The 144,179-nt window shown below is 39.9% G+C and overlaps 9 protein-coding genes and 1 long non-coding RNA gene across 13 annotated transcripts; 4 read left to right on the forward strand and 6 right to left on the reverse strand.

The window, feature by feature from the left end:
- Positions 1-6,800: 6,800 nt before the first annotated feature.
- Positions 6,801-9,983, forward strand: LOC139463518 (uncharacterized). The gene is made up of 3 exons (XM_071244789.1): positions 6,801-6,839; positions 7,850-8,227; positions 9,829-9,983. Exons 1-3 carry the CDS (start codon positions 6,815-6,817, stop codon positions 9,981-9,983), a joined length of 558 nt encoding a protein of 185 aa, XP_071100890.1. The 5' UTR covers positions 6,801-6,814.
- Positions 9,984-12,607: 2,624 nt separating this feature from the next.
- Positions 12,608-18,330, reverse strand: LOC139464028 (uncharacterized). The gene is made up of 4 exons (XR_011653085.1): positions 18,278-18,330; positions 18,144-18,169; positions 14,394-14,449; positions 12,608-13,348 (listed from the first exon to the last, which is right to left on the reverse strand). It is a non-coding gene; the product is annotated as an uncharacterized lncRNA (long non-coding RNA).
- Positions 18,331-19,014: 684 nt separating this feature from the next.
- On the forward strand, positions 19,015-39,432 carry LOC139463519 (transcription initiation factor TFIID subunit 5-like). Its single transcript, XM_071244790.1, has 19 exons — positions 19,015-19,113; positions 20,541-20,653; positions 22,475-22,553; positions 24,052-24,130; positions 24,819-24,942; positions 25,386-25,504; positions 26,115-26,192; positions 27,123-27,226; positions 27,520-27,611; positions 27,841-27,960; positions 30,081-30,226; positions 30,948-31,085; positions 32,958-33,039; positions 33,886-33,997; positions 35,111-35,224; positions 35,459-35,513; positions 37,313-37,435; positions 38,103-38,199; positions 38,725-39,432. Exons 1-19 carry the CDS (start codon positions 19,015-19,017, stop codon positions 38,840-38,842), a joined length of 1,992 nt encoding a protein of 663 aa, XP_071100891.1. The 3' UTR covers positions 38,843-39,432.
- A 2,550-nt stretch (positions 39,433-41,982) lies between these two features.
- Positions 41,983-43,288, reverse strand: LOC139463722 (uncharacterized). The gene is made up of 3 exons (XM_071244973.1): positions 43,180-43,288; positions 42,877-42,925; positions 41,983-42,631 (listed from the first exon to the last, which is right to left on the reverse strand). The coding sequence occupies exons 1-3, from the start codon at positions 43,286-43,288 to the stop codon at positions 41,983-41,985; spliced, it is 807 nt and encodes a 268-aa protein (XP_071101074.1).
- Positions 43,289-49,067: 5,779 nt separating this feature from the next.
- LOC139463918 (uncharacterized) lies at positions 49,068-53,785 on the forward strand. Its single transcript, XM_071245345.1, has 2 exons — positions 49,068-49,329; positions 53,418-53,785. Exons 1-2 carry the CDS (start codon positions 49,068-49,070, stop codon positions 53,783-53,785), a joined length of 630 nt encoding a protein of 209 aa, XP_071101446.1.
- An 11,382-nt stretch (positions 53,786-65,167) lies between these two features.
- Positions 65,168-91,916, forward strand: LOC139463520 (uncharacterized). The gene is made up of 21 exons (XM_071244791.1): positions 65,168-65,257; positions 66,063-66,168; positions 66,769-66,907; positions 71,996-72,191; positions 73,013-73,091; positions 73,452-73,578; positions 79,487-79,682; positions 80,115-80,190; positions 80,452-80,584; positions 81,432-81,627; positions 82,024-82,111; positions 83,255-83,393; positions 84,379-84,580; positions 85,566-85,641; positions 86,039-86,177; positions 86,810-87,005; positions 87,890-87,965; positions 89,033-89,171; positions 89,777-89,966; positions 90,956-91,045; positions 91,842-91,916. The coding sequence occupies exons 1-21, from the start codon at positions 65,174-65,176 to the stop codon at positions 91,893-91,895; spliced, it is 2,721 nt and encodes a 906-aa protein (XP_071100892.1). The 5' UTR covers positions 65,168-65,173; the 3' UTR covers positions 91,896-91,916.
- Positions 91,917-96,560: 4,644 nt separating this feature from the next.
- Positions 96,561-104,668, reverse strand: LOC139464036 (N-lysine methyltransferase KMT5A-like). Of its 2 annotated transcripts, none has more exons than XM_071245551.1 (5): positions 104,426-104,668; positions 103,003-103,111; positions 101,528-101,666; positions 99,456-99,651; positions 96,561-97,893 (listed from the first exon to the last, which is right to left on the reverse strand). In XM_071245551.1, exons 1-5 carry the CDS (start codon positions 104,537-104,539, stop codon positions 97,858-97,860), a joined length of 594 nt encoding a protein of 197 aa, XP_071101652.1. In that variant the 5' UTR covers positions 104,540-104,668; the 3' UTR covers positions 96,561-97,857. The 2 variants fall into 2 exon arrangements, with proteins under 2 accessions (XP_071101652.1, XP_071101653.1); XM_071245552.1 differs by lacking the exon at positions 104,426-104,668 and adding an exon at positions 104,155-104,292.
- Positions 104,669-107,337: 2,669 nt separating this feature from the next.
- Positions 107,338-112,140, reverse strand: LOC139464038 (N-lysine methyltransferase KMT5A-like). The gene is made up of 5 exons (XM_071245554.1): positions 111,930-112,140; positions 110,541-110,649; positions 109,939-110,077; positions 109,271-109,469; positions 107,338-107,839 (listed from the first exon to the last, which is right to left on the reverse strand). The coding sequence occupies exons 1-5, from the start codon at positions 112,008-112,010 to the stop codon at positions 107,828-107,830; spliced, it is 540 nt and encodes a 179-aa protein (XP_071101655.1). The 5' UTR covers positions 112,011-112,140; the 3' UTR covers positions 107,338-107,827.
- Positions 112,141-114,720: 2,580 nt separating this feature from the next.
- On the reverse strand, positions 114,721-121,047 carry LOC139464029 (uncharacterized). 3 transcript variants are annotated; one of them, XM_071245542.1, is made up of 9 exons: positions 120,937-121,047; positions 119,341-119,434; positions 118,490-118,634; positions 117,886-118,081; positions 117,598-117,694; positions 116,724-116,868; positions 116,283-116,478; positions 116,050-116,124; positions 114,721-115,279 (listed from the first exon to the last, which is right to left on the reverse strand). In XM_071245542.1, the coding sequence occupies exons 1-9, from the start codon at positions 121,015-121,017 to the stop codon at positions 115,172-115,174; spliced, it is 1,137 nt and encodes a 378-aa protein (XP_071101643.1). In that variant the 5' UTR covers positions 121,018-121,047; the 3' UTR covers positions 114,721-115,171. The 3 variants fall into 3 exon arrangements, with proteins under 3 accessions (XP_071101643.1, XP_071101642.1, XP_071101645.1); XM_071245541.1 differs by having other exon boundaries at positions 114,722-115,279; positions 116,050-116,127; XM_071245544.1 differs by lacking the exon at positions 114,721-115,279 and having other exon boundaries at positions 116,050-116,127; positions 116,266-116,478.
- Positions 121,048-125,214: 4,167 nt separating this feature from the next.
- Positions 125,215-135,865, reverse strand: LOC139463643 (N-lysine methyltransferase KMT5A-like). The gene is made up of 5 exons (XM_071244910.1): positions 135,785-135,865; positions 129,275-129,371; positions 128,127-128,259; positions 127,527-127,719; positions 125,215-125,316 (listed from the first exon to the last, which is right to left on the reverse strand). The coding sequence occupies exons 1-5, from the start codon at positions 135,863-135,865 to the stop codon at positions 125,215-125,217; spliced, it is 606 nt and encodes a 201-aa protein (XP_071101011.1).
- Positions 135,866-144,179: the final 8,314 nt, after the last annotated feature.

Genomic DNA, 144,179 nt, shown 5'->3' on the forward strand with positions numbered 1-144,179 from the left:
TTTCTGTTAAGCGAGGACAAAAGACATATGTGATTCTTAATTAAGAAGCAACTTGTTTGGATTTTTTAATTTGTTTGTTGTTGAAAGCCGCACTCGGCAATATCACAGCTATTTGACGGCGGTCTGTAAATAAGGAGCAGCTTCGTGCACTCTGTAAAGCGTGGCAACGCCATCTAGATCATCCCTCAGGCCTACCTGAAATGGCAGCCATGTTATCAACAATGAGTCCGTGACTAGGACTAGTTAACGCTTCAGTCTAAATGTGCTGGTTTTGTTCAACACATGATTGGAAACGTTAACCAGGAGGCTCATATGCATGTAATTGTTTTGTAACATCTTCCTGTCTGGGGCAATAAATAGAAGAGCGTCTGTGCGGAGAATCATACAAGAACATGACCATGAACGTCTATGTTGTACTGGTCTTGGCATTGTCTGGTAAGTACATGTTGTTCGTCAGTTAACGCTTTTGTAGGCGTAATGGGTTGATCATTAATATTCTGTTCCCGAAATACTTGGGAAACTGGTCATTTGTCCGCGGGTTTTCCTTTTTTGATATAAGATGAAATATATGTCACCTTTGTGGAAGGTGGGGGAACCTCCGTGATCCCGTGTTCGAAGCCCTGTGTGAGAAACACCTCCTTGGTGTCACCATATATATGGCTGTAATATTGCTGAAAGCGGTGTCGAACTCCACTCAATCACTAACTTGATTTAAGTGTAATTCAGTGCCCCTTCATTTTGATAACCTTACTATTATTGCAAATAAACATTTGACTTTTTTACGGTTTCTATGGTGGGATGGGTTTTCACTGGACGAATACATGTTACCAGAATATTTCTCCTCACACACCATATATTCAGAACTCATACTCATACCTCATGACCAAATCTTAAGAAAAGGAAGACATTCATCCCCAGAAATATATAAATACATATATGTCGCACAAATACACTGGAGGAACTTGGCCCGTGAAGATCTGGGGTAGAATAGTTCTTCAGCAACCCATGCTTGTCGTGAAAGGCGACTAACGGGATCGGGTGGTCAGACTCGCTGACTTGGTTGATGCATGTTATGGCATCTCAATTGCATCGATCGATGCTCATGATATCAATCACTGGATTGTTTGGTCCAGATTCGATTATTTACAGACCATCGTCATATAGCTGGAATATTGCTGAGTGCAGCGTTAAACAACAAACAAACTGGAGGAAATGGTACACTTTTCGTACTGCTACATGAAGATCTTGTATGATTGGACAATGTTTCTCAAAGTACTGGTCAGTTTTTATGTCATGAACAATGACATTTACATACATCACATGTTTTTGATTACAGTGCAAATGTTGTCACAGTGGTGCCTGAAAGTCCGCGTCAGCTTAACATTTGGCTATAAGTGATGTACACTGAGGGAAAGACGAACTATACCTCTCAGTTTGTTGTATCATAGTTTACACCATTTCAAACAGTGTGTGAGTCATGTGGTTGCAAATACCTTTCTTACACCAGTCTTCATTGAACCATTTTATTTTTACAACAAATTACCCAGGATCAGATAAATTTTAACAAACAAATGGAGGAATGGGTGATGTTAAATAGACATAATCAATTTTAACAACAGTTCTTCCAGTTAAACTGCATAAAAACAAACTCGGTATACTTTCTTACATCTTCCACAGGCAAGGGAGTTAACTGACTGTAAAAGTCCAGTTTCCACCCTTGCCGAACTAGGCGTTATTCGATCGTAGCGCCCCCAGTTGATATTCCGAGTAATGCCCCTTCTATGTCTCTCCTAATGACCAGTCAGATTCCACCTCTCATATCACTTGTATTTGCTTAAAACAAAATGGCGGCCCCCAGCCACGACGATTAGATCGATAATCAACATCTATATTGAAATAAAACGGGTATTTCTTTGCGACGTGCATCAAATCACGTGAGCACTTTGATTAGAAACACGGAAGGATTTGGAAAATATCTGTTGGCGATACACTTGTTTTACAAATCCTGCAGTCGACAGAAATCTGCACGGCAGCTGACGCACCGGATGTCGATTTCGTTAAGCGATGTTGACTGGACTGTCCATACATTCGTAAGTCCAGCCAAAATATCCAAAATATCCAAAATTTCCGCCTAGTTCGGCAAGAGTGGAAACCGGACTTTCTTAGTCAGTTAATTCCCTTGCCTCGGGAAGATGACTATCTTAATTTTGCTCCTCAGTTTAGTTTGAATCGACTCGGTTGGTGTAGATAAGAAGCTAAACCCTTGTATTGTTTCAGTGTTTCAGTCATGTTCCGCTTTCCGCTGTCCGATACCCACCGGAAACTTCCCCATGATAGAGTCGGAGAGCTGTGAGGTGTACTGGCAGTGCAGTAACGGCTTCCTGGTAGCCGCACAGTGCGCAGGCGCACATCAGTTCCACTACAAGGAGCGCAAATGTCTGCATTGGAGCATCGTCACTTGTATCGCGCAGAGAAAGCAATACATGGCGGAAATATTGCAACATGTTTAGCTTCTGAATATGAGTTCATACCTGCAGGACATCAGCTGCATTTGACGAAAACATGAACAAACATTCTTTACCAGTCATTCATACCTATTGCTGTTAATCTACTCAATCAGGATTACATGTACACCTTAAAGAATTAATTACCTGCCTATCAACTATTGTATAAAATGTTATCATATACTCTGTGATATATATCTGTTATGTATTGTATTAATCATATTTTGTTTATTCACTTCTGAGATTCTTGTGATAGAAGACCGAATTCCCTCGGGATAATAAAGTCTATCCTAACTTTTTTTATCTTATCTTACACCAGCACCAACAAAACCATCTACATTCCGTTTCCCTTACCTGTTAGTCCTCAACATCGTGTTCGACCCGTGCAGCGCCACCATGTGGGAAACCGAATCCGGTTCCTCGGTCGCCACCATTTGACACTTCTTCGAGCGGAAACCGGTTGCAGTGCAAGGAAAAACCTGGATTATTTCACTTCCCCCAACATGGACAAATACCGCCTTATATAGTACAGGTGTGGCGGAATGTGGATGTTGGACGAATGTCCGAAATTTATAAACTTGAGTTTGATTGATAACAAATCGTGAAGCTGCATAATGACTGTAATATCTGTAGTATGGTAATATATTAATTATTGGACCATGAAGCATGCTCCAATTGATGGAATCATCCAGTTACCTTACTGTTAAATGTTGCAATCGATCGTTGGTTACGATCGCTGCTTAATCCCACAACGGTGCTCACATTATCGTAATATATTAATTATTGGACCATGAAGCATGCTCCAATTGATGGAATCATCCAGTTACCTTACTGTTAAAGGTTGCAATCGATCGTTGGTTACGATCGCTGCTTAATCCCACAACGGTGCTCACATTATCGTCCTATGTTCTGAGTCACATGTTTAATGGTGTTCTAACTGGTAGCACTTCCATTGTGACGTTTCAGTCATGTGCATCTCTTGGTATTCCATTCTTATCGTTCGATAACTTCTATTAAACATGGCACCGCGTAGTCCAAACTTTGCTTGTCACAGCAGTTACATTATCAGATCAGCCACTGCCTAACATTTAAAAACTGACATCGTATTTGTCTGAACAGTTAACGCCCGGTAGATTTTGAGTTTGAATCCAAGACCCGATTATGATCCTTGCAAGGACCTGACTCGTGCTCTTTGGTTTTAAATTTTTCTGAAACTGACTTCCATTTTCACATGTGCGCTATACCTACATGAACAACCCGCTCATTTCATATGGTGTAAGAGACCCAGGTAGGTCTTGTATGTCAACCGACCCCCATGGAGCGGGGCAATGTGCAGACATGGTGTGGACTCAAGCCTGCAACACAGAGGTATATCAATCACAGGTGTACTCCATTCCTGATTTTGACAAAAACCTTATAACCTTAATAAGTCAGACTGGCACGTGTATAGCCCAGTCGTCCTTAAGAGGCGCAATTTGTTGTGCAGAGTTATGTCCCTTATGCATTTCTTCTAAACTTATTTCGTATACATTCAGTCGGTGTCGTTTTCATCAATCAAGATTTTGATTTATTCCGGTTATCAACAGCAAAATGAGGGAGCAAGGTTGGCAAATCGCCATAGGCGGCGCAAGTCCCGATTGCGTCGCCTTGGCGTTTCAGAAACCTAGACCATGGCTTCGAATTCGCACTGATAATGTTTCAATGTTTGTCATCAACATGTCCGTGCTCGTGGATCTCACCAAAGTGGTGCCCGTCTAGACCTGTATGCTAAATCAAGCTCACATGTTGTTTTACATTTGAAATTGTTCGTTTGTTTGTTGTTTAACGCCGCACTCAGCAATATTCCAGCTATATGACGGCGGTCTGTAAATAATCGAGTCTGGGCCAGACAACCCATTGTTTGATATCATGAGCATCGATCTATGCAATTGGGATACGATGATATGCATCAGCAGAGCCTGACCACCTGCTCCCGTTAGTCGCCTCTCACGACAAGCATGGGCTGCTGTAGACTGTTTATCGCGGCGTAAAACCAAAACCACTCACTAACTCATTCGAACTTTCATTACTCCATAGTCCTGTGAGTTACCAGGTATAGCTTTAAGAATAATTACATGATATATTAACATTATACAACATAATATAACTATTTCCGCCTCTGCAACAGTCAGTCGTGACAACTCGATTTATTCCGGGACAAGCCGAGGTTGCATGCGCAGTGGTGCGGTGTATACGCCAATAAGCCAGGAAGTCAGCCGGACAACACGTACACGCGCGTACACTGAGTGTTTGTGTCAGCAATATACCAGCTATGTGACGGTGGTCAGTGAACAATCGAGTCTGGGCCAGACAACCCAGTGACTGACATACCTACGCAATTGGGATACGATGACACGCATCAACCAAGTCAGCCAGCTTGACCATCCGCGCAGCAGTGTCATAAAAACTTATTTAAACAATAAAAGTTATATATATTACACAACATATCATTGCTACAAGTGGTTGTAGCAAACATAACGTGGGGTATAACGAATGGATTGCATATTAAGTGGGGTTTGCTGTGACCCGGAGTTGGTTTTTTTAAATCGGTAAGATGTGTTACTTGCTAAGATACGTAAAGAGATACGATGAGTAATTCACTAAGATGTGTTACTTGCTAAGATACGTAAAGTAATACGATGAGTAATTCACTAAGATGTGTTACTTGCTAAGATACGTAACGAGATACGATGTGTAATTAACTAAGATGTGTTAGTTGCTAAAATGCGTTAATTGCTCAGATGTGTAATTTGCGCAGATAATCTGAATGGCAAAAGACAGTATACAGTTTTTATTTAATTGAAAATTGAAAGAACTATCAAATTTGATTATGTCCATCAGTCAATCCTGTAACAGTTTGTAAACACGGGTTGCCCAGTCGTCTAAGGCGCCGCGAGGTGCAGAGTTGCGTCCCTTGGGCACGCCAGAAACATATGATTGTGGGTTCGAATCCCGGTTCGCCCCGATTATGTTTCTAGGTTTGTCAGCAACATACCTGTGCTCATGGGTTTCACCGAAGTGGTAAATGTCTGAGACCTGCATCACTTCGGGCTTTCCTCCCACATTAAGCTGACGCGCCGTGATATCACTGGGATACTGTTAAAAACGGCGTTAAAAACCCAACTCAATTGTAATTGCCTGGGTAATTTCGTGGGACAATAAATTAGTTGAATGAAGAACGGGGTAAGAAGCGAATTTGCAACGACATGACCCCTACCATATTTACATGTACATGTACATTTGTACAGAAAACACACATTTATTGGTTTTCAAAGATATGTTGTCTACAGAAACCATCAGCAGAAGTGTATTAATTGATACACGTTTCAAATCAAATTGTTATTAAAAAAATGTACGACGTGTTCTTTGACTGCTGACTAAGCGGCTGTACATTTTATTATTTGGAGATTGTGTCATCTCTATACAATTTCAATTGAAAAATCAAACATATGATAAAACCAACTGAGAGGCATAGTTTCCTATTCTCTTCAGTTTATGTAAATTACTGAGATGTGTAAGTCGGTAAGTTGTGTGCTGTAATGAATGGGAATCGAACTACTCAGCTACCCTGCTGTCCCTCAAAGTATTAGAAGAAGTTCAAGTATAAATGCCGAGTTAGCTGGTATCCATGTTTGAAGGTTTACGGTAGTGTTTACCCAGCACAATCTTCGGCTAACGAACGTGTACTTACATGTCACAGATGCTGGTGGGAAACGTCCTGGCTGGGGGGAAAATGAGGACGCCCATCCTGATGAAAACAGTTGCCCCGGTGCAGTGCCCCGTGGTTCCTGTCCAGTCTTCTCAGATTGACGTTCGTTTGACCATGCGTCTGCTGCAGGCGTGCTCAACCGCCGGAATTGGATTATTACATCTGTTTGTTCCACACCGCGTGATTCTGTTGGTGTCATTATAATCTCCTTTGTTTCCTTGATAATCGTCTCTCGATACATGACCTATGGCAGTACTGCAACGTTTAGAAAAATGTCTGTTTCCTACTTACACTAGAAATATACATTTACGTAACATTTGAACCCCCACAACGCCTACTTCGATTGCTCAGTTTCCTTGATACGATACGAGGAAATGCTACCGATGTAGGGAAGAGCCTGATGCATCAAACGCCGTTCTCCAGGTGCAGTCATGATTGCGGTTTGTCAAGTATTCAATTCCGTGTTCACTTTTTTAAATCAAGCTGAGTATATATACACGGTAAATGTGACGTTAAGTCAGTATTCCCTGACCAGTGGCTGAAGTGGATATCAAAGAGGAACATGATTGCTAAAGTTCTGTTTGCAGGTACGGTACAGTTGAAATTCCTGTTGTTTGGAGTTAGTGGAAAAATTATTTTTACTTAAGATTACTGACAGAGGGGTGTTCTTCGTTCATGTGGCCATGTAGCCAAGAGTGCAAGAGCGCCATACAGATGCACTATTTCAATATATGTATTGTACATGAATTATTATTAAGTGATTAAGGTTTTTGTGATTATGAATTTCGCCTAATCGTTTAATAAGGTTACATTACGACCCGTGAAGCTCCAGGTTAGAATAGGTCTTCGGTCCATGCTTGCCTAAAGAGGTGACTATGATTGTCGTAAGAGGGGACTATCGGGATCGGGTGGTCAGACTCGCTGACTTGGTTGATGTATGTCATCGTATCCCAAATGCGTAGATCGATGCGCATGATACCAGTCACTGGATTGTCTAGTCCAGATTTAATTATTTACAAACAAAACCATCAGTGTAACTGTAACAACACGAAGTGTTACAGAATATGTGGGCGTGCGGATAGCCAAGAGGTTAAAGCGTTAGTTCGCCGAAGGCCTAGGTTCGAGTCCCTACATGGTTACAATGTGTGAAGCCCATTTATGGTGTCCCCCGCCTATTGCAGGAATATTGCTACAAGCGGCGTAAAACCAAACTCACTACAGAATATGTAAAAAAAATCAAACATGAATGCGCGCTAATTGATTGCAAATGTGTTTGTTCTTTGCCCTTTTCTATTGCTTTGGGTGTCATAAAACAAACAAACCTAATTTATGACGTATGATATCTCAATTCAACACGCCCTAGTACTGCGAAATGGGTTAAGTTTAATCTTACCTTTATCTGTATACAAGTGTACATATTGTCTGTTAAAACACAGTTCTTTGTAATTTATATAGCTCTAAAGTTATAAATCAAATTCGCTGGGTCTCTAGCCATTCTCTTCTTTAAATAACACGTGTCGCGTTGTCATATAGGTACTGCGACATGGTGTATTCTTAGAGTCATCCGAATGTTCAAAATGTCTCCTTTTTTATCCAGTTGGCGTAATGGCCTCTTTGGCCTGTGGACAAAACGTCACCAGTAGTCCCTACGCGTGTACAACAGCCAACGGCACCGCCCCTGACATCACCGACAACGACTGCACACGTTACTGGTCATGCCTTGACTTTAACATCACGCTACTCACATGCCCGGATGGCGAGGCATATAGCTGGTTCAACGGCACATGCGTCAACGAGAGTCGGGTACCATGCGAGGCTCAGAATGAGGCTTTCAACCAGACGCTGGCCAATTACACACAAGCTGGGCGACAGAAGAGAGCTGCCACGTATGGTCTCCCGCAATTTCTTGCTCCGTCGTCTGGCAACGCAACCAGCAACAGCTCAAACACATCAGAAGTTCAGATTGGAAAGCTAGGTACGTAGACACACAGTGGTGAAATTAAAGTGCAGATAGATAGCCACGATATACACATGTAAACCCTACATCGGTATATGACCAGGGGATGGTGGAAATTTTTCAGTCATTTGAAATAGAATTAGGCGATATTATACATTATTAAAAAGAGGGGGGAAATTAAAGTTTATAGGACCTCCTTTTAACTTCTTTTTTTTTTAAAATTCGGTTTTAAAATTTAATAACTAACGTCAGTACAATTAATCCTTTTGGCAAAATATCCCTACAGTATTGCCCTTGTCTTTGTTCCATGTTGGCCCAATGTCGCTGAATTACTTCCCTTAACCAATCAGGATCCGCTGATCATGGGTTTGAATGCTAGATTTGCCTCGATTATGATCTTTGTTCTTTCTGTGGGTTTCAACAAAACAGTAATAGAGTTCTTGGGTGCATTGTACATGAAGTTTATTCGTCATTATAACCACTTGAAGACGGGAGAAATCCATATTTACTGACTCAGTGTTACAGACTACAGGTTATTTAACATGCATTACTTACCATATTTCAAAATCATATCTTTAATTTTCTAATCATGAATAAGTATATTAGTTGGAACCAAGCTAGAAGCAAGTTTCACTGGGATGTAATATATATATAAAATAAATATGCCCTTATAATTACTTATAGCTTTGATGTCCATTCCAACCATTTAACCACGTCCGGGTTCTTATTATAACATGCAGGTTTCATACCTACTGTGAAATTACGTCTATGATCATAATTGCTCTAACTGAACTACGTGCTCGCCCAAGCTGCGTCAGGCAAATGTTCGACCTTCAGTAAGCACGTACCACAATATCCACTGCTCGTTTCATCGTATCCCAATTGTGTAGATCCATACTCATGTCAGTCACAAGATTGTCTGGACCATACTCGATTATTTACAGACCGCCGTTATATAGCTGGAATATTGCTGAGTACGGCGTTAAACAACATTTGCTTGTGATCGTTTGTTTGAGCATCGATCAGCGAGCCTGACCACCCGATCCCGTTAGTCGCCTCTTTCGACAATCAAAGTCGCCTTTTACGGGAAGAATGGTTTCTGAAGACCAATTCAAAACCCGGATCTTCACGGATAACTTTGAACAAACAAACAGATGCAGGTCTTAACACACGGGTGTGGTGTTGGCAAATCAATGCCGGCACCTTAGACTAGGAGTGAGTGAGTGAGTGAGTTGGGTTTAACGCCGCTTTTAACAGTATTCCAGTTATATCACGGCGTGTAAGCTTAATGTGGGAGGAAAGCCTGAAGTGATGCAGGTCTTAGACGTTTACCACTTCGGTGAAACCCATGAGCAGGGGTATGGTGCTGACAAACCTAGAAACATAATCGGGGAGAACCGGGATTCGAACCCACAATCATATGTTTCTGGCGTGCCCAAGGGACGCAACTCTGCACAGCGAATCGCGGCGCCTTAGACGACTGGGCCACCCGTGCCCCCTCCTTAGACTAGGACCCCGTTCCACATAACAACAAATAGTAAGATATAGCCTCAAAGAAGTACCTGCTTCAGTAAGAGCCTCATTTCAAGGTACATGAATATGTCTTCTTTGTTTCACAGAACCAATCACTGTGACCCTTGGCCGGGAAACTTGCAGCCACATCGGTAACAACATCCGCGCCGCTGAGAGGGTGGTGAACAACGCCCTTCATTTGTTTACCCATTGTGTATTTGACCGCTGTAATATTGAGCCTCTCCAGTTCGTGTGTCCCTAGAGACTATAGGAGGGATCAGCAGCATCTGTACCATCATAAACCTGTGTTAAATATTGCTGTAGACTACACATGTATCAACTTAAAAGATGCTCATTTCTGTCGTGACAGATCTGCCTTTTATTTTTTCGCTGCTAGTTCGTGTCTGCTTGAGCTCGGTTTCATGACTATATACCTGTCGAGTATGTTAAGATTTGCCATACCTATAGCTGATAACGAGACGCCTCTATGAAATAATGTCTTTCATGCCTTTCCAATGTTCACTGTATTTTTGTAGAAAAGCAAATAAATCTGTCCTAGACTGAAAGGATGTGTTGCTGTTTACATGAGAACGTGGACGAGACAGTGTTTCTGGGTTCAGTTCCTTTGTGGGCGGTGGGGTAGCTTAGTGATTATAGCGTTCGCTCGTCCCAGGTTCGATTCCCTACAAAGGTACAATGTGAGAAGCCCAGTTCTGGTGTCGAGCGCCGTGATATTCATGGAATATTATTAAAAACGGAGTAAAAGCATACTTAATCACTCCGTTCCTTTGTCAAGAGAGACTGTAGACCGATGGGTCAGAATTGGTTCCGAGCATCCCAAATGTGGATGAAAGTGAAGATGTGCCCACCACACACTGACATTGCTACTTTTGCCCTCCTGACTGATGTGCGAAATGTTGCTGATGATAACCACTGCTTGTCCCACATTATGTACAGGCAGCCCTGAAATCGCTGCATTGTAGACCGCGGCGTTAAACTTCAGTCACACACTATGTTGATGAAAACGGCTGGGATTTTAAGAAAAAAACCATTTGATTGTTGCAATGTGTTTTTTTAGAAAACAATATTTTGGCTCATTGTCTTAATACAAAAAAAATCTGGTTGTGCAACTGTCGTTGAGAAAATATCGGGTCTCAATACAAAATCCCATCCCTCCTCCCTATTTCCTGATATTATTGCCTCCTGCGGCTTTGTGCTAACGTCCCATCAGATATCATGAGACTTGTAGAAGCACAAAATCGGTGCCATATGTTGACAATTCCGAACAATACACGGTTCCAATGATTTGATTTGATTGGATTGTTGTTGGTTGGTGTGTTGTTTAACGCCGCACTCAGCAATATTCCAGCTATATGACGGCGGTCTGTGAATAATCGAATCTGGACCAGACAATCCAGTGATTAATTTCATGAGCATCGATCCACGCAATTGGGATCGATGGCATGCATCAACCAAGTCAGCGAGCCTGACCACCCGATCCCGTTAGTCGCCTTTTACGACAAGCATGGGTTGCTGAAGACCTATTCTACCCCTGAATACGGTTCCAATGACCAACCCAGCACGAAATACTCCTATATCCCACCAATAAATGTTATGTCCGGTTGTGTGCAGGGCAGGAAATACTGTACGGTTTACTAGGAAACGAGCACTATCGACATTTTCGTCTATGTCCAAGTCGTTACTGTGAAAACTCGAAAATTGTTTTTTTTAAATCCCAAACTATCAAAGGTATCAGTTCACCACAAGGGCTATCTATATGCCAAGTCTGGTGAAGAAACAATTTACGGTTTTCAATATCTGCTCGGGAGAGGAGCACTACCGCAATTTTCAGTCTAAGTCAGTCGTTGCCATGGAAACCCCTATAAATATTTTTTTTAAATCCTAAACTATCAAAATGCACCAGTCCACCGCTAGACCTATCTTTTTGCCACCACGCGAGCGACCGACGGACTGCACCCATTTCTATACCCCCCTTCCACCTCGTGGCGGGGATAAAAGAAATCTTGCTGAACATTGTGTATATAAACTGGAGGAAAAGTAACCGATTAGGATCTCTGTGATGTTCAGATCTTTCCCTGAAAGGATACTTTTGTAGAAACTTGTTGCCTCAAACTTGGAGAATATTTTACTAATGCAATACACATTTCGAGCAATGTCAAAAAGGCCATAATCTTAAATATAGCAATAACAAGTGGGGCCTCACTACAGACTACGTCTTCCAAATTTCATTCCATTTGGATGACAAAAACGGATGAAAAAGGGTCCTAAGTTCGAAGCTTTCCGCATGGTCTGATTGGGACCGTGAATTCAAGGGCCAAGTCGAAAATATGGCCCAAAACGGAGCATACACTGATCCCACTACAAAATCCCTTGATTAAATTTGGGCGTCATCGATGGTTAAGCATGTTAAGTTGTTTTCTTTATGTCCACTAGTGTCAAAGGAGACGAACGAGCTACAGTAAAAGTCACTTTGACTTCCCATGAGGTGAGCTTAAAAAGGGCAAACAGATTTGAATCCAGAATCGATTTATAGGGACTAACCATTTGATTTTCTATTTTGAAACCATGAGCCTGACTATTTTAAAACAAACACCTTGCCAGCATGCAATTTCGTATTTTTTCAACAGTGTAAAGCATAATTATATGTATCAAAACTATTCAGCAACAATTTCTTTTTTTGGATACAATCCTCTCCTTTTGATGGATTGTGAAAATTGGGTCACCGGAGTCACAATGACAATAGATATCTAAAATATATGTCAGTATGACGCTATGGTGTAGCCGGACAAAACATGTTGAGCTGCTCCTGTAGCTGGACAAAACATGTTAAGCTGGTCCCGTAACAAACCAAAACAAGAGAAACTGCACAGATTTAACATTTATTTTAGCTAGTATCTGTACATGTTTTTTTTTCCCTGATGCAACCACACAAACTCCCTTCAATGATGAATAATCACAAAACTGAGTTCCAAACAATTGTGAATAGAGGGGGTGTCATGCCTGCCAGTCATACAACCAACACGCACTGACATTCATCATCATCATCATCATCATCATAGTGTACCCCTCTATCTACAAGGCCCCTGGACTACAAGCTTAAGTGTCTCCTTGGCAACGGGAGCCTATGCTGAACCTGGGGAGTCACTCCCACGCTCAAACACCCTAGACTGATGGTATTGTCCTTCACAAGCAGAATCAAGCCATGCTCCTTCAGAGCCCAGTCTTCCTCCAGTGACAATCTCATTTCTCTGGCCCCGTACCTACAGAGACGTGTTGCTGTTGATGCTGCTGATGCTGATGCTGTAGAAGTAAGGGAAGTCACTTGTAGAACAGGGGCCAGTGCTGGACCTGTACGAGAATATCTGCACACGCCACAACACCATGATGCAAAACCTGGAGAATGTCCACGCTTTAACATAATCTTCTTCCTCTTCTCTTCCTCTCCCGCTGCCCTGCTCCATTCAAGATGGAGTCAGAAGCTGATATGATAGTCTGGTGGTGTCAGTCTGGAACCCAGTAGTGCAACGTGGAGATGAAGGGTGGTAGATGGGACACTGATGGAAGTCTGTTCAGTCATCAGGGCAGGATGAGGGCATCTACTTTGACCTGAAACGTTGTTGTATTAGAAAACCAATTCAGAGTTGTTGACATAAGTAATTCCAAAAAAGGTGACATAGGTAATTCCAGAAAAAAAAACATGACAATAAAGGGCCATCTGCAACACCCCCTTGTCAATACTCAGAGCTCCAGATAAGCTGCGTATCTGCGTGAAATGCGCATCAGAAATGCAGAAATATGCAGTAAAATATAATCCAAGCGTATCAAATACGCAACGAACATTACAGATACGCTACAAAAATAAAACTTGTGCATATAAAAAAAATGTGAAGTAACCCTGCGTATTTGATTAGCAAATCAGCAACTTATTTTGAATTATAAACGGGCATTCCGTCAACCTTGCCAAACTCCACGATGCCAGTTACATCATGATCATTTGCCATTACACTTTCTTGTGGAAGTATCGTGGTATTTTTGAGTCCTATAAAGCTCTTGAACCCACACGACACCATTTAGCAGGGACTAGATAAATAGTGTTTTTAAATATTTAACTTACATACCCACATCTGTAAAAACTAGTGAGTAACAGAAATTTGAATACGCAGATTGAATTACTGATACCCAATGATTTTAAAATGCATGGGTAAAATACCCATAACACCAAACGCTTATCTGGAGCTGATACTTGATGGGTTTTTGTACACACTGTTCCTCCATTCACCTTGAATACATATCACTTCACAGCGCAATCCCAAATAATTCAAGTAAGAGGAAAGCAAAGAGTACGATGACCAATGAGCATTCAGATTATATTGATGAACTGGTTTCTTGATTGACATGTGTCACAATGTTACTGCTGTCTATACACACAGCATCAAGGCAGGGCAACGGGAATGCTCAGTAAAAACATTTTCGTTTCATAGCCTACTACGAATTGACACACTGCATAGCAGCAGGTCTCCATGGGTGATGATTCAATGGAATGCACATGAAGCCTTGACGATGGACATGGAGGCCTAGTCTATCCTGAATCCCGTGATTTCATACCCTGCTTCAAACTTTGTGGGTCCAAATATTAACAGTAAGTCCATACCTTGCCCTCATCTTCCTCCTTTTACGCTTGAGCCTTCGCATACGCTTCTTTCTCCACTGTAAATTGAAAGAAGAAATATAGATAAACCAATGCAAACCATCCTGATTAACTAGTTAATGCATGTTTGTGGGCATACGACATCTCAGTTTATAGTAAAGATCACAGACAATCATTCCGCTGAATTGCCATCATTGATGTCGGTTGTATTTCAACATGCAAATAGAAGCAACTTCTTTTTCATTGAAAGCTTTAATAAGTCATGAACAGTATAATTTACTTCAGCTTCAGACAATTTTCTACAGTATCAGAATGAACTAAGCTGTGCTCAGCCAAATGCCAACACTGTTTGGTAAATAGAAGGAGCTAGAGTTAGGATTAAAGGTCCAATGGACGGTATTTCAGTTGTCAAAGCATCCCAGTCTAATTAATGTTGGGTAAAACCAAGTGATGCAGGTATTGCACTTCACTCTTGTAAAATCCATAAGAACTAGTATATGGCATCTTAGACTACTGGCCCCACTGGTGACTTATGGGATAAAGAAAGCCTGCAGCAAGTTCTAACCACTAAGATATGTACAAATGCACAAGGACCGGTCACTAGTTATCGTGAAATCAATACTCAGTTAAATCAACAGTTGAGATGGCAACAGTTTTACTTTGATCAGATTGTTATTAAAAAGACAGCATTATCGAGGAATCAAGTCAAACATGGTGATAAGTTTGTGAATACGGAAATAAACGACATCTCAGTTGACTGTTTGATATCACAGAAAATCATTCCGCTGAATTACACATCATTGATGTCATTGCCTTATGCTTTTCGAGTTCGATTGCAAAGGGGTTTCCTCCGATGCTTGGAGATATTCTTTATATTTATACTGCTTGACATAGGGGGTATACTTAATTTACATTGCATGTTGATCTGATTACTCCTGACTAGAAGAGTCCCAGAGTGAGACTGTTCAGCCATCAATTACTGACCATCAAGACTAGATGGGAGTGCATGGACTGTCCATAACTGTGCATACCTATTTTCCCCCCCGTCTGAAATTCAGACTGATATAGGACCCATAGTAATTGACCTAATTTAACTTCACTGTGCTTACTTAGGCAGTAATTGAGTTGTATTTGTTTTGTTTTTTTAAATCATGAGCATCCCTTTTCAAAATTGTTCTTAAATCAAATTATTCAAATTTAATCACATTATGATTATGGTTATTGTACTGTTTGGCTGTACCGTTTCATAACTATACGCAGAAGAAGTGTGAATTAAGTTCAATGTTTGCATCAATCAACATGATCAAGATTAAGATGCTTCGAACTAATGTATTTTTATCAATAACAAACTTTTCAAAGTTTCATAAGCCACAAAAGTGAGTGAGTGAGTTTGGTTTTATGCTGCTTTTAGCAATATTCCAGCAATATCACGGGGGGGGGTAGGAAGACACCAGAAATGGGCTTCACACATTGTACCCATGTTGGGAATCGGACATTAATAAGCAACCAAGCTTAGGTTACCCCTGTTTTCCAAAATGTTTAAATCCGAGTTGACCAGTATGAAGATCTCAGCAAATAGGTTTGATTTCAGTAGAAATCATAACGAGGAGATACCATCACAGATCTTCAATATGATGTAACTTTTTTAAGGGAAGATTCACATGGGCCGTGGCACATGTAAAGTGCCTCTTGCCTGCCCCTAAAGAACTTGATCCATTTTCCTGTTTTCCCATACTGTTCACCCACTGCGACACAAGTTTACAATACTTTTGTCCACTGAACATTCAAAACAACTACTGTTGGTTTGCAATCACTTTAAGGTCAAAGTATTTAAAGCAATCAATTACGTTAAGATGAAAGAGAAGCAAACATCACTGCATCATGGTAATTCATGGAGCATGTTTAGCATGTTCCAATTTTAGTGTACTTGACATGTAGTTAAAAGCCAACACGGGAAAATCTACACCAAAGGGTAAAAAGTGTATTTCAGTTGTCAAAGCATCCCAGTCTAATGTTGGGTAAAACCAAGTGATGCAGGTATTGCACTTCACTCTTGTAAAATCCATAAGAACTAGTATATGGCATCTTAGACTACTGGCCCCACTGGTGACTAATGGGATAAAGAAAGCCTGCAGCAAGTTCTAACCACTTAGATATGTACAAATGCACAAGGACCGGTCACTAGTTATCGTGAAATCAATACAGTTAAACTAACGGTTGAGATGGCAACAGTTTTACTTTGATCAGATTGTTATTAAAAAGACGGCATTGTCTGAGAAATCCAGCCAAACATGGTGATCAGTTTGTGAATGCGGAAATAAATGACATCTCAGTTGACTGTTTGATATCACAGAAAATCATTCCGCTGAATTACACATCATTGATATCGTTACCTTATGCTTTTTAAGTTTGATTGCAATGGGGTTTCCTCCGATGCTTGGAAATCAACGGCCTCGAGATATTCATTATATTTTTACATTAAACGCTGATTGACGTAGGGGGTATACCTTAATTTACATTGCATGTTGATCTGATTACCCCTGACAAGAAGAGTCCCAGAGTGAGACTGTTCAGCCATCAATTACTGACCATCAAGACTAGATGGGAGTGCATGGACTGTCCATAACTGTGCATACCTACTTTCCTGTCTGAAAATCAGACTGACGTAGGACCCCAAGTAGTTATTGACCTAATTTAACTTTGCTGTACTGAGTTAGGCAGTAATTGAGTTTTTTGGGTTATTTTAACATCATGAGCATCCCTTTTCAAAATTGTTCTTAAATCAAATTATTCAGATTTAATCCCATTATGATTATGGTTATTGTACTGTTTGGCTGTACCATTTCATAACTATACGCAGAAGTGTGAATTAAGTTCAATGTTTGCATCAATCAAGATGCTTCGAACTAATGTATTTTTTTCAATGACAAACTATTAAAAGTTTCATAAGCCACAAGACATATGGTTAGCACAAGAGTTCAACAAGACATAAATAAGCAACCAATGTTAGGTTACTGTTATTTACCAAAATGTTTAAATCTGAGTTGACCAGTATTAAGATCTCAGCAAATAGGTTTGATTTCAGTAGAAATCATAACGAGGAGATACCATCACAGATCTTCAATATGATGTAACTTTTTTAAGGGAAGATTCACATGGGCCGTGGCACATGTAAAGTGCCTCTTGCCTGCCCCTAAAGAACTTGATCCATTTTCCCATACTGTTCACCCACTGCGACACAAGTTAACAATAATTTGTCCATTAACATTGAAAACTAGTGTTGGTTTGCAATCACTTTAAGGTCAAAGTTTTTAAAGCGATCAATTAAGTTAAGATGAAAGAGAAGCAAATATCACTGCATCGTGGAGCATGTTTAGCATGTTCCAATTTTAGTGTACTTGACATGTAGTTAAAAGCCATTGCGGAGAAATCTAAACCAAATAGACTTATTATATTCCTTTTATATAGCCACTAATAACAATAAACTGTCTCATGTCTGCATATGGTCTGAGCATACACGTTTTTACAAAACTGCACACATCTCTGGAAGATCAGACTTACGGTAAATTTCTGAAAAAGCCAACAAAGTGCACACTGTTTAATGAAGTATTAGAAACTCCTGCATAACTACTTAACTGTGTCATGATAGGCCACATGGGTAGATCAACTGCTAAAGTTTCTAACCTCGTGTTGACAAATGTCCACTACAGAACATGTACAATATTCATCTTAAATGCTTGAAAACAAAATTACCTTGGCTCTCATCGTGGAAGAAAAGTCTGAAAAGACATAAAGAATTAACTTTATTTACATGTCACTACAAATTAATGCAAGATTGATAAGATATTGAACGGATTTTACGATGAGTGCACAAAAAGACATGCTACCTTCTTAGATGCTGCAAAGGAAAGAGGAAGTGACGTAGCGGATTTTCTCCGCGTGAGCAAAATATACTGCATTCTCTACAACTAGTATTGCACGAAGTTCATGTCAACTGATTTTAACTGTTTTAAAGTCCCTGCGGGATGAAAACACGAACTGTTATAAATTAATGTAAATGCATCCATCCTATTTATTTAGTCATGTTCACGTCGAGATGAAACTAAAACGGCACGGTGTTTAAGTATAATCTCAAAAACTAAAACTATCCTTCCACACAACCAGAGATCAGTTATGATATGGGACAACTTGTGGCAATTTGCTGCCCTATACGTTTTAGTGATTTGGATTTCACGCTTGATGTACAGACATTTGAGTTTTATCGCGGTGTGGAAGGGAAATCCAAAGTAACTTAATTCATCCCCAACACTAACAAACAAAGAATCGCAATCAACCTTTAAATAATAAATCCTGACACGACAACTGGTCCATCTATGTTGTAACGTCGATTTGTAACTCAGGATTGTTTGTATATATAATAGTATGTGTTTGGAAAATATCATATCCAATTTCTAGCGTTTATTTTTGGAATTTTAAAAACTTGAATTTATCACTACGTCCATTTAGTTTATTTCAAATAGGCAATGCAGATATTAGGATGGCAATTCTGATTCGCCCTCAATATTAAAAATACGCACATTTGTATTTACTCCGTACCGACCGGAAGTATATGAGTGCTTACCAAATGGCGGACCCGGCAAGTATGGAGGACGCTAAAGTTGATATATCCGAAAAACAGACGTTACTCGCAGTGTTGCAATTTCTCAAGAAACACAATCTAAAGGTATATATTATCCTTCAAATGTTAGGTCATTTTTTGCATTCTCTGTTTACCATTATGTGCCCGTAAGAGCAAGTTACATTCGCTAATATGTAGCCTACTTCCGACAAAACAACCAGTCTTTTGAGAACATGGACTCTATGATCAACTGACATGTCGAGGTTGTTGCGCGCATACACCGGAATAAATGTTGATGTCGGGTATGACAGCTTTCTAAACTGTTATGCTGTCTATCAGACTCATTTATGTGCTATGTGGTCCCATCTTGAGACTGTCATGTCGATAATCCTTATTAATCATAATGATTTTATGTCTATGATCAAGTCCGGACGCCACACTAGATTTCAATGCTGCACTCAGATTACTGGGCGTTTGTCATGTGTACCGCTACTGTCTTGTATCGTAACGATTTGCTATTGGTTGTGAACACGTCCATACAACTTGTATATCAACAAAACATCTTAAAGTTTTTTCACCTAATGTAGTTTGGAATTCATTGACATGAAAGGATCTAACCCACTCAGCCAAAAGCTATGGGCGCTGTGCCCATTTACACTTGTCAGAGGGGTACACAATGTCAGTGATCTAGACTACCAGTTGTCAGACTTTCATTTTTGTGGAAGCCTCGGTGACTGATGGGTTAGATCACTGACTTTGTGTGCTGGTGATTAGGTGCCTCTCTCTGATGGTGTGGGTACATATCCCGAAAGGGACTCAACCTGAAAAGTACAACAATCTGTACTTTACTAAGAAAGTGTAATCCCAAATATAGCATTTGTTACATTTGACCACTGTTTATAGGTTGTTTCAATAGTAGAACATTGCCCAATTTCACAAAGTGATTGTAGTGTTACAACTGGGCTCACTCTACCCTAAGGGGCGGTCGGGTAGCCTAGTGGTTAAAGCGTTTGCTCGTCACGCCGAAGACCCAGGTTCGATTCCAGACACGGGTACAATGTGTGAAGCCCATTTCTGGTGTCCCCTGCCGTGATATTGCTGGAATATTGCTAAAAGCGGCGTAAAACCATACTCATTCACTCATTCTAATACCCTACATAGATCTGCCACAGTCATAGAGCTGTCGCTGCTGCTGCTGCTATGGTCACTTTGTGAAACAGGTCCAGTACTACATACACCAGTAGTCATTATGCAAAGATAACTTTATAATATATTATGTTTAATATTACTATTCATTTGTGAGGCATTGATATGCAGTTAACTAGTGCTTTGTCAACTAGTGTGATAAGTGCTTTGAGTCTGAGTAATGTCATGACAGACAAATTGATCAAATCTCTCCACGTCATAGGCCTACACAAAAAGATGTGTTTTCAGTTTATTCTAAGAGGTTGCAAGTTCTTGAATTGAGCAAATATTCAAAGGTAGATTATTCCACAGATATGGGTTGTGTATCAATTTATGTCTTGGTCTAGGAAACAGAGACTTTGCTAAAGAAAGAAGCCAAAGTCAGTGATGAAGAGTACAAGACAGAAGACAGTGGGCCCAGCGCTTCAGAAGTCTCTCATGCTTTAGCAGCTTACAAGAGGTTGGTACTTTTTTCCATTCCGTCATTTGTATGTGCTATACCAATATATGTACAGATTAGTCTCTCTTAAAACATGTTTGTGTAAAACGTGATCAGTTTGATATAGTATTAAGCATGCTGATAGGAACTGTTTTGACAATTCTCGCTATTCCATCATACTTCACTTGAAGCAACTGATGACATTGTGTCAGTGTATAGTTTTTAAGTTTGAGTGACTTGCCTTCAAACTGAACTTTGAAGTAACACCATCCATGATCGTGATAGTAACTGTGTTTTACTGGGATAGAAATAGGTTTTTAAACCAACATGCATTATTATCAAAATGTAGAATATAGATGGGGAATGTCGGACACTGTCACACAGTCATTGAAGGAAAAATACTGGTATAATCATTCCCTTAAAGGCCCGAGTATTTCTCCCATGGGAGAAAATTGTTAGCCTAGCCCATGCCTACCAAGCGGAGGGGTGACTGCTATAGGAGCCTGGTAGAGATCTCTGCTTTGGCCATGTGGCTGTGTAGGTATGTGCCGTTTGTCATCGAATGGCACTTATCTAATATAAATTTAGTGGAGTAAAGAAATGATAAAAAATTCTGCAGGACATTTTCCTAACAATTGTTGAAAAAACATTCAAATAATTGTATATTGTCAAAAACTACAAAATATCTACATTACACTCTAACAATAAACTCTGAGTATGGATTTTCTTTTACTATCATGACTATAGCAAATCTGCATTAGATTTCCAGTATTTGAATGTTGATCTATTTAACTTCTGTCACATTCTTTTCATTTCTTCATTTTTATAAATATCTTGCATGCATTCTGTATATTAATGTGAACAAGATTACGGTATAAAAATACTATTAAAAAATGTATACTAAATCATCAATCATTCAATCTTTGCAAAGAATAATGTTCTACACATTCTTCTGCTGATGTTAAACATACTCCTCCCTGTCCGTCTTAGCATCAAAAATCTTGTTTTCTGAAGAACTCAGTTGGGTATTATGTCCCCCCGGTGCCACCTGTAGTGTGTCATCCTTCTGTCTTGTCTCAGAGCTGAACATTTTCTGGTTATATGTTGTGGATAACTTGCACATATACTTACTATTTTAAAGTATTTTCTAAGAATAAACATGTGTTTGTCTCTTTACAGACATGTCTTTCATTTATCATTATATCTCATATTGAAACACTGGTGGTGACAGCGGTAATGGAACCAGATAGCCATCTGTCTACGTTACCCTCCAAGACACGGCTGTGTTTACAGTCCTTGTCTACGTCCTTCACCCCTCCCAACTTTCACTGATGGACTCGTCAAACGTCAGAAAGTTTGAATTTCTTGAGAAATTTCAAATTACTTTTCAATATATCTATTCATGATTGCTATTTGAAAATTCTACTTATAAGCTGATTTACTCGCTGAAATCCCTGGAATAAATGAAGCGAAAATTTAGCATAGATATTTTCAAAAGAGCAGTCCAAGTGATGCACCATTTCCATGGCTTGAAGTCAAGATTGTCACTGCCATCTTTGGGAGAGGTCCACTAATAATCAGTTTTGTTTTGCTTGGCATACTAGCATCTCAAAGGGCATTATAAACATCCTGAGGAGCTCCCTATGGCTCACTTGAAAAAACTACTTGTCTCTCCCTGTGATGATATTTATCCTAGTGATGACGATCCCAGCATCTATGAAGATCTGTACACTCATGTTACATTTGATGATGTAAATTACTTGTTTCAGTGATGACGATCCCAGCATCTATGAAGATCTGTACACTCATGTTGCATTTGATGATGTAAATTACTTGTTTCAGTGATGACGACCCCAGCATCTATGAAGATCTGTACACTGATATCAAAGCCTTCATTGATTCTTGTCTTGATGTACACAAGGTAACATTCTGCTGTTAGTTTCGTGGTATTACTGTAAATTTTGAAATGAATGCATCTCCAAATGAATGCGACCACCCACCCAGCCCCAGTGGAATTACTAGTGTATATAGAGGAAATGGCTTCTGTGCTGTTTACATAATCCTTACCTTAATCCAACCTAAACCCATCCCTACCTTAATTCAATCAAACATCTGATAGCACCGTTTGTTAGCGCTGTGTATAGTACTTCTGTAAAAACAATACATAGTGTTTTCCTAACAGATAATTTGTGTTAATTCTGTTGACTGGCATTAAGGAAGTTAAAAGGACAGAACTCTTGACCCCAGCAGTGACCATTCACAGGTTGTCCATTGCGTAATGTCTAGTGTTTCAATGGCATTGTTATATACTTGTTACAAGTGAAGTGAGGCTGTCTTATTGTTGATAGTCATTTTGAGATATAAATGGGATGTTTAATCAACGCGAGCAAAGACCACTCACTTTTCACGCTTAATTCACCTCACAGTATTTGTTTCATTTGGGTCATTATTTGGGGGTCAGTTTTCTTTTAGTGAAATCATGCAGGTTGTTGGAGAGGATTTGGACGTTGTCCCAGTTGATATTGTGATTAGGACAGTTGCTGATATGGTCCCAGATGACTGATTTACTGTCTGATTTGATGGCTGTCAAGGCTATTTCATCCCATCCGCCTGCTATGAACTCATTAAGCAATAATCACTTATCCTGTTTAATTGGCTTCATGTCCCATTGGCTTCCACCTATGTGTTCTCTGTTCATCGTGTTGTGACAGTATTATCCTTCTGTTGTCATTATGTACTCATGTTATCCCACTCATGTATACAATTGTTGTTATTGTTAATCCTCTACTGTTAATAATCAACCTACTATAAATATTCGGTACAATGTCCCTCATTCAGCCATACCATTTATAAGTCTATTTACTACTTGCTCCCAAAAGACTAGGTCTCTTACAGCTCTACCACACTCCCACTAAGTTCTCTCATCCCCCTCTACCTCCTTTACTGTATTTTTGTCTTCTTTATCCCCCCTAATTTACATTTTTTTTGGCCAGCCGATTACTTTTCTTATTTCCCACTATTTAATTATTAATGTTTAACCCGTCTGGCCCGACTGTGAAAAAGCTGATGGCTGAAGTGGTCGTAAAATCCCTTAAACTCTCTCTCCCCTCATTCAACCTTGCTTGACAACAGTATAAGGATGTATACTGAAACGTTGCTATTACAGTATTAAAGAAGTTGTTATCCATAAATTGTGTCTACTTTGTCATCCTTCAACTTCTAACTAATGCCTATCAAACAATTTATTCACTAAGTGTGTAAGAATTATGTATTATCCTCACTCTCTCTTGGGAAATGCAAGAATTCTATCACTCGTTTCGTACAATCAGAATGACACACATGTGAGTGTAATAAGCTCTTTCTTTAAATGTCCATAATGTCTGCAGTGTTTTTTAGTTGCTGAATGTTTATGTTTTCAGGTGGAGTTGGCGACCATCTTGTATCCAGTATTTGTACACATGTATCTGGAGCTTGTCTACAATGACCATGAACGTTTGGGTAGGCTTGTGGTTATCTCCCCTTAGTTTAACTGGCAAATTGCAGCTGTGTTGGTTGTGGTTCAGTCTCATTAAAATCAGGTCTTAGTTATCGCTAACACTAAACAAAGATCTGAGGATGTCCCATTACATCCATTACGGGTCACATCAGAGTGGTAAAAATCTATGACCTGAGACACTGTCAGCTTCCCTGATACATCAACTGAAACACTGTTATAGATGCCTTAACACTTGTCGTTAATGATAGCTGACTACTGATGTCCTTGGCCCCTTCCCACAAACCGATCTTAGCGTGAACAGCTATACTTTAACATCAATTTATAGCAGTTGTAGTGCCACAATCCCTTTGTGGAACAGGGCCTAGTACCACTGTTTGAGGGATCAGCTTCTAGTACATGAACAGAAGCATGATCTGTATTTGCCTCTTAATCTTATCTTAATCCACCGTTTAAGTCTTCAGCAGCCCATGCTTGCCGTAAGAGACGACCATGCTTGTTGTAAGAGGCAACTAATGGGATCAGACGGTCAGGCCCCCTGACTTGGTTGATTGTATCTCAATTGCGTGGATCGATGCTTACGATATCAATCACTTTATTGCCTAGTCCAGCCTCAATTATTAACAGACCAATATTGCTGAGTGTGGCCTTAATCAAACAAACAACCTAATTGGAAATATCTTTGTAATTCAGCAAAGAACTTCTTTGGCAAGTTCTCGCTGGACCAGGAGGAGTATTACAAGGAGGACCTGATGAAGCTGTCTACTGTGTACAAGAAGGAGCACATGGCCGGCAACCAGCTGATGGATAACTTCAAGTATGTTGCCAGATCCATTTTATGTGTTGTACAGTTTTATTTGTAAACTTGTAAGGGTGTCACCATCATATCCAGGTTAGAATAGGCCCTTGCATTCTACGTTGGTCCTAGGAGGCAGCCTGATAATTCAGGTGTTCAGACTCTTGGATTTGGTTGATGGAGTGTCGTATGGGCCCCCGTCGGCAAGGATCGTTGCTCATAATGTCAATCACTGGATTGTCTGGCCCAAACTCAGTTATTTCCAGGCCACTGTTATATAGCTGGAATATTGCTGAGTATGGCATTAAACAACAAGCAAAGATAGATAGTGTCTACACCAAATTTATGGCTAAATGATTACTTGTGTGGTGGTTATATGTGCCTTCAAATATTACCAGGCTTAGAAGTTAACAAAAATGCAAATTCATTTGTAAATGAGATGTTGTTGCAAATGTGTGACACAGATCCAGCAAGTTCGTCATCCGGATGTCACGTGACTCCTACACACACCTCAAGCGCCATCTACAGGAGAAACAACTTTCTCGGCTTCTCAACATCATCCAGGAACATCTCTTCATAGACGGTCAGCTACCTACCTTCTGTTCTTGCTAAATATTTGACAAAACACCATTAAAGGGGGACTAGGCACAGTGGATGTCAAGCAAGTTTCATTTAAGTCATTCAAACAACACTTTCTTTGTTGTCATGAACATTTTTTATTATGGGATGTAAATCAATCTAGCTCAATCTTATAACACGGAGAAAATGTCTGAATTCCACACCCGGCTCTAATTACAACATCTCAACCTGGACTTCAGATTGAATCAGAGCATGGAGCATTGTCAATATCAAGTATCTGACCAAATGGATATACTGTAAATCATGAAATAAGTGCAAGCATGAAATTTATACAAAATGTGTGAGTGTCCCTTGTTAGCATTAATAAAGTGACACAGTATTATCTGGATAAGTATTTCATCTGCAGAAGTGATGTTCTCAAGGTTAAGAAATAGGAATAAGCTTGAAAAAGGGAGACAACTCATGCTAGCTTAAGTTTTTAAGACAATTTTCTTCATCCATGACTGTTAATCTGTTCATGACAAAAATATATAGCAACTTGTGTGCAGGTGCTCACGGTCAGCCAGAGTGATGTTATTATTGTCGACAGTGTATGATTTCCTGCCTTGTTTCAGTGTTTGATGGGATCCCCCGCAACAAGCAGCAGATTGATGCGTCCAGTGGGGGTCTGCTGGGGGAGTCTGACCGGGAAGGTTGGTCACTCTCACTGTACTGATACTCACCAATGGGATGAATCCAACATGTATTCAGTATACCTATGTTGTTTAGCCCTATCCATCACTTGCTTGATAAAGGTGTTAGGATCTACACCGAAACATCGCACTAATTGTAATAAAGAAGTTGTTCATCCATAGAACTCGTCTTACTTCATCACACCAACTTCTAAATGCCACTCAAAGAAATGTTACACTGTATCTTGATGTTAACACTGTATCAAGACGTTGACACTGTATCATGATGTCAGCACTGTATCTTGATGGTAACACTGTATCTTGATGTTAACACTGTATCAAGACATGGACACCGTATCATGATGTCAGCACTGTATCTTGATGGTAACACTGTATCTTGATGTTAACACTGTATCAAGACGTTGACACTGTATCATGATGTCAGCACTGTATCTTGATGGTAACACTGTATCTTGATGTTAACACTGTATCTTGATGTTAACACTGTATCAAGACGTTGACACTGCATCTTGATGTCAGCACTGCATCTTGATGGTAACACTGTATCTTGATGTTAACACTGTATCAAGACGTTGACACTGTATCATGATGTCAGCACTGTATCTTGATGGTAACACTGTATCTTGATGTTAACACTGTATCAAGACGTTGACACTGCATCTTGATGTCAGCACTGCATCTTGATGGTAACACTGTATCTTGATGTTAACACTGTATCTTGATATTAACACTGTATCAAGACGTTGACACTATCATGATGTCAGCACTGTATCTTGATGGTAACACTGTATCTTGATGTTAACACTGTATCAAGACGTTGACACTGTATCATGATGTCAGCACTGTATCTTGATGTCAGCACAGTATCTTGATGTTAACACTGTATCAAGATGTTGAACACTGTATCATTACTCCCCTCTGATGCTCCAGCTAACAAGGTCAAGGTGTACTATGGGTTGCTGAAGGAGCCAGATCTCAACATCCCCCTGGAAGAGGATGAGGACACCACGGAGGGGGAGGGGGACAAGCCAAAGGTAGGATGCGTACTTTCTTTGTTTTGTATAGGTAACTCTTATAAACATCCCATTGGTTGTCTTGTAACTTTTAGGGTGCAAGGGAAACGCAGCACATTGATCTGTTAAACCCTGTACTCTTAGTGCAGCAATTGCTTCATGCCAGTAAAGAATTCCTGTACCTCGGGCTTGTATTCAAGATTTACCCTCATTATGATGCACTATATATATGTTAGCGCTTTACCAGCATGTTTCAGTTTTATTTTGAAATTCATGTAGAATATGAAACTTAAAAGGAATATTCATTTTTTCAGAAAAAGAAACCAAAAAAAGACCCTCTGTTGATGAAAAAGTCCAAAAATGATCCCAATGCTCCATCCAACACAAGAATACCACTGCCCGAACTGTAAGTTTAATGTTACGTAAACCTTCATTTTTGACTACTTCCTTTTAGTTATTTTCAGTTTTATGATAAAAGAGTATAAACCTTTTGATCATATTGATACATTTGAATCATATATGTTTTATGTATACAGAGAGTTATGAGTTGTTTGTCAGGATATGTATGAATCTGGTGTTATTGGTGATAAGAAAAAAATAAGAAAAAGATATGACTTTGTGTTTCTCTATTTCAGAAAAGACATGGATAAGATTGAGAAAATCAATGCATTCCGAGAAGCCATGAAGAGAGTGAAAGTAGATCGAGACCATATGCCGTCAGTGTGTTTCTATACACTGCTCAACTCCTGTCAGGGGTAAGTGACTCCTAGCCCAGTAGTACAGCCGGGGACTGAGAAACTTTGCATGTCTATCAGACTCATGCTGAACTGGTGCCTTTTGCTATTTAGGAATTTTATAAATTTTTATTTTTTACGTTTCCATGGCAACAAGTTGGACTTAGGTTCTATAAGGGTGGTGTTAGTTTCTGGAGCGTAACTCAAAAACCATTAAATACTTTCTTACAAAACTTTGCATGTCTACTAGGCACATACAGAACTGGTGCCTTTTGCTATTTAGGAATTTTATAAATTTTTATTTTTTACGTTTCCATTGCAACAAGTTGGACTTAGGTTCTATAGGGTAGAGTTTGTTTCCGGAGCATAACTCAAAACCCATTCAATACTTTCCAACAAAAACTGTGCATGTTTACCAGACACATACTGGACTGGTGCCTCTTGCTATTTAGGAATTTTTGAAAATTTTATTTTTCACATTTCCATGGCAATAAGTTGGACTTAGGTTCTACAGGGGTGGTGTTCGTTTCCAGAGTGTAACTCAAAAACTGTTAAATACTTTCTTACAAAACTTTGCATGTCTACCAGGCACATACTGAACTGGTGCCTTTTGATATATAGCACTTTTAGAATTTTTTATTGTTTATGTTTCCATGACAACAAGTTGGATTTAAGTTTTAATATAGGATTGGTTTACTTAAGTAGTATAACAAATATACTGTTAAATATTTCCTTGCCAAACATTGCATGTCTATATATAAAGTGCATACTGAACTAGTGCCATTTGATTTTAAGGAGTTTTAGAAATGTTTATTTTAGAATTTCCATTGCAGCTATTTTGACATGGGCTAAGAGAAATGTTGGGTCAGTTACCTGGTTTGGGACCATAATGTGTTAAAATGGGCGGGGGATATAGATGACTTTGTTAACTACAGTGATCGCTCGCTATAACGCTACCAATGGGGTCCAAATAATTGGTGGGCGTTATAGACGATGAGCCGTTTAACCGAGGCCGAGGCGTGCGCTCGGAAAATCTCAAATCATCAATATGTGTTTATCTCACGTGTCTGAAATATGTATTCCATTTCAATTTATCATTTTTAATCGATAAATTAAAAAATTATTCACTATTTCCCACGATGTTATTGAAAATAAAATTCTCGGACACACATTTCGACAACGGGTCCACATCAAAGAGCAAAATAAAGACGTTTTAAACAAATCTTTAAATATATTATACAAAGTGATAAATAAAATCAACAAAAATGTATCTAAAAGTAATCAAACTTACATCTTAGTTATTATTTCCATCGTTTCGTGCGATCGCGTGTAATGTAAGTCAAATGACATCTCGGCTTTCGTCGCCTTGAATTCTCGGCTCGGACACAATGTTTAATGCAAAAATATATGCATGAAAAATCTTTGTCACAGCTCGTAACCTAGCACGATACATTCACGAAGTTCCATATTTTTAATATATATCGTGATTTCCTGCTTAAAACGTTCAGATTAACACGATTTAACAAAAAATCTTTCGCCAACTTCTGAAATTTATCAAACACGAGCTTGGTATCACAGCTATAATTTGATTGGCTGCCTGTATACGCTTGTTGCATATAAAAAAGAGACACCTGTGTGAGATTATGTTTATCATCCAAAATCATTCTTTTTCAATCAACTTTTTCAGTTTGTAAACTGTAAGAACCAGTGTCTGGATTGTAGAAACTACAGCTAACCAGCTTCAGTGGCAGAAAGACGAGTAATGTAATTTGATTATGATGTCATGGTAACCGAGGTATCACTTGATATTACTCCAACGTGTGTGTGTGTGAGTGTTTGTGTGTGTGTGTGTGTGTGTGTGTGTGTGTGTGTGTGTGTGTGTGTGTGTGTGTGTGTGTGTGTGTGTGTGTGTGTGTGTGTGTGTTGTCTTATTTATCTTCTCCCTCAGGATAAAGCTGGAACATGTAGGAGAACAATCCATGTTGTGTAATTATTTTGTGAATCTCGTTACATGTGTGCAACTGTACATATATATGCTAGAATAGTTGAGAGTTGAATCGACAACTAATTTAGGCAGACAGGGTCCCAGTCAGTGTGTCAGTATACAGTGTGTGTATGCTTGTCATCCCTGTGTTGTGCAGTGTGACCTGTATTGAGGTGTCGGAAGACTCCAGTCTCATCAGTGTGGGCTTCAATGATTCCTTCATCCGAGTTTGGTCCATCACGCCTGACAAACTCCGCTCTCTGAAGACTCCCACGGAACTCGAGATCATAGACAAGGAGGCTGGTAAGTGGGGAATGGAATTATGATAATTTATTTAAAACTGTTTGATTTAGCCCGTATTTGTTTGTATGTAGCTCATTTCTTTGTAGAGGATCTAGAAACAGGCTTTCATCCCTCATTCCATATGTCTATCATGTTCTGTGCCTTTTGTTAATCAGGATAGTTTGTAATTATTTTTTCGTGTTTCCAAGGAAACAAATTGGACTTGGGTTAAAACAAGGGCTGAGTTTGTTAGCATGCTATAACTCTTAAACCGTTCTATATGTATTGATTCAGTGGATTCTCTTCTCCAGATTCAATTACTTCAGGCTGCCATAATACAGCTGAAACATTGCTTAGTGCTTTGTTAATTAACACACAAACATATTTAAAAGAGGTGTGGATGTCAATGACCTCATCATCTTGTTTTTACATTGGTTTGGAATGGTTTAAATGAAAATCATTGTCATATTTATAATTCAGAAAAATTACATTTGGAATTTTATTTTCAGCTATTGAGGATGATAATTTTTATGATTTAATTGACTTGATAATAAAGTTTGAGGTTGAGTCTGTTTTGTAAAATGCATAAAGGTTAATTTGTTCTTGAAATTTTGATCTTTATCATTCAATTTTTGCGTAGCCTATCTTTCATCTATAATTAGCAGCATCTTTCATACATGCTGGGTAGGTTTCTGAATGTGCCGTTTAGTGGTGTGTGTGACCATGCTGTGTGTTTGTACAGATGATGTGCTGGAACGTATGATGGACGAGCGGTCAGCGACAGAGATCAAGACCCTATGTGGTCACAATGGCCCTGTCTACTCCATCAGCTTCAGCCCAGACAAACACAACCTTGTCTCCGCCTCTGCTGATGGAACCAGTGAGTACCCCCAACCCATTCCCTGCCAGCCCTTGCAGCTGATTGTAGCAGGAAGTGACACAAGTACAGACACACCCACACACAGCTTGTCTCCGCCTCTGCTGATAGAATCAGTGAATTCCTCCAACCCCTTCCCTGCCAGCCCTTGCAGCTGATTGTAGCAGGAAGTAACACACGTACACAACACGTCCACACACAGCTTGTCTCCGCCTCTGCTGATAGAATCCGTGAATACCTCCAACCCATTCCCTGCCAGCCCTTGCAGCTGATTGTAGCAGGAAGTGACACAAGTACACAACACGTCCACACACAGCTTGTCTCCACCTCTGCTGATAGAATCCGTGAATACCTCCAACCCCTTCCCTGCCAGCCCTTGCAGCTGATTGTAGCAGGAAGTGACACAAACACAGACACACCCACACACAGCTTGTCTCCACCTCTGCTGATGGAACCAGTGAATACCTCCAACCCCTTCCCTGCCAGCCCTTGCAGCTGATTGTAGCAGGAAGTGACACAGACACACCCACACACACACAGCTTGTCCACTTCCAAGTTTATTTTATACATTCAGTTTGTTTCTATGGTTGTGTTCAGTGCTTCACAGAAGTTTGCTGAAATACTACTTACTACACCCTTACTATACTTGGATTCATTTTATGTAGATGCCCTGTACTTACTGCATCCTCAATATCTCTGTGAGGATCCAGTATAGAATTCGTCTTCATCAACCCATGCTGGTCTCTTTCCCTGAAGATCGGGGTTAGAGATTGGTCTTCACCAACCCATGCTGGTCTCTTTCCGTGAAGATCGGGGTTAGAGATTGGTCTTCACCAACCCATGTTGGTCTCTTTCCGTGAAGATGCGGGTTAGAGATTGGTCTTCACCAACCCATGCTGGTCTCTTTCCGTGAAGATCGGGGTTAGAGATTGGTCTTCACCAACCCATGCTGGTCTCTTTCCGTGAAGATCCGGGTTAGAGATTGGTCTTCACCAACTCATACTGGTCTCTTTCCGTGAAGATCCGGGTAAGAATTGGTCTTCACCAACCCATGCTGGTCTCTTTCCGTGAAGATCCGGGTTATAGATTTGTCTTCACCAACCCATGCTGGTCTCTTTCCGTGAAGATCCGGGTTAGAGATTGGTCTTCACCAACCCATGCTGGTCTCTTTCCGTGAAGATCCGGGTTAGAGATTGGTCTTCACCAACCCATGCTGGTCTCTTTCCGTGATGATCCGGGTTAGAGATTGGTCTTCACCAACCCATGCTGGTCTCTTTCCGTGAAGATCCAGGTTAGAGATTGGTCTTCACCAACCCATGCTGGTCTCTTTCCGTGATGATCCGGGTTAGAGATTGGTCTTCACCAACTCATACTTGTCTCTTTCCGTGAAGATTCAGGTTAGAATTGGTCTTCACCAACCCATGCTGGTCTCTTTCCGTGAAGATCCGGGTTAGAGATTGGTCTTCACCAACTCATACTGTCTCTTTCCGTGAAGATCCAGGTTTGAATTGGTCTTCAGCAACCTATTTGTTTGTTGTAAGTGGCGACCTACAAGATCGGGTGGTCAGGCTCGCTGACATCGTTGATGTATGACATCATATTCCAATTGCGTGGATCAATGCTTATGATGTCTATCACTTGATTGTCTGGTCCATACTTGATTGTTTGCAGATTGACAGCCTTTGGCTGGAATATCGCTGGGTGTGGCGTTGGAACAACAAACAAACAAACAAACAAACAAAACATCCTTTCTGTACTTGAATTCATTTTATGTAATTGGATAGCTACAACAAAGTAGAATTTGTCATCTTTTGCAATAAGTACATTATGTTTACATTATACATTATATGCATGTTGTTGCACTGCCATTTTCAGTTCGCCTGTGGAGTTTGCAGACATGGACCAACCTGGTGTGTTACAAGGGCCACAACTACCCGGTGTGGGATGTGAAGTTCAGGTAGGCAATCTGCTCACATTCACCTGTAATGGTATTTAACCTCTAGCACAATGCCAAAGTAAATTGTCAAATCTGCTGATGAACTCCGAACTTCACAAGAAATATTTTCCACAGAAATATGTTGGCAATAATTTTGAAATAACAAGAGTCAACATGGCTATGCCTTATGAACTTATAACAGTGTATAATTTGTGTTTGTTTGTCGTTTAACACTGCACAGCAGAATGATGTCAGACCGTTAATAATCCACATCTGTGAACAGTGATCCACAACTGACCACCCGATGCATGAAATGCCTCTTTCGATCAGCATAGGTTGCTAGGAACCAATTCTAACCCAGAATCTTCAAAGTTTCCCAAAAGTCGCCTATTGTTGTGACACATCCTAAGTTAATCATGCATAGTTATGTTGACTGGGGATTGGTTTTAGGTAAAATAATATGCATTGTAAAGAATACCTGGGACATTTATGAAAATCATTCAAGTACACAGTCAGAAACCATCCCCACCCAATGGACCCAGGGTAGAATGTGGATTGGTCATAATCAGTCCCCAGCACCCTATGCTGGTCGTAAGAGGCGACTTTATGATTTGGGTGGTCAGACTTGGTGACTTGGTTAAGTGTGTGCCAAACTACCCCAATGGTGTGGATCATTGCTCATGACATCAATGACTGGATGGTTCTGGATTAAAACAGGCTGTTGTCAAGTTGCTGGAATAATGCTTAGTGCAGAGCTAAACACACACATACATGAGAACACATATGGTCCAGTTGCTGGATCGTTGCTCTTTATTTATGCTTCCTTTTTTGTGTTTCCTCTGACAGTGTTGGTGTTTTGTTTTCCAGTCCCCATGGCCACTACTTCGTGTCCTGTGGACATGACCGGACAGCCAGGCTCTGGTCAACTGACCACTACCAGCCTCTCAGGGTATTCGCAGGCCACCTCTCTGATGTGGATGTAAGATCACCTTGCTTGTATACACTAGATATGAGTACCTATACAGGCATTAATGCACCAAGGCCGTGGGGTCATAGAGATCCTGCAGATAACAACCTTAAATGGCATTTGACCTATTGCACACATCTGATATGGTGAATAAGATGTTATTAATCCAGTCAAGTAAATCTATATTTCAAGTTTTCATCGGTTCAAAACTCTTACAATTACACTACATTTTGGAGAATATTACAATAGTTACCTTGGTGCATCAGTGTCAGTTTTTGAAAATGAGAATGAAAGTTAAGCAAGTTAAGGGGTCCTTTTCTTTACCTAATGTTAACAGTTAAGATTTCGAGGTCCTAGATTCAAATACCATGAGAGACCACAAGGACCCCAGGACTCCCCTAAATTTTGACCACTGACTGTTTCATTGTTTTCCCTGGCAATATTTTGATATCTATTTATTCCTTTGATCTCACACAACATTTGGTCAACAATAATTCAAGCTATCAAGATATTTTTCAATCTCATTATATGGAGATAGACACAGATGTTATGTATATTCTGTCAGCTGACAATGTGGAAACATGAGCGTGACTTCTTACTCTGAGAGACCCATGAAGGTCCAGGGTAGAATAGGTCTTCACCAACCCATGCTTGCTGTAATAGGGGACTATGCTTGTCGTAAGAGGCGACTAACGGGATCGGGTAGTTGATGCATGTCATCATATCCCAATTGCGTGGATCGATGGTCATGATGTCAGTCACTGGATTGTCTGGTCCAGACTCTATTATATACAGACCACCCTCATATAGCTGGAATATTGCTGAGTGCAGCATTGAACAACAAACAAACAACCAATATCTGACTCGGAGAAGTGCCATTGTGTTTGTTACAGTACCTGGAGAAAAATAGGTTCCCAATACCCAGTAGTTGTGTAAAGGGTGTTTAAGATCAGTTTTGGGTGATCAACATGGTGGCTCTCATGTTTCCTGTCTGATTCTGTGTCACTGGGCTCTGTTTCTCTCACTATGATCCACTGGTTGGTGTGGCCAGTGTGGTACAGGCCAGCATGATGTCCCTGTATTATCGCTGACAACATTCTCTCACTTCCATGCTGACTATTACAGAGTGTCCAGTTTCACCCCAACTCCAACTACGTTGCCACAGGCAGCAGTGACAAGATGGTGCGGCTCTGGGACGTCCAGAGTGGAAACTGTGTCAGAGTCATGTCAGGCCACAAGGTAAGCACTATCTGTCTCTCTGTCTCAGTCTAATATATAACTGTTGCCTTGATAAACCGTCACAGAAAATAGTTTTGATACTCTTGTGGACAACAGCTCTTGGATTTAGTGTGCAGTACCTTTTACCAGTATTAGTTTGTTACCAGAGCTATGGTACTGTTTGTTAATTCATCGTGCTCATATTAAAGTTTGGAGTTTACAAGATCCCTACTCCAGTCTGTTTTATCGTTCCAGGGAGCAGTGCATTGTCTGTGTTTCTCCCCTGATGGTCGCACTTTGGCTTCATCAGGTAAGCAAATAGAACGTTACAGCAAAAATTCTTCTCGATAAATTTTTGCATTCTCCAACTATACAAATGGCAGTCGGAGGAAACATGCCTCCAATACAGTGTTTGAGATTCCTGCCCACCATCTTCTTCTCCACCTTGTGTCACTTTATAATTGAAGCTGTGTGCTCATCTACATTTTTACATTTGTTTCCAAATCTGTCCTTGCTTCATTGTGAGGCTTGAAATATCATGCATCTGACGCTTCCTTCATTTTAAACATCATTGTGAAGCAACCATGCCCAACTTTACAATCCCTACAACGGACAAAGGATCATTTTCATGTGTTTGGTCACATTGAGAGTACAACTTTGAAATATTGGTATTAATGTTATGAGACATGTTCAATGTGTTCAAATGCCTGACAGATGTACATGGCTGTAACCATGGTAATGAGTGAAGAAGGCAGTTGAAATCTAGCTATAAGCAAATCTGTGATCCAAGCTGAGTTGTTCACCATGTGTTTGTTGATTCCCAAGTTGACATGCTAAGGTTAACCCAGACCAGAAATCAGCACGAACAGAACTATATTGTGAAATCAGTAAACAGCCTCACGTGATCAATGGATAATTAAGACATTTTATTTAAACACACATGATCAGGTCAAACATGTGCCAGCAGCAATGTGTAACAGGCTCTGTTACAGAAGTCAGTACACACACGAATGTCCAGAGTTTGTCACGGTAGAATGTCTTGAATGAGACATGTGCTCTGTTCTTGATTCCCGTAAACGTCTGAAAACTGTCATAATGATTTGTTACATTTTTGTTCATTTCTTAAATTATGAATATTGTGTGTGGCAAAAATCGCCCCTGTCATACCTTGTCCCAACTGTACACAGCCTTTGTAGATGAGAGTGCTTATTTCTTTACCATGAAGGATTCTGGATGGGAACAGAGACTAGGCATTTATCTAGATATGCTCAAAGGCCGATGTCTGCAGCAATGTTAACACCAATGTCTGCACCATGTCTGCAGCAAATGTTATTTAGAATTCCCAAATTGCAATGACAAAAATCCTGTTATTGTAGTGATATCACTAATTATTGGTATTACGGTTTAACAGGGGAGACTTGTATTTCACTGATAACTTTTGTTTTTTGTTTTATGCTGCACTGAGCAATATTCCACCTTTATGGCAGTAATTGAGTCTGGACCTTACAATGTAGTGGTGATCCTTCTAAGCAGTTTGGATGCACTGACATGAGGCAACTAAGATAGCAAGCTTGACCACCCGATCCCGTTAGTCTCCTCTTACAAGCATGGATTGCAAAAGACCAATTCTTACCTCGATCTTCATAAGGCCACTGATAACTTGGCTAATAAATATGATGAAGAGGAATTACAGACTATTGAATCAAATGCAATGTTAAAATACCTCTGAATTTAAGAATATGTTATAAAATATCCAGTTCATAAACAACATAGCGTCGACTGATTTTGGTCATCTGCAGGATTTGCAGAGCATGTGAGCCGTCAACTGGGCATCGACAGATATTTTTCAAATACTTTCATGTCTATAATCAAGGTGCTTAAGTTGATGCACTTCATTTTAGAATGATAACAGTCTTGAATATCGATCAGATCGTCTTGACTGGGTGCCGCCATTTTGTTTGAACCTGATTGGCCATTAGGAAGAACATAGAAGGGACATAACTCATCCTAATAACCCTAGTTTGGTAAGGGTGGAAACTGGACTTATACAGTCAGTTAACTCCCTTGCCTGGGGAAGATGGATCAATCCCTGACCTCTGTGTGTTGTAGGTGTGGACCAGGTGGTGACACTGTGGGAGCTGGCTAGTGGCACGATGCTGGCACAGATGAAGGGGCACACAGACAGTGTGTACTGCCTCTGCTTCAGCAGGGACGGGGGCATCCTGTCATCAGGTGAGTTGTGCAGAAAATATTCTGTATCAGGAACTTCCTGTCTGTGCTTTTTGTGTGCACTGGTGTGACCACTGGTGACCATAGGTTCGAACATGGGTTAGAACATGACCTGCCATAGTGTTGACCTCTACCGAATGGTAAGAGTGGTAATCCACAAAGAATCTTGTCTGTCCTTCCTAAATTGTACTAGTGTCAGACAATCAGATTTATGTTCATTTCAAATTGACCATACTATATAAGTCATCATAATATGAACAGTTAGAGTCTGTGTGTAAGCTCTCTTGTGGGGGGCACGGGTGGCCCAGTCGTCTAAGACGCCACAATTTGATGTGCAGATTTACATCCTTTGGGCATGTCAGAAAGCTATGATTGTGGGTTTGAATCCGGGCTTGCCCCAAAATGTTTCTAAGTTTGTCAGCTCCTGCCTGTGCCTGTGTGTTTCACCGAAGTGGTAAATGTCAAAGACCTGCAACACTTCGGGTTTTCCTCCCACATTACACTGACACATCATGATATAACTGGAATATTGTTAAATATAAAAGCGGCTAACAGTCACACAAACTCTCATGCTCTTCCCAGTAGGTGCTCCTGTTCTTATTCTAAGCCAGATTCATAACATAGTATGTCTATGTGCTGCTCCGTGGTAACATGATGATGTTATTTGCAGGTAGTCTAGACAACACTGTACGGGTGTGGGACATCAAGAAGGTCTACGAGGAGCTGGACTCTGACTCAGATGCTAACATTCCAAGCACATTGCATGTGTACGTCCCACTTCAATTCCAATTTGTTGATACAGTATATATTTATACACACATCTTTCCAAACATAAATTAATTTACTTGTCCTATAAGCAGTTTATTTTCCCAATAACATGTTGAAGTTGTAATAGATTATTTCACAAACTGTGACCCTTGTTGTCTGATAACTTTGATAAATGTTGATCGATTTGTACCTCCATAATTCCAATTTACCTGTTACCACAGCTCATTGTTAATCATGTGATCACCTTTTGGAGCAGGATATCCTCTACTGAGACCATTTAACTGTCATATACCTTTTTGTTGCTGTGCAACCTTAGCCTTGAATGTGCCAATTTTGAATTAGAAGTTTTGGGATGGTAGGGTAGCCTTGGGATTAAAGTGTTCGTTTGTCTCCTCGGAAACCCTTGTGTACAATGTGTGAAGCCTCCTTGTGTTGTGACGTGCTGTGATATTGAGGGAATATTACTGAAAGCTGTTAAACTCTCACAAGTACTCACTCACTCTCTCTCTCACTCTCTGTTTCAGCAATGACAGCCCAAGTCTACTTATAACTACCTACAAGACAAAGAGCACACCCGTGTTGACCCTCCACTTCACTCGACGCAACTTGCTGCTAGGCAGTGGGGCATTCTCCATCACTTGAACCTGGGCACACAAGCGTCTTCTGATGTCTCATGATGGAGGACTGTCTGATTGCTACTGTGATGGTCTGGTAAAATAGGGCTCCACAAGACTCCACCCAAAGAATCAGTTAGTCAAACTCAGTGACTTGGTTGATTTCATGGATCATAACCGATAGCATGGATCATTGCTCACAATATCAATCACTGGATTGTCTGCTTCGGACTTGATTACATACAGGCTGCATCATATAGCTAGAAATATTGCTCACTGCAGCGTTAAACAACAGACAAATACTTTGATGGCTATTTGTTGAGCAGTCTGTGTCTTGGATCGGAATAAAAACCAAAGTAGATAGAAGGAGGAATCATCACGGGATCTGTCACCTGAACACAGCTGGAGATGCTGGTCATCTCTTGCATGGTCTCCGAGGTAGCCAAGTGGGTCAAGTGTTCACTCATTTAGCATTTAGCTAATGGTCTGGGTTCTATTCCCATAATAGGTAGAATGTGTGAAGCCAATATTGAAATTTCACTTATTAAGCTGATGGTGCTGGTTCTATTCCCATAAGAAGCCCATTTCTGGTGTTCCCCGCTGTGATATTGCTGGAATATTGCTGGAATATTGCTAAAAGCGGCGTATAACCATACTCACTCACTCTATTCCCATAATGGATAGAATGTGTGAAGTTCATGTTGTTTGTAAAAGAAGCACAACTTGAATGGAAGCAATGTATGTGTCGTCACTCACTCTCGCACTGTTGACTCAAAAATAGAATCATCCCAGACCATGAGAAGAGGTGTAGAATGTATGGTCTGAAGGTCTGAATGGGTACGCATGGGAAGTGCTATTTCATGTAGATCAACTGAAAGAATGCAAGGACTGTTGTGTATGATGAACTATTTGATGCTGAAGCGTTGAGGATCTCCAGGCTGCACACTTCCTGGTACATTTTACAAGAAGGAACACTGAGGAATGTGTAGTGCTGCTTCACCAGCAACAGAGATTGATTGTGGGTTGGAAAATTTCTGTGAAATTATTCAATCTACCTTGTGATCTGAGATCCTCCACTGTCATTTCAACTAAGCAGTCTTGGTGCTGAGATGATCATATTTTAACATAGACTTACCGTGAAACATTGATCTTCGTAGCACGAAGATCATTTTGCGGAACAGTGCTCTAATATGTTTCAACATTTGTCACCTCGGTACCAAGCAATATTGTAATGCAGTAGGAAATCAACAGGACTTCCTTAAGTTCGCAATCATTGTGTGTATCTCCACATTATGGCCTGTCGTAGAATGTCTGGGAGATATTGCCATACCCTCATTGTTCATATGAAGTACATATATTGGTGAAACTGCCTATTGACATACGAATAAATATTTATATTTATATACAATCTTGTTTTGTATCATTGACACCAGCATACATTTGTGGTTCATGGTAAGAAAAAATGTCCATTTTACAATTCTGGTTTAAAACCCGGATTACGTGGCCGTAGTCACTGCTGATTGTGGATACTACTTCAAATGAGAAGATCATGTGTCTGCGGGCAAATTATCAGCATTCTACGGTAAAATGACCAAAATTCTGAGGCTAAAATGTCAAAACTCTACTGATAAATACATGACCATTTCCCCCTAAAAATACGAACTCACTTTTTGAAAAGTTGAATCCAAATCCAAATCATTACTGACATTTATCATTGACAACACAAACAATTATGCAAATTCATATGCATAGTGTCCTTGATATTTATTTGTGGTAAGATGTAAACATAGTTTATGTAGTCATAATACCACAGGAACATTTACAAGTGAGAATTATTTATATAAAGTTTGGTTTTATTGTGGGATTCACATTTTGGGGCATTTTTTGAGTGCAAAATTTGATAGAAAAGCGATTATACCAATAATGAAAATTAGTGTATTGACTCATAAAAAGGGGCAAATTCTGCTATTTTTCTGCAATTCTGCGGTAACATTTGTGAAAATCTTTCTGAGATTGCAGTTTAATTGCTGTTGGCATCTTATAACATCTGTTATCTGATATTTTGAGAAAGTAAGAGTTGCTGAATGTGTAAAACCGCACACCTATGTCTAATAAAAGAGGCCACGTAGTGTTACTGGAAGGCTGGACGGCCTAAAGTAACGTGTGACTTGAATATGTCACAGAGGAATGGTCTTTTAGCACTCGACACAGTGTTATAACTACCACTAAAACACCTTGCTTGATTCAACGCAAATCTCTCAAAGCATTAACTTCTGGGTAGAAATCTCTTACATTAAAATAGTACAGTAATAAATGTCTCCGCTTGCAGAACGCAGTGCTTGGAATGATTGCTCGATGATTTTTACTCCCCAGCTTTAGTCTAGCATTTAGTCCCAGAAATAAAGTTTTCTAATTTAAATATATGTATATATACAAGATAAAAAAAAAATCAAAATGAAGCCCAGAACAATAGTTCAATAATGTCAAGAGCTGAGGCAATCTGGACTTTGCAGATCATCATGATCACTCTAGACTTGAGTTGGATTCAATTTTAATTCATTCTCTCTGATCTGGGAGACTGAGCACACAGCATAGACAGGAATGTTTGAAGGATGAACACAAAACTAGTATAGATGGCTGTGGCTGTAATACTTCTTCTTTGTGACATCAGTGAAGCTCAAGTGTCAAGTTTGTGAGACGCCTTTTTCTACTTGTTTGGAGGCCTGATGGGACATTGGTTCCGCCAGCCTGTCCTGCCCATAGAGCTTGCACTAGTACAATTGAAGCACTGTTCAAAGAAGCGTGGGAACCGGTGATCCAGTTGACTATGACACTGCAGTTTGCTGTGCAGAGTTGTGTCTGTTAGGGGCGACATGGCACCTTTCATCCTGGGTTCAAGTCCTAGATTCGCCTTATGATAATCGATGTTGAAATGTAACAGACATCAAAGATTATTGAGATTTTTTATTTCGAAAACAAGAAAGTTACAAATGATCTGAGGCAATATATACAATCAATAATGGTTATAATACTGCAGTGATGCCGGTGATTCTGTAGTGAGGTGGCTGATATGCCCACATCGTGCATAGAGACAGCACGCAGAGGGACTATCACGACCGGCACTCCTCATTAGGAAGAATCCAGTACATAGCCCATGTTTTGTCTCATCTATTCCCTTCTTTGTCTTGAGGTCTTACTCTCTATTGGAGAGAGAACTACCTTGGAACCGAGTCGTCTTCTACTCTGTTTTATCTCAACCCCAGATGCAGCCATTGCCCAGACAGGTTCATCGTTGGAAATGCCTGACCCTGTGGAAATCACTGGAAGCGTGATGGGTGTAGGTTTCTTAACCGTTTTCAAGGTCTTATGATTCTTTGTCGGAAGTTCAGCAGAGGGAATGATTATGGGTGTATTCTTTGACTTGACCACCGTCTCCTTCCTAAGATGTTTAATGTCTGGAGACACCGCCTTCTGTTGCCTGCCAACTCTCTTGGGAACTAACTGAAGCTTCCTAAGCTCTTCTTCTTTCTTCCTCTCTAGTTCTTCTACGGTTTGCCTCTGTTCCCCCAGATCTCTCTTCAGGCGAGCCTGAGACCCACTCAGGTACTGTGTTGCCTTGTGTTCCTGGGACACAAGTGGACGGTCTTCCGTTAGATCAGCTAGCAAGTCCCTGAACCAGCCCAGCCTGTTGCATTCCCCTTCTCTAGGGTGTCCACCAATCTGCCTCTTTCTCTTTGTTTCCTGGCGGTGTGTCAGAATTTTGTCCCGACTGGTCTTACTGAGTTGGTAGTATTCTATTGGCAGTCTCTCCAACGCACTGCAAGGAAGACTAGCTGTAGTATGTCATGCTGTGTACACTAACCGTTTCATAATCAATTGCCACAAAATGAACCAGTATCGAAGAGAAATGAAAACTGTAATTCAGTTTAGATTAGTTACACCTGTGAATAAATTATTACAGATATAATGATAACATACACATTTATCAGCTACACTTGTGAAAATATTTTGTTATAGGGTACACGTTAAGGAGGTCACCATCCTGAGACAATCTGTATATACCTGACTTGGTTGTCTTTAGTTTTAGAATTAAATTCTTGGAACTGATCATCTGAAAAGAAGAATGGATAAGGATAGAGTATACGATTTTATATGTTTACACCACAAGGAAATATCTTGCCTCAGTCAAGTTTAAAGTATCCCTTACTACGCACATTCCATTTGGTTTACTTGTAATCCAAGAACTTCCACTGGACAGTGTGTATATTTTTTTTTATCTATTTCACTATACAAGCATATTTCTAAACGACTAAACATAACATTTATTTTTCAGTTATGAAATGTGTTTACCCTCTCTCAACTTACACTGTCTCCGTCTCGGGGGCAAGCGGTCACGTGGCCATTTCTGTCCACGGACGTCTTGTTCGAGGAAATCAGATCCCCGATCTGTTGGCTGGTCCGTTCTCCGTGACATTCTGGTTACTGTGGAGATGATTCATTGTTTATATCATACAGGAAATTAAGCTTACTCTTGAAATGATATTTATTTAGATTTAATGTCAGTAGTAATTTGATGGTAATTATTGGCGTTATTTGTGTACACTGCAAGTGCAGTTGTAAAATTATCTTTGAAGGAGCACATACCTTGTGATATCTTGACAAGCCTGAAAACTTTACTTTAAACCGTTGATGACGCTCTGAATACAACAATGAAAGCTTTACTTTAAATCGTTGATGGCGCTCTGAATGCAACAATGAAAGCTTTACTTTAAATCGTTGATGACGCTCTGAATGCCAGTATACAACAGCGCACGACGACGTTTTGCTATCGACTGGGGCAAAACTCTAGGGTGTCGTGATGATCCATTCTATGACGTCATTGACATTGTTCTTGTCTGTGACGTTATGCACTCCGTTCCCGTGCGCATCACTCGGGTGAACTCGGGTTTTTCCGCTATCTACAAAGGGGACTGAGGCGAGCCGAGCGTGTGCGCCTAAGCTGATATCAAGTCATATTTCGTTATGGCGATCCATGAAGACCCGGTTAGAATAGGTCTTCAGCAGCCGACGCTTGCCGTAAAAGGCGACTATTCATGTCGTAAGAGGCTAATACTGGGATCTGGTGGCCGGCTAACTTGGTTGAAGAATCGTATGCCAATTACGAAGGTCGAAGCTCATGATGTCAATCACTGGATTGCCTGGTAAGGCGCAATTATTTAAACAACAAACAAATAAAACAAACCTTCATTGTGGCTTCCACAAACCCGTACATTGTATCAATACCGTCGTTTTTAAAATATTGTTATGCTAAAATATGTTTTCTTTTAAATATAACTTTGTATTTATGACATGCTTGTAGATATAACAACTTGTTTCGTTCACTATATATATGACTGAAATAATGTCGATACGACGTTAAATTTGGGATTTTGTATCGATACTAGATGTCTTTTACAGCTTCAGATGCAAAACCAGAAAAAAACAGTCCTATACCCCGACGGCCCGGCACGTAGCTCATAATATTAAACACGGTTTTGGCTGACCCAGACTCGAATGTTTACTGGCCCCTGTGATACAGCGTGAAAATTGCTGATTGTGGAATAAATAAAACAACACACAAATAATCATGGGTATAATCAATGAGGCCGTTCCAACAGTACAACAGTCATACGTTTTATGACCCCTGTAACCTACGATACAGGCCTCGTGGGATATATAGGTAATTAAAATGTATTTGTATTTGTGTACATTTACAAAATAATGTAGTTAGGGCCAGCGGTCGGAATAAAAACATATTGTTGTTGTAAAAATACATCTGAAAAGATAGGGGCGGTGGGGTAGCCTAGTGGTTAAAGTGTTCGCTCGTCACGCCGAAGTCCCGGGTTACCCACATGGGTACAATGTGTGAAGCCCAATTCTGGTGTTCCCCGCCGTGATATTGCTAGAATATTGCTAAAAGCGGCATAGAACCATACTCACTCACTCACTATACTACAGACGTGTAAGACGTCTGAATATTGACCTCCAGGGCTATGCTATGTGTACATGTTTCGAAAGTACTTGTGCGACACGGCAACGTAATTGTGTTATATTCTTCGTCAACTCCATTTAAAACTATGATGTCCAAATACTCTTCTTTATATGCACTAAGTACTTTCTCTCCTTTTAGGAGTTCATCGGCGCATAACTTCCCCTCAATGGGGCGAATAGTGACATAAAACATATTTTTATTTGTGGTAAAAGGACCGTCTGAAGATGAGATAAACATAATCTCGACTAATCCCGACTACACAACGTGTGGCAACCCACAGGTATATTAGGCATATCACCGTCCCGAAACCCGTGAAGATCCGGGGTAGATAGGTCTTAAGCAATGATATCGATGCTCATGATATCAATCACTGGATTGTCTGGTCCAGACTCGATTATTTACAGACCGCCGTCATATAGCTGGAATATTGGTGAGTGCGGTGTTAAACAGCATACCAACCAACCAAAGGACGCCGTGAAAAAATCTATAAAATGTTAGTCATTCACTACACAACGCCTCGAAGTGTAATGTATGTTTTCTACACCACGTGGTAATGCAGGTACAGGTCATCTGGTTCGTCAAATTCTTATGTTAGTAGGAGGTGCATGTCTGTTTCCTGGGGATCAAGTGAGGAAACATACAGTCAAGCTGAGGGGATCAAGGTACCAACAGAACAGGAGGCTTAGCACTTACACAAGCGTTTCTCACATTCAGATCTACCCCATACTGCACGGTAGGTCCCCGATCTCTTGCAACACTTTGCTGAAGTGTCTGACACGGTCTTCACATTCTCGCCATGACTCTAGATATTGCCACAACCCTTACTTTGCAGAGGTTATACAGACCGGACAGAGTGAAAAAAGTATACTATTTGCACCTGCAGGAATGAGCGAGATGAGAAGGACGACTAAAGACATGAAAGGTGATAAGAATTCTGGAGACGCACCACGCGCATCTCTCAACCTACGCTTGATCAGCCCTAGATGACACTAGATCTTCATTGACGTGCAGAATTGTAACAATTTCCCTTCATTTACACGAGATCGGGGACTACTGTTTATCTCAGACAGATCTAGGATACAGGTAAATTACCTTCAGAGGTTTGTCAAGAGTTAACCCCATTAATCCGAAATCACCGGATTATCAAATTTCCGGATTAACGAAATATCCATGCACATGGTTCTCTGTATCGATATTTCACGTTTAAATTGAAAGGAAATTTGATAAGAATTGTTTGTTTGTTGTTTAACGGCGCACTCAGCAATGTTCCAGCTACATGACGGCGATTCTCTATGTATTCTACCCCGGATCTTCACGGGTCTTGATAAGAAATGTACAGAATAGTATATAGACAAGGTAAATACATCACATGTATCACCAAATACGTCATCTATATTACATAAATATAGTGCTTAAATCCCACGGTACATTAAAACATTGTGAAAACTTAAAGTATAGCATTCCTTGTAGAACCCTACAAAAGCCTCGGATAACTCAATACTATTGATGTCATTTGCGTATTATCAACAGTTTGTTAATTGTCTTTGTTAGTTGTTTAACGCCGCACTCAGCAATATTCCAGCTACATGACGGCGGTTTGTAAATAATCGAATCTGGACCAGACATTCCAGTGATTGACATAATGAGCATCGATCCATGCAACTGGGATACGATAATATGCATCAACTAAGTCAGCGAGAATGACCACCTGATTCCGTTTGTCGCCTCTTACGACAAGCGTGGATTGCTGAAGCACAGAACAGTATGACCTTTGATCTCTGTACTCAGGATAACGAAATTCAGAAAAATATTATCATAAATAATATTATTTTATTTTAGGAAGTATAAACAAGGACTCCTTTGACGAGACAAAATCCGCTGATATCAAGAAGACACACACCTTCCTGTGAGGGCATGTTTTTCTGCACCGTCAGATAAGCTGCCAGCCGCCAAACGTTTGGCAGAACAATGTGAGTCCCAGCAAGAAAACGACATTTTCGAATTTTGTTTTGACTTGAAAGTTTCAATGACATGAGAAGTACTTTACAGTGACATGTCGACTTAGCCAAGTGAGTGCTGCAGGAATGTCATTGAGGTGGCGCCTCACAATCATCTGCTGATGACAAAGGGCCCCGACATGTAGCTACAGGATGCGTGTTATATGTTCCGGTGGATGCAGTCACACGCAGTCCCCGCCATCCGTCACGTTCTGATCGACAGACATACGTACGTTGACTGTGATCAATGTTTGCACTCGTCTTTGAAATTATCTCTCCCTCTCTCTCTCTCTCTCTCTCTCTATATATATATATATATATATATATATATATAATTTCAAAGACAAGTGCATAAAAGATATAAAACAATAGTCCAGTTAAGAGGTCATCACTATATATATTAGTAATAATGAAATAAGACTGAGTGGAGTAAGATTGAACAGTTTGGATTGGCTAGCGCTTTCAACTCTTACCACGTATGGATGAGACTCACTCTACTCATTTATTTTTTTACTATATTGAGTGTTAGAACTTTACTGTGTTTTATATATGTGTGTGTGTGTGTGTGTGTGTGTGTGTGTGCGTGTGTGTGTGTGTTGTCTTATTTGTCTTCTCCCTGAGGATAAAGCTGGAACATGTAGGAGAACAATCCATGTTGTGTAATTATTTCTGAATCTCGTTACATGTGTGCAATTGTACATAGAATAGTTGAGAGTTGAAGGGACCACTAATTTCTATATATCTGCAGGATTTAAATTCATAACATGCTTAATATAACTCGGAAATCCCTTTAATACGTTAGGCTTGCAAGAAGAACAGTGACAGCACACATACGCTGTAAGATCAATTTGGTGCTTTCGTCAGTAGTTCAAACAGAACTGAGCCATCGAATTTACTAACACGTTTACAAATGTCTCACAAACCCCTACTCACAATTATGTTTTTACGGATATGAATTATCTCTTCATCTTTACAAAACCGATTGGTTGTTTTTCAAAGGGAACTAATATCCACAAGATCTGGTTAATCGGAAGGGGAATTTGCCGTTGTGTGTTTTGTTTGTTTGTTTGTTTGTTGTTTAACGCCGCATTCAGCAATATTCCAGCTATATGACGGCGGTCTGTAAATAATCGAGTCTAGATCAGACAATCCAGTGATTCCGTTGTGTGTGCGATCAAGACAATCACCAGACAACGCAGGACAGGCGCGATGTTTAGCCCATAACACATAATTTAAGGATTGAGCAAAACCTTAGAAATATTCATAAAACATACCCGAAATGTTCACATGAATGAGAGCTAGACTTTGTTCATTCCAACGTTCATGTTTGGGAGTTAGTACAACACTTAATATATGGGTGAGTTTAACATGTGTCAGGGGCTGATTGTTGAGGTTCTCATGAAGCGTTTCTAATATTTCAACATGAGCAAACATCTTTTCATCGAAGTACACCAAACATTACAAACATATGGTAAAAAACATCTTGGGTTTCGGACTTGCTCCTTATCAGATTTCCAAATGGAAGTTCTGAAAATCTGCCTTTTTCGCATATTTTAGCAACATTTGTGCATTTCAACAGGATTAACGCGGTTTTACTCTAAAGAACCATTCTGCGCCTTGTTCAATAAATTAGTATGTATGCACGATGTCTCCGCAACAATTATCACAATCTCGTTGGTGGAACTTCCGCATTTGCCAACATCCGCAAAGTTCATCCTAAACGAGATCATCGCTATTTCTACCTGTAGTGTTAAAATATATCCTGTCGCATGTTTGACAGCATCCTCATCGTGTTAATTCTCTTGGTTAGCATGGTTCAATCAAATACAAAAATCTGAACGGGAAGCCTTCGAAAGATCGTCCGTGTTTACACTGCTTCGAGGCTCAGCGAATATTTTCTCCCCCTAACCTTTAATTGATCTGAGTCAACACAATCCAGTTGCATCCAAACATACGTTCACGTGTCTACAAATTTCAATGGTGATTCGATGTGGGCTTAGAACTTGAGATGTTTGCACCATACAGAGGCTTGTGTCGTACTGTTACTCACGTTGCCAGTGATGTGTACACAATCGTCGTCAGTGAACGATACAAAATATGTTAACGTGAATTGGGATCAGTTGTAGGCGACACGAAGCTGAACAGTGTGGGTCTCTCGCAACCTGCTCGACACAAGCGAAGACGATTTATCACTGGGAACCATTTAGCACAGCATAAATCACATAATGGCTCTTTCAATGTGCAGGGTGTTTCAGCTGCAAGTGGTTCTGTGCTTGAAGTTCATTATTCATGGCAGTGGTGAGAATCAAGAACTTTGCACGGAGACTTTTCGTCAAGACAAGGCCGATCTTGATCCGTACCGTTTCCAAGGTTACTGGTTCGCCACGCACTTTTTCTGGAGTGGCTTGCGGTGGGTGCACGTGTTTGACGTGCAATCCATGTATATATACACCCCTGGCACGCCCAGCACGTGGACAGTGGCAGTAGGTGAGTGTGACCGTGTGTATGATAAAGTGACTTATTGGTGTAAGTGGTTGGGTGGTTTGTTGTTTTTCGCCGCACTCAGCAATATTCTAGCTACATGACGGCGGTTTGTAAATAATCGAGTCTTGACCAGACAATCCAGTGATTGACATCATGAGCATTGATCCACGCAACTGGGATCGATGATATGCTTCAACCAAGTCAGCGACACTGACCACCCGATCCCGTTAGTCGCCTCTTACGACAAGCATTGTCGCCTTTTACGACAAGCATGGGTTGCTGAAGATCAATTCTATCCCGGATTTTCACGGGTCTGGTGTAAGTGAATATATCAGTTATATCACGGCATGTCAGCTTCATATGTCGGGTAAGGCTAAATATTTACCATTTGATCCAGAGACACTTTGGGTATTTACTAGTACAGTAAACTACGGTTATAACGAACTCAAAGGGACCACTAATTTTAGTTCGTTATAACCGTAGTTCGTTATAAGCATATACAGCATATGTACAGCAAATGGTCGGGACAAAAAACATATGTTCCTGATATCCGTTAGTTCGTTATAAGCGCGTTCGTTATAAACGTAGTTTACTGTATATCATAAGGAATAAAGGCCGACTTGAACCTTAATCCATACTTGTTCTACCGTGGGGAGTCCAGGGTACACTAGTACCCCCCATGCTTGTCATAAGATGGGTGACCCCCTCCGTGGTGTAGTGTATGGAGCGTTTCCCGCAGAGCGGAAGGTCGGTGGTTGGATCTACTGGCAGCGTCATACCACAAGACGTTAAAAGATGGTACTTTTTGTTACCCTGCCTCGTGCTCTGCATTACGGGGAAATAAGGACTACTCGGCTCGGAGTCTGTACACTGCCTCTAAGTGCAGGTTTTCATGTTAAACTGCGGAATGATATCTCAGTGGGTTGACACTATAAACCGGCATAAGACTAGTACAAGCAGCCACACACACTTGTGATAGGGGTAGCCAAGCGTTCATTTGCCATGCCATAGAACCCACATGGGTTCAGTATGTGGGCCCATTCTTTGGCCGTCATCTTGTTGGAATGTTGCTAGAAAGCAGATTAAAAATGCATGCGACTCACTCAGTTTCCTATATCTCACACCCCGAGAGTCTGTTTCTTCTGTATATGACGTTAGTATGCTGCATTTGTTGCACTGCAAATCCGTCATGACAAATGATGTCCGACACAATTCCCTATTTTGACTTCCCGTGTTTTTTTAAGGTGAACATTTGACTTGCATTTGCATGTGTTTGTGACGGATGCTACCGGTGGGGCATGATACACTAATCTATTTATTTAACAGTGATTCATAAACACATGCGTATGATATAGCGGGAATCGTAAGATGGAATCTGATAAAAGCAGAGATTTTAGATAGTTATTTTGTAATTAAATATTTCGTGGAAACCCATTTCTATATCCGGCTTACTGTAAGCCTGTTGAACATTTCAAGCGTGCGCTGCCATAACTCGTTAGACTATGTTCATGGACGTGTTATCATTCAAGATCTATGTTTGAAATAATTGAAACTTGAAATTAGTTGTTGGTAGTCGATGAACTTCCTTACGACCAAATTAGATTACACAGTGTGAAACTGAGACGTAAATATTACACAGCGTGAAGCTGAGACGTAAATATTACACAGTGTGAAATTGAGACGTAATTATTCCACAGTGTGAAACTGAGACGTAAATATTACACAGTGTGAAACTGAGACGTAAATATTACAGTGTGAAACTGAGACGTAAGTATTACACAGTGTGAAACTGAGACGTAAGTATTCCACAGTGTGAAACTGAGACGTAAGTATTCCAGTGTGTGAAACTGAGACGTAAATATTACACAGTGTGAAATTGAGACGTAAATATTACACAGTGTGAAACTGAGACGTAAGTATTCCACAGTGTGAAACTGCGACGTAATTATTCCACAGTGTGAAACTGATACGTAAATATTCCAGTGTGTGAAACTGAGACGTAATTATTCCAGTGTGTGAAACTGAGACGTTATTATTCCAGTGTGTGAAACTGAGACGTAAATATTACACAGTGTGAAACTGAGACGTAAATATTACACAGTGTGAAACTGAGACGTAATTATTCCAGTATGTGAAACTGAGACGTAACTAGTACAGTGTGTGAAACTGAGACGTAATTATTCCACAGTGTGAAACTGAGACGTACGTATTCCACATTGTGAAACTGAGACGTAAGTATTCCACAGTGTGAAACTGAGATGTAATTATTCCACAGTGTGAAACTGAGACGTAATTATTCCACAGTGTGAAACTGAGACGTAATTATTCCAGTGTGTGAAACTGAGACGTAATTACTCCACAGTGTAAAACTGAGACGTAAGTATTACACTGTGTGAAACTGAGACGTAATCATAACAGTGTGTGATACTGAGACGTAATTATTCCAGTATGTGAAACTGGGACATTGTTTGTGTACTTAAGATAATCAATAACTTAGATTTGACGGGATAAAATATGTCTTGAGCAACCCACGTTTGCAGTAAAAGGCGACTATGCTTGTCTTGAGAGGCGACTAACGGGATCAGGTGGTCAGGCTCGCTGACTTGGATGATGCATGTCACCATATCCTAATTGCGTAGATCGATGCCCCTAATATTAATCACTGGATTGTCTGGTCGAGACTCGATGATGTACAGACCGCCGTCATATAGCTGGGATATTGCTGAGTGCGGCAACAAAAACACCCAAACATATCAACGAAACTATCTCAGATTAAATACATGATACTTGAACTCTTAGAAAACAAGAGTCATCAGAAAGATGACATATCCCCCGGCAGCTGTCTGTAAAGTAACCACAAGTAAATGTGCTATTCTGTATTCTGTGGTTTTTTTTTATGCAAACAAATGACAAATTACAAGAAACAATGACTAAACAAGTGTACAGTCACAAAGTCATCTATATCCCCCGCCCATTTTAACACGTTATGGTCCCAAACCAGGTAAGTGACCCAACATTTCTTTTAGCCCAATTCTAAAATTAACATTTCTAAAACTTAGTAACTTCCGTAATATCAAATGGCACCATATATATAGACATGCAATGTTTGGCAAGGAAATATTTAACAGTTTATTTGTTTTACTCCATAAGTGAACCCACCCTATATTAAAGCTTAAATCCATCTTGTTGCCATGGGAACGTAAAAAATAAAAAATAATAAAATTCCTAAATTGCAAAAGGCACCAGTTCAGCAAGAGTCTGATAGACATGCAAAGTTTTGTTAGAAAGTTTTGAATAGGTTTTGAGTTATGCTCCGGAAACGAACTCTACCCTATAGAACCTAAGTCCAACTTGTTGCCATGGAAAGGGAAAAAATATAAATTTATAAAATTCCTAAATAGCAAAAGGCACCACTTCAGTATGTGCCTGATAGATTTGCCAAGTTTCGATCAAATACACTGAATGGTTTTCGAATTCTGCCCCGGAAACGAACCCCATCCCCAATTGAGTGTATGTCCAACTTCATTCCATAAAAATTAAAAATAATATAAATTAGAAAAATCCCAAAATATCAAAAGGCACGACTTCAGTATGTGCCTGATAGATTTGCCAAGTTTCGATCAAATACACTGAATGGTTTTCGAATTCTGCCCTGGAAACGAACCCCATCCCCAGTTGAGTCTATGTCCAACTTTATTCCATAAAAATTTAAAAAAATAAAAATGAGAAAAATCCCAAAATATCAAAAGGCACCGCTTCAGTATGTGCCTGATAGAGTTGCCAAGTTTCGATCAAATACACTGAATGGTTTTCGAATTCTGGAAAGGAAATGATTACGGACGGACAAACAGACTGGCTGATCGCTATATCCCCCCGCATTATATGCCGGGGGGATAAAAATGGAGTTGGAGAGACTTGAACCATGGTTACAGGGACTGCCACACAGACCGAACTACGCAGCTCTTTAAGAATGGAGAGGGGTGTTCTTCCAGATATGTCAGGTTAGGGAAAGAGGGGGAAAAAAGACAAATATATGTTCGCCGAGAGCGGTCGTGACATCGATGTAAAACATCACTCACTAACTGTTTCAGGTGTTCACAGAAACGAAGATCAGTGCATCCGTCGACTCTTCAACATCAGCGTTGCTTCAACCGGAAGTAACGTGTTCCGCGATGCCGGGTACTATCACCATGTGATCGACACCGACTACATGAACTACGCCGTTGTGCTGTTCTGCTACAACGTCAGGAAGGGCGGGAGGTGCGACTTCTCCAACATACAGACGGTCATACTGAGTCGGACACCGGACGGCCTTGAGGAACAGGACGTCTGGACAGCGGTCAAGGAGAAGGTCCGACTATGCACGGACCCCACGAGACTCAAGGTCATCAAACAGCGCAAAAGGTGTGTGTGTTCTTTGGAAGACTTTGAAGACGGGACTGGACCGGTGTGCGAATAAATATCTCGTGCCAGTTGTTTTTAAACATATGTTTGTATATACGTGTATATATGTATATATGTATAAATATGTAAATATGTTTGTACATTCGTAATAAAATGAAACAGGTTATGAAAATGTATGTAGTTATGTATTTTTGTCCACTTGACACTGAACGCGAAATAATGTAATACTCCGATGGGAACTCAGGTTTAGATTTGGTCCCCAGCGAAATATGCTGATCGTAAGAGGCGAATTTGTGTATCGGGTGGTCCGGCTTGGTGACTTGCATACTATTGTACCCCTACGACCTTGGTTGGTTGGTTTGTTGTTTAACGCCGCATTCAGCAATATTCCAGCTAAATAATCGAGTCTGGACCTGACAATCCAGTGATTAATATCATGAGCATCGATCCAAGCAATTGGGATCGATGACATGCATCAGCCGAGTCAGCGAGCCTGACCACTCGATCCCGTTAGCCGCCTCGTACGACACGCACTGTCGCCTTTTACGGCAAGCATGGGTTGCTGAAGACCTATTCTAACCCGCATCTTCACGGGTCCCCTACGACGTGGATCATTGCCTGTAATATCAATCATTTGATTATATACAGGCTGCCGCTATATTGCTGGAACATTGCTGAGTGCGGCGTCAGCAACAAACTCACACACACTGATATAGACACATAACTTGATAATTAATACTTTAAAAAACAGTTAGGCACGGTTTGCGCCCCTTTGTCCTTCCAGGATGTGCTGCCCGTTGGTTATCTCTAATTATCCCTGATTAAGTTTGAGACATGCGTCACGTCTCGATGTTCATGAAGCGTAAGGCTGTACACTATCTGAACACTGACAGCCCTACCGTTGCCTGATAATGAATCTGTATGTAGAGTCCATACCCACAAGGCTGAAAACAACCCATGCTTGTCGTCAGAGGCGACTAACGGGATCGGGTTGTCAGGCTCGCTGACTTTGTTGATGCATGTCGTCGTATCCCAAATTGGTAGATCGATGCTCATAATGTTTATACACTGGCTTGTCTGGTCCAGATTTTATTAATTGCAGACAGCCCTCATATAGCTGGAATGTTGCAGAATGCGGCGTTAAACAACAAACAACCAAAAACAAAACCATGCTTAAGCAGGTGTTGCATGAGAAGTAGTGCCGTTTGAGCGCTCATTGGTCAGAGCACTCGATAGTTTCCTACTCGCTGCAACCAGGCCGTGGTTTGATTGGTTGGTTGAAAATAGTGACAACACCGTCAGGCGGCCGTGTGTCTTCACGGAAATCAGGGGCGGGTCCTCAGGTCATGTTTTAACATATTGACATCGTCAAGAGTAATTATTTGTATAATAATACTTACGGTTCTTACGGATATTATGTGACGTAGGAACTACATGAAATATGAATATTTATATACAATCCATATCATATGACTACGCGTTACCCGTTACTAATACGGAGTCATGGAGGTATCGTGTGTGTGTGATTGATGAATACGAAGAGATTCAGAATGCTTGTAGATAATTATGGTCACAGCACCTGGGATGTATTAGTTACAAACTATGCATGATCCTGTTGGAGATAGGTTATAAAACTGACATTTTCATCCTGATTATGATAAATTGGACAGTTATAATGAATTAAAGCGCCAAAACCATTTCCGTAACCATAAGATTGTGCGATTTCCTCCTCATGTCTGTCATAAACATTTTGAAGCTTTACTGAGGCCTTGAATGTTGTAACCTTGATCAAACAACATTTGAGCACGAATCGTGCTTTCTGGGTACTTGCACTTTTGTTTGTGACTTTGAGAGCAGACCTCCCACGAATATTAAATAGCTTCTTCTCCAGATCTTTGTAGTTTAACCACTGAAATATTTAAATTACCCATTCACTTTAAATTATCCATTCACTTTAAATTACCCATTCACTTAAATTACCCATGTTTATTTCATGATCGTTGTCGACGAGATCTCTGCCCGAATCATCGTTGCGTTTTGAGTCTGACAGACCAGTAACTGTCCTTCTGACTTGGAATCTCTAGCCAAGACAAATATTCAGAAATATCCTTATTTTGTATACTCAAGATTTATTCACGACATTGACAATGGAGATGTGTGTCTTCTGTATGGAAACCCGCCAACGTAACCCTACAAAGATTAACCTAATCCATAACGAACCTGAAACCCTCCGTCAAACGGATCTATCTTTCTGTGGCGCACGTTGACAATGTAACGTGGTCGAAAAGAATCGAATACTATGTATACATACAAACCAAACATACTCTGACAGAATAGACTCATGTGTTTGCAGGGAGTCTACGTATATTGTCTCTCTGTGGTGGATAGGAAGAGTAATGAACGTTTATAACGAACTGACGGATGTTTTAGTCCTAGGCATCAGCTCTATATATGCTGCATATATGATTAAAACGAAGTACGGTTATAACAGACTAAAATTCCCTTTGAGTTCGTTATAACCGTAGTTTGCTGTACTGCGAAAGACCAATAACAGTTATACAAAGGAACGTGTGTGTGTGTGTGTGTGTGTGTGTGTGTGTGTGAGTGACATAGATATATCTGATGTAATTTATGATTTCATCTAGAAACAAGGGAATGGGTTCTAGGTACGAATAGCGGACTGTTGCGGGTATTCAGAGATCGATGTATTCATTTAATGTATCACGGTACCATAAATGATATGGAATACACAAGTATCAAATAAGCATTGACAAACTAGTTTACTAGTTCTGATCTGGATCTATATGCCACTGTTTTAAGTTTGAGGACCGAAGGATGCCGCAATGTGTTTGCAATGAAAGCGAGTGAGTGAATATTGTCCTGGCATTAGTCAGAAGTGTTACAGATCGAGGTTAGACCAGAAATGCTAACAACGTTTGCAACGATTTTCGCCAAATTGATAAGATGACACACGATGAGGTCACACATTTCTGTCGCATCTTACGACAATCATGACGTACTGGTGACCTTGATTATCTGCTGTGTAAACATTAGTGAAGATGTGGTGACTGTGCATCTGTCTCATTAAAATGAAAGCAATCCCAGAATCTAGAAATAAGGATAATATCCGAGGTATATTTGTTTCCTCATCCTTGGTGTGTTCCGAATGCATGAAATCTTTGGAAGCATTTTAACATTTTGAAACAATGTTTCAAATCTGTTTTTGTTTGCTTGTTTGTTTATTAAACATAAATATAAACAGTCAAGCTTTCAGCCTCTCGAAGTCAGTTACACAATGGTTGAAAAAGGATCTCGAATGATGTAGAACGACCCCAACAGAGTGTGCCTGGTGAAGGCCGAGAGGCCGAAAGCTTGAGGGGGTGTATTTTGATGTATGTATTTGATTTCCCTATGGGAATAAACACAAAAGAAGAATGTCTATTTAATTTTTTTTTATACATTATTTACATGATTTTATAATATACTGCTCCACTCTACTGTCTCATTTGCTCGCGTTCTGCCACGCAATACCAACGGATCGTAGTATCCATGGGACCAGATACTCATGTTTTCTCCTCAGTTCCGTCTACGATTGCAATTGGTCAGCTGGCTAAAGCACCATGCCGTATCCCCTTCTACCCCAGCAACACGGCAATAGATACGGTCGAAATAAAATCCAAATGTAATCAATGCTTAAACAAACCAGGTATTTCCAGGCTTAAAGAAATATACACAGTTTCGTCATATGAAATGACACATATGAAAACCTCCTGGGCGCATATTTGTCAAATTGTGTTGTGAACCGGTGACATTTTAACCCGTAGAAAACCTTCGATTATATGTATCTCTCTGTTTTGTCAATGCATTGTGACGCAAATGACACTATGTTAAATGCACGGGAGTCAGATCCTAGCAATGGTAACCTGCTCCTCGGTATTCCCTGTGATTCATGTACAGCCAACAAACGCTGGGATAAACGGTGTCTCAAGGTATTATCGGAAATCAATTCCCTGCAATACCGAAGCTGCTGTTGTTCTCCGTTGTCCGTAATACACAACACATGTTTGATCAACAAACACTGGTTCGACCCTGATCCAGGCCACGATCGCTTCTGTTTGACCTGAATGTTTGTCTTGGCCAGGGAAATACACTTTGCTGATTTGCTGATTTCTTTGATCAGTAATTTAAGCCAACCTTCGCAGTGCATATCCTAATTAATATTACCTTTCTGTGTACATTTTTACGTTATGGTGCTGCCGTAACCAGCAATTCAACTTTAAACAAAATGGACAGACGTTTTGTCTATGTACTACATTATAAGAGCCGTCTTGACAAGAAGCACCAATCATAAGAAGACATGTTGATTTCAACATATGCTGGTGCATCATCACATTCATTTCCTGTTACACTGGGTGAGTGAGTGAGTGAGTGAGACGGGTTTAACGCCGCTTTTAAAAGTATTCCAGTTATATCGCGGAGTGTCAGCTTAATATGGGAGGAAAGCCCGAAGTGACGCAGGTCTCAGACGTTTACCACTTCGGTGAAACCCACGAGCACGGGTATGGTGCTGACAAACCTAGAAACATAATTGGGGCGAACCGGGATTCGAACCCATTTTCTCTTGAGACTCCGATGACGAATGTAAAATACATCAGATCTACCCTGAGTGAGTGAGTGAGTATGGTTTTACACCGCAATTAGCAATATTCCTGCAATATCACGGCCGAGGTCACCAGAAATGGGACCGCCTCCGTGGTCTAATGGTAGAGCGTCCGCCTGGAGAGCGGAAGGTCCGGGGTTCGCTCCCCGGCCGCGTCATACCAAAAGACGTTAAAAGATGGTACTTGTTGTCTGGCGCTCGGCATAACGGGGCTAAAACAAGGACTGGTCGGCTCGGAGTCAGTATACTGTGTGGCTGGTATAATCGATTGCAGGATTTGCAAAGCATGTGCATCGATAACTCGATGTCAGCAGATATTTTCCAAATCTTTTCATGTTTTTAATCAAGGTGCTCACGTGATTAGATGCATTTCGCATTGTAAGACCCGTTTTATCACAATATAGATCTTGATTATCGATCAGATCGCCCTGACTGGACGCCACCATTTTGGGTGAAGCAAACGCAAGTGATACGAGAGGTGGAGTCTCATTGGTCCATAGGAGAGGCTTAGGGGGGTCATAACTGGTAATAGCCACTGGTGGCGCAACGATCGAACCCAGTAAATCCAACCAAGTTCGGCAAGGGTGGAAACTGGACTTTAAAAGTCAGTTAACTCTCTTGCTTCGGGAAGATGACCAGAAATGGGCTTCACACATTGTTACCATGTAGGGAAACAAACCCGGACGCTGTAACCACTGTGCCACCCCACCACCCCGTGTCAAATTGGAGAAAGCCTGATCCATCCATACACATGATGTTGACCCACAGTAACAGTATGGATATGTGGCTAGACAATTCAGTGCGTAAATACACATAGAATCACTATCCCTGTTGTTAGAGGCCCAGTAGGACATAATGTGATGCTTCGTTGGTAAAATGCAGACTAAATTATTCCTCTTAAAACCTCCCGTGGGCTCACTGAACCAATTAGCGAACTCCAAAATTCTGCATAGCCACTGAGGCACACATGGTAAACCTACTTAGCATTTATCGAAATCCTGCAACAGCCGATCAAGCACAAATGGTTAAACTGCATATTTTATAGAGCGCCCTTATCTTAAGGTGTGGCCAATAGAAGACACAGTAAAATCCTCTGAGCGATACTTGTGCAAGCGGTCTACCTTCTCATGTGCAAGAGAATGCTATTCTTAAGTAATGAAAACGTCTTTTCATAAAGCAGGTATTGCACATGATAAACTGCCCGTGTCAACAAGGTTTCGTTGCGTGTAGGTTCTTATACGGATACCGAGAAGCTAAGCGGTGGTGAACCCACGACGCATCCATGGTTACCAATCGCTCAACAAAATCAGCTAGGTCTTCATCAATACCATATAATTTTACACGATATACGTCCATTGGACGAGATGTCGGTCACATGACCGCGAAACTGAAGGTCATTAAAGGATTGACTGTGGATTTGTTTTAGGTTCATTGAGGTATGAATCGAAAAACCGATGTGTAAACTGTATGAACCCGCGTAGCGGATACTTACAAAAGTTTGTACATCGGGACAATTATTTGTTTAATTTTAGTCGAGAAGGGTATTGTGTAATATAATATTTCATAGACTAAAATAATAGTCTTCTCAATGTCCTGTAATATTGGGATTCCCCGACATTCCGTTGAAATAAAAGTAGAATTCGGTGGGCGTGGCTTAATTTTTTACATTCATTGGGAAATGAATGCAATAACACTTGCCCAATTCAGCTAATCAAAATGCAGGAATTACAACGAACACAACGAAAATCTAATTATAAGTATTTGAACGACACATTATTACGAGACTTTCTTGAAATGACGTAAACACTGACGGACTACTTCCACATTCCTGGGAAAACCCCAGGGAATTCCCTAGCAAGCATAAATACAGAAGCTTCTCATCATCTTAAATTGTTGCTCTTCAGTTCGGACATTTAATCTTAGCGTTTTAGCATCCATTGAGATAAATCAGAGAGTTTGACTGCATGCTCGTTCAAGGATATACACACTACAACCCATCCTAGAGAAAAAAACGAAGAAAAACACATCCAAAGTATGGTAGTATCGATTCGATCCGTGTCTAGAATACAGTGCCAGTCTACAGCAATCTATGAATTTACCCTTCTGCGCAACAAGCGTGAAACTTTAACCACTTGGCTTCCCCGTTGCTCGTGTCAGAAGCCTTGGAACCTTTGTCAAGCCCAGTTCATACCTCAGAATGTTCTCAACGCTCATGAGAGATGCACAATATTTGTGGTTGCACAGCTTGCATGTTTAGGGAATACGAGAGGTGACGGAAAAGTTCTGAACAAGCGGAGCTGGCGACGGATCAACAGCTGGAGACGTAGATCATTCGGTAACCGGATCTGGAGCCGAAACAGGAGCCAGACCTCGACACGGACCTGGAGCCGGAGTCGGATCCGGAACTGAAGACGGAGCTGGAGCTAGACTTGGAGCCAGAGCCAGAGCTGAACCCGAGCTCCATTCGTGACCAAATCGAATGCAGACCCCTCCCCTAAGGCATATCATGATGGCTATGAGTGCGATATTGCCATATGCAGCTATGACTGAATGGATAATTATGGTATCAATGCTGAATGAGTGAGTTTATAGTTGACATCTTATCGGTTAGTTTTCGCCATCTAGGCACACGTGTAATTTATCAATTATAATGCACGTGTATCCATGCTGAAATAAACTCGGGGAAGTGTAGTTACAACATTAAGTGGTGATAATGTTGACCTGATTAAATGTACCATTCACGATGCTGTGGATTGTTGCAAGTGATACCATCCACCAGTTAGCCGGGCACAGAACAATACGATTTACTGAGCAATGAGTGTGTGCTCAACACGTGCATTTATGGTTAGTATTATTTCTCACCCACTGAATTAAATTTATTTAAATATGGAGCAAGGAACAGGTTTATTGGAATCAGCTTTTGGAGTGAAGACTAAATTTGGACTTTCAAAGATTGATATTGCCTCGCATCATAAAGTATAATGTTATATAAAATATGCTCTATATACACCTATAATTGTAATTTTCAAATAATATTAACAATGATGCATTGTTTTTATAAAACTAGGGGAGAGTTATAAAACTCACTCACTCACTCACTCACTCACTCACTCAATCAACCTGTTATATGCTGGGTTTGACGCATCCAGGAGTGCTATAATCTTCGTGTATGTAATTTGCTAAACGTGATTTAGTGATTCAGTGTGTTGGAAACATCTGTTCATTTTCATGCGAGAGATTAAAACACTGTAAGCAGACTGCACTTGTGCAACACTGGTAAATAAGGCCACTACTAACCGATTATAACATCCAGGTTATTTTTGTGTCAAACTGGGTAAAAGTGGCAAGTTTCAATTTCCGTCTTTGTCTGTGAAATGCACAAAATCAGATATTTCCCACAGAAGATGTATGTATTATGTATGTATTGACTGTACTTAACTAATCACTACTCATGATGACTGCTTGTATATCAATGCCTAGTATTACATTACATGTGTGATGAATGCTTGGATATCAATGCCCGTTATTACATTAAATATGTGATGAATGCTTGGATATCAATGCCTATTATTACATTACATGTGTGATGAATGCTTGGATATCAATGCCCGTTATTACATTAAATATGTGATGAATGCTTGGATATCAATGCCTATTATTACATTATATGTGTGATGAATGCTTCTATATCAATGCATATTTTTACATTAAATGTGTGATGCATGCTTGTATATCAATGCCTATTATTACATTAAATGTGCATATATTATAATTCGAGGTGTTAATCACTTCCGGAGAATGTGTTTAGTCTGTTAAACCCCATTTGAAAATTTACGCTACGAGTGCAGGTGTTTGAGAAGTATCTTATTAAGTCTTTGAATGGAATTTAGAAGTGATAGTACATTCTAAATGTACACCAGTCAGTACATGTGTATAAGGAAGCGAAATTATGGATATCAACTTCTTTATTATGAGAAACACAACATTTCGGAGTATATACTTACTCCTTACTCCTTACCATCTTCCCGAGTTTAACTTTACTTTTATTGTCAGTTAACTCACTTGCCTCGGGAAGATGATTCTTAACTTGTTTATTCAACTATTTAAACCAGCATCTCATCTATTACAACCAGCATCAGTCAGTATTAAAAATTGGAAACTAGTCCAAGGATACAGAAAAAGATAAAACATCACAGACACCTGTGGCAACTAGATGTCCCTCTGCTAGTCCATCACACGCATGCTAGCCCATCACACGCACATGTCGATAGTAACAGATGTTCTATTGATGTTCCATTGATGTTTTGCAGTTGAATTGTTTTAAACTCACATTGACTAAATATATCAATAAATGAATATGGTCTTTGAAAGGCGTTTAGAAGTGATACACACATGGAAGAGCTGATGAAGGAGTAAGCATATACTCCGGAACCTTGTGTTCCTCATAATAAAGAAGCTTGCATCCATAAATGATTTAACGTCTCTTTGACTGATATTTCATTAATATCCCCCGCGACCATATGAAGTTGACAGACCAATGAACATGGGATTCGAACCATGACCAGGTGATATCTGGTTAAGGGATATACGACTAACAGATGCATGGTTAATGGGTGAAAGTTTAAGTTGAGTAGCCTGGGCTGCCACTCCTTCCCCAAAGAGTAAAAGAACAACTGTCGAGCAAGAGAATGCATTCATATGGAAAATGGATTTGGGCTGCCAAGAAATTGTTCACGGTGACAGTGCTATTTACACGAACCCAGAATCTGTAGTTAATAGAGATTATTACACGAGTATGAGTGCCATACTGATTTTACGAAATGAGTGTTTTGTTTCTTGTATTCCCCGAGCGAGGGCGATGGTAGTTCATGGATTCTCAACGAGACGTAACACAATCATAATCCTGACAAGTCACCGGTGGCAAGGTGCCCCCTAGCACAACCACTGCCAACTGAACCACCCTGAAGTATGTCTGACTACCGCTGTATTTAGCTGAAGACAAGACTACCTTGCCCTGCATGAGAGCTGTTCAATTTTGTGACACACTGGTAAGTGTGTCTTTCACTTAACTGTATGTGTTCTGAAATAGATTCATCATTTTGGATAAGCTGTTGTGTGTTATCGACAACCATTTCTATACGCTTCGATGTAGGCTATCGATGTCACAAGTGTTTGTGCTCATTTTGTATTTATATTGATTTAAATCGTAATATGCTGGTGACGTTTATCAGTGTAGACTCAAGAGATATGGTCATTAAAACAACTGTTATCAGGGTAAAATCGAAACATAACGTCATTTAAACAAGGTTATCAGGGTACAGTCGAGAGATATGGTTATTTACACACCATGTATCAGGATACAGTCGAGAGATATGGTTATTTACACACCATGTATCAGGGTACAGTCGAGAGATATGGTTATTTACACACCATGTATCAGGATACAGTCGAGAGATATGGTTATTTACACACCATGTATCAGGATACAGTCGAGAGATATGGTTATTTACACACCATGTTTCAGGGTACAGTCGAGATATATGGTTATTTACACACCATGTATCAGGATACAGTCGAGAGATATGGTTATTTACACACCATGTTTCAGGGTACAGTCGAGAGATATGGCTATTTACACACCATGTATCAGGATACAGTCGAGAGATATGGTTATTTACACACCATGTTTCAGGGTACAGTCGAGAGATATGGTTATTTACACACCATGTATCAGGGTACAGTCGAGAGAGGTCATTTTCACAACGTTTATCAGGGTACGGTGGAGAGATATGGTCGTTTAAACAACGGTTTATCAAGAATTCTGTGATGTTCTGTGTAAGATATGGCTGATAAATGATTTATGAAGCAGTACAATTATAAACTTCTGATTTCAATCAATATTCATTGACTTTGTGTGGTGTGCATTTTGTTCTAAGTAAAAATACTAAAACGCGTTGTTCAGCTACCGTATTTGGTGAACTAACGCATTCAGTAATTCAGTAATTGGGTGAGTGAGTGAGTGAGTGAGTTTATATAATATATATAATAATAAGTCTCCGAGGGAGTGAGTCTAAAAACGGGGGAAGGCACAAAGTGAAAGAAACACCAGCGACACACAGATCAAGGGAGAATCCAGGATCCGTCCAGCGATAACCAGATCAAGTCAGAGACTCGTGCGGGAATGTTCCTACCAGAGTCGACCGCCTCCGTGGTCTAGTGGTAGAGCGTCCGCCTGGAGATCGGAAAGTCCGGGGTTCGATCCCCGGCCGCGTCATGCCAAAAGACGTTAAAAGATGGTACTTGTTGTTACCCTGTCTGGCGCTCGGCATTAAGGGGCTAAAACAAGGACTGGTCGGCTCGTAGTCAGTATACTGTGTCTGAGTGGGGTATTCATGTTAAACTGCGACATGATATCTCAGTGACCTAGCACTCTAAATCGGCATCAGTCCGGACTAGTACAAGCAGCCACACAAACACACACACACGTGCATGCACGTCGCTATATAAGTGCAATAATCTTGGACGCGACGTTAAACCCAATTTCCCCTCACCTCCTACCAGAGTCGGCGAGAGTATAGTGCTGCCAAACCATTAATCATAAACTGGGGGCTCTGGAATTTGAACCCACGATCGACAGATGAATTGTGAATCGGCTAAGGGAAGCAACTTCTTAATGTAGAGTATTTACGGTAACTGATGTGCAGTTGGTCGATATAAAGTCCGACACAGGCGCTTACAGCACACATCTATGTTCATCTGTACAACCGTCATAGGGACTTGAGGATGTTCACTGTGTATATCTGGTTAGTCATCCTTGTGGATATCCCAACCTTGAGTTCCGGGTGTTCCGCGAAACAGATATATGAGGTTTGTGATTTGTCTGATTATATCTTCACGTGAATGATGTTTACGTAGATACTGTGAATAATTAATAATTTCAACTCTTGGACGTTCCTTCCCTTTTCTTTCAAATGCGAGAGAAATACCAGATACTTTAAAGGAACACCCCTGGCAACGAATTTTCGCTTGAGATTCTCGACAGTACTTCATTCTGGTAATGACCAAACAAGGGTCTTGTGCTCAGGCTCCGTGGCTTCGTACCTCGGTGGCATGGGTCGTTGCGCTTTAAAGGCTCTGGTTTGTCTGGTCCAGACTGTTATATTTACAGGCAACAGTGATATAGACTCAAAGAATTCGGTCAATCCCATGAGCATGGGTATGATGATGGGAACAAACAATATCATAATCAAGGATTCGGACCTATTACCAATGACGGATAAAACAAATCCGCTCAAAGTGTTGTAGTCTTAGATGACTGGACCACTTTTTCGAAAAGGTAACACCCTGAAATATATTGGCGAAAGATACCTTGCTCTACTCTTGCTACTTCTAGACATCCCAACTCAGCTTTCTTTAACATGCAATAGTAAAAGTCAGTGAGTGAGTGAGTTTGGTTTTACGTCGCATTGAAAAGTATTCGTATAGCAGTCTGATGTGGGGTCAAAGCTCAAAATGACGCAGATTTTAGAGGTGTGTCACTATGTGAACCACACGTGTGAATATCGACACTCGTTTGTGTCGAAGTACGGATGAGATATTGTCAATGTTGCCAAGTACGTCGAGATAACGAGGTTTCAATGTATACAGGACACGTATATGCCTTCATTTTCAGCAATTATTCCTTGAGAAGAGTCAAAGGGCATCAGCTATAGCAGCGATGCGCCGGCGAGATGCGGCTCCTGCTAATCTGATTGTGGTCAGCTTTGGTGATACGAAAGGTACACGTGTTCCTAAAGTTTCTTCTCTTTGCCGCGGCGGCCATAACATTACAGCGACTGGGTTGAAACTTTCAACTTCTCACGCTGTGGATCCATAGGCGTTATTGTTTTCGTAAGCGGCCACTAAATTTGATCGGGTTGTCTGGCTCACTGACTTAGTCATTGCACGTCCTTGTACCTCGAAGATGGAATATTGCTGATGCGGCTTAAAACAACATCTACTCAATCACTCTATAATATCAACCACTGGTTTGTCGGATCAGTTTATGTACAAGCCGTGAAGAAGCTTGAATGTTGCTGACTATCTTGAAGTCAGAGTGTCCCACACAGTGATAGGTCAGAACAGATCCCCAACAACCAATGCCGGTCGTCGGAGGCGACTTAACGGATCGTGTAATAAGACATGGGGACTTTGTTTATTACGTTTCATCGTGCCCCGACGGTGTGGACCCTTTACTGGCCGCCCCTACAGAGCTGGAATAGTGCTGAGTGTGGCCTAAAAAAACAAACAGACCGGTTTCAGAATAGATAGGATGAGTTATAAAAAGAACTAAAACACTATCCGCTATTTAAATGTTTATTCGTTTTTATTGGCTTCAGGAAGAGGTGTAGTAGCGGATAGAGACTTTCAACCTGGGGATTTTATAACGTATTATCATGGCAAGTTCTTCACACAGAAACCGGACGATGCCAATAGTGCCTATCTGTTTGAAGTGAACGACTCCGGCGAGTCAACATGGTAAGTACTCCCTACGATGTGTCTGTGAGGTATCAGGCCATGGTCGTTTGGTGGTAATGCACGTATATCAACCTCAAGTGAACTCATCCTATTGTTATTAGGTTCTTCTTCCCTCAGGTTAAGCTAATCTCCTGGCTGCCCAAATAGTTTCAATAGAATACTTCAGGGACTCCTGGGGTAGATTGTACCTCGTCCCAGGAACATTCTATCAAAATATTCTATAGACAATTCCCCTGTCACTGATTATTTACTTTGCACTTGAACACTTCTCCATATAGCCTGCAACCTCGGGGTATCGCGGTACTTGTCATGTACGCTGAACGGAACAAAATGCACCCACTAACCGTTATGATTATTCGTGTTCTCTATATCAGATGTCATTTATTTGATCTAACAATGCATATTTTACTGATAAAAATTCATTATTTACATTAGTAGCTCCGAGTAAAAGCCGGGCCTCGCGCTCTGTTTGACAAGGGAGAGAACTCCATCGTATCGCGGTACAGAGAAAAGTTGTGTATGGAGGTCCGAATGGACAAAAAGAGGACATGATTCTACCAACCACTTAGTATGATCATGCCATATATCAGTGATTTGTCCAGACAAGAACAAATACAGCACAAGTAAAATTCGAAATGTGTTATCTGTAATAGGTATTCAATGCATGTTTACAGAAAAGTAAGAGAAAAGTATTTTAAAAATCAAAAACAAAATATCAGAAATGATATTCTAAGATCGTTTATAAAAAAAATTGGATGACAATAATTTGTCACATAATGGAAAAATGTTAAAAGTCAACAATAAATATATAAAAAAACACTCCTAGTATGCCCAAAGTATGTATTTATCTTTTGGCTACTAGTGAAGAACGTATTTCTAAGTTTGGCATTATGGCCCTTATGATCTCCCAATAGATTCTGGGCACAGAGCGGGAAAAAATGTGCGGACTACGTAACTTCCGTTACCTTATTAGTCGCCATGAATATGCAGATGAGGTCGATAGAGAAAGTTTACTTGGGGAACTGCGGGTTATATCGTTGGCCATTGATAGATGGGGGTAAGGCAATATTACAAAAGATGCCAGAAATATGTATCAACGCATTAATACCTCCTTACTTGCAGCAGACGGAACATTCCGAGGAATTTGAAATTGTTTACGAAGTGAGCACTTCCTTGTTACTGATTAGCATTAATAGACAGCTGCTAAGAGGCGTGTACCGCGTGAAGTACCGGAAATCACAAATGCCGCGATACGATGAATGCCGCGGTACCATGGGGTCCGAGTATATAAAACACATTACAATGCTTACTCAATGCAAAACGACAAATAGTATTTACCTTTCAGTGGGATCAAACCTGTAGCCTCCATAAACTTCAGCGCCACAGTAGCCTAAAGTGCTTCGCTGGCCACAGAGGCGCTGATAACCTACAATGATTTAAAGAATCTCTTTTTTAAGATTACCTGTGCGCCAGCAAGATATATTTTACGTCCGTTTCCCCAAGTTCATTGTGTTGGAAACGTAAAATTGTTGTTTGAGATATGTTTTTTTCGGCTAATATGTCCATCGGATTTTGTTTAATATATAAACACTGGTGGTCGGTGATGAAAGGGTGTTCAGTTGTCTGCATTCTGCACTCGGTTGTTCGCTCGGACGCTGTCGTTCTTATCTCACCTTGATTTATTAAACCCCTTGCGAACTCTTTCAAAAACATATATACAACGGGTCACACACCGGCGCAGTAGTGACTGAGCATGACACTACTGCCACAACTAATTTGCATATGACGTGACAGGACGTTTATGTTCTTTATAAACAAGCGCGTTTATTCTGAAATCAGAACAAACCGGCCTAATGCAAGCATTTCGATGCGCGAAACATATGTTTTGGCAAAATTACATAGATTTGCTACTGCACTTGTGACAGTGAGGCACATGACAATATAGCTTTACACATCAAAGTGACCGTATCGCAAGCTCTCCGTGTGGCCTCGATGAAAGCACGTTGAGCCGTATAGCCAATGTAAACAAAGGATAACTACGCCTATGGTTAATGGACTTTTTAAGATGTTACGAATCCTGTGGCATAGATACAATGCTGGCCGCGTGGAACTCTGGGTAGAAGTGTGCATATTAAACCGAAAACTTCCCTGAAGTGGCCTGGATACACGAAAGGGGAGATAAGAATTGATTGGAGAAGACAAAACCTTTACGCCATTGATTCACTATTAGGTATCCTATTATGTGTCAAATAAAACACACATCCTCGAATGTTTTAACTTGATGTTCAATATGACAATTATATGTTATGTGTAAATTGACTGATACAAACAGTGTTGTCGTAGATGACCTAAATACGGGATGGGGGCACGGGTGGCCCAGTCGTCTAAGGCGCCGCGATTCGCTGTGCAGTGTTGCTTCACTTTGGGCACGCCAGAAACATATGATTGTGGGTTCGAATCCCGGTTCGCCCCAATTATGTTTATAGGTTTGTCAGCACCATACCCGTGCTCGTGGGTTTCACCGAAGTGGTAAACGTCTGAGACCTGCATCACTTCGGGCTTTCCTCCCACATTAAGCTGACACGCCGTGATATAACTGGAATACTGTTAAAAGCGGCGTTCAACCCAACTCACTCACTCACTAAACACTCGATAAAACAGAATTGGAATAAACCAATACTGTCACAGCCAGCTGTCATCCAACTTGAAACGTGGTTCATTCTGCAAGGCCTTAAGGCTTCAAATAACTTAACAATTATAAGTTAGCATCACTATATACATTGTTTGACTAAAAGACTATGTATAAGTGACATAGCAAATAATACTACATATATAGCCAGTATGTTATTTCTGCTCGGATTGGCAAACTATAAGGGGAATTTGGCCAAGACGTCTATCTTAATCTTCAGGTTTATCGATGGTTTGATATCCTTCAATAATGGCCAACGCACAATTCCTTTTCAGATGAACCATTGACTTGCCTTTGCATGTGTTTGTGACGGTGTCACCGGTGGGGCAGGATACGCTCACGTTTTCTCGAACACTTTGTATCAGCCCTATTTGATAGTGATTCATAAACAAATGCTCATGATACAGCCGGAATTGTACAATCGACTTGCTGTTAGAGAGATTTCTTGTGACTATGGAAAGGGTTTTGTCGTGTATATGTCCACTGATTTGTCCACCTGAAATACAAATACAAGAGGCCAGTGAAACAGTGGCATCTGTTTGATATTTAGATCCATGCATAAAGATTCTGAATGACAAAACTTCTCCACAAGACCGTACGACAAGAAGGATGGTTTTTCATTGGCGGGTGATGCCGATAGGGCAGGGCTTACCCTTTTCGCGAACACCTGGTGTCATCACTGATTTTCAGTGGTCCAAACACATAACCTTCACAGCTATTTGTCCCCTCTACACCAAAAGTAATCTGTTTCAGCGGATAATCAAGACTGGTTGGTCTCTTGCATAGACGTTTTATATTCAACTTTCCATTAGGTGGGTACAATGTGTGAAGTCCATTTCAGGTGTCCCCCGCCGTGATATTGCTGGAATATTGCTAAAAGCGGCGTAAAACCACACTCACTCACTCACTCACTCCAGTAGGAGTAGGAGACCATCTGCACCAGGGTTTCAGGTCCTGTCAAGGGAGGCTGGCCTGGAAGATTGATGCAGCAGAAGGAACAGTTCATCCAGCAATGATCTTCGTTTTTCCACAGCTGTAATGGTAGTATGTTTCCTGCTGAACGAAGCATGTGCCTCTGAATTTGCTGTCTGTAATCTGAATGGAGAAATGCTGGCGTACATCTACACGATGTGGATATTTTGCGTCGACACAAGGTGGAGATATCTCTACGTTCAGCAGGAAACATTTCATCAGTATCTTAAGTAGATCGTGTGTCAATGACGTCATGGTGGCACGTGCGTCGATGGCATCATGAACCAACTACATATCAGATTGAAACTACACGTGTGCAACATCTCACAGCTCGCCCACCTTCCGTTGCGCATGTGCTTAACAGATGACCTTAGTTATCTCTAGTGTCCTATGCTTAGCGTGACAGTGTCTGGTGTTGACGGGCATCGACATCGTCATGACTGTTCTCATCTCTTCCGTTAATGTGACAAATGTGATCATCTGAAAATGTGACGTTATACTTAAGGAAACCGTTAGCGTGAACTGATAACCTGCCTTTGTAGTAGGAGCATTGCCACGGAGGCATGATGTCATCATACCCACATTGCATGTCATGACGTGCTCGTTTACCTGGGACATCAAAACACGCGCACCCATTTATGACTTCTTCAAGAGAGCAGCTCTAACGACGCAATTGTGGAAGAAAATTAGGCTGAGATGCAATCCCTCCCTCAGAAAGATGACCTAATGAAAGACAAGAGGTGAGGTGAGGTGAGGTGAGGTGAGGTGAGATAGGACAGAATGGCGTTGACATCTCTCGGCCAGCTACTCGCGGAAGAGCAGCGGCAGCAGCAACAGCATCACCACCAATGGCTTCAAGACTCCCCAAACATTGGACGATCCATCTTCCGAAGCCTAGATCTTGTGAGCAACTGTCAGCGAAAAAGGAACCCACACCCCACTATTTCATCGCCCGTTTTTAAGGCCATCTCACTATCTATTTTTTACCACGTTTACCTACTGTTTTCCAGCTCGATCACCCGAACGCTTCGCATGCCTCCTTTCTTTTCCACTTTCCTCCGCGCATGCGCCCCAAATCCGATCCTCCCACCTCTCGTGATCCAGTCACTACATTTCCATGATGGTGGCACTTCCGGTTCCGGTATATTCTTGCATAAAACGGATCCGGAAGTGTCACCATCGTAGAAAACCCACCACAGTGAGCCCTAGACTGTTCACTCGTGTATCTAAGCACCTCCTTATCATAGGTTCACGTGTTCAATATAGCAAGGATTTTAATATATCCATACTGATACATTATATTTGAAATGACACATTTTCTCATGATTCCGATATGACAATGAGAAATTAAATGAAACGGCAAACTTAAACTGCTGTACGTGAAGAATGGCGCATTGCTATATGTATGCGTGAAATAATGTTTCCAGGATTGATGCCAGTGATGAAGACGGTTCCTTCGGGCGCCTGATCAACGACGACTGGAGAAGCCCCACTGCCGCGTATGAGGTCCTTAGGGTGGACGGACAGCCTCGCGTTGCTTTCTTTGCTACCCGGGGCATTCAGCGTGGTGAGGAGATCACGTACAACTATGGAGAGGACATGTCACTCCCGTGGCGGAAACAGGTACAGAGGATAACAACAAATATTAACTGTAACATCGAGACATTTTCCCACAACTAAATCAGATAAAGCTGTATTTTTTTCTGAAGAGTTCTATTTTTGGTATTATGTGTTATTGAGTTATGTGTTTTATTATTCCCCGGTTGAAATTTTATCATTTTCCCGAAGACATAATGTTCGATATCAGATAACGCTCCAGTTTAAAATAAACGTTTTTAAAGTAGAGAACAAATAAACCCCAAAAGAGGTCTCCTTTTGGCTTCTCTTCTTCCCCCCTCCTCCTGTTACCTCCCTCGCTGTGCCCTGCTAATATACTACCATTATTCCTACTGTTACTACTACTTCCGCTGCCAATCCTATTCAGCAAATAACATTTCTACTACTACTACTACTACTACTACTACTACTACTACTACTACTACTACTACTACTACTACTACTACTACTAAATACTACTACTGGTAATGCTAAACTACTACTACTGTTCTGAGTACAGCTGCTGCTTCTACTACTTCTACTACTACTACTACTACTACTACTACTACTACTACTACTACTACTACAACTACAACTACTACTGCTTCTACTGCTACTATTACTACAACTTCTTCTGCTTCTACTACTACTATTACTACTACTGCTTCTACTACTACTACTGCTACTACTACTATTACTTCGGGTACTTCTACTGCTACATATAATACAAACGTGCCTTAGATAAGAAAAGGAAAATACAATTGCAAATATTGTCATAAATCATGTTTTGTCATTATATGTCAATGGAAACATTGTCTATTGAGAAAAGTATCCTGTTTATCTTACAGACATTAGTGACAGAAGCCATAAGATGCCTAGTAATTGCTCCGGAGTATCTACTGTTAGCTGACTTCGGACCTCCTAAGGGTAGGTGACTAATGTTTAACCATACTAACATGCATGCATCCAACTATCGCCTGTGTTATACCAGATCTCTGTCTACGAAACCCGTTAGGGATGAAGAAGTAGTAGTACCTCATAATTGTTGCTTGACTAGCATGCTACACAACCGATGTGTTGATCGTTGTTCATGCTATCAACCACTGGTTTGTCTGCACCTGACAGAAGTACATGTAGGTTGCAGTGATACCGATGTAATTACTGTTGTTTCAGGTGTAAAACAAAATTCACTTGCCCACTCAGCCTTCGAAAAACTCTTTATATTAGAAGACTTGTTTGACTTCTTCTCCTTTCAATATGAACAGAGATATTCAACTGACATTTCAGGGAGAGGAATAATTGCCGACAAGGACTTCAAGGAAGGAGAGTTCATCACATTCTATTATGGGAAACACATTTCAGAAGGCATTCCACATGGCGACCCGTATCCCTTCAAACTTACACCCAATGAGTGGTCAGTTGTAACTGTAATTAAAGCTGTAGCAGTATCTCTAGGGGTACATGTGGTTTTATGGTCCAACGTTAGGTTTTATACAATTCGTCCCCGCAACGCATAAGACCACATATACCACAAGTGATACTGCAACAACGAATTTATCGTGTTATATGGCAGTGTAAGTTATTGTTAAACAATGACAGCAACTATATTACATTGTTTCTGTTGAGATTCAGTCGAAGTGCATTGCAATGTATTTGGACAAATGATTATTTGTCAGGAATGTAGAACTATTTAATGAAAGCAGTGGTGAGGAAGTTGTTATATTTAGATGACTGATTTATCTGCAAACTTCCGGAATGGCATGGGTGTATGTCAAACATTATAGAAACATGTGACATATTCTGTGATGTTCAAGTGACACTGGACTGGTCTAGCAATGTGTGGAAAGTGCTAGTTCTAAGATTGTTAGACTATATAAGTGGAGCGGGAGCTTCTCTATCTGATCTCACATTACATCAAGACCAGCTGTGGTGTGAAGATCACGTTTCACCATGGATTTCTAGCCTAGGCCTATCTCAGAAGCTTGACCGTTGTTGCAGCGAGGTGAATATTATTCTCGTCATTATCATTTCCACTGCTCTCACATTTTATACTGCCATTGAATATAGTACCACCACTCCATTGTGTATTGCCATTGTAATTGCCGGCAGTAATTTGTATTGATTGTAAACCTAGTTTCTATTGTAATACAACTATTGATTGTAAGGCATTTGTTGTTTGTTTGTTGGCTTCACACTAATTCTTTTATGTACAGAGTTCTGGGTTAGCATATTGTTTCTATTTTGGGAAACGACAAGTAACAATCTGACAATCAATGTTCTATTCTGCCATTGTAAAAGATTTAAATAAATTCAAAATTGATAGAAAACAGCTGATCGATTGAGCTGAGGTTAAATTGTGCTATGCCACGTGCCGTTCTTTGACTGAGGGATATATTCTCAGGGATTTATCCACGTGCAGCCTGTTTTCTTCCGGGGTAGAAGGGATTTATTCTCCAGCTCAGCAATCGAGATCCCTCCCGGGCGAGATCCATAGATGTTATATCAAGATCACGCGAACCAATCAGATATCATCATTCTGACATGGACATATGATAAAGCATTTTTTCAAGATCCCGTAAACCAATGGTGACATAGTGGAACTGAAGATGGTCATATAGTGGAACTGAAGATGGTGAGATGGTGGATCTGTAGATGGTGATAGAGTGGAACTGTAGATGGTGAGATAGTGGAACTGTAGATGGTGATAGACTGGAACTGTAGATGGTGATAGACTGGAACTGTAGATGGTGAGATTGTGGAACTGTAGATGGTGAGCTAGTGGAACTGTAGATGGTGATAGACTGGAACTGCAGATTGTGAGGTTGTTGAACTGTAGATGGTAATATAGTGGAACTGTAGATGATGATAGAGTGGAACTGTAGATGGTGAGATAGTGGAGCTGTAGATGGTGATACAGTGGAAATGTAGATGGTGATAGAGTGCAGCTGTAGATTGTCATATAGTGGAACTGTAGATGGTGACATAGTGGAACTGTAGATGGTGAAAGAGTGGATCTGTAGATGGTCATACAGTGGAGCTGTAGATGGTGACAGAGTGGAACTTTAGATGGTGAGATTGTGGAACTTTAGATGGTGAGATAGAGGAACTGTAGATGGTGATAGAGTGCAGCTGTAGATGCCCATATAGTGGAACTGTAGATGGTGATAGAGTGCAGCTGTAGATGGTCATATAGTGGAACTGTAGATGGAGAGATTGTGGAACTGTAGATGGTGAGATAGTGGAACTGTAGATGGTGAGATAGTGGATCTGTAGATGGTGATAGAGTGCAGCTGTAGATGGTCATATCGTGGAACTGTAGATGGTGATAGAGTGCAGCTGTAAAAGGTCATATAGTGGAACTGTAGATGGTGAAATTGTGGAATTGTAGATGGTGAGATTGTGGAACTGTAGATGGTGAGATAGTGGAACTGTAGATGGTGAGATAGTGGATCTGTAGATGGTCATATAGTGGAACTGTAAATGGTGAGATAGTGGATCTGTAGATGGTCATATAGTGGAGCTGTAGATGGTGATAGAGTGGAGCTGTAGATGGTGAGATTGTGGAACTTAGATGGTGAGATAGTGGAACTGTAGATGGTGATAGAGTGGAGCTGTAGATGGTGAGATTGTGGAACTGTAGATGGACATATAGTGGAACTCTAGATGGTGATAGAGTTGAACTGTAGATGGTGAGATAGTGGAGCTGTAGATGGTGATAGAGTGGAGCTGTAGATGGTGAAATTGTGGAATTGTAGATGGTGAGATTGTGGAACTGTAGATGGTGAGATAGTGGAACTGTAGATGGTGATAGAGTGGAACTTTAGATGGTGAGATTGTGGAACTGTAGATGGTGAGATAGTGGAACTGTAGATGGTGATATAGTGGAGCTGTAGATGGTGATAGAGTGGAGCTGTAGATGGTCATATAGTGGAGCTGTAGATGGTGAGATAGTGGAACTGTAGATGGTGATAGAGTGGAACTGTAGATTGTGATAGATTGGAACTGTAGATGGACATATAGTGGAACTGTAGATTGTGATAGATATGAACTGTAGATGGTGATAGAGTGGATTTGTAGATGGTGATAGAGTGGGTCTGTAGATTGTGATAGAGTGGAGCTGTAGATTGTGATAGAGTGGATCTGTAGATGGTCATATAGTGGAACTGTAGATGGTCATATAGTGGAGCTCTAGATGGTCATATAGTGGAGCTCTAGATGGTTATATAGTGGAACTGTAGATGGTCATATAGTGGAGCTCTAGATGGTCATATAGTGGAGCTCTTGATGTCATATAGTGGAACTGTAGATGGTGAGATAGTAGAACTGTAGATGGTGATATAATTGAACTGTAGATGGTCATATAGTGGAACTGTAGATGGTCATATAGTGGAGCTGTAGATGGTCATATAGTGGAGCTGTAGATGGTCATATAGTGGAACTGTTGATGGTGAGATAGTGGATCTGTAGATGGTGAGATTGTGGAACTGTAGATGGTGAGATAGTGGAACTGTAGATGGTGAGATAGTGGAAATGTAGATGGTTAGACTGTGGAACTGTAGATGGTGATAGAGTGGAGCTGTTGATGGTGAAATAGTGGAGCTGTAGATGGTGAGATTGTGGAACTGTAGATGGTGAGATAGTGGAGCCGCAGATGGTGAGATAGTGGAAATGTAGATGGTTAGACTGTGGAACTGTAGATGGTGATAGAGTGGAGCTGTTGATGGTGAAATAGTGGAGCTGTAGATGGTGAGATTGTGGAACTGTAGATGGTGAGATAGTGGATCTGTAGATGGTCATATAGTGGAACCGCAGATGGTGAGATAGTGGAACTGTAGATGGTTAGACTGTGGAACTGTAGATGGTGATAGAGTGGAGCTGTTGATGGTGAGATAGTGGAGCTGTAGATGGTGAGATAGTGTAACTGTGGTTATAGAAAGCGAAGGAAAACTAAACCGAATCATTATCGGATATGACAAAGTGACTTTAAAGACCACGTTCAAATTGTTTTAGGAATGATTTAAGAATTGTGTATCTGTTTATCCAGAAATCTGTACGTGAAAGTAGCAATTCAGAGAGAAACCAACAATTTTAAACAACCAACAAATGGTATATTATCAACAATTGTATTACAATATTTACTAGGTTTACAATTCAATACAGAGTACTGCAGAGCAAGTACAATGACAGTACACAAAAGAATAAAAACATATTCATATGAGAAACGGTGTCCACTTTGTCATCCGTCTGCTTCTAATCAATGCCTATCAAACAATACATTAAGATGAGATCGAAGTGGTGGCAGTCAGTGATAATGTATTTACCTAGCAACAAATTAGCAGTGGCCAAGCTTCCACGATAGGCTGAGACTGAAGTCAGGGTGAAAAGTGATCTCCACACAAAAGCTGGTCTCCATGTAATGTCAGATGAAATGTGAGATCAAAATTGAATTTCAACATTAAAAATGTAATACAGTTACAATCATTGTTTAACAATAAAATACGCTGCCAAATAACAATATATTATAACACACACTGATTTTTATGGGTTGAATGGATTCTTATTACGGCATCTTGACCTGTTCGATGCCTTCGATAAAATACGTAAGGAATCTGGCATCATTCTGATTGTCATCATGTGCTCAGTGAAATATATGCTGTGAAAAGGACTGGGCGTCTGCCTTAATGTGAATACAAGCTACAGAACCGTTTCCATAACCATCTGCCGAAAGTAGAGTCCGTTGTACTATTCCGATTATATCATGGGCATGTATTTATGAATCGGACAATAAGAAGTGATACTGGGTGTTCTAGAATAGGTGAGCGTATCCTGCCCCACCGGTGACACACGGCTGTTAAATGAAATAGAATATTAAAGGAATACTGCCTGAGAGAAGTAAACTTTTGAGACGAACAATGCCTGTGGGAAATATACTGTTGAGGGGACAATGCAAGCGGGAACAGACATGTTAACGATGTAATGTCTGTAGGAATTATACTGATAACGGGTCAGTGTCTGTTGGAATTATACTTTTAACGGGGCAATGTCTGTAGGAATTATACTGTTAACGAGGTAATGTCTGTAGGAATTATACTGATAACGGGTCAGTGTCTGTAGGTATTGAACTGTTTACGGTTCAATGTCTGTAGGAATTATACTGATAACGGGTCAGTGTCTGTAGGTATTGAACTGTTTACGGTTCAATGTCTGTAGGAATTATACTGTTAACGAGGTAATGTCTGTAGGAATTATACTGATAACGGGTCAGTGTCTGTAGGTATTGAACTGTTTACGGTTCAATGTCTGTAGGAATTATACTGATAACGGGTCAGTGTCTGTAGGTATTGAACTGTTTACGGTTCAATGTCTGTAGGAATTATACTGTTTACGGTTCAATGTCTGTAGGAATTATACTGATAACGGGTCAGTGTCTGTAGGTATTGAACTGTTTACGGTTCAATGTCTGTAGGAATTATACTGATAACGGGTCAGTGTCTGTAGGTATTGAACTGTTTACGGTTCAATGTCTGTAGGAATTATACTGTTAACGGGGCAAAGTATACTGGAAATGCACGGCTAAGTAGATACTGCATGTGGGAAATATAATGTCAAAGGTGTTATGTGTATGGGAAATATTAATTTGAAAGGACAATACCTGTGGGAAATATATATTGTTTCAGGTATTTAGGAGATATATATTTATAGGGACAATGCCTGTGTCAAATATGCTGTAAATGAACAATGCATGCAGAAAAAAGCATTTAAAATGGCAATATCTACATGAAACTTTACTGAAAAAGGGACACTGCCTGTGGATATGATACATGTAAAGGGACAATAGCTGTGTGAAATATACAGTTAAATAGACAATGTATGTGGGAGGTTTACAGTTATAGGGGCAACGCCTGTTGCAAATACACAATTCCGACTGTAAACATGTAGGAACACACTGAGTAACAGGTTTTCAACCTTTCTATCTTAGGCTATTATATTTGTAGTTGTTGGAACATAGATTTGGTTGTACACAAGTCGGTGGAGGAAAACAATACCATTAAGCTCAACTATTGATTTTCGATCTCTGTAACAGTGGGATAGGTCCATCTTGCTCGATTGAGTTTATTTCGGCAAGAGACAGACCAGGTTCATTACACGCATAATCGTCTACGATTGATTTTTTCTGGCGAAATACGTTATGACAGACATATCATAGCTTGTGACGAGGTAAAACATTTTCCTGTTCTAGAAGTGGATAATTTCCTTTCCACTTTTTGATGAATATTGGTTCTGAAATAATGGCCGCAGTGACCATGTTTCAATCGTTGTAGGATCGATGCTTCCGAGGAGGATGGGTCCTATGGAAGGTTGCTAAACGATGAATGGAAACACCCAAATGCCAGACCGGAAGTAGCTGACGTTGATGGACAACATTATATAGCTTTCTACGCATCTCGTCCAATACAACGTGGGGAAGAAATAACTTATTCATACAACAATAATATTGATTTTCCTTGGCGGAAAAAGGTGCAGTAAAAGTAAATGTTTACCATAGTTGGTGTTCAGAGATACAGCTTCCTATCTATATGCTGAGGGGGCAAATATAAATATTACGAATCCTAAATTGGTTATATACAATATCTTTGGTTACTGGCGATCTATAGCCCTTTGTATATTCTTTTACATGATCTAAAACTAGTTTTATATACAATCTGTGATACTCTAGTTATTGTACTGTCCTTCGATGACAGGATTTTATACACTCTGAATTTAATGGTTGTTAATGTATACTTTTGTCTCGTCACGATGTGGCTGAAATATTGCGGACATGACGTAAAATTGTAATTCACTCACTCACTGATTTATTGGAAAGCATGTATCAATTCATTATGTTTTGTTTCGCCGGAACTCACCATTCCACGTTTCAATGCATCCTAATGTATAAGTTTGTTATTTTAGGGTGCAGAAGAAGCTATCCGCGAATTAGATATTTCTCCCAAACATCTTCGCGTGGTTGACTTTGGTTTTCCAAAAGGTTTGTGGGATTCAATTTTTTCATATACAGAGAAATCTTCAATGTCCTCCACGGCCCTGACATCTTACTTTGAAAATATTTTTAGCCTAACAAAACAGTATGGTTTAATTTGGGCAATGCCGCTGGTTACAATTGTCCCGCCGCCCTGACACATGGAATATTGCATTAAATTGTATATGGAATATTGCATTAAATTGTATATGGAATATTGCATTATAAATATACACTCTCACTCACCTTTAAGCTGTCGTATCTCAACAGGGAGAGGGATTGTCACTGCTGTGGACATTGAGCAAGATGGCTTCATAACCTTTTTCCATGGGAACTGCGTGACGGAAGACCCACGGAACGCTACATATTCACTAAAGATAGACGCAAATGACAAAAGTATCTGGTAAGGTGGCATGCATATATATTACATAGGCTATATAGTACGTAGTTTAGATCAGGGTTTACCTCGCAAGATCAGGAACGTGTAATTCTTAGCTTCTAGTTTCACGAGCAATCACAGTCCATACATCCTTGATATGTCACATTGAACCTTGCTTGTCATGTTTGTCTCATCCCCTGAAAAGCAATATGACGGTGATCTGGGCCGATTGGCATCATGAGCATCGATTTACGCAATTGGGATACTATGACATGCATCAACCAAATAAGTGAGACCGACCACCCGGTGGTCACCTCTTACGACAGGCGTCTCATGGGACAAGCATGGGTTGCTGACGACCACTTCTAACCCGATTCTTGACGGGGACAAGCATGGGATGCTGACGACCACTTCTAACCCGATTCTTGACGGGGACAAGCATGGGATGCTGACGACCAATTCTAACCCGATTCTTGACGGGGACAAGCATGAGATGCTGACGACCAATTCTAACCCGATTCTTGACGGGGCATAATCTAGACTGGTTACGCTCCGGCGGTGACGTAGTGTATTTCTCTGTGATGATCAACTTGAAAATCGCTACGTGAATTCATGACCCGGAAACATTTGGACTTTCTGACTTCTATTTGAATACAACCCGAGAATATCGGGAAATAAGTCAAACAGTGACAAAGCGAATAGTATTGTCTAAAATCAGTACAATCTCAAACTCACGTGGCTCAACTCAAATATAACAAATATTCAAGTATTCTTGTTTAAGGTCTATTAGAGATATAAATTGTTAAGGTGTATCTGAAACTTATGATTACAGAGTTGTTAATAATTGTGTATCTCAAACATATGATCAAAGGATCGATGCCACTAAGGAAGACGGTTCCTATGGGCGACTAATAAATGATGACTGGAGGCAGCCTAATGCAAGAACAGAAACAGTTATCATTGACGAAGAAACACATGTCATCTTCTTAGCTAATCGTCCAATAGAACGAGGAGAAGAGATCATGTACAGCTACAACACTAGCACTGAACTCCCATGGCGTATCAAGGTAAACGAGCATCACTGTGCTTGGTTGCGAGAGAGGGAGTGAATGTTGTTTAACGCCACAGTCAGAAGTATTCCGACATGACGACGATAAGCTGATGGCGTATTGCACCCTAAAAACTATTTTCTGAAATTGATCCCACCGAAGTCGACATATATTTAAACACGGGAGTCAAAATACTCAATCAGTGGATTGTCTGGTCCAGACTCGATTACTGACAACAAACAAACAAATACTTACTGATGCCTTCATTTACAGAATTATTCTTTATAACTATGTGTCTTTATGTACTTTGGCACTGGTGTTGCGGATTCTAAACTCGCCTACGGTGTTTAGTCCGGCGATTATGATTATTGCTGACAGTTCTAGCTGTGGTATATTTTCTAATTTCCCAAACAGACGCCATGGGAGGAAGCTGCAGATGCCATTCGGAGCGCAGATGTGGCGCCCTCCTCTCTCCTGGTCGTTGACTTTGGTCACCCGAAAGGTACAACGCTAATTATCAAATTAATGCATCTCATTTTAGAAGTGAGTGAGTTGGTTTTAATGCTGCATTGACAAGTATTCCAGTTATATCACGGCTTGTCAGTTTACTGTGGGAGGAAACCCCGAAGTTATGCAGGTCTAAGGCGTTTACCTCTTTGGTGAATTCCACGAGCACAGATATGGTGCTGACAAACCTAGAAACATAATCTGGCAAACCGGGATTTGAACCACCGATCCTCTGTTTCTTGCGTGCCCAAGGGACACAACTCTGCACACCGAATGGCAGCGACTTAGACAACTTGGCTACCCGTGCCCCCGTGATTTTATAAGAAGAACTTACTTAATTATTATTTTAAGTTATGCAATATTCACAAATTATGCAGAATATTTTAAGAAAAACACAGTATTTTGAACAGTTAAAAGATACTGTTATCGATTGACGATATCTTCCAAACGCCTTCATGTCATTGTAGAGTATTAATGTCCATTTTAGAAATTGTAAAATGAATATGAGTTAATTGGATGTCCCAGGAAATATACACTGCATATGAATACTTTTCTTGATAAGTATCTTGTTTTCAATCCTCAACATATCAAGTTTGATTAATGTTTATCAGGGCAACTACGATGTAGTTGTTAGAGAAGCGTATGATGTCATCCAAAATTCTGGGCATCAAATACACAATACCACTCAAAAATTTGATAACACGTTGACATTAACGTTAAGCCTCTATTGCTCAGAACAGGTTTGGCTTCATGTTTTGTCGACACGTAGCATACTATGACGATTATGTTGAATAGGATCTGTTGGGACATGAGCATTAGTGAGTGAGTGAGTGAGTTTGGTTTAACGCCGCTTTTAACAGTATTCCAGTTATATCGCGGCGCGTCAGCTTAATGTGGGAGAAAAACCCGAGGTGATGCAGGTCTCAGACGTTTACCACTTCGGTGAAACCCACAAGCACGGATATGGTGCTGACAAACCTAGAAACATGATCGGGGCGAACCGGGATTCGAACCCACAATCATAAGTTCCTGGCGTGCTAAGGGACGCAACTCTGCACTCTGCGGCGCCTTAGACGAATGGGCCCCCCGTGCCCCCGGGACATGAGCATTAAGAGCACACATATTTTATATGTTACAGGAAGGGGCGTGGTTGCTGCCAGGGATTTTAAAGAGGGGGATTACCTGACATATTATCATGGCCAACATTCCCTAGAAGAGCCAAGTAATGACGATAAAACCTACCGCTTTCGAATTAACAACAATGGTAACACCTCTTGGTAAGTTCCAGTACGATTTGTAACAATTAAATATACTGTGGTCGAGTCGAAGCTGACCTCAAGGGCTCCAATTTGTCGCATGCAGGCGTTGACATGTCATTTATAGGCAACGTCCATGGCCCTTACATGGAGAAAACATGCATAAGTGTCAGGGGTAAGAGTGATGAGTGATATATTCCGAGCATATGTGGAATGGTATATACTCAAACGTTAATAAACTCGACTGACATAAGCTGACCATCAAAAGAAACTTGACCACTCCAAAAATGAAATCGCAAATATCTAAAGAAAACACAAGTTCAAACTAAATCAACGCAAAACACATCGTCCAAACATAACAATGCTCTGTGCAGAAAGTGATAAAGGCCCACGGCACGTTTATTTTCAGAAAATACGAAAATGTGAAAAAGATGCTACGGACGGCATGTCAGACAGTCACACTGATAAAATATATCACACATCAGACATGTCCTGACTGACATTCGAACCACGCGAGCGGAACCTGGGTATGATACAGATGGCAGTTAGCCACGCCCACATTCACTCTAATCTCCAAAAGACAGGGGTTGCGGGCGGCCCAGGTGTAACAGGCACCGCCATTCAACATACAGGGTTGTGTCCTTTAGCTGTGCCGGGATCTGCTGACCAATCCGAGATCCTTCTCCAGTCTGATCCGCGAAGACCGGGGTTAGAATTGGACTTCAGCAACCCATGCTTGTCGTAAGAGGTGCCTTACGGGATCGGGTTGTCAGTTTCGCTGACTTGATGCGTGGCATCGTATCCCAATTGTGGCTCAATTAGATACGACGTTCTTGTGTTTGTTCAAGTAAACACTTGAGTTGCCCTTGCATGTGTTTGTGGCGGGTGCTACCGGTAGATCAGGACTCGCTCATTAATTGGTAGTGATTCACAAACAGATTTATGGTGTCCGGCTAGAATTTTGTGGCCTATATTTAAACATTTATTGTCGTGCGTTTCTTCGAAGGACCGACGCCTTCATGGAGGATGGCTCATATGGGCGACTAATCAATGACGAATGGAGGGCCGCATTGTCAAATGCTGCTAAAACAATAATAGTTGTGGATGGACAACAACTGATAGCATTCTTTGCTTCTCGAGCTATACCACGAGGGGAGGAGCTCTTGTACAGTTATAACGACGATATGGAATTTCCGTGGAGAAAGACGGTATAGTGACACACATTAACTTGGCCAACAGGTATCGGTGTGGTGTAGTGTTTAACCCCCAAACGCCCTGGCATACATTTTTGTAGTCATAATAGTTTGCATTATTTCTAAAATATTAATTGTCAGCTTCGGCCGAAGGGACCGTAGATTACACTCACTGGTGACGACCAGTTAACATACCACAGTCTCTAAGGACCATACCATTTAGCCATAGAAGCAGGTTCTTGCTGATGTGTAAGCTTTCTGTAGGAAAAAAATCCAATATTGCCAAGAATTATTTGTGATATATCTGATGATTTGATTAAACTCCTCGATTGGTAAATATTGAATATCCAAAGTGTTCTTTGTCTCAAGGGTGGGAATAAGGCACACCATATTTTTACAGTCCTGTTTCATTTTCATTAAGAAATGGTTTCATCTATAATGTTTTTCACAGACGTATGTTTTGAAATGCTTTACATGCTTTATAAAACAGAATACGCCACATAAAGACCATGGAACTGTAGTGTGACAGACTATAGGCGGTACATCAAATAAGCACATGCTAATCACAACATGTCGTCACATCCAAGGAACCGGCTACGTGAGACGAACCCATCATGGCACTGAAATAAAGCATCTGCTCTCAATCTGCCATTTTCACTCAGACATGGCATGGTGAAATCTCATAAAAACAATCACTTCTCCTTTTCTGCACTTCCGGAGATTACAGAGCTTGGCAACGATATGGATACCTGGCCTTGAGAACACTTAAAACAATCTCCTTTGAATATTCGTTATTTCATGCAAAACATGCAATACCAGCCACATTTGCTTGGTTGCTAATTACTTCGAGCTGTTTTGAAAACATTTCCCTGGATCATTTCCCAGACTGTATATGTAAAGGTTGGGATGGGAAGAAATCCACGTCCCGTTAACCTTGTCTTTTGAGTATATTTCGCTTAAATATGTTTTAGCCAAAGTATTTGTGTTTATTTATGATCAGGAGGTTGTTGAAGCAGTGCGACGTTCAGACAGTGCCCCGGATTATCTTGCTGTTGTCGACTTTGGTCAGCCTAAAGGTAATCATCTTCTCTTTACGCGGCATTCCGTGCATACCTTCTTAAGCTGCTTCGTTCCAATGATGATCCTTGGTACATGTATGTCACTCCATGGGTTTCACAAATGTGGTAAATCCGACATTATGTTACACTCTGTGAATTGACTGAAACACTGTTAGAAGCGGTGTTCAAGACAAGCCATTCACTCATTAATATGTTAATGAATTCTACACTGTATTTATCAACCGTATCATAACGTTTTATATGATATCATGTGCAGTTAATATGTTCTGCGCTCAAATTTGGTTATAGTCCCGTTTAAGGAAATTGCCGCCACATAAAACACTTAGTTCTACTCGTAAACTGTAAACTACAGGTTTGGCCTCTAAAGGTGTATCAGATCATCTTTAAATTACAGGTAAAGGAATTGTTGCCGGGAAGAATTTTGAAACTGATGATTTTATAACGTTCTACGCTGGGGAACGCGTGTTTGACGAGTCTGCAGTCGTCAATTCAACGCATCTGCACCACATCCAACAGGATGACGGTGATATTTGGTAAGTTACCTACTTACTTGACCCGTGAAGGTTCTGGGTAGAATAGGTCTTCAGCAATCCATGCTTGCCGTAAGAGGCGAATAGAGGGATCGGTAGGTCAGGCTCGCTGACTTGGTTGATGCATGTCATCGTATCCCAATTGTGTCGATCGATGCTCATGATATTAATCACTGGATTGTCTGTTCCATATAGCTGGAATATTGCGGCAAGCGGTTGCAGTGTCTGATTTGTGTGTTTTTAGGTTTTCATAATCTTCAAAAGAATAGGCGTTACTCACTAGCCGACAATTGTTTCCTGATTGGCTAATGATAGAGTGGGTGGAGCTGGTGCTGCTACGCGGCTTCACACAGTAAACACAATGGTCTTTACCTATATGCACCTATACATAACATATTGAAGTTAAATCTTAAATAATCATACCTCTACAAATAATACTATCACACCTACGAATCGAATTTTTTAAAACTCTACGACTTTCATAATGGCCGGATTTTTTCTCCCACATTGAGCAGACTCATTTGAAATACTGAAATGCTGCTCTACAATTGTTTAACCAAACTCACAGTGAATATTACATGGTAAACTACCTGTTCTTGTTCCACTGTGGTGCTGATCATGTGTGTATCCCACAGGATCGATGCCTCAAAGGATGACGGGTCCTATGGCAGACTCTTGAATGATGACTGGAGAAAACCCAACGCCAGACCAAAAAGTATAACCGTTGATGGAGTCATTCACATTGCATTTTTCGCTAATCGTCCAATTCACCAAGGCGATGAAATCATGTTCAGCTATGGCAGTAGTATGGACTTTCCATGGCGTAAGAAGGTGAACAGGAGAATATAGTACTTGTGTCATATTTATTTATTGACATCTTTGTATGCACCTTTCTCTTCACCATTGGTTGATTCCAGGTGCTAGGTTTATTATATATTCAACACTCGTCCCACCAAGCCATAATGACAATATCTTTTCTGGTATGTTTTATTTCATGCTCTCCGTCACAATATCGAAATTGATAGTTATTGAATGCATTACTTTTACGTTAATGAGTTGTGTGACGTCATATAAAATTGATGAAGTGACGCCCCTGTTCACTTCACTCCTGTGAAAGCCCACCAAACGATCATTTTATATTTTCTTCTATCTGAATAATATCTGAACCTCGGGATTGATATTTCATCCATTCTCTCCATCCTCTTCTTGAAGTGCATGACACCCATTCATCCATTCATCCAACTTGACGAATACCTCCCAATCTGGAACTTAATCCTTTCATTCGTCCACATTGATACTTCACACACAGAGAATATCATATAGTATATCGTCAACTCATATATTCATCTACCTTGTTACGTCACTTAATCAGTAGATCATCCATTCACCCACATTGATTCGCCACTCAATAAGTCTTTCATCCAGTCATTCATCCATTCATTCACCTTGATACGCCACTCAATATATCTTTCATCCAGTCATTCATCCATTCATCCACCTTGATACGCCACTCAATATGTCTTTCATCCAGTCATTCATCCAGTCATCCACCTTGATACGCCACTCAATATGTCTTTCATCCAGTCATTCATCCATTCATCCACCTTGATACGCCACTCGCTTTCTTTCATCCGGCCGTTCATGTATTCATCCATACCATATTGATACTTCACTCACCCAGTACTTCAACAATCATTTCTTTCTGTTTAATTCAGGAGGCAGAGGTTGCTATCCGAAGTAAAGACATCGCACCATCGTATCTCGTTATTGTGGACTTCGGCCAAGTCAGAGGTCAGCTGTTTACAAATTGATTTAATTATTGTTAATGGTTAGTTGCATAATAGTAATATTCACCTGTGTATAGGACTATGCTTGAGTATGCTTCAAGCTACGAATAGTATACTTACGTTTTGAGAGATAACTAAAAGTGGGTAAGAAAAAAACCTTATGTGACAATCCTGTTCGAAATAAACATTATGTTGATATAGTTTTGTCTCGGATGAGAATAACATGGAAATAATCCAGGTGAGGATTAATGTTCAGAAACATGGAAATCTTTTCAAAACAAAAATAAAAAGACAACCTTGTGCAAGATGAGAATGATGTTTGTATTGAGATGAGAATTATATCGAGATACTCGCGGCATTGCTCAAAATCGAAGTAATGTCGAGATACTCGCGGCATTGCTCAAAATCTAAGTAATGTCGAGATACTCACGGCATTGCTCAAAATCTAAGTGATGTCGAGATACTCGCGGCATTCCTCAAAATCTAAGTGATGTCGAAAAACTCGCGGCATTGCTCAAAATCGAAGTAATGTCGAGATACTCGCGGCATTGCTCAAAATCGAAGTAATGTCGAGATACTCGCGGCATTGCTCAAACTCTATGTTATGTCGAGATACTCGCGGCATTGCTCAAAATCTAAGTAATGTCGAGATACTCGCGGCATTGCTCAAAATCGAAGTAATGTCGAGATACTCGCGGCATTGCTCAAAATCTAAGTGATGTCGAGATACTCGCGGCATTGCTCAAAATCTAAGTGATGTCGAGATACTCGCGGCATTGCTCAAAATCTAAGTAATGTCGAGATACTCGCGGCATTGCTCAAAATCTAAGTGATGTCGAGATACACGCGGCATTGCTCAAAATCTAAGTAATGTCGAGATACTCGCGGCATTGCTCAAAATCTAAGTGATGTGGAGATAATAGTTTCGTCGCGAGGTATCTGAGTAAGAGATATTGTAATGAGGGGTAGAGGCCCCATTAGGAAAGCTGTTTATTCAGAACATGCCCAGGAGGGAAGATCATTTGCCTCTTTAGAGGATTTACATCAAATCATTTTGATTTTGTCTTTTAGGCAGAGGTGTAGTAGCTGCGAAGGACTTTGAATCTGGTGACTTCATTGCGTATCTGATTGGTCAGCGTCTGTCCGAACAAGCCCCGGACACGGACAAATCCTTTCTGATTGAAATTGAAACGGGTGGTAGATTTGTATGGTATGTTCATCAGTTAGAACCCGAACATCTCTTAAAGTTAACTAATATTATTATGTTCAGGACACGATAACCATTTTACTGTGGTATTTAGTTTCACTTACCTTTTTGCCTAAATTTTGAAGCGATTTTGTTCAAGAAATACAAACTTGATTTTGAATATGTATCTATCTCTTCACTTATCTCTGTTGTTGAACTTCTTTGGTGATACTCTAGTGTTGAAAGTAAGTCTTGTAATAAATACTGTGATCAATATGAAGAAGCAAATTCCTGAGCCCATCAGGACCGGAGGTTGTCATCTTGGTCTTCCCAAAATAGATTAATCTGGAACAATTCATCAGATCCATCTACATTTACTCTTGGCATTATTGGAAGTTATGTTATTTTATAATTCAAAAGAATTAAGCAATTTATTCACTATGATGTTTATAATAGTCCTCTTGTAAGCGAATAACTCGATACATGATGTATGCTGCAAGCGTTTAATTATTTATTTATTACACAGGTCAGTGGATCAGTATGCACTCGATTTTTCGTTCTCAGCTCCCTGGGGAATGTTTCATCATGTTTTGAAAGGTACCACAACCCATGTCTTCTTATGTTCCCAGGGTTGATTTTTCTTGTGACAAAGTCTCCTCCGGACGGCTGATTAATGATGACTGGGTGAATCCGAATGCTGACATATATGCGATACATGTAGATGGGGAGATGTATATCACTTTCTTTGCCATCCGCGATATACAACGAGGCGACGAGATCACATTCGACTACCGAAGCGACAACTATTGGCGAAAACAGGTATCCAATAGCACACGTTCATATCAAATAGAAACCTGGAGATGATGATGACGGTTGACGGAGAATGTCAGTAATTGATGATTCATGTCAAGTTGAAAATGTTCCTTGACAAGTTTTATCTAAAGATGAGTGAGTGAGTGAGTGAGTGAGTGAGTGAGTGAGTGAGTGAGTGAGTGAGTGAGTGCATAGCATTTAGCATTATGCAAGCCATATGAAGACGGGCGAAACCCTAACTGGAATATGACATTGTATGAATAAGCTGCATGAGACACGGGTCCCCGCTGCCTACCTTTCACCATTGACGTACTATTAGGATCTTTTTAATAACAGTAGCCGATTGACCTCGAAGGCGGATGAGAAATATTGGCGAATAGATCAGTGGTACCTCTCACATGCGAAGGCAAGTCAATTGATCACTTTACACTTGTTGAATGTTGTAACCTTCATCCAACAAGTTTTCAGCAAGAGTCGTATGAAGTCGTCGGTCTTGTCACCCAGTCTTGTGGGTAGTTGTTTTGTCACACTGAATCTTTATGCATAGTTATATGAGTAAATATGAAACGGATTAGGTAGTATCACTGGTTTCTTTTATGTCTATTTCAATTGGGTAAACCAATGGAAGGGGAATTGGCTAATCATATGTCATTTAAGAATAGGTCTAAGATTTGTTGATGACGCCACACTCAGCAGTGTTCCAGCTAGATGACGGTTCTTGCGACAAGCATACGTTGACAAGTTCCAACCCGGGGTTAAAGAAAATCCATTTGAACATGACCGGTGTAGTCCACTGAAATGTCACAACACCGACCAAACAATGAGTTAAAAATATGAAACCAGCCTTTCTTATTCTCTCTGCTGTGATATGTTATTTATTTCTCTTTTCTGTTTTTGGGCTGTGCTTTTTGTGGGCTGTGTCTGTGTGTTGTCTTTTGTGACGTGACTTCATGTCACTACTCACTAGATAAAATATGTTATGAATTATATTTCAGGATGGCCTTAAAGAGGTTGATTGGACGGCTACAGAAGCATGTAGACAGATCAGATCCCGCACCACTGAATACAACAAAGCAGTTAGACAGGTAATGGGTGCTAAATCTCACCTGAGTGTCCTTTGAGATCAAATATATCAACACGAGTTGATCAAAGTGGGAAAACTCCGAGGCTTGCCGTGGATTTGTTCCACTTTTATCAATGAGGGTTGATATATTTGATATCAATAGACACGAGGGTGAGATTTTATTTATCATCCAACATCATTCTTCCAACCTTTTCAGTTTGTAGACAGTGATAAGCAGTGTCTTAAGTGTAAAAATTACTGCTAACAGCTTTAGTTGTAGAGCCATTAGTGATGTCATTTGATTGTGACGTCATGGTAACCAAGTTACAGATAAACATCCTTCTTGTTCAAGCATTACTTTTAACATAGGGTATTCCGTATAACACTGGCTTTTAGGCACCAATACATTAACTGTTGCGTGTCGGTTCCCAAATTGAAACAATGTGTTAACCCAGAAATCTGTACAAATACAATGCAATGAACTGCTTCTGAATTTGAACAGAAACAATGTAATACAGTTACAATCTATCTTTAACAATAAACTTCACTGCCATATAACATAAGCAACATTATTACATACAATTAGCAAGCTGCGATAATGTAGGTAGATTATATTCCAAAATCGTACTATTTCAATGTTTTGAAACACGAAATTAGGAAACATACTTATTGTAAACTAAGGATTCTATAATATTTTAATATATGTATGTGAAAGGAAACGAAACCTTGGTTAATGTACATGGAGTTACTTTGTATTAATCAACAAACCACATTCTACTTCGCGACCGTTTGAATCAGAGATTTCACTTTTTTTGCAGGGTAGAGGACAAGAAGGAAACCAATGCCCGAAAGACCAATGTCAGAATTCTTAAAACAAAATACAAACATGCTGTAGAATACAACATATTGTAATAATATCGATAACAAAATGCTTTTCTCCTTTTTTTATTTGAGCTTAATTTGTACTCTGCAGCACGGCGTAAACATGTACGCCACAGATAAACATTCTGAAAGAGAGTCTGCACTGCGGTTAACTTATAATTAACAAATCAGCAAATTATGCTTCGAAGGATAGTATTGACTAAAAACGGACACTGCCTTTGTTTTCGAACCGTACGTGGAACTCGGGTCAAAATAGGCCAGTATTCGATAGTAAGATTAAATTATGAATCGAATGCTCATTGTGTATCATCGTATGACATACTGTTTGTCATCATACCAATTCTGGTCATCGTGTACCATCGTATCCAGCCGATGTGTCATACTTTTTTCAATCTCAGAACAGAACCAAGTTCAATTCTGTCAAAACATTTGACTTTTCAACTTTTTACACCACTACATGACAAACGTAAGGAAAAACTTAATTCTTTATGGGGCTTTTGTTACAAAACGTGGTGACCACAGATACAGTTACATTTCGATCTTCAGGGGTCAGTGCAATTTGTTAGAAATGAAAGCACATGCCATCTGAAGTATACTGTGAAAACTATGTGAAATAGTGGATTTACTCCTTGATTACCTATATTTAAACATTGGGTTGGGAGTTCGACATTTAGGCAGGTAGAAGCCATCCTCATGGGCACCAGCTGGGCTCACCTCCTCGCTGATCTGTTTCTTTATACACATGAATCGGAATTATCGCTCAGTCTTTCTACCAACTATTCAGAGAGCGTCATACGGCTCTTGCTCAAAAGTTGTTTGGTCAAGGTTACAACATTCAAGGCCCCCGTGAAGCTTTCAAAATGTTTTATGGTTGACATGTGGAGGACATTTCCAAATTTGAGGCATCAGTGACAAATGTATTGTACGATGCAATTCTCTAGTTAGACCTGTGCCATATAGTCCCGTTTTTATGAAAACATTTGACTTGCCTTTGCCTGTGTTTGTGACTGGTGCTACCAATGGGAAACTGTCCACTTTTAGCGAACACCTGGTTTCATCACTATTTGATAGTGCTTTATTTACATGATTCATGCTCTAGTCATGATCGCAAGCGAACTAACGACTCTGCTTTTAGCAGATATTTCCTATGAATATGGAAAGGGTTTTGGCGCTTTTATTATTAATGGTATATGTGAACTATTTACTAAATACGCTTAGAAGCACACATAATCTAAAGTTATTTGTATCAGTCACAGTTCATTGTTTGTGAAACGCAATAATAATGCAAAGTGACCAATTCTCATGAAAATACGAATTTTCAAACATGATATTAAAGATCTGTTCAAGATAAGGAACCCAATATGTCTGATGACGTTTTAAAGATTTTTGAAATGACTTTATCCGAACCCGATGCCTTATTGTTGATTAATACTGTCAAATATTTATTTGTTGGTATTTGGAGAATCATCGAAAATGTCTGTTGTCACCCCGTTGAATTGATTGTCATAGAAGTCGAAGGTAGACATATCAAAATAATCTTTGTTTCAATCATCAGAATAATTTTTGAAAATGTAGAAACCAATGTTCGATTGCAATCTTGTTCTGAGGCTGTCAATGTAAACGGAGACTTTTTTTTGTAGATACTCCCCTCCACAATTTCTTGTTTGCGTTTGTAATATTCACCTTTTTGCCTTCACAAGCTCTTGTATCCTTTCCTACAAAAGTTGTAGTTATTCAATGATTTAATGTATTTATTGCTGCTAAACTGATTCAAACATCTACATCGTTCTGTTATCGGGAATCGGCATTCTCTATCAACCCATTGCAGATGAGATTTCTTATTGGAATTATTTTGTTCATACATGAAGCAGCATGCAAAACGCATCTTCGATATATCTTTTGCTATCCTCAAAGATATCAAATGCTTTGTCAGCTGCCTTCTCCAGTAAATCCCGGGTCGTGTTCGAAAATAAGTTATTTCTAAATTGATCTAAATTTTCTACCTAAACAAAGTTGAATGAGGTGTTGCTGAATCATCATCAAGTTCATGAAGCGTACGTAATCCAATGGAGACTGGGACGACTCGGTGAGAGACCGTCTTTTAAGCTTTCGCATTTATCAAACAAGTCAGTTGAACTGATTACATAGCTAACCACACCGGCGCCCTGATTTCCAATAAAGGTAAAGTCTCCAATACCAGTGTCTGTACCACATCTTCCATTCATAATATGTATATTCAGAACACTATCTGACAAAAATTTGCCCAAATAATTTACACCTGACCCTGCAGAAAATCTTCTTAATTTGAAATGATCAAGTAAAAAGTTCCACGTGTAATTACCACGACCCTCTAAGAAATCAAGAATATTATCTTCTTCAAAATGAGCGTATGTGCTGGTACGGGTGAGGGAGTGAGTATAGTTTTACGCCGCCTTAGCAATATTCCAGCAATATCACGGCGGGGGACACCAGAAATATACTTCACACATTGAACCCATGTGGGACGAACCCGAGTCCTTGGCGTGACGAGCGAACGCATGAACCTCTAGGCTACCCCACCGACCCGTGCTGGTACGAGATTTAAAGTCGCCGCCCAACATTATGTAAACATCGTTACACTGAGAGAGGATATCAAGAAAATCATTCTGCAGGAAATTTTACCATTACTGCCCTTTCCTGTAGGATCATTACACCGGGTTTAAAACTGGACGAATATACGCACATGCATATAATATATCTTACTAAGAAATTAAATAGTTTCTTGTCAAAAAGAACAGATATACCACCATCATTTTCTTGTGACTATTTCACAAACTTTATCAGCTGTTTTTAAGAGAATCAGTAGAGTTACACCTGACAGTCGCCCAGTGGATTATCCTTTCTGCTTCTTGGTTAGTAATGTCATATTCTAAAAATATTGATTGAATGTCTATTTCTTTCATCCATGTTTCTGTCAGTCCTATTACATGAAAGGAAGCTGAAAAGTTTATAAACTCTAGGTCAATTAATTTTGCTCTAAGCCCAGACACATCCCAAAATATTGCATAAAAATGCCATCTGTTAACGTTGGGTTTGTTGGGTACACTTGTGTGAAGCAATCTATAATCACCGATAATCATCAGTCTTAGTGAAATGGCCCAGGGCTGAGATTGTGAGATTTATTTCTCACTCCTTCTCTGGACATCTAGACCTCTTCTAGTATCACTCCTTGTTTCTACTTGTTCACTCCTATCACTATCGCCTCTCTGTGTATTGCTGATACTTACTGCCTTTCGTCTCATGTCTTCGACCACTTTACCTGCTTAAATGAAAAATCTTTTGTCTGGATTTTCAGAACGCAGTTTGTTAAGCTCTTGCTTTGACAGTAAGTTAGGTCATTAGCGACACCATAATCCATATCATTAATGTATCCCTCAATCTAACTGTCTGAATCTTGTCCTATTAGTGTGACATTTTCAATATTATGGGTCTGATTGTTATCATTTCGTGTAGATGATCTGTGGACTCGTTCAATATCCCTCAGTCCAAGTGAAGGTGGTTTCTGGTCCTCATCTCCAGCTCTGTTCAAGACACTTAATGACTTTTTGGCAGACATTATAGGATTCCCTGTCCCCTGTCCCCTGTTTCTTCTGCGTCGTGTCTCTTGATTCTATACTCTAGATTGTAAATATAAAACGTCCGTGCAAGAGGGAAAAGCCAGTCTTGATTATTCACCGAAACAAATTCTATTTGGCGTAATGGGCAGAATAGCTGTGAAAATTATATGAAGGGACCACTGCAAATTAGCGATGACACCAGGTGTTCGCGAAAAGGGTAAGCATTTCCAGCACTACTGGTAGCACCCACCACTGACACAATAAATATAAGAAAGTAAGTATTTATTGCCTGACGCTAATGCTAGTTAAATCACCCTCTATGTCATCCACCCTGTTAGATAAAGGATGATATCAGGTCTTACTGTAGCCTGCTCTTCTCCGCTATTGTTCACATAACACCCTAAATCACGTACCTGTCTTGATAGACTGCATCTCATCCTTAACAGAACTACTGTCCTTGGTGAGTGTATACTCCGAGTCCACAATTCGTTGATTTATATCCGATTTTAATATCCGCAATAATTTCTTCACCTGTGGATATAGTTTATTGTCTTCAACTAGATTTAGAAGTTTCACAAAAGGATTACCCTCAATAGCGTGTTAATTGTCCAGTTTTCGCCATGTAAACAATGTTCCCTGTACATCCATACTTCCACAAATCTCCAATCTTCAAACACAACGATGGTTGTATATCTATTGTGGGTAATGAGGATCCTATCATTAATGCAGTGAGTGTACACGAACACCATGCAGTCAGTCAGAGTGTCGTACACAGTAACAAGCAGTAAGCCATGGACGTACCTGCATCCAGTCAGACATCGGTGTGTAGGGTGGAACTGTTTCCACTTGCCTGTGGCCTCTACGGCTGACAAAAGTACCGATTCTCGACCTCCTTGCCTCCACAGCTATACCCAATTTACTGTGGTCGTCTTTTGTGTTTTTATATATATTCAGCAAAATACCAGTAAAACATGATTTCATAGAATTTATTACAATAAAATATTTAAAGATTTAAAACAATGAAAAGCATCTTTTATTCTGAAATCTTTGGAGAACTAATACCAGTATCAGGTTGAGAAAATTAAACCGCAGGTCACATTGCTGCATTTAAGTTATTGAAAACATTCATGGACACATACGAGCTAGCTACGCGATAAATCGCTAAGAATAATGAAGAACGAAGCGTGGTTTATTGCACGATAAAACATTGCTATGTCATGACGTCATTTCTGGAGATTCGAATATGCGCTCGCAACTTGATGACGTCATATATTGGACGACGTTATTTTTAGAGGGGAGTGTCAAGGAAGTTGTTCCGCATAGATGTAGCTGGGCTACGCAGATAAACGCAGTCTCCGAACGATCTGTGGGAGAGATTTGACAATAGGTCTTGGGAGAAAAGGTACAGATAATATACATGAACATTGTGGGAATATGCGGAAAAGACCAACTATAACCCCGCTGTTCATAAAATGGACTTTTCCAACATTGACGAGGTCGGATTCTATCCAGGGAGTCATCAGTATTTAGGTACGGGTAATATTTGTGAAGCTTGTACATTATATTAACATCCTTAAAAAGGCTGCGCCCATCACGGATTATTCTCCCTGTGGTATTTTATTGTACGATAGACAACTCCAACTTGTCGTTTATTTCTTAAACATTCTTCAAGCATGTTACAAATGTTCACCGAGGTCAATAACTTCCTTGTGACTGAATAAGGCTGTGTCCACCCTTCCCATCCCTGCTAGAAGTGGTCAGAGATATAAAAGATATCCTTTACATTTCGTGGCGAAAAAAACGTTCCTTATCTATTCGATTTGATTAATATGGTATTCAACGGCAAATTTTTGTAAGGTTTAGTGAAACATGCCAAACTGCAAATAGGATTCAGACATCTGCGTCATATTCTCGAAGTGGTAGGTATTCGTGGTTTACTTTGTTTGTTGGTTAACGCCGCACGCAGCAATATTCAAGTTATATGTAGGCGGCATGTAAATAGTCGATGCAATTGTGATACAATGACATGCACAACAAAGTCAGCGGACCCTGGCCATATGGTGCACTACGTGGATATGCATATGTATGGGTTTCTAGTAGATCATCAACGTGGCAACACAAAAAGAAGTACATGTAATGTGAAGCAACATTCTCCGTTCAATCCATCATCACTTCACGACCATTCGGGTTTATTCGGCGCATTCAGCTTCTTCATTCAGACCATCTCGATTTATCGCCCATATCCATATATCACCAATATTGAGGTTGTTCAGTACATAGTGTGTCTCGTGCTCTGTGTTGGCGATGCAACCGACATGTTCACAAAATACTCAGATATTCAAATTTGTCCCAGATGTCAAGGCGTTTGAACTTGATTCGCTTCATCCAATTCCTGAAACAGTAAACATGGAACCCAGTTTACAACCCGCATAATGGTATGTTCAGAACGATAGATAGTGAAGTAAGAACCATATGAGGTGAGGTGAGGTCATATATGATTTAACGTCGCGTTCAAGAATATTGCACTTACAGCGAAGTGCACGCGTGCGTATGTGTGTGTGAGCGACTGGCTGCTTGTACTACTAATGCCGACTGTATAGTGCTAGCCCACTGTGGTACCATGCCGCAATTTAACAATAATACCCCACCCAGATACATTATACTGACCCGGAGCGACATTACCCCCGTAATGTCGAACGCCAGGCAAGGAAACAACAAGTTCCGCTGTGATTACAACCCGGGCAGACGCTCTGTCCACTGGACCACAGTGACTTATATACGGGCAAGCAGGTAACAAAGTTTCTCGTCGCGGAATATGTGTGCTAGCCCGGCGGTCACATTATTTTAGGGCAGATTACTGGCAACACTATTAGTGTGACAACAGTATTGTTCTTACCATCTTACCATATAGGTACAACTACTGAAATGGTAATCTGATAGTTTGATAACTAAATTTACATCAGACAAAGTCCATTTCCTTCCATTAGTTTACATGACAACAAAACCTTTAGTCCACTAAGTCCTAAATACAATAGATTCTCAGGGAAAGGAAGTACCTCTGGTTCTGGTCTCGGTTTTTTATACTTCTCTTCAAGCAAGGCATATATATGAATCAAAATGAAAAGTAAATAACAGTATTACATTAATTTTCTGTCAAGTGTGCAGAGGGCATCGATCCCTATTATTGTATTTCAACTGTCAACGATGTATTGCCACATCACCGTGAACACCTGCCATTGATAATGGTAATTCAATCAATCGATGCATCCCTAACTTTCAACACATACTTGTCCGTCGAATATTTACAAGATTATATAAATGGAATATTGCTGCCGTTTTGGGAATGAAATGTGAACTTTCAGCCACGACATCCCCATTGACTTTTTGACATCACCTGCTGAGATATGGGCCTAAGAGCATTGGTCTTTTAGTTTATAGTCTACAAGCTTGCACATTTTCTACAATATTTTTTTATATGTGTGGACACGCTACTAATTCACATACAGCTGGCATACATAAACTATCGAAATATTACGATACAGTTAAGAAATCCAGGTGCAGGGCGAAGCTATAATGGGTCTTCCTTCCAGCATAGTGCACACCCGGATACTGGAGTCCCACAAATAGTACATAGCGTATAATATGATCTGGTGGCGCAAACGTCCCTTGTAAATCTCGAGGTATGTGCAGCTCGAACATTACTATTGTATCGGGCCTTATTTGTACAAAATGACAAACATCTATTGCGTTAAAAGCCTTTGTCTGGGCTTCAGTGTATCAGTTGAACTCTGGTTGGTTTACATATCATTCAAATTGTATAGGACCAGTACATCCCGTAGGTGTCGAAAAGCTTTTATACGGGGAGTTGAGTACAATGTGTGATCAGTCAATGTAGATAATTTCCCATGCTATTGACCACGGGTTTGCCTAGTCCAGATTCGATCACTGACGTACCTGTTTCCTCCACGGGAGATCATTAGTGCCACCATAATCAAATAGGATTTCTTGACCAGCATGTATTGACCCCAAGGCGAAAAAGGCGATATGTGGTTCACCGTCTACAAATACAACCCGTGGCTGTGTATTTGGGTGCCCCCATGCATCGTTGATAAGTCTCCCATAAGAACCATCCTCTTCTTCCGCATCAAACCTTTCATTGAAACCAACACAATAAATAATGACAACATTCTCTGTCTACACAACCGACTGAACCTCAATTTATTATAAGAAAGTCTAAATAAATATTTTGCGGTGGCAATTTGGAAAATTCAACGTGTGTTCTTATAATGTTATTGTACAAAATATATGTTAATGAACCCCCTCTATGGTACAAACACACCAATCACCAATACCCATTTGTCTAAGGCTGCGAAACGTGCATGACTTCCTGTTTTCCTCTCACATTAAACTGACACGCAACGAGGAAGGTGAGTAGAGATGAGAAATACACTATGTGATTTGGGACTTCGCGTGTAGTGCAGCATCTTTAAGCATTGAGTGCAAAAAAACTGGGGTAATGTGATTAACAGTGGTGAAGTATATTACATTTAAATATGATGGTGCCTATAGCTCGAGGTTTCAATAATTATTGTTTATTTAGCTACATGGCGACATATTTGGTCTAAATATCTCTACCACCCACAATTGAGAGGTGCTTCTAGTTGTAACCTATAGACAGACGTATGTTGGTATGTGTATGGTAACATTGTCGGTGTGGGACAAGTACTCGTGGGTGATAGCATTAGTAAGGATCAACGTCGTTCTACTCACAGCAGTTCTAAAAACGTAGTTCTTCAACATTACGTTCTGCGAATACAGATCTTCACAAACGTTTTACGCATACGTAGACAGACGTATATTAGTATATGACTATTAACTTTATCGGGTCTGGAACAGGTACCCGAGGATGATAGCATTAGTGAGGATCAACGTCGTTCTACTCACAGCAATTCTAAAAAAGCAGTTATTCAACATTAAGGTCTACGCATACAGTTCTACTCAAGCGTTTCTACACATACACTTACATGTGCTGTTCTACACGTAATTATATGTCTCCATAGAGACAATCATACAGTCCCAGAGAACAGTTTTCCACATGTATGGTTGCACAGTGAGGTCAACACATTAAGTCCTAGGGAACAGTTCTACACATATATGTCTGCACTTAGAGGTAAACACATTCGATCCTACAGAACAGTACTACATATATATTCCAGCACAGACAGGTCAACACTTTCAAACCCAATGAACAGTTTTAACCATATATTACAGTACAGAGAGGTCCACAATACAATCATACAAAGTTCTACACATATTCCAGCACAGTGAGGTCAACACATACATTCATACAAAGTTCTACACATATTCCAGCTCAGTGAGGTCAACACATACATTCATACAAAGTTCTACACATATATTCCAGCTCAGTGAGGTCAACACATACATTCATACAAAGTTCTACACATATATATTCCTGCTCAGTGAGGTCAACACATACATTCATACAAAGTTCTACACATATGTTCCAGCTCAGTGAGGTGAACACATACATTCATACAAAGTTCTACACATATATTCCAGCTCAGTGAGGTGAACACATACATTCATACAAAGTTCTACACATGTATTCCAGCTCAGTGAGGTCAACACATACATTCATACAAAGTTCTACACATATATTCCAGCTCAGTGAGGTCAACACATACATTCATACAAAGTTCTACACATATATTCCAGCTCAGTGAGGTCAACACATACATTCATACAAAGCTCTACACATATATTCCAGCTCAGTGAGGTCAACACATACATTCATACAACGCTCTACACATATATTCCAGCTCAGTGAGGTCAACACATACATTCATACAAAGTTCTACACATATGTTCCAGCACAGAGGGATCAATACATGCAATCCTACAGAACAGTTCTTCACATATATTTCAGCACAATGAGATCAATACATACAATCTTACAGAACAGTTATACACTTACAAGTGACACAAAGTAGAAAATAGTTACTTACCAAAATCGCATTTTACGGTAACTAATTTGAAAGGTATGAGCATCGTCGCTTGTGTCTGGTTCTATAACATCCCACTTTCCTGCATAATACAGCATATATTCACCATGAGCAAATTCCTTGTCTGCGACTATGCCCCTCCCTGAAAGTAAGGAAGATTGATAGTAAAAAGCGATTATTTAAAACATTAAAAAAAAAGACAAGAGAATTTGGACAGGAAGTTTACCTTAAGTTTCATGAATATTGATGATCTGATATCGTTCAATAACTGTCAAATAGCCTATTGCCTTCCACTGATTTACCCACCTGAACCAGAAAAAGAGTCCAATGAGGCCGCCTCATCATATTTAGATCTATGCATAAAGATTTAGAGTGACATCTGATATTGGAAACACATATAATAATATAGTCGTAAACATTCAGTTAGCTCTGCTTTAAGAAGAGATATCTTATATACATGGAAAGGTTGTTGCCGCTTATTTGTAAAACCATTTCATTAGATTCAATGATATGTTTGTGTGGAATGAACACTTGTTTATGAATCACTATCAAATAGTGACGATAGTTTTCGCGTACAGGTGAGCATATCCTGCCCCATCCGGGGCACCCGGCACAAACACATGCAAAGGCATGTCAGTTGTTCACCTGACAAAACAAGGGAACACATGGGACAAGTCAAAATAGAGAATTGCTTCAGACACAGTTTTTGTCACTGATGCAACGATTTGTGAATGTCCTCCACCTGTCCACCATAAACGTTCAGATTTACTGAGGCCTTGAATGTTGCAACGCTGTGCAACAGCCTCCAGCTAGAGTTGTATGACGTTTTGAAATCTTCTTTTACAGTGCTGTCCACGATTGTACTCCTAAGGTGGTGAAATTTAAACTTCAATGGTTGCTGGAGTATTGCTCGCCATAAAGGGAAAATTGACTATTGGGAAATTGAATAAAAGCGACAAACCCTTTTCATATCCATTAGAAATCTCTGCTTAAAGCAGACTCCTTTGTACGATACCGACTGGACCATGACCAAGAGTTGATGAAGCACGATCAAATAGTGATGATACCAGGTGTTCGCGAAAAGGTATACGCATTCTGCCCCACCGGTGGCATCCGTCACAAACACATGCACTGACAAGTCAATTGTTGAAGTCACCCTTCTTGTCATACACTCTCAAGGATAGTGTTTTGCTTTTTCGATGGTCCCCGGGATTTCAATTTAAATAAGAATATCTGTATGTATGTAAGAACACACCCCTCCTTTAGCACATATGAATCGTGCTTAAAAGGTGCCACAGTTAACAGCTTGGCAATATATATCATAAACATCACTGTTAAAGAAGTATAGAAATATTGAAGAGAGACACACTGCATGAACAAAGTATGGACCCTTTGGGTACAAACATGACTAGATATTTACATCTTAGAATCTCGTCGAATGTGTACTGGTGAGGAAACTATTGTATGAATAAACAGACCTCTGGGGCGTCCGAAATCAACCACACGGAAATGTTTCGGAGACATGTCAGAACGTCGGATGGCTCCTTTTGCTGCTGCCAGTTCTTGATTCCGTGGACACAGTGTCCCCTGTGAAGCAAATAAAGACACAGATTGGCGTGTGCAGAACGCTTCATGTCATACTGAGGTCATGATAAAGAAGCATGTTGAGGACATGTCATTTAATGTAAAGGCATCAAACGCATTGAGACTCAAACCTGTAGATATTGATTACTCGTCATTTAGTGTAGAGGCCATGAGAAGCCAACAGGTGGGCATTGATGGCTTGTCGTTTAATGTAGAGGTATTGAGACGCAAACATGTAGTTATTGAGGTCTCGTCACGTAATGTAGAGCTTTTGAGAAGCAAACATGTAGGTATTAAGGATTCGTCACGTAATGTTCAGGTATTGAGACACAAACATGTTGGTATTGAGGTCTCGTCCTGTAATGTGGAGGTATTGAGAAGAAAACGTTGGTATTGAGGACTTGTCACTTAATGTAGGAGTATGGAGAAGCAAACATGCAGGTGTTAAGGACAGATACAGGTTTGTTTCGGTGGCACTATGATTCCACCTTGCAATTACAATGTGAGGAGAAAAAGAAGACACATGCTGAGTGCAGATGTATACTATTAAGGAAAAACTTATATTCAAGAAATATGCTCTACCCCATGTGAAGTGTCAAAACGTATAGTTTTTAAGCTCGAATACTGTTAGAGGAAGTCGGTAGTTCGCTTCCTTGGGCGCAGCATACAAAAACCGGGTAAATGATGGTACTTGTTGATACCCTGCCTGGCGCTCAGCATTAAAGAGATGAAATAAGGACTACTCGGCTCGAAGCCAGTATAAAGTGTGGTATCCATCTTAAACTGCGGCGAGCATTATCAATCCGGCATCAGCCACGTAGACTCGTGCATGCACGTTCCTACATACGTGCAACCTTTTTTAACATTACGTTATCCCCAAGTCCCCCCAACCTTATCTATTCTAGCGACATTAGTAATCGCTATATATCTGTATATTAACACAAACACTTCTGAATTTAACATTGTGTTAAAATCCCATAGAATAAGGGTTTTAATGTAAGTTGCGAATTTCAGTAGAAGATGTGTATCAAATATGTAATAGTCACCATCAAACAAAATTGTCAAGCTCTGTCCTTTTCTTGTAAGTCCACAAGCCTCCACCCACAAACTCCCTCACTGATAAAGAAAATGAAATGATTGACCCCCTTATCAATCTTGCCGAATACAAGGGATGGATAACAACAACTCAAATATCATCCTGTCTTCAAGGTGATAATAAAAAGGCATGTTTACTGATGTTTACATTAGGAAACTGATCAATCATGGGTTTTATCAATCGTAATATGAATAAATACAAATATATGTTTCAAGACAAGCCTGAAAGTCATTCCTCGCTTGGCATCCTCCAAGATCCACTATGATCCAGCACACGGTAAGAGACTTGAGTAGAATGTGCATAGCTACGCAGAAGGAATGCAGCTTCACTTGCATGTTGTCATGGACAGATGACTCTGCCTAATGATGAATTCTCTGTTCTCTACGTGTAAACATATTCTAGATGTTCAAATAGTGAAAAAAAATCCCATGCAGTTTTGTTCAGTGCTGTACACACAAACTAAACTACAAGCTCCTGGCTGGCACTTACAAGGTGACGCCGACGCTTGGCAGTTGACCTGTGGCAGATGCCGTGTTGTAGGACCATGTTGGTAACATGTGCAATATGGAGTACAATAACTGCATTGTTGCTTTTGTTTAGCACGTCGTGTAATAGCTGGGGTCTTTCTATCGGTGGAATATGTACATTTAATGACATAAATGGCATATTGCAGTGTTGATTAATCATAGCAATATATATAATAGGGGACTGGGTCCAAGCTTACAATGTCCTACGCCAGACATTGATTCCTGATATACCACAACGACTAGAATTCCTAGGCGGTCACCATCACACCTAGAAATGTTGTCCAGGGTATGCATACGGCTGATGTTTGTTGTTATACAACAAAAGGCGTCAACAGGTGCGATGTATATGGTCGTGTGAATCTATCGATAAGACACTAAATATCAGTAGAACATTGCCGTTTAGAACTGGTCGAAATTATTGATCGTTCATCCACCGATACAGATTCCATTGGGCGTAAAAGTCAAAATAGTGGTGGCTGGTGTATGGATCACCTATAATCAGTGATGACACCAGGATTCCGCGAAAAGGGAGCAATGACTGTTGAAATGGTCGTCACTACATGGGTTAATATACAACGTCACCGCCTGAGAATATCTAGTCTTGATTATCCACCGAAACAGATTCCATTGGTCGTAAAAGGCAATAGGCGGTGAAAATTGTATGAATAGATCACTGAAAACCAGTGATGACACCAGGTTTTCGCGAAAAGAAACGTCGATACGACTTTTGATTGTAACTCATCATCATCAACAACCATTTTGAATGTACCAGACAACCGCAGTTTCAACGCATTTCAAAGCCATCCCGGATCCAGGAGGATTCCTCTTGTATCGTCATCACAATTCGAGGAAGCAGTGATACTTCATTTTGTAATATGAATGCAAATAAGTGACGATACTCTCTCACGGGAGTTGGCATTTTTCTTTTCTTGCCAAATGTTCATCATCATCACGTGAACTGACACAGCTGGACACGGCAACGGTTTCAGGTCATTTGATGGGAATAACATATTATGTTTCAGGTCATGAGATAGGAATAACATGTTATGTTTCAGGTCATGAGATAGGAATAAAATGTTATGTTTCAGGTCATGAGATTGGAATAGCATGTTATGTTTCAGGTCATGAGATGGGAATAACATGTTATGTCTCAGGTCATGAGATGGGAATAACATGTTATGTTTCAGGTCATGAGATGGGAATAACATGTTTTGTTTCAGGTCATGAGATTGGAATAACCTGTTTTGTTTCAGGTCATGAGATGGGAATAACATGTTATGTCTCAGGTCATGAGATGGGAATACCATGTTATGTTTTAGGTCATGAGAGGGGAATAACATGTTATGTTTCAGATCGCGAGAAGAGTAAAACATGTTATGTTTCAGGTCATGAGATTGGCAAAGTACGTTATGTTTCAGGTCATGAGATTGGCAAAACATGTTATGTTTCAGGTCATGAGATGGGAATAAACATGGTATGTTTCAGATCATGAGAAGGGTAAAACATGTTACTTTTCAGGCCACACTCACAGATATCGCATTGTCCTTTCCTTGCCAAATGTTCATCATCATCTCGTGAACTGACACAGCTAAACACGGCAACATTTTTAGGTCATTTGATGGGAATAACATGTTATGTTTCAGGTCATGAGATGGGCAAAACGCGTTTTGTCTCAGGTCATGAGATGGGCAAAACATGTTACGTTTAAGGTCATGAGATGGGCAAAACATGTTACGTTTAAGGTCATGAGATGGGCAAAACATGTTACGTTTAAGGTAATGAGATGGGCAAAACATGTTACGTTTTAGGTAATGAGATGGGCAAAACATGTTATGTTTTAGGTCATGAGTTGGGCAAAATATGTTACGTTAAAGGTCATGAGATGGGCAAAACATGTTACGTTTAAGGTCATGAGATGGGCAAAACATGTTACGTTTTAGGTCATGAGATGGGCAAAACATGTTACGTTTAAGGTCATGAGATGGGCAAAACATGTTACGTTTTAGGTAATGAGATGGGCAAAACATGTTATGTTTTAGGTCATGAGTTGGGCAAAATATGTTACGTTAAAGGTCATGAGATGGGCAAAACATGTTACGTTTAAGGTCATGAGATGGGCAAAACATGTTACGTTTTAGGTCATGAGATGGGCAAAACATGTTACGTTTAAGGTCATGAGATGGGCAAAACATGTTACGTTTTAGGTCATGAGATGGGCAAAACATGTTACGTTTTAGGTCATGAGATGGGCAAAACATGTTACGTTTAAGGTCATGAGATGGGCAAAACATGTTCTTTCATCAGGTATTTCATTACTGAGCTCAGTCCTTGAGGCGGAATGAAATTAGTACCGACAATGTGAACTCAAGTGAAACATCGCTATCATTTATTTTCTAAGTGAATACTTAACAATTCACCATAAAAAAAATATTACATAGATTTTCAGTGACCCAATCATATATATTTTACCGCTGTTGTCCCTTTTACGCCCAATGGAATCTGTTTCGGGATAATCGAGACGGATTAATATTCTCTGGCGTTGGTGTTTCATATGTGACACAGCAAAGACTCCATAACCAATGAGTATTCCATTCAAAATGCTTTTATTCAACCATGTACCGTTCGTTCACAATAGGGTCTAGATACCTGTGTTCTTTGATTTTAAGGGTGTCTTAACAAAGCCAGTCCCATAATTATACAGAGCATGCTGTCAAACGCTAATTAATCGTGAATGTATTTGTAATGCTTGTTGTCGTTTAAAACAAGAAAATGAAAATTGTTTTCGTTTTGGAGCTGCTGCACTTCTCTGTTTGGACCGAAGAGGACCAGTCATTTCATCTTCACATTGAAGAACCATTGCCGGGTGGATCCGGAATTTGAAATTTTGGATATGGCATCTTAAATACAATTGAACTCTCTGTGGATTGTATGCTTTTTGTTATGATGCACATTGTATGTTTGTTGTCAAGGCTAGTTTTAACATGAATTCACGATGGACAGATATCAACGTGAGACGGGTCCATCGTTATCCAAGCAGCAAGTTGGCCAGGATATTTTTCGGAGAAGGTTAAACCAGGATGTCACTTGATCGTTTTGTTAAATCACATCCTGAAACAGTAAATAACATATAAAGTACAAGGCATGTGCACTGCGACACAAGCATCGCTTCCTGTATATATAATCCAGGAAATATACTGCTCAGCTTTGTTTCTCATTCTGACAATATTTCTTTCCTAGAACGACCAAATCATATTCTTTTGGAAACTCTTTTGTTTTGACGACATATTCATTTCGGTCACTGCATCAAATTCTTTTCTCAAGCATTTTTTGTGTGTGTTCTGAAAAAATAGGTATATCGTCGTTGAGGAAGATGTATCAAAAGAAGCTACATGTATCTAAGGAAAAAGGATACATATTGCTTCCAACACAACATTTAGATTTATACTGGTAAGGTAATCTAAAAGATACTGTAAATCGTGAAATTAATGCGTCTCCAAAAGAATGCGACCACTAGACCCTAGACCCTAGACTCAATATGAATGCAACACCCCCTCCTCTCAAGCATCAGTGGATTTATATCTAAAGATGTCCTCAGTCATGTTTAGAATCCTCACCTTAATCCAACCTTACATTAATCCAATCACACGCCAAATAGCACCTTTTATTACATGGAAATATCTTGAAGTAAAAAATACGTTACCATACAATGGTTACAGTATTCATTGAACAATATGACTTCAGCGGGGCACAGGAGGCCCAGTTGCTAAAGGCGCGCCCTTAATCGTGTCAGAAACTTGATATTAGGTTTAAATCTCCGATACACACTGTTTGTGTTAATATGTTTGTTTAAGACGCCGCATTTCGCTATGCAGAATTGTCTCCCTTAAGTGAGTGAGTATGTTTTAACACCGCTTTTAGCAATATTCCAGCAATATCACGGCGGGGGACACCGGGCTTCACACATTGTACCCATGTCGGAAATCGAACCCGGGTCTTCGGCGTGACGAGCGAATGCTTTAACCACTAGGATACCCGACCGCCCCGTATCCCTTAAGCGTGTCAGGAACTTGATATTAGGATTCGATGCCAGATACACCCTGTTTGGTGTTTATAGGTTTGTCGAAGGTCTCGCATTTCGCTGAGCAGAGTTGACTCACTCAAGCGTGCCATAAGCCTGATCTTAGGTTCGGGTCCCCGATATACTGCTTGTGTTGCTATGTTTGTGGGAAAAGGTTCGGGTCCCCGATGTACTGCTTATGATGCTATGTTTGTGGGCAATACACCAATGTGGTGCACGTCCTGCATAATTCCGGCCTTCCTTCCACATTAAGTTGACACGCCGTCATATAAGTGGAGAACTGTTCAAAGCGGAGATAACCTTGACTCACTCAATATGACATAAGCGATCATTAACAAAGCAATGCCTGGAAATGCCTCAGATAATGTCGAGAGTTGTCGGCCCTTGTCGTGACTCATTACTTGAGTTGGAAAGTATGGGGGCTGAAATAAGAAAACGTGAACAATAGCACAGGTACATACCTGTTTTCTCCATGGAAGAAAATTCTCACTGCCCCCATAATCATAATGGATTTCTTCACCGGCAAGTATTGATCTCAATGCAAAGAAACTAACGTGAGGTTCCCCGTCCACAAAGATCGTCCTTGACCTTATATTTGGGATTCTCCATTCATCGTTGATAAGTCTCCCATAAGAACCATCTTCGTCTGACGCATCAACCCTTGGAATATGAAATAGGGCGGAAATATTTGAGAATTAACTTCACTTTGTGTGTGTTCAATGGAGTATGAAACTTCATGTGTTGGCATGGTTGATCGATGGTATACCATTCGCCAACCTCAAACACAGTGCCTGATCCACCATTCTGTTGACACATTCGGTTCACAGTAAATACACCTTCGTTTTCAGTTGGGTTTTTTCTGTGAAATGCTTACGCCTACAATTAATCTTGGTATTTAATATGTGTTTTTCCTTTCATATTTCCAGTCCAGACAGCCATCTAAAACACAGTGAACATGATTCACTTTCTGCGAAAACAAAATTGAACTACTTGATTCGTATCTGTATCGTATTCACGTCATATATTGTACTTATAGCAAGTCTCTTTACGGTCTCTTCATGGTTAAGTTAGCGGGAAGTTTAGGATAGAAACCATACCAACTCGCAATGCTCCTAATTAGAACACTTACCAAAACCGTGTACTGCGATGGATTATTTGAAATGTGTAGGTGTTGTCGTCTATATCTGGTTCTATGAGGTCCCGTATTCCATTGTAATACGTTACGTATTCGCCTCGAGCAATGTAAGTATTTGCAACTATCCCTCTCCCTGTGAGGTAAAAGATGAAATTATAATGACAAAACGTAAATTTGTTCTTAAAATTAAGAGAAAATGTCATCATTTGCATTCACTTCTAACGCTTACGCATTGGTGAATGCGTTTAGTTAGCGCAACTTTGAAACGTATTTCGGTTATATCATAGCGTGTCAGAGCTTGAAGTGAAACCCACGATCACAGGTATAGAGTCGACAAACCAGGCAGCTTAATCAGGAAGCAGCGGGATTCGAACTCACTATCTAAAGTATATCCGAAAAGTTCTGGGTGGATTCGACTAGGCAGCGCTGTTACGACGTAAATTGTAATAACGCGGTGAAATATGGGCTGCGTGTAGAAGGGACAAGGACCCTCAGCTGACAATGTGCCTAACCAGCCTGACTGTGCCAGGATCACCCACAGCCTCTTTGCTGCATTTATATAATTAAATCTCTAAGAAGAAGAAGAAAACCCAGACCTTTAGGGCGTCCAAAATCAACAACACGAAGATACTCGGGAGAAATGTCAGAACGTCGAATGGCTGCCTTTGCTGCTGCTAGTCGTTGCTGCCATGGACATAGTTTTCCCTGAGGAGCAAACATGTACGTATATAAGAAAGGATAGGATTTATCCAACTTCTAAAAACCTCTCAAAGAAGTTATGTACGTATGCATTGAAGGCCTGTCTTGAAAAAGAGGAGTCAGGAGAAGGACGGAAAATATGTCGGTATTATGGGCCCCGTCTTTAACTTCTAGGTAGTAGGGACCCGTGTTTAACTGCATGTGCCCTGAGAAGGAAACGTTTAGATTGTGGGGACCCGTTTTTAACTGCAGGGGCCTTGAGAAGGAAACGTTTAGATTGTGAAACTGCAGGGGCCTTGAGAAGGAAACGTTTAGGTTGTGGGGACCCGTCTATAACTGCAGGGACCTTGAGAAGGAAACGTTTAGGTTGTAGGAACCCGTCTATAACTGAAGAGGCCTTGAGAAGGAAACGTTTGGATTGTAGGAACCCGTCTATAACTGAAGAGGCCTTGAGAAGGAACGTTTGGATTGTAGGAACCCGTCTATAACTGAAGAGGCCTTGAGAAGGAAACGTTTGGATTGTAGGAACCCGTCTATAACTGAAGAGGCCTTCAGAAGGAAACGTTTAGATAGTAGGGACCCGTCTATAACTGCAGAGGCCTTGAAAAGGAAACGTTTAGGTTGTAGGGACCCGTCTATAACTGCAGAGGCCTTAAGAAACAAAAACATGAATTTCGTGAGGGTTCTTGAGAAGGAAACGTGTATGTATGTGTGATGCATGTGTCCTGAGAAGCTATGTACTTATAGCGCCCCGATGGCTTTGAGAAGCAAGAATTGTAGATATTGAGCACCCATCATGTCAATAAGTGCAACAAACCTCTTTCTAAAATAAGGATAAAAGAGCCCATCGTACGACTCCGAACATATTATAAGCACGTGTTTATGAATCATTATCAGATAGTGATATAAGACCAGGTGTTCGTGAAAAGGTGAGCCTATCCTGCCCAGCCCGTGTCACTCGTCGAAAACAGATGCAGAAACAATACAACAATACTATTATTTATCTTCTTCTTCTACTGAACAGTAGCGTTTTCTACTGAACAGTAACGACACTGGTGTATTGTTCTGGAAAAAAAGCAAATTATTATCTTATGTTCATTCACTGGTTTTCCTCACGAGCATTTCTTCTTATTGCACAGTGAACACGCATAATTTAATACAATGAAAACGACAAACCCACTTTCCATATTCCAATGATGTATAATACGAGCTCCCAGATGTATTAATCGCATCACTTTCGCAACTCGAAACAGATCAACCAAGAAAACTGAGCGTGTAAGGCAAACCTCAAAACTATTCCTCGCTTGGCATCCACCAAGCTCCAAAATAATCCAGAAAGTGATTAGATATATGGCCAATCTTCTCATTTCCCACAGCTGGAATACACAACGGCCTTTAATCTGACATGTATATTGACATGCAGAAGACAGGCAGCGTTACCGTACAGATTATGAGAACATGCTTCAGTGCTGTAAAACTTCTCGTCATCTAATGTTATTTGCTTGCAGCGAAATTAACATTGAAAATCCTTCTCTGTTTGGTTTTGTCGTCTTTGCTATTACTCACCAATCACTCCCCGTGTTATATTTTATCTGGAATGCGGTACCGAGGAACAAAGCCGATTTGTTTCTTGATACAGTCCAGGCTGACATGTTTCAACAATGGAGTTATCGACACTGGAACGCAGTGATGCTGCAGCTGTTGCATTGCGGCCTGTTGTACCAAGTATACGTCTCAAGTCGTTCAATAAGTGATTATTATTTCTATAGCATTCCATTTGTTCCTTGTGTTCTTATTGTAATGTAGATATTAATAGGTATCGACAATTCATACGAAACGCAGCCCGGGGGCTTTCCTTGATCTGAACTATCTTATGTCTGACATCAAACACAAACATGCTTTTCTCTTCAACAATCTGATTTCTTTTCTGCAGAAAGATTAAACAGTAATTCATTTGGATTATGTCTGAGCGTACTGAGATCTCTAGAACAGCGATCCAATAACACAATGTTGCTTCTGCACATGTGTTTTGAGGATTTCGCAGCTTAAACGTGTAAATCAGCAATATCACGGCGGGGGACACCGGGCTTCACACATTGTGACCATGTCGGGAGTTCTTATAAGGGATCTTGTACAAGTGTGCCTTTGAAACTAGAAGCAAATCGTATTACCTATAGTTCGATGTAACATGTCTTGTGTCACACAAACGGTCAAAAAGGTAGATCGGACAAATACACCTTAAAGATGACGCAAAGCAAATACTGCAAGGAATAAGTCTAAAAAAGAGGCTTCATTGCAGTTAATAGTTATTTAGCTAGTTGGGCTCTTGGTCTCATATTAACTGTCGGACAAAAGAAAGTATACGCTTGAAAATTGGATTTGACAAAATATTAGCAAAAGTTATCGAAACGTTACTAGGGGGAAAACAGTCGCTGAAACACTGAGGTCCAAAACACAACTGTGATACCTGTGTCACATGGTCCGGCAGTTTAGAGGACATCACGAAATCACGGTGGTACCACATACAGTCGAACCCTGTTATCTCGAACCTAGAGGGGCTGTATTGTAACTTCGAGGTATTCGGACATTCGAGATAACGAGGCCTTACCATCCAAAGAGATCAAGTTACAGTATTATAGATACAAACAATACGATTGCATACACAAGGAATTACGAGCCCAGTACGTTTATGCGATGGCCATTTCATTTGTGACAAGGGGGCGGTCGGGTAGCCTAGTGGTTAAAGCGTTCGCCGAAGACCCGGGTTCGATTCCCGACATGGGTACAATGTGTGAAGCCCATTTCTGGTGTCCCCCGCCGTGATATTGCTGGAATATTGCTAAAAGCGGCGTAAACCCATACTCACTCTCTCACTCACTCACTCACTCACTCACTCACTCACTCACTCATTTGTAACAAATAATGTATTTTATTAGGCACAGCAGCAATCGCTATTTAGCCTGTCCATTTGGCAAAAACAACAAAGTGCTACTCACACGTCAAGCTTGTTCATTCATAACATGGATATTGCTTCACTCGGCTTTGATTGCTTTAATCCAACTTGGATTTATACTTTTTGAATGAAACCAGGAAGGGTCGCCATGCTTGTTTTCACTCATGTCGACTCACGATGTTTTATTTGTTAATAAAGATTAACATTACTATTGGATTAAAAGATAAATACACAAGTGGTTGAACGAAGGTTTAAATTGCACTGTACTTTTACAGCGATGTTGGGTGCCAGCTTCAAGATAAAGGAACATAATTCTAATGTAATGTCAAAGTTGTGACCGAGTCCAAGGTTCGAGATAGCGCTATGTATTGTTATCTCGATTTCGAGATAAGCAGGCAAATTTATATGCATTTATGTAGTGAGGCGGGACTGAGATTAGTGCCGAAGGATATGTTCAAGATATCGGTACATTCGTAATAACGGTGCTCGAGATAACGATGTTCGACTGTAGATAGGATTGATGTTATTTACTCGATTTTCTTACCTTTGTTAACGGTAGGTATTATATAATGTATTGAAACGTAAATGTTTCTTTTCATCAATATATAAATAATTGCTACTGATTTTTGTGTGGTGTCTGTTGTGGATTTTGTAACTTTTCTGATAACTATCGAATTCTAACTTCGACCCTGTGCAAACCATATACAGTGACTGGGTTGTGATTACCATGGCTTTGATCATGGCAAGTGTGGCAGCTAATATGTGTCGAAGCCCAAGTGTGGGGTGTCACAGATGTTTCTGACAAACTCTGTACAGTATGGTTCTGACAAACTAAAACTAATTATCAAACCCTGGCTATGAACAAACCCTGGCAGGGCTCAGGGACACAACAAAGCGAACTGCAGCACAAAAGTACATTGTTCACACCTGTCTCAGGGATTGATTGTTGATTGTATACACACGCATAGTGGAACAAGGAACTATGTCGGGAAACTTCCGAAGTTGGTACATTTTGCTCACATTCACTTTGGATAAGTACATACAAAGAAAACACAAACAAGAGCATGTATATTTACTCGATGTGGGTCCATGAGTGGGTGTATTATCATTCCCATTACTTCATAGAGGTAAAGTATTGCAAGGTACATCTTTTTCAAAATCGCTTATTTCGATCTAACATGACAAGAAGTATATCATGAAAGGCTAACATTTATTCAGAAATTGTTTAAAAGAGTTACATGTAACCAATGATATTCAAATTCAGACCGCATTTAGGTTTTCATTATTCACAATGAAAGTGGAATCTGAGATTACATCCTGCTAGAATCAGGGACACTGACGGACTTCAGATAGACAGACTTTGTGCCGGATTTAAAAAAACACACACTTGTGTATAAGAGAATGGTAATTCCAGGTCCTCCAATGGTCGACTACCTTATTCAGTTTCCATATTCTCCATTTTAAAGAAGTAGAGTAACTGTAACTGACGCTCGTACATCTTTGAGGAAGATGACACATCTGATCGCGACTTGGAGCAGAGCTCCGGGAGCATCAAGTTGGGAGGGACTCCAAGAGTCACTGGTTGTCCTCATTTTCCAATTGGCATGTCGGCATGAATACTGTCTTCAAAAGATCTAACCACGTTCTTCTCTTTGACTGAGGATGCGTCCATGTTTTCTGTGACTGAAATGTACAACATAGCTATCAACTGAAATATAGCAGATGTTGTCATTATCTGAGCCCCGATGAAGCATGGACAGGGATAATAAATGTATATGTACGATTCAGACTATACCATGAGCATCTGTTTTTGATTCACTATCAAAAAGTGATGATACCAGGTGTTCAAGAAAAGGTGAGCGTATACTGCTCTATCGCTGACACCCATCACAAACACATGCAAAGACAGTCAATTGTTTGCTTGAAACATCTCTGAAACATATGTCACAAGTCAAAATATGGAATTGCCTCGGTACAAGTATGGTACTAGTAGAATATGCATTAATAACGCTAAAGCGGAATTGACTATGCCATAACACTGGATCAAATACACATAAGTACATCAAGTACAACCTTGCACTTATGTCCGAGATATAATAAAGAATAATGCATGCATTTTCTTAAACATGATCAAATCCCTATGCATTGTAAGGTACAAAACTTTAAACAAAAGAGCATCCATAATCATGGTATTCTAACTCGAATCGTATGAACCTTCTTCGGCCCTTAGATGGAAGTCCCTAGTACTTTATTGTTTGCCATAAGGAGCTATTAGATTGGATCTTGTGGACAAGATGGTGGTCCTGTTGACTGCATGTCATCTGATCCCAACGGCTTTGGACATTGCTCAAAATCACCCACTGAATTTGTTTCTGATTCGACTATTTCAAGGGCGCCGTGGTATGGCAGGAATAGCAAACTCAACAAATTAAATGAAATTTTTGATCACATACTTTTTCATGGAGGTATGAAGGGGGTATGTCAGAACTTCGGTTGGCTTCTCTGTCCTCTGTTTTCAGTTGCTTCTTCTTCTGCGGGAAAGACATTTATAAAATACACTGTCGGGGTTTCAAACCATGGAATAGATACAATTAAAAGAAAATATGAAAGAGAAGTAGGACATTTCTATTGATAACGTTTAGGTATTAAGTAAACATTCGACCACTGACCATTTTTCATAACGAACCTGTCGCCATGGGAAGGTAGTAGCCCCGTGTTTGTAGTTGAAACGGATCTCTTCACCAGTTCTTATGAATCTGCGGGCAAGAAAGGCTATGTGTGCTTCTCCATCAACAAAGAAAACTCTTGGTCGTGCATTTGGGGTAATCCATTCATCATTCAAAAGTCGACCATAAGACCCATCCTCTTCGGAAGCATCAATCCTTTTACAGTAAAACATATTATTGTCAAATACATACACTAACTGAAATATGTTTTTATTAAAGTTGTATTCTCCAAATATACGGGGGAGTGTATGTTTGTGGGGTGGGTGGGGTGTATTCTTGAGATGTCCCCTTGGATTAAAGGCATGATTCATAGTACGCTACCGACACCTCAAACAAAAAATACACATGAAGTCTTGAAACACTTATCGTGAGCATTTACGGATAGTTAAGCAGAAACTTACCAAAAACTATTGCGATAATGGTTCAGTTGAAAGAGATAATCGTGGTCAAAATCATTCAGGTCTGGTTTCTCTGAACTGTGTATACCATGGTAATAGGTGATAAAATCACCAGGAGAAAACTCCTTGCCCGCAACTATTCCCCTTCCTGAAATCGAGACGGAAACATATTCATTATCAATAGAAACAGGGGTGTTTAAACTTGAAAAGCTGTGTTTAATCCGAGAACCATCCTGCCAACAGAGGGCACTGGGTCTTTTATCCGGCCTTGACGGAAATAGCCGAACGTAAGATTGTCCGAATACTAATGTCACTTATGCGAGTGGTACTACATGTGTGATTCATAGTTCCAAAACTAATTGCTTGTCCGTTATCCCGGGACTAGCAATTTGTTTTTCGAGCCAGGAATTTCCAACTCTGTTTTTTTGGTGGCCCAATCCCCCAAGACTGAAATTCAATGTGAAAAATGCTATCAAATGGCATGCCAAAATCCAAAATCGTGGTTTCGAACACCAGCATCGTTCACGACAAGCATCACTTCGGGCTTTCCTCCCACATTAAGCTGCCAGAGTGTGATATAACTGAGATATATCTTGAACGATGGTATTAGTATGATTACATGGAGGTTTAAACATTTCGTATTTAAGTTACAGATTTTTAAGGGATAATTTAACATTTACAAGATGCGACCGAACCTAGCATCAGGTGTACATCTAATAACAATATATGGTTGTCATGTGCTTTCCAAAGAAAGCAAATATGTTATATTCAGCAACCTTCTCATTGCTCAACCATTGAACTGATTAGTACTCAGGTAGGTGTTCAACAGCCAATGTCTTCAATGCACATGTGCCAACAATATGCAGTGTATCACAACCTTTGTGAGGTCCGAAGTCCACTACGCGGAGGTATGACGGTGATATATCTGAATTGCGGATGGCTTCTCTTGCTTCTGCAAACGGATGCTTCTTCGGCTGTGGTAAAAAAGAAAAGCCAGAGAAAAACCAGTCACGTATATCTGCAAAAACAGATTCCACTGGGCGTAAAAGACGAACTAGTGGTGAACATTATCTGAATGAGTATGGGATATATACAAATACTATAACAGATTTATGTTCATTAGGTTCAGAATGAAGTTAACTTACGACTATTTGTTATAACGAACCTGTCGCCATGGGAAGGTAGTAGCCCCGTGTTTGTAGTTGTAACGGATCTCTTCACCAGCTTTTATGACCTTGCGGGCAAGAAAGGCTATGTGTGCCTGACCATCAACAAAGAACACCCTTGTTCTTGCATTTGGAGTCTTCCAATCATCATTGAAAAATCGCCCGTAAGACCCATCCTCTTCGGAAGCATCGATCCTTTCAGAATTATATATGGTATTGCCTTTTAATGAGGTATTGATTACATTTGCTAGCAAGTTGTACAAATGGTTATCAAATATCGTGATGCACAGAATTATTTCGTGATGATTCTTAATAATGGAATTTAAAGGAAAAAAGGCCACATACAAAAACACGTCAACCCAAGAAAATAACCAGTCTTGATAATCCCCCGACACAGATTCCATTTGGAGTACCAAAAAATTAAATAACGGTAAAAATCATATGAATGGATCACTACAATCAGTGATGAACCAGGTTTTACACGAACAAAATTTACACGACAAGAGTTATGGAACATTCTATCCGTTGTAGTTTATTCTGCAGTGTTATATGACAATGGATCTTCTTGGTTTGATCAAGAGAAAGGAAATTGCAATAATTTACCAGAAGGTGTTGTGGTAATGGTTCAGCTTAAATAGAAAGTCGTAGTCAGGATCATTGAGCTCTGGTTGCTGTGCACTGTGTATGCCATGATAATAGGTGATAAAATCACCAGGAGAAAAGTCTTTGCCTGCTACTATTCCCTTTCCTGTAAATCAAAGCGGAAAGTGTTTCTTCATTTTCATCTTTAAAAAAGGGAGCACGGGTGGCCCAGTCGTCTAAGGCGCTGGGATTCGCTGTTCAGAGGGTACGCCAGACACCGATGATTGTGGGTTCGAATGCTTCGCCCCGATTATCTTTCTAGGTTTGTCAACACCATACCCGTGCTCGTGGGATTCACCGAAGTGGTGAACGTCTGAGACCTGCATCACTTCGAGTCTTTTCTCCCACATTAAGCTGACATGCCGTAATATACTTTTAAAAGCGGCGTTAAACCCAACTCACTTTCTCGCTTAAAACAACATTGGCTCTGATTAGCGGAGGAAATTCTACTTCTGTACCTCTCACACAGGGCAACTATTAAACAATACGAATTTATTTTCAATAATACCAAATACATTTCTCTTGTACAAAAATGTATCCAGTTCTACATGGAATATTTTAATTTTGAAGAATGAGAGAGTTAAAATTTAACTTCCCATGGGCAATATTTCAGTCATGACGATAATTTTGACCAAAAAACATCAGGACAGCAACATATTGAACGGCGATGATTGTAATCATCGTTTATGTTTTCATATTAATATACGCACATGTTGCCCCCATCATGAAGGCTATCTCTAACATACCAATACTCTTTGACCTGAACAGTATTCAAGTTATGTCACAGCGTACTAAAGGTATAATTACTGTACCAGTTGGAGGTCCAAAATCCACCAGGTGGAGGTAGGAAGGTGCCTTGTCCAGACTGCGGATAGCTTCTCTTGCTACTGCGAATGGATGTTTTGGCTATGGAAGATGAAAGATGGAAGATGGAAGTGAGTGAGTGAGTGAGTGAGTGAGTGAGTGAGTGAGTGAGTGAGTGAGTGAGTTGGTGGGTGGGTGAGTGAGTGAGTGAGTGAGTGAGTGAGTGAGTGAGTGAGTGACGATACATTGAAGAGTGTTTGGCCCCAATTTTAAATATTTGATTGAACCCTCTAGATGGAAGATGGAAGTGAGTGAGTGAGTGAGTGAGTGAGTGAGTGAGTGACGATACATTGAAGAGTGTTTGGCCCCAATTTTAAATATTTGATTGAACCCTCTAGTGCGGGCGTGTTGCTTATAAACCAGTGAAAATCAAGGCGAATCGGACGTAATTATAAAGGCAATGTGTGTATAAAACCGTCTTTCGAAAGTTAAGGCTTGGCGCCAGGAAGCAACCTTAGGAAAAACAAATATACTTGTTTTCTAAAATGGTTCTACTGTACTTACACACGTGAAACTTCGAACCGTATAGGTGTAGCAATTACGTCCTTCGTCCAATGTTCATTAATGACTGCGCGGTTCACAACGTTGTTGTCTCAGACGGTAAGGTACTCAAGCGGTCGAATTGAAAGCAAGTAAACCGAACGCATGAACATCGGCCCTTGTTGTCCGAGTGCGATCACACACAGAGTGCAATCAGTCAAATTGCAGTTACCAGTTTGTAATAGAATTTAAGAATTTACCTTGATGGGTGAAACAGCACATACTTCAGTCAGGTAGATTATATAATTGAGAGTGTGTCAAATATGTGTGTATATCGCACGTTGATCAGTAATAGTTGAGAGTTTATCGAGTCTGAGTGTATACCACATGTCAGTCAGTAATAGTTGAGAGTTTATCGTGTCTGAGTGTATACCACATGTCAGTCAGTAATAGTTGAGAGTTTATCGTGTCTGAGTGTATACCACATGTCGGTCAGTAATAGTTGAGAGTTTATCGTGTCTAATTGTATACCACATGTCAGTCAGTAATAGTTAAGAGTTTAACGTGTCTGAGTGTATACCACATGTCGGTCAGTAATAGTTGAGAGTTTATCGTGTCTAGTTGTATACCACATGTCAGTCAGTAATAGTTGAGAGTTTATCGTGTCTGAGTGTATACCACATGTCGGTCAGTAATAGTTGAGGGTTTATCGTGTCTGAGTGTATACCACATGTCGGTCAGTAATAGTTGAGAGTTTATCGTGTCTAATTGTATACCACATGTCAGTCAGTAATAGTTGAGAGTTTATCGTGTCTGAGTGTATACCACATGTCGGTCAGTCATAGTTGAGAGTTTATCGTCTCTGAGAGTATACCACATATCAGTCAGTAATAGTTGAGAGTTCGACAGGTGAGAGTTTCTTTGGCGGTAGAACGAGGACACACTAATCACTCCACCTGAATGCACACGGCTCACACACTGATATTACTATAGCATTAGCCACATAGAGTACATTACACGTCATGGACATCAACCTACCGCTACCCTTCATCAGTAACACAAACCTCTGCAGCCTCAAGCGTCGCATATTCATCCGGAATCCAACACATACAGTAAATCGCCGCAAAAACAGATAAACCATGCATCTCGTCAAATGACAACCACCGTCAACTCAAAAGAAAGACATAGGGCGGTAAGGAAAGGCCTGGTTATACTTTCATAACTACCGTATTTCCTGTATTTATGTGCACTTCATAATGGGTTTTATTTTACAAGATGCATTTGCATATCTCATTGACAACATAAAGCACACAATGAAGAGCCGTGTGAGGTAACAGCTAAAGCGTGTGCAGGACATTAAACAAAAGGCGACAAAAACATTTTGTATGTACATGTGTAACTTTCCTTGTATACAATGTGTAACCACAAACCTAACGAAAAACGTCATCCTTTATCCGATGCGATCCCTTTTTTGACTTGAACCATACGTTCTGTGTTTGTTCAGGTGATAATGACCTTGAACTGCTCCGTAGAGGAAATGTGTCGCGAATCTCGACTCCCCTGGCAACATTGCAGCCATCATCTTGTACACAAAATCTTCACATTAGCTGCCTTTTGCGACATCAAGAAACAAGAAACGTGGAACCTACACTGACAATTTAAAGATCGGAGTTGTATTTCTCCGAAAGGTACATGCTGTTTAATATCTAAAGATAGAAGATGACCACGCGATAAATCACAAAGAACAATGAAAAACGAAGCGAGGTTTATTTCACGATAAAACATTGTACTATCATGACGTCATTTCTGGAGATTCGAATGTGCCCTGGCAAATTCATGACCGCAAATATTGGACGACGTTATTTTTGAGAGGGAAGTGTCTAGTGAGTTGTTCCCCATAAATGTAGCTGGACTACGCAGATAAACGCAGTGGCCGAACGATTGCATCCAAAAGTGGGAGAGATATGACAATAGGTATGAGGAGAAAAGGTACAGATAATCGACGTGAGGATTTCAAGAAAACGCTTGAAATACAAAACTTAACCCACCTGTTCGTAAATTGGGCTTGTCCGACATTTCCAGGTCGGATTCAATTCAGGGTGTCATAATTTTCAGAATTTGGGTAAATATGTTTAAATCCTCATTGTTTATTCTCCCTGCACCGTTTTATTTTACGATAATCAACGACCACGAGACGTTTATTTCTTAATTTATTACACGAATAAGGCTTTTTTAAGGTGTGTCATTACATCATACGAAAATATGGCTCATTATCGGGGAACTTTGTAGAAATGTGGGTGGCAACCTGGTGACAGGAAGCAATATCCTTAAACGTGTCGTTCAAAATGGCTTATCATAACAAAAAGATAATTTCATAGTTATGACTGCAGGCAAGTGTTTATTTGTAAGAATGTAATATACTGCGATGTGCTGATGCGATATATACTGGTTTCTGTTGACGCTAATAACGTGGTGTTTACGGTATTGACAGGACGTTTCGTGTCGAAGGATTCATTGCTATACAACTACCCGTTATTGTTCGCGGTAAAATGGGACCGCTCCCAGCTCTTGGCGACCTACACAACTTAAACCAGGCCCCTCGCCTTTGTGCCGCTTGTGTGCGGAGTTGTGTGCACTGCGTGTCTATGTTGTATGTGTCTAGCTGACAGTCATTCACAACCCAGGCATATTTACAGTCGCTTTTTTGCTTTAACCCCACTCCGACTCGATTTTGTACAGGCTGCTGTCATATAGCTGGAATATTGCTGGGTGCCACAATAAACAACAACAGACACACTATTTCCTCTAGTGCACCTGCCAATCCCCTTACACGGCACAATACGTGTTCTTCCAATTCCATGTCCGTCTACACTCGGGCGGGGTCAATCCCATAATCAGTCTTAGCCAGCAGTGGGAAGACACAATATTGGAACTAGGTTCATTAGTTCCACTAGCTCTGTGAACATTTCATTCCACAACACAATCGAACCCTTTTTACTGTGGGTCGATAACTAATTGATCATAAAAAAGAGCTTCTTTCACAATTGGCTGTCATGATTCCGAACAATTTGCGGAGGGGTCAATTAGTCTGCGGTTTTCAGCGAATGCTACAATACCACTACTCCCTTGCTGCTTAAACTCAAGCAATTCCCATTTTACGACAATCAACCTATTGCTCACAGAAATGCGAATAAAAGTGGATACCTGGATATAACTACAGAAATATGAAGTTAAAGAACTATCACACTTTAAATTATCCCCTAATTGCCGGTCGACATGGAAAATCAGAACTTTCAAGATTATAGGTGAAACGAATTTCTTGACCTGTTTTAATTAACCAATTAACAATCATCGTTGCTTTCGTAATTGGGTTACGCCATTCGTCATTAATAAGACGGCAATAGGATCCATCTTCTTGGGATGCATAGATCCTTTAAATATGAAAATTAACAATATATTACTGCTTCGAACATTAATATTGGGAAGCACGGATCCTTCAAATATGAAAACTCAAACTAAAATAGCGTTGTGAAGAAATTTGGGCAGGATCGGTGTTTTGAATATGAAAATATTTACAATATCACAGCCGAGGCAGGAAACGCATGATCTGAGATGCTCTATTAATGTACACTGTACAAATGGACATCCCTTGTGACAATACATACTCTCCAAAAGTAGTATGGGATATTCGAGAATAGCAGATGATTACAGAAATACAAAGATTTATCTAATGACGGTAATAGATGGATCAGAACAAAGGAAGGACCAGGTGTAACATGGCAATGAACAGAACATGTTGGCAGTGTATTGTAGAGGTGCAAACAACTACGAAAGATGACAGGGGTGTCCTCCCAAATCGCCTTTATGCCAAAACACCTTCAGCTTATAACAACAAAGTTTACAGTTGTATGCACAGCTAGTCTCCTGCCTGTGCCTCTGTAATAGCCGTATTGTTACGAGAAGTTATCTATTTACAATAAGTACATTAAGACTCAATAGAAACATGTCATCGATGGACAGTGCAATAGCTAGATTATCATAGATTGTGTTTAAAACTAGTTCGAGAACATTTAAAAGAATAAACTATTATTTCTAATAATAACTACATATTTGTAGATCGCTAGAATCCAGCGAGTATTAAATAGGGATTGAGTTTGAGTGCGTGCGTGCGTGCGTGCGTGCGTGCGTGCGTGCGTGCGTGCGTGCGTGCGTGCGTGCGTGCGTGCGAGTGTGTGAATACCCATCTCATACACAGTATACTGACTCCGAGCCGACTAGGCCTTGTTTTAGCACCTTAATGCCGAGCGCCAGGCAGGGTTATAACAAGTAGCATCTTTTAACGTCTTTTGGTATGACGCTGCTGGCGATCGAACCCCGTACCTACCGTTCTCTGGTAGTTCTACCACGAGATCACAGAGGCGATCTTTTCTGTCCCGAGTGAATTAATGTTGAAAGTCCCCAGTCAAAGCTCGGAACGTAAACATTAATTCACTGGGACAGATAATCCGTAATTCCTTGGTGCTTTTAGTGTATTCTCTAAATATGATTTTTCAGTGGTGGTGGAAAGGTGAGATGAAGACATATACTCATCTATCTTGTTATTGTTGACAGAAATGAGGTCAAATCTTTAATTCTACTGAAGTAGTAAAAACAATCCGGTTCGTATGTGAAGAGCAACCGATTAGCTAGGCGAGGGGCACACCGTGGGACACCTCCTAATTGTCCAAACGTTCTATTCCAATAATTGATAAAGATACTGTCAATCAGGAAGTCCAGGAAGTCACTACATATTTGGGTATCTTAATATATTTTAGTAGAGTTGCTTTAGAATTACTTAAAATCGTCATAATCATCATTGCATATTTACAATCGTTATAATCTTTCTTCCAACTGTTTCAGTTTGAAACTAGTACTAACCAGTGTCCTACATTGTCCAACAGACCAGCAGGTACAGAGGCAGGTATTAATGATGCCGTTTGATTGTGACATACTGCTTACCAAAACGTCACAATGGTCAGCAAAGTTGCAATCTCAGTGTTGAGATGTCTCCGAGTGTGTGAGATCAAGCGTTATCGCCCGTAGAGGCCAGTTGTGTGTCGTATGTATAGCATTGGAGTCGGTGCTGAGGAAAATATCACACATTAAAAGAATATGACCTGTCATAAATGTTAAAAACCTGAAGTGATATTAAAAGACTACTGCCACATCAACATTAGACATTCTTACAATTAGAACAACGACACAAAGAACGAACTAGTTCAGTCTTGAACTGATTTAATAACACAGTAAACAAATCCAGAGAATTACAATTAACTGTGTCCTATGTATATCAGCTAACTTTCTCAATCTTCTTTATCGATTTTGCAAACCGGCATAAAGGTCGTCTCCAGGAGGCTCAACCACGTCCTTCGCATACAAAGAAAGTTGGTTTGCACTTTCGATGCCTGAAATATTAATATAGTAATTATGAAATATCAATTGGGGATATCACGTCAAGCAAATATAAATGTACGAAACAACATGGGACAATTAAACGTGATATGGAAAGCAACGTGATATTAATCCATAGTTATACTATATATAATGAACCTATCTCCCTTTTGAATATTGTATCGTCGCCTCTTATTGTTACTTGTAAAGTTGGGTCCTTTGAAATCGCCAGAACACTATGATCGTGGGTTCGAATACTGGTTTGCTCCAATTTTTCTAGGTTTATTAGCACCATACCCGTACCGGTAAAAGTTAAACGTTTAAAGCCTGCATCACTTTGGGCCTTCATCCCGCATTAACCTGACACGCCGTGTTTTAACTTGAATACTGTTCAAAGCAGTGTTAAATCCAGCTCATTCATTCACTTACTCACTCGCTCGCTCGCTCGCACGCACGCACTCATATTGTTACTAAGCATATTATATATCCATGAGCTGGATTTATTTAGGATAATACACTCCCTGCAAACCCATCCAATAGCCATCTTGGCTAGCATTGAAAGGGCAAGGTGAAGGTTTTGACTCTTACTGTGATGTTGGTCGATATCAAAATTTTAACCTTTTTTAATGTTAATCATCACAAAATCTTTTCTCAAATGACACTCATGATGTTCGATCTATAAGCGGTATGTTGGATCAGTTGGTAGTTGTTTACGGTGAATCCTACAAAATCACTTCTCCTTGCTGCTCGAAGTATTGGGACGATAACAAAACGGTGCAAGTAAACATAAAATAGGAGGTTCCCTATTCCTGAAGGTGGTCAAAGATAACAATGTTAAACAAGGGTTTTTACGATGTATGCCAAATATTTGACTACATAAACATATGTCTGGTCGACTATGTCAGAAAATGGAACCCGAAAAACTGAAATGTAAACAAATTGTGGAAAAGGATAAAAGAGGCAAGCACATGTCGATAATAAGGAAACTATCACATGAAGTCATTCTTATAATTCTTTTTAATCGTAAAAACTTCATACGACACAGGTTTCAATCAGTTCTAAAATTACTTTAATTTGAATACAAATATGTATCTTCTGACATGCAGTCTCGCGCCAACTGGAACCGGATTCTATTATATTGTAAATTATTTAACAAGGGAAAATCTTTTTACACGCGTGTGGATCTAGATAGTTTATTAAATGTATTATATATTTATTAAATTAGAATGGCAGATAGACACGATCTCCCTGATTCAATAAAGTTTAAAATTTACAGCTAAGAAACGCAAAATATCCTTTCCATTGCCAATTTAATATTTGAAAAGCATTCATACAACAAATTCCTACTTTTATATATATATATATATATATATATATATATATATATATATATTGGTTGTTGATATCAGTCGATTTTCCCCGATGAACGAACATAGGACAACGACAGTCAACTTAGTGAAAGAAAATACATCTTACAGATGTCACGCAGAATTCCAGAACTATTTAATATTATAATCACTGATTCAACTTAGGATTCTGCAAAGAAATATTTGAATCAGAATTACTTGCTCCTTCTTGTAATGAGACAATAGATCGAAGTACGCACTGGTGTATACTTAAACAGTGATAACTGCCCGTCAAGGTTTGACTACCCTGACTACCCTGACGGTTTCGTTTAAAAAATACAAATACACGTACAAATACACGAAATAATAGTAAATGTTATCAAATTGGCTCACTGCAAATAAACCAGGCGTACAGGATGATGAAGGGAAGCTTGGACAGGATGTGATGGTTCAGAGTCAAGCTTTTTGAGGTACAAAGTCACTTTAACTCTTTTATCGCTCAGGGAATCACCAAAGGTAGTAGTCCGGAGGTTTTCAAAATAGTCATGTCTACTTTAACGAACAAGGTTGCACTACTTCACAAAGTTGTCATTGTCACAGATGCTTTCTTAAATATAAAAAACGTTCCCTGCTTTATATGTGAACTATTGTGGAAGCGAATTCTGTATATCGCAACACAGAAATAAATGCAGGAAAGAGTTGCTTCCATTCAAGTTTTAACTGTTCACTTTAAGAACGCATACTGCCATGTCGTTGTGTTACAAATTAAAGTTTGGTCGTAAAATACTAACAATGATGGTTTTCTCTTCAAACTAATTTTCCCATACACCTCAACGGTAAAAATATTAATATGTTGCGATGTAAAACCCACAAATTACCTGTCGCCATGGAAAATCACCATCATTATTATAGTTATAACGAATTTCTTGACCAGTTGTGATGAATCTGTGAGCAAAAAAGGCAATGTGAGGTCGCCCGTCCGCAAAAATTAACCTCGCTATTGCGTTTGGGTAACGCCACTCATCATTCAAGAGACGACCATAGGATCCATCATCTTGGGAAGAATCGATCCTTTCAATATGAAAGAAGAAGAAAATATTACAGCTTGAAAAATGGTATTAGGAAGCAATGATCCTTCAAATATGGAAACACACAAACAGTAATAGCGTGGTAAATGAATTGTGGCGGCATTAATTTTGAATACAAAAATACACAAAATATCTTCGGCCAGACAAGAAAGAGTTCTCAACATTCTACTACACACAGTTTTGCATTGGAAATCATAGATAACAAACAAATTGAAACACATAATCTGAGACGTTCTAGGAATATACATTCGACAAATTGACATCCCTTATTTGGCTTACCTTTCAATATATAATGTATACTGCCTTGCTCTGATAAATCAGTCTAAGGGCATTTTAAACTGAGATTTGTATTGCCAGTTTTCAGAGGGGAAAGGCAACTCCGATGCTTACCAAATATTTTTGCTACCCCAAGACAGTTTAAAGGTGTACTCGTCTATTACTGGCTCCTTTACACAATATTTTCCATGGTAGTAGGTGATGAAATCGCCTGGAGAGAAGTCCTTGCCAGCAACTATCCCCCTTCCTGAGAACAAACAACAAAACTGTGTAGTGTAACATTTACTTCATCAGTTGACATACGATGGAGGCTTTCTCATCAGATACTAATGACATAACATTATCTTCGTACGCTTGTACCATTACGTTTTCAAATCCGTGGACAAATGGCAATGAGACATGATTGCATAGAGTTGTAAATATTTCTTGAATAGAGATGTAAATAGTTCATTAAGATACACAACGCTACCAGTTCAGTAGGGCTATATTATTCGCCCCCCAAGACCACTCTTGGTTGTCTTTTGGAATATTTTGATATACTGATATATAGTACAATAGCATCACTAGCCAACTAAATAATATTTGTAGCAAGTCGTACACCATAATGGTACTTGAAAATACATGGAAGCATTTCGGAACAAGCATTACAATTGACCTCAGGTCAACGTATGAGTGAGTGAGTGAGTGAGTTGGGTTTAACGCCGCTTTTAACATTATTCCAGTTATATCACGGCGTGTCAGCTTAATGTGGGAGGAAAGCCCAAAGTGATGCAGGTCTTAGACGTTTACCACTTCGGTGAAACCCACGAGCACGGGTATGGTGCTGACAAACCTAGAAACATAGTCGGGGTGAACCGGGATTCGAACCCACAACCATAGGTTTCTGGCGTGTCCAGGGGACGCAACTCTGCACAGCGAATCGCAGCGCCTTAGACGACTGGGCCACCCGTGCCCCCGTCAACGTATGATGGCACAGTTATAATTGCAGTAGTAACGACACAGGTATAGGCTTAACATAGCTTATCACTTTATTGCTTGGTGAATTAAACATCTCCCTATAGCTATGACGCAACCTGTTATGGTTTATTATGTAATGCTGCAGTTGTAAAATGGTGGACCCTTTCCCGAATAAAGTATTAATTCAGTCGGCACAATAAGGTATAGTTTCAGTAGTCACAGGAAAAAACCTAGTGACAGTTTTTTACGACAAACGCTGGGAAGCGTACACCACAAAACCAAGCTACTGCAATGAAATACACTACCAATCGGATGTCCAAGGTGAGCTATACGAAGGTATGAAGGCGACATGTCGGATCGTCGGATAGCTGCCCCTGCTTCCTTGATCTGCTGTCTTGTATGCTGGGAAGAAGAACGACAAGGACAATACTTGTATTTATTACTTCAGGTCAAGCTAAGTTCAGATTCAAGTAATCAGTTTTACAGGAGTGAGTGAGTGAGTATGGTTTTACGCCGTCTTTAGCAATGTTCAAGCAATATCACGGCGGGGAACAACAGAAATGGGCTTCACACATTGTACGCATGTCGGGAATCGAACCCGGGTCTTAATCAGTCCTTAATCAGCTGTCTGGTATGCTGGGAGGAGAAACAGATAACGATAAAATGGGTATAACTTCAGTTCCGATTCAAGTTATCAGTTTCGATGTGGATATAGTTTTACAGAAAGAAATATATGTACAAAACACGGTAGTTGTAGGATCATTCAATCGCATCCAAAAGTGAGCGATATATACGACATCTGTATTGGGAGAGTCAGTGAGTTCATATTTAACGTCAGGTCGGCAATATTTCAGCCATATTGTGACGAGAAGTTATACAATAGTATAATGCACATTTTTAGACTAAATATAAACCTGTCACAATATAAAAATGGGCTAGATATCGTAAGTAACTAAAGAGGGCTCACCATGATCGTTACCTTAGGGACCTACAGTACCTCGGCATCCCGCATGGACCCCGGCAGGAATTATATCATTCCTTCAATCACTGGCGACAGTGTACCAGTTAAGCCAAAGATTAAAATGGCGAATATACTACATTTAAAACATACTTCGAATGAAGCAGAATTTAGATACCCTCTTAGGAGAACAAAAAACTTACGCTACTTCAACCCCCTTCGACGGTACCGCCACGAACAATCTAAGTTATTAATTAGCACTGCCAATTTATAAGATGCTACAGAAAGTATATCAAGAATAATGAATAAGTTCTATTTCTTTTAAAAAGTATGATATTAAATGAGAATAACCATTAATAAGAAGGTCTCTGACTGTGTTTACACTGACATATTTATCCCTTGGGATTGAAAATTTAAAACAGTCAAGCAAGACATCCTTTCATCACAAGCGATACAAAACGGTGGATTCTCACCTTTCAATAAATATCCATGGGTATATCTGCTGTGGCCAATAGAACATCGTCGCATTAGACCTCATCAAACCTGGACTTACAAACCAAGTAGGTGTAACCGATAGTTGGTTTAATTTGATGTGATTTATTTATACTAACTTGGGTGTCCCACTTTTTTTGCATAAGATCATTGATGTACTTATGTAACATCTGATCAAAGGTTTGTAATCGTTGTATAGAATTGGAAGTGGTGTCACAGATTTGTTGAGTGTTTTGTAGCTGCAGCATCAGCCATTGTGTTACCAATGATACCAACATGGCTAGGTAACAAACACAAAACGATGTCGCATTGGTCAGTAGCAAGAATAATTTCAATTAAGAGTGAATGTTTACAAGACTGATTTTTAATTGTCTGAAGCCAAGAAAGAGAATGATAAATTGTTTATGTTTGGATTCTTTACTGATGAACTCTAATGCTGTTAATATGGCCTTTGATTAGAACCTTAAATATGGGTCAGTTATCTGGAAGATATTGTCTTGGGTCCAATTATGGTGGCGCTGGCAACTGCGTCACCATCCTTTGATCAATCTGTAAATATAGATTTAAAAGTATCATATTTGTGTCTAAATTAATTATATTCTTGTTCATAAATAAGTTGATTGGTTTCAGATTTCTTTTATTTAGTTAATGATAGATCAACCTGAGATGTTACCAATTGCCATGGCGGAGAAGTTCTGTGGGTGCTATATTTTTTAGATTTATTTTAGCAGCAGAAATATGAGGTTTTATTCTGATTCCAAGGGGTGGTGCAAGAGATTATTTTTAATTGTAGAATTATTCCTAGAGGGGATTAAAACACAACCGAAGACTAGATTGGAGTTATTGGAATGCAATTTAGAAATGTACTGTTAAGGTAACTTAATGTGACGTTGTGTAAGTGATGGCTCATCACTCTCCTGATACGGGCTATTAATCGGAGAGGTTCTAAAGGCTCCAATGCAAAGCCCCAGGCCCTGATGATGAATGGAATCATTTTTGTTTCAAATTGCTTTTACATACTCCACAATAGATAATGGAGACGTAATTAAGTTTAGAGCAGATAAGTGCTCAGTGCAGCTGGAGGAGGGTTTTATTATGCCCTCCCCATTTTGAATTTGAAACTACTTTTTAAAAATGCAAAGCTTTCAGGTATTTAGTCTTTAAATAATGTGTGTAGCAGAAAGGTCAAGTGCTGGTAAAAAATGATACCAAGAAACTTGGCCTCTTTTAGAACTTTGATAGGAGCAGCTTTCAAAACTAAATCAGGTGTTTCCATGTAGTGTCATATGCTTTTTCGAGATGTAGACACTGCATGTTGTTTGTTTATTGTGACATCTTTAACGAATGATTCTAAACGTAATGGTTTCTAAGCACCAAACTAGTCGATTATGTATCATGCGTTCCATGGTTTTGCAAACGCAGCTTGTCAATAAATTTGGTCGATAATTTGATGGATCGGTGTGATTTTGGTATTGGAACAACAATGACATCACGCCAACTAGGTAGAAATCGCCCTGGCGTCCGAATTTCATCAAACATATTTAACAGTGATGATAAACATGATCCTTGTAAGTGCTTCAGGAGCTGATAATATATGTTACCGGGTCCAGAAGCAGAATCGTGAACTTGTCCGAGTATATAGTTCATGAATAGAGAATATTTTATTGTAATCTTCCCCATGAGCTGAATTCAAATTAATAGCTTTCTTTTCCTGCTACTTTTAAAATTGAGGTACATAATTTGAAGAGGAAGAATATTGAGCCAAAGTTTCACCCTGTTTAATAGTAATAGTTTTATCAGTGAACAAAACATTCCCATTTTGATATCAGATTCAGATCCCTTACCTTTGATTATTTTATTCATGTTCCATACCTTCGACATGAGCGTACGTGAATTTACATTTGAAACGTCGTGCTTAAGCATTTACAATTTTGAATTTATTCAAATTATGTATCATAGGATGGTGACGGAAATACTTGTCAGCTTTCTTCCGTGCCTTCATAGCTTGTTTGCAAGTATCATTAACCCATGGTTTACGGATGTGTAGATTGGCAGAGGACTTGGAATACATTGAACAGCTATTTAATTTAGTTCTTGTTTTGAATGAGGAACATCATTAAAACGTAAATTGCTTTCACAGAGTACTTCGAACAAAGACCAGTCAGCTTAAGTGAAGTTCCATCTTCATGAAAAAGGATGTAGTTATTAGTTGGCAAATGGTAACTTCTACAGAGGTTGTCATGAACTGACCAATCAAATTCATTTAGAAGTCCAGAGTTTGTGAGTGATAAATCAAGAGATGAATATGTGCCTGTCCCGGGATGTAAATAGGTTTTAGAGTTATCATTAAAAATGCATGAGTCATTGTTAGAAATAAAGTATTCTAATATCTTCCCTTTACTGTTTGTAGCAGCACTACCCCAAAGTGGATTATGCCCATGAAGGGCTCCCATAATGATACATGGCTTTGGGAGCTGGTCATATAGTGCCTGAAGATCAGTTATTTGACGAGTGGAAGATGGAGGTAACATTCATGTTAAAACAATGTTTAAAGTTACAGCAACAGCCTGAGGTGGCGAGCTGTGTATAATACCCTGACTCACCACGACAGAAGAACATCTAGTGGCTTTAGCATTTGGAGGTGAATAGAAATGACATTGATCATACTTTCTGATGTCAATTAAATCAGTACTTTTAAAGTAAGTTCCTTGTATGCATAGTGTTGATAGTTAATAATCCTGAATTAATAATTGTAAATCATAGCAATTCCATTGGATGATATGAGAAGAGCAACTCATGATGGCTCAACAGGAGAGCATGAGCGGGAGGGTGGCCCATTCCCATGGAGTGGGACTGAGGGACTAACGTCTATATCTCGAGCTTCAAAAGGATTATGAACCTCTATCGTGGTTGGTGTAGGAAAAGCCATTTCTTACTGCGGGAGTGCCCTGGCTTTTCTCCTTAATTGATTTTTGTGTCGTCTTTTTGACATTTTGAATTTCAGTGAATGTTTCTGGTTTTGATAGTGTTGAAAGAGTATCTGTTTGGGAAGTTGATGTTGTTATGGTCGGGACATTTTGAGATGTTGTGCGGGTTTCATGTACATTAATCTGTTTATCCTGTATCCAACATAGATATCAGTTTGTGTTGAGGCCGTTGATACTTTGACAACTTGGGCTGTTGTAGAGGACACAGAAGCCCAATATGTTTTGGCAGAAGGAGTTTGCAACGGAAGTAACCTTTTGGCTTCTGTGTAAGTTATGTTGTTTGTAACTTTTATTTTTAATATGTTTTTATCTTTACAGCAGTGACGTCTTGGTTTTTTAATTCAGTTGCTTTGTCGTCTTCAGTCATGTATGGCAGACAGCGAGCATGATCTCTCACAATGCCTCTGCTAGAATTCAGTGTCTTGTGCACTGAGACAACCACCTTTGTGTTGACAAACTGCTGGAGACCCAGCAAATTAACGGGTTGTTGTCTCCGTGCACATTCAAGAAGGACTGAGCCAGAACGAAGACGAGTGACATTCTTCACTTCCCCACTGGTACTTTGGATACCCTTGGAGATGGCAAAAGGATTCAGCTTTAAAGGAGAGTCATCAGTGTATGAAATAGCGATGGACCTAGGCCAAGAATCAGCCACTTGTGAACAGACATGTTGTAAGTCTAAGTTTCAGCACCCTTGATCCCTACTCACCAACGAGTGTCAACAAGGACCGTGTGCAGTGGAAGCCAGGCTACAGCACCAGGGTTATAGGGATGTTATCGTCTTCATCCTTATTCCAAATTGTGAAGAAAACCGTCACCAAAATACACAGCCTATACATTTCCAGCTGTGAACGCAAAGATACTGCAAGCTCAGTAGCGAAATACTAGTAGAGTAGAATTTTGACGCATTGCACATGCACTAAATATAATATTCGCCTTTGTTATATTCTTGCGCACAGCCGGTAGTTAAAAGATAAAAGTCATTGTGACCCTTCCCTTACGTAACAGCTCAGTAAATTTCATGATGAATAGATGGTGCACGGTAACACACATATAACAAAACTAGTGCACGAATAGTTCTGCTACATGTTTACGTTCATCAGGGAGAAATAATTAAATTTAAGTTGTGTTCACTGTGCTGCATTGTGACTAGCTGAAGTTGGTCACGTTGTTTGTTATTGCATTTATTCCCAATAAATATGAAACATTAAGCTTTCTACATTCACCACTACGGAATGTCGGAGAATAATTAATAATACTAAATGTTTTTGTTGTAAAAATTAATTATAACGACAGACTGTGTAATTTTGTTGGTATGAATCGAAAAACCTGTGTTCAAACAATACATGGCCAATCCTAAGCGATTACAGTTATAACATCACAATGCAACTGTACACAAATACTGTGACATCACAATAATTGGCAGCTTTACAATGACAGTGGCAAAACTAGTTACTGCGTTTGACAATTAGGTTAATGTAATACTGAATTTATAGTTTCTAAATTTGGAACCGAACGCGTAGAGATTATCAATTAGTCTAACATTAATCTACTTTTGAAGCACAGTACGTTTATTTCCATTCTAACATGACCGATCTAAAAATTGAAATCCTTCGTTTCGCGTAAGACAGTGTGTCATCTGGCATGGTACAAGGGGCAAATTGAAGGTTTCCTGGGTGGGTGGTTGTGTATTTTTTTAAACATTGTAACTGAACAATATTTCTGATGATTTCATGTGCATCTATCCCGAAATGCAAAAAGACAGTGACAGTGGTGGCCTTAGCGCCAAATAGCGTTGTTTTTCATTTTCCCTGCGACCGAAGTTCAAAGTTAAATCAAATCAGACTGTTCTTTGCAATTTACTTATCTTTTATTTTCCAAAGCATGCCTAAGAAAAAATAATTGGCGCTATGGAACTGAACATCCTGCAAAATATTGATATTTCTCTCAAATGGTGGAAACCTCCAGGGTCTAAAACTTGGCATTAATTAGAAACTTTAGCGAGACTATCCTGTAAATCCTGTAGTCCTGTAAACACAGTGTTTTACTGTAAGATAAACAACTCCAATTCGTCATTTATTCCGTAATTAAAATGACACTCGGCAGATTCTGCCATGTTCCCCTTGGAATACACTCATCGTCTCTCATATTAATATCATTGATGAGTACGGTTTCAACCTCTATATATAAGTAGTCCCTCGGATGTGATAGGAATATAGATTAAACCCTCAATTAATTCCGAAAACTCTCTCAACAAGGTACTTCTTCTTTAAACAAAGTAAACACTGTTTACTGAGCAGGGGAATTTCACTCATCCACATCTCATGCTCACATCAATGAAGTCAATGCAAACATAAAAATACAGATAACAAACATACCTCAGCCACCGTCAGTGCCACACATTCATCCTTATTCCAAATTGTGAAGATAACCGTCACCAAGATATACAGCCTATACATTTCCAATCGTAACCTCAAAGATGCTGCAAGCTCAGTTGCAAAATACTAATAGAGTAGGACAAATATTGATGCAATGCATATCTAACATATTGACTAAACAATGTCATAGTATTCGCCTTTGTGATATTCTTGCGCACAGCCAGTAGCTAATAAAGAAACGCACCAAGTCAGTGTGACCCTTTTGCAACAGTTCAGTGAAGGGATATAACGAAACTCACGCTATAATATCACACGGATTATTCTCCTGTAAGTTGAAGTTTCTTTGGTATTCTGCTACGTCACAGGAATGCTGAAGGTTTGCATGAGATTAGGCACTGCTATTTCCCGTCAGTCTTTAACACAAGATTGTCATCAATTTTAAAAAAGAAAACCAAAAATAGGTGGGAAGGGTAGGGCATCTATAACTAAGACCGTCATTATACAGTGCTTGAACAAAGCATAGAACATTGTTTACATTGGTTTGAAGGGGATTGGTGTCTCTTTGGCCACAGAAAAGCATCCACTTGTTGAGATGGCTTGAGATGGCTTGAGTAATGAGCATGTGTGGTTTATCTCCAAGACTATATGATGATTTCTTGAGTTTTGTTAGAATGTTTCGCAGTGTGAGGGCTTCCTAGATAAGCGACATGCCATGGGGCAAATCCGTTTCCTTAAGGGCTGCAGATCGCCGTTTTGAGGTAGAATCAGAATATCCATTCTCATTAGCATAATCCCGCGGTAGTCCATTACCATGGTCATGAGTGGCTTATACCAGAGTTGTGTTGGCCAGTTTGATGCAATGAGAACCGTCTCTCGCCCTTCCTTCGCCAGCTTCTAGAGACACTGGCAGATTAAGCTGAAAGGAGGCAACTTATCTGCATACATGCAGATAAATGCATCGACACCTATTGATGTAGTGTCAGGTCGCCAGGAGACGTTATTGTCCAGTTGCTTATTGAATCTGGACACAAAAAAAGTTATCTTCTGGCAAACCTCGGATGTAAACTCATTCCTTATATACCTCTCTACTCAACATCTACATAGTTCTGTTATTGAAAACCCAAGGCTCGACATCCGTGTCACGTTTTGGATATCTGCAATGTGGGTTGTGCTTACCCCAACAGCTCTGTCAATGCAGCAATTTCATAACTTCCTACTGACTTGGTTGCAACCCAGAAACATCGCGCCTCCCATGCAACTACTGTATGAGACGGCACTGACATTGCCAATGTGTAGCTGTATGTGGCTATTTCATTTATCAACGCAGAGTGACCTAAGTTTATTTTGCTAATATTGGTTCCACCCAGCATAAGTCCTGGGTCCATTCTCAAAGCATATTCTCCAGCCCGAATGGGACACATCTGAGTTGGTACTAGAACAGTAACATTTTTCCTAGCCCTAAACACATTTTGTATCCACCACACAAGATAATTTTTCTTTACAGAGGTGATACACACTTTGGCTCAAAAGTTGCCTTTTGCTAAATTCAGGGCCGAGATAGCATTTAGCATTTTCTTAATTTTGACTAACAGAGTGGAAAATGAACTCCAGCTCTTGCAACTGTGAAGTTGTCACAGCCACATTGTCAGATCATTCCTGAGTAGCACCACAGTAGCATATAAGAGTTATCCCTCTGTTTCTTCAAAAATATGGAGGATATACATTCTCCTTCACGCGGAATAGCCTCCAATGTTTCCTATTGGTCAAGAAGTAGAGAATCCAGAGTTTCTCTATGTACATAATAATTTCTGTATTGCAATTCCCTTAATTTGGTATCTCTGTCGCCGAAGTTCATACAGTTTGGCCCTCACTCTATGAAGATTCATACTCAAATGAACTCACACAACGTGAATTTATAAGTATAGTAACATCACTGTCAGAAACGAAAGCAAATGTCATCAGAGTCTACTGAGTACACGATGTGTGGTATGCTGGACATACATATGGAATTGGGCAAGAAGAAGACATTCTTATGGGCACCGGATGTGCTCTCTTCCTTGTTTGATCTGTTTCCTCATCCATGTAAACAGCAATTCCATCAAATATCTCTTACCAAAATCAATAAGAGTTCTCACTAACATCAGAATATTCAATCTCGATTATCTGCCCGAACATATTATATATGGAGTAAAGTGCAACAAATTGATGGTTCTTGCGAAAAGGGTAAGCATGGTCTCCTCAACCAGTATTACACACAATTTTCATATAAAAGGTAAGGGTTATGGATATGGAAAGCGTTTAGTCGCTTTGTTATTATTTTGTTGACTACACTGCACCCAGCAATACTCCTGCCATCACTGATACGGCCTTTAAACAATCCAGTGTTGTTAAGACAATCCAGTGATCAGTGTCATGAGCAGTGATCTGCGTCATCTTGATACGATGTCAACCAAGTCACGAATCATGACCACTAGATCCATTAAGTAAGTGCCATTGAGAAAAAATGAGGTCAGGTGAAATGTGGATTATCGCAATGTCCAAGATTATTGCACTTATTCCTCGCCGTCAGGATACGATGCCACGCTGTCATCCAAGTCGCCAGTCCATCTATTCATTAAACATAAAACGACAAGGCTACAGAATAACCAGTGTCGGTTTTTCTAAGAAACAGATTCCAGTGGGTGGAAAAGGCAAAATAGAACAGCGGTAAAACTTATATTAATGGATCACTGAAAACAGGTGTTCATGAAAATGGTAAGAATGTCCTGCCCTGCCGGTAACACCCACAACTCATTCAGATTGCGTAAGAAAGCATGTGTTTGGTGTCTGACACTGACACAAAATAGCAGTACTCCTGCCATGTGACTGTAGCATGATCACTAAATATGTGTGAGAGATGAATTGAGTTGAAGGCGTCGTGTCCACAGAGGCTGTCCTGTAAGTAAAGAGCCGTAAAAACTCCCGGTAAAAGGACATAGTATTGGATAGCACAGATGTAAGCTAAATGTGTGTTTCCATGAAATTTGAAATATGCTCCTGCTCTTTAGCGACTGGAAAATGTCGACACCATGAGATGGAACAGGTGGTATATTGCACTAAGGGAAATTCACAAAAGGGATCGGAACTTATACCTCTTGCCATACAGCTTGGTGCAGTGTTTGCCATCATTTGATATTCTTTTCGCGGGCACCTTGTGTCTTCACTGATTTGCAGTGCATAGGTAGGTTGACGACACAAGCTCATTTATCATTTTATTGTTGACAGAAATGAGGTCAAATCTTTAATTCAACTAAAGTAGTAAAAACAATCCGGTTGGTATGCAATTACAGACAGATCAGCTGGGAGAGGGGCACACTTCCACAACCCGGATGGTACCTTCTACTTGTCTAAATGGTCTATTCCCATAGGTATTTTCAATCAGGAGGTCCAGGACTGAGTGAGTTAAGGTTTATGGGAACATCGCCAATATTGCAGCCTTATCTTGACTAAATCAAGTGATACTGGAGTATATAAATGACACACAAATGTAGACTACAAAACCCGTCGACAAAGGACAGTAAAAGAACTCGATTATCACAGATGTAGATTTCAAACTAGTATGTAACCATAACAACTGGAGTATTCGGCTATAGATTGCCAGCAACTGAGGGTAGATCATCATACCAGGGAGTAAAGCATCTTACAGTACTTGTGCTTCCTGTATGGATCCAAGCAGGATTTACATCATCCTTTCGGGTGTTGGCAATTAGTGACAAATTTAGTCGAATTAAAAGAACACATATTCTACTATAAAAACCGTGGCAGTAATAAATATACTTTCACCACAGATGACAAGAGGTTTCTTACATGATATATTTTTAATAGCCTGAAGACACGAGTGAGAGTCCGAAAACAATATGAAGTGCTCTTGCTCAGATTGTACATATTTCAGAGCTGTTAAAATAGCATGGGATTCGGCTATAAAACTAGAAGTATTATCTGGTAATCAAGACGGTGGCGCTGACAACTGCGTCACCATCCTTGGATACATCTTTAAATATAGATTTATAAGTGTTTATGTGTTCCGCATCTGATTATATTCTTTTTGGTAAAATAGTTGGTTTGAATCTTAATGACAGGTCAACCTCTGGCCGTACCAACTGCCATGGGGAAGAAGACAAAAGCTGAGTTGGAGCTATATTTTGAAGAGTGATATTGGCAGCAGAAATGGCAGGTTTGATTCTTATTCCAAGTGGCGGAATGAGGAATGACTTTTTATGGTACATGTCCTCATAAAGATGGTTACACAATCATATGCAGGATTAGTTGGATTTGAATCGAACTTTGTGAGATATTGTTATGAGAGTTTGATCTGACGTTGTTATAGTGGTGGCTTATCAGCTTCCATATACAGACTAATGATAGGGGGTTTCTGAAGGCATCACGGCAAAGCCTCAGGCCTTGATGATGAATACAATCGAATAAATTAGACATAATCCAGTTTAGAGCGAATAAGTGCCCTGTACATTTGGTCAAGGGCCTTCAGATATTTCTTTTCAAAATATTTTATGTGTGGTAAAAAGGTTAAATGGTGATATTATTAAATATCCTTTCAATGGTTTTGCATACACATCTGATCAATGAAATAGGTCGATAATTGGAAACATCAGTATGATCGCGTTCTGGCTTAGGTACAGGAACAGTTATAGCTTCTCGCCATGAAGAAGGAAATTCTCCCGATGTCCAGATTTTATCAAAGGTTATCAAAAGGGTTTCCAAACAGGATTGTGTTAAATGTTTGACCACCCGATCCCGTTAGTTGCCTTTTACGACAAGCATGGGTTGCCGAAGATCTATTCTACCCCGGATCTTCATTGGTCTTATAGTTGCAAGGGAGTACTCAGGTTCAGGGCGTGTACCTGGGGGAATATGTGTTTATGTTCGGAAAAACATTGCCCATTTGTTCCCGAGAATATGCTCAAATTATGCAAATGGAATATTCTTATTGTTTGATGGGACAACTTGTACATACATGAAAACAGTATTGTGTTTCAATTATATCCCTCCAGAAAGTTCAACGTTTTACAGGACTGTAGATGAGACAAATGGGATTGAGAGCCTCCGGAGTCAACTAATGACTGTCATATCTGAGTATGGTGACAATATACAGTTTACTGTAATAGGTGATTTGAATGCGAGGGTTTGACTTGAGCAAGATTTTGATGACATCACATACCACAGAATATGATACTGACTGTTTTAACATTAGAAGAATATCCAAGGATAATGTTGTGAATTTATTTGGACGATCACTACTATCGCTATGTCGAGTGATGGGGCTACACATGCTAAATGGAAGATCTGGGATAGATAGGTGTGGTAATTTCACTTTCATCTCACATACTGGAAAGAGTGTAAAGACTTTGTCTTGGTTTCTACAAGTTTGTTCAAAAGTGTTTCAGATTTAGACATACTTGCCATACCAGAATCAGATCACCTACCACTGGCATGTAGACTTACTTTAATCCCTCAAGTTAATCCACACAAGACAGGCCAGCAGTTAAAGTCATGGAATAGGCTAAATTGGAAACCAAACTCCAGCCAGGTATATGTTGACCAACTTGTAAATGAAACATGCAACAGCGAGCTGCAAATGACATTTGTAAAGAATCTGGATACAAATGACATTAATGCGGCAGTAAGCAACTTGTCTGAAGTTATTTGTAAATGTGCTATTTTCAGTGGTATAACATCAAATAAGGGGTCTGAGGGGCACTCCCCCAGTCAGCCCTAGTGGTGGGACCATGAATGTGAGATTCTCAAAGGTGAAAAATATAAGTGTTTAGACAAGTTTAGATTATCTGGTTCTAACATTAACTTCAATAATTAGATTTTAACAAGAAATAAATTTAAGAATGCATGTAAAAAAAACAAAACAGATATGACATGGAGGATAAACCAGATGTAATGCGGGTGATAAATAATGAGGGTGTAACCACACGGGACTTATGGAAATTCATCAAACGCTACAACAGGCAAGGGAGGTAACTTTGATACTGACTCTGACTTCTGTGAACATGTACATAACTTTATCAGGGATAATGAAGATCACACAGCCTGCTGTGACAATGTTGAGGTGTACAAGTTTTAGATAAGACTATTACTATGGAGGAAATTAGATCGGTAATTAATGATCTCCCCAACGGCAAAGCGCAAGGACCTGATGGAATTTTAAATGAACATTTAAAAAGTGTATCTCATATACTTTTACCATATATCCACAGGTTATTTAACAACATATTATCTGTTGGAGTTTACCCATCATAATGGACAGATGCAATAACATTTCCTATTCATAAAAAAGGTGAAAAAACAGATCCTTATAATTATAGGGGAATATCTTTGTTATCAGTAATTAGAAAGGCCTTTACCAAAATTCTAAGTAATAGACTTGTTGGCTGGTGTGAAGAAAAAGAAAAGCTGTATGAGGAACAAGCTGGCTACAGAAATGGATATAGCACCATAGACAATATATTTGTATTACAATCAGTTATTCAAAAATACCACTCCAAGTCAAAAGGGCGCTGCTATTGTTTATTTAGAGACTTTTCGAAGGCATTCGACAGCGTCCAGCACCATTTATTGAAATATGTACTTTTACAAAAAGGTTTAAAAGGTAAATTTTTCACAGTTATCTCATCTCTGTATAGTCAGCTAAAATCATGTGTTCTAGTTAACAAGTCCTCACTGTCTGAGTTCTTTGAGTGTACAATAGGTAACCAGGCAAGGGTGTATGATAAGCCCACTGTTATTCACTCTGTTTTTGAATGAGCTAGTAATTACAGGTTTAATGATTGCAAGGGTATTTTTGTCAGTGAGTATGCTGAAAACATCACTTTGATCATGTTTGCAGATGATATTGCTAATGTTGGAGATTCTGTTAGAAGGTTACAGCACCAGATAGATTGTCTAGCAGTCAGTATGGGATGAGTGTTAATTTGGCGAAAACGAAAATCGTGGTATTCCGAAGAGGTGGTATAGTAACAAAAAAGGAAAAGTGGTATTATGATGGTATTCCTCTGGAAGCAGTATCCGCTTATAAGTATCATGGTGAGTTTTTCACTCCTAAGCTCTCATGGAGTTTGGCAAGACGTACCCTGGCACAACAAGGAGAAAAAGCTCTGTATAGATTGTTTGGATTCTTTAAAAAGTCTAAGCTTAACATTAAAGAGTCCTTGTTTCTATTTTATAGGATGGTTTCTCCAGTCTTATGTTATGCATGATGTGTTTGGGAATTTGAAAGTGTTCAAGTTATAGAAAATGTGCACTGCAAATTTCTTAGAAAAGTTCTCCATGTTAATTCAAACACTCCATGGGGAGCTAGGACGGTATCCATTACATGTAACAACCATGTTCAATTCAACTAAGAATTGGCTGAAAATATTAAACATGTCCACAAATAGGTATCCTAAGGCTTGCTACCTGATGTTATGTCAGTTAGATGGGGATGGTAGAGCCACATGGGCAACTAGAATAAAATATCTGTTGAACATACTTGGATTTGGTCTAATTTGGTTTGAACAGGGTGTTGGTGACATAACCCATTTCCTTAGAATTTGTAGGGAAAGGTTGCAGGATTGTTGGAAACAAACATGGGCACTATCTATAAGTGAAACAAGTAAGCTTAGTAATTATTCCATTATCAAATCAGTGTTGAAGCCTGAAAGGTATTTGCACAGTATGAAGAATAACAATTTAAGAATTGCTCTTAGTCGATTCAGATGTGGTAACCAAAAACTGGCTGTTGAAATTTGGCGGTGGGGAGGAGTTGCTAGAGAGGACAGAGTATGTAAATATTGTTTTGATAATCTGAGTGTATCAATTGCGGAGGATGAAGTTTATTTTATTACATCATGTTACATGTATAACAAATTCAGAAATATGCTTTTGCCAAGTATTTGCACTAGTAATCTTTCTACACTCGACAAATTTGAGAAAGTTATGATAGATAATTCTTTGTTAGAATCTTTAGCACTGTATATTGTTAAATGCACGCAGACAAGGCAGGTTTATCTCAGAGTTTAAAGGGAGACAACTTTATATATAGTGTACGAGTGCTTCACTTACTTTTGATGATTATAGTAGATCTTTTCTTAATGATTGTAATTGTTTGCAATTTAAAATTGTTGTGACTTGATTATATACACATGTACTCTGGGCTGGAGGCCTTTATTACAGAATAAAAGAGTCTTGAAGTCTTGAAACAGACTGGAGACGAGTAGCCTTTTTGACAGTACCACATATTCCTTGAATATATTTGGAAACTACGGTATTGATTTTAAGGTGTTCTGCATCAACACCTTCAGCAACCTGAAATCGTGGCCAAGAGTCGACATTGAATATGGATTCCTCATCA

The sequence above is a fragment of the Haliotis cracherodii genome, unplaced genomic scaffold (assembly GCF_022045235.1).
Source record: "Haliotis cracherodii isolate W230 unplaced genomic scaffold, xgHalCrac1.p SCAF_16, whole genome shotgun sequence".
NCBI lineage: Eukaryota > Metazoa > Mollusca > Gastropoda > Lepetellida > Haliotidae > Haliotis > Haliotis cracherodii.

Coding starts and splice junctions, on each gene's coding strand:
- LOC139463518 (XM_071244789.1), top strand. CDS start 6,815: ATGATTGCTAAAGTTCTGTTTGCAG. Junction 6,840..7,849: donor TGCTAAAGTTCTGTTTGCAG/GTACGGTACAGT, acceptor TTTTTTATCCAG/TTGGCGTAATGGCCTCTTTG. Junction 8,228..9,828: donor AGTTCAGATTGGAAAGCTAG/GTACGTAGACAC, acceptor TTTGTTTCACAG/AACCAATCACTGTGACCCTT.
- LOC139463519 (XM_071244790.1), top strand. CDS start 19,015: ATGGCGGACCCGGCAAGTATGGAGGACGCTAAAGTTGATATATCCGAA. Junction 27,961..30,080: donor CTGCTCAACTCCTGTCAGGG/GTAAGTGACTCC, acceptor TGTGTTGTGCAG/TGTGACCTGTATTGAGGTGT. Junction 33,998..35,110: donor GCCACCTCTCTGATGTGGAT/GTAAGATCACCT, acceptor TGACTATTACAG/AGTGTCCAGTTTCACCCCAA.
- LOC139463722 (XM_071244973.1), bottom strand. CDS start 43,288: ATGTCACGGAGAACGGACCAGCCAACAGATCGGGGATCTGATTTCCTC. Junction 42,926..43,179: donor GCCCCCGAGACGGAGACAGT/GTAAGTTGAGAG, acceptor TCTTCTTTTCAG/ATGATCAGTTCCAAGAATTT. Junction 42,632..42,876: donor ACTAAAGACAACCAAGTCAG/GTATATACAGAT, acceptor TCTTCCTTGCAG/TGCGTTGGAGAGACTGCCAA.
- LOC139463918 (XM_071245345.1), top strand. CDS start 49,068: ATGGCTCTTTCAATGTGCAGGGTGTTTCAGCTGCAAGTGGTTCTGTGC. Junction 49,330..53,417: donor CACGTGGACAGTGGCAGTAG/GTGAGTGTGACC, acceptor TAACTGTTTCAG/GTGTTCACAGAAACGAAGAT.
- LOC139463520 (XM_071244791.1), top strand. CDS start 65,174: ATGTTCACTGTGTATATCTGGTTAGTCATCCTTGTGGATATCCCAACC. Junction 73,092..73,451: donor TGACTTCGGACCTCCTAAGG/GTAGGTGACTAA, acceptor CTGACATTTCAG/GGAGAGGAATAATTGCCGAC. Junction 89,172..89,776: donor ACGGGTGGTAGATTTGTATG/GTATGTTCATCA, acceptor TTATGTTCCCAG/GGTTGATTTTTCTTGTGACA.
- LOC139464036 (XM_071245551.1), bottom strand. CDS start 104,539: ATGCAAGTGAAGCTGCATTCCTTCTGCGTAGCTATGCACATTCTACTC. Junction 99,652..101,527: donor TACCGTAAAATGCGATTTTG/GTAAGTAACTAT, acceptor TTTCAATGAAAG/GTTTGATGCGGAAGAAGAGG. Junction 97,894..99,455: donor ATCTCCCGTGGAGGAAACAG/GTACGTCAGTGA, acceptor TTACTGTTTCAG/GAATTGGATGAAGCGAATCA.
- LOC139464038 (XM_071245554.1), bottom strand. CDS start 112,010: ATGAGAAGATTGGCCATATATCTAATCACTTTCTGGATTATTTTGGAG. Junction 110,650..111,929: donor AAGCGAGGAATAGTTTTGAG/GTTTGCCTTACA, acceptor TTTGCTCCTCAG/GGAAAACTATGTCCATGGCA. Junction 110,078..110,540: donor TGATTTTGGACGCCCTAAAG/GTCTGGGTTTTC, acceptor TTTACCTCACAG/GGAGAGGGATAGTTGCAAAT.
- LOC139464029 (XM_071245541.1), bottom strand. CDS start 121,017: ATGCATGGTTTATCTGTTTTTGCGGCGATTTACTGTATGTGTTGGATT. Junction 118,635..119,340: donor GGATTTTGGACCTCCAACTG/GTACAGTAATTA, acceptor TTTGATTTACAG/GAAAGGGAATAGTAGCAGGC. Junction 116,128..116,282: donor CTACCTTCCCATGGCGACAG/GTTCGTTATGAA, acceptor TCTTTCCCGCAG/AAGAAGAAGCAACTGAAAAC.
- LOC139463643 (XM_071244910.1), bottom strand. CDS start 135,865: ATGTATAGGCTGTATATCTTGGTGACGGTTATCTTCACAATTTGGAAT. Junction 128,260..129,274: donor TCACCTTGGACATCCGATTG/GTAGTGTATTTC, acceptor GTTTGTTCTCAG/GAAGGGGGATAGTTGCTGGC. Junction 125,317..127,526: donor GTGATTTTCCATGGCGACAG/GTAATTTGTGGG, acceptor TTAATATTTCAG/GCATCGAAAGTGCAAACCAA.